This window comes from Chenopodium quinoa, unplaced genomic scaffold (genome assembly GCF_001683475.1).
Source record: "Chenopodium quinoa cultivar QQ74 unplaced genomic scaffold, ASM168347v1, whole genome shotgun sequence".
NCBI classification, from domain to species: Eukaryota; Viridiplantae; Streptophyta; class Magnoliopsida; order Caryophyllales; family Amaranthaceae; genus Chenopodium; species Chenopodium quinoa.
Window position 1 is genome coordinate 456,447 of NW_018743977.1, and position 144,179 is coordinate 600,625.

Genomic DNA, 144,179 nt, shown 5'->3' on the forward strand with positions numbered 1-144,179 from the left:
AATAACTAGGTTAGATCCAGTGCCATGCACGGTGATCTATAGTTATATATAGTTATAGAAAGTTATAAATAATTGATTGATAAGTATTGTAATAAATTAGTCGAGGAATAATAAAAGTCTTGTGATTTGTTGATTTGGTATTTTGCATTTACTAAATTACTAAAGTATCTTCTAATACACAACTAAAACAAAAGTAGGCAAAAAAATCCGAGTAATATATTTTCATCATTGTAAAACAGGTCACAAATTATTTTAAGAATATGATTTTTGGTTTATAGTTATCCAAATTTTTTTTGGAAAGATTTGTGAAATCTTTTTTATTTTAAATACAATAATTACTACGCATTAATATGAAATATGTATACAAAAATAATATTATTTTGTAAATTATTTGTTTCCTTAAATTATAGATTTAAAAAAAATAATAATCAAGGACACACTAGGAAATGACACGTATTATTGCTGATGTCTTTTAGTATTTATTTGAGTGATTGATTGATTGATTATTGATTGATGGTGGCTCATAATTTCTACTATGAAGGCTAGTTGTTGCATTGCCAAATCTCACCCATAACTTGCAAGCCCTCTTATTTTGTAAATGATTTGTTTCCTTAAATTATAGATTTTAAAAAAATAATAACCAAGGACACACTAAAAAATGACACGTATTATTCCTGGTGTTTTTTAGTATTTATTTGAGTGATTGATTGATTGATTATTGATTGATGGTGGCTCATAATTTCTACTATGAAGGCTAGTTGTTGCATTGCCAAATCTCACCCATAACTTGCAAGCCCTCAAAAGAAAGCGCATTAATACTGAGATCGACTTTGTTTGGATGAACTTATTTTATCTTTTGAACTTTTTATAAAAGTAATCAAATATTAATTGAAATATACACAAAGTTAGTAAAATTATAATGTTAAAGAATAAATTAGTCGTAATCATCACTAGATGAAACCTGTGCAATGCACGGTTTGTTTGAATTTTTTAAATTTTTTTTTTCTTTTTGGTATTTATGTGCTAAATTTGTTATATATTTAGATAAATTTTTTTTCCTAATATCAAAAGATAATATTTTATATTTAATTAGTTTAAACTTAAAAATCTCATTTGCCAATTTTGCTTACGTGGCATTTGAATTATTTAATTCTAAAAGAACACCCAGAGACGAGGAAGGGCGTATTAATCGACAAAATGCTTCGGGGAGTTGAAAATAAGCGGAGATCCGGAGATTCCCGAATAGGTCAACCTTTCGAACTTCTGCTGAATCCATGGGCAGGCAAGAGACAACCTAGCGAACTGAAACATCTTAGTAGCCAGAGGAAAAGAAAGCAAAAGCGATTCCCGTAGTAGCGGCGAGCGAAATGGGAGCAGCCTAAACCGTGAAAACGGGGTTGTGGGAGAGCAATACAAGCGTCGTGCTGCTAGGCGAATCAGTGGAGTGCGGTACCCTAGATGGTGAAAGTCCAGTAGCCGAAAGCATCTAGCCAAATCCAATTCTCTCTCGATACGTTCCTCAAAAAAAGAGAAAGACAATCAAACAATTCCCAATCATGGTCCTTGCGGATCGGATCATCCATGTAATATACAAAGGGAAACTCCAGATATTTGATATCTTTCTCTTTCAATGAGATCTCAATTCCAGCGACGGTTTCATTAGATATCTTTTTTGGACTGAATGTTAAATACGGTCATATAATCCCTTTGATGATGCAGGTACTGAATTGAAATGAATTATAATTTATTGAACTAAAAGTATTTTTACCAAAACTAAACTTATTTTTCCTAACTAAAACTTATTTTTGCTGATTCCCTTTTATTTTCGTAAATAAATTAAATATATTATAAATGGATATTATTTTAAAGAATTTTTTAAAACGAATTTTATAATGGAAATAGTACCGATTTATAAGATATTTATTAAAAGTTTATGATGAATTTTGTATGTATATATGAAATATTAGAAGTATATCGATAATAAAACTCTACACAATTTTTATCTTTATAAATATATCTAAACTTTGCTTACCTAGCATCATATGTGTCACAATAATAACTATTTATCGCATACATGGCATGACACTTGGCGAAAAACTAGAATGCCAAGTGTCACTGTCTCGAGGCCTGGCTGCGAGATCGGCTTTATTTATTAGTGACTAGTACGTGCCCCCGGGCGTTGCCGCGGATACCCATTTTAGAGAGTGTACTTATTTGTGGCATAATAATAAATTTCTCTCGTTTAGGGGCGATAAGGACTAGGGTAGGTTTCCTCGTTCCATTTCCGGCGTTCAGGTCAGCTTCTCGGGCAATTTTAGGCGTTCAGGCCAGCGGTTTCATTGTTCTCGGTTTCAGCACCGTGTTCCGCTTGCTCAAAGGTTTTCGATGGAGATATATTTGGAGATCATGCAGTGTCTTGTACTGGGATGGTGGATATTAAACACCGGCATAATGTTGTTCGCGACACCCTTGTTGATATTTGTTTTCGGTCCAAGATTTCTGCAAGAAAGGAGGTTAACGTTGGGTTGACTGGAGGAAACAATGGGGCTCCTCGACCTGCAGATACGTTGCTTTATTCTTGGGATAGAGGCCTTGATGTGTGTGTTGACTTGACGGGGCCTTCTACTTTAACACAATCAGGGTTGTCTGACTTTGTTCCTGGTCGTGTTGTGTCGGTTGCTGCTCAGCGGAAACGGGACAAGTATGGGGCGCGTTGTCGGGCTATTGGCTATGGTTTTCTTCCCTTCTCCTTTTATTCATTGGGGGAATTAGAGAAGGATGTTGTTGTGTTGCTGAAGTGGGTTCAGGCGTTTGCAAGGACTTAGGATATAAGTGCTCGTGCAGCTGCTCACATCTTCAGCAGGATCGGGTTTGCTATAGCTAGAGGAGTGGAGGCCCAGATTGTGTCTCGGCTCCCCACTAATTTCTTGTAAATTGATTGACTTTGTAGGTTTTTGTCAGTAACATAATTTTAGAATTAAATTTAGTAGTTCCTTTTAAAGAAGAAAAAATTATTTAAACGCTTTTTAAGTTGAAAAAAATATTACAACAGAATTTGAAGAATACATGATTCAAAAGCTTTAATGGTAAATCCAAGGTAGACTAAAAAAAAATAATGATACATGGCCATATTAATAATTATAATTACGTGGTTATTCATATAGGAGTAAAATCGTTTTGTTAATTAATTGGATATTCATATTAATTGTAATATGGGGTGTTTTGTTAAAAGTAAAATTTTGTTGTCAATAAAAAGATAATTTTTTTCAAAAGAATTAAGTATTTTATGTATACTTTTTTATCGTAAACAAACCTACTCAATCTAATCTAACATGACATCTAATCTAATCACAAATAATATTTATTTGTTGCCTACGTGGCTCGACACTTGGCGAAAAACTGGAATGCCAAGTGTCAATTTCTCGTGGCCTGGCTGCGAGACCGACTTTATTTATTAGTGACTAGTTTTGTGCCCGGGCGATGCCAGGCTGATAAAAGTTTAAGATAACATTTTTACTTGAATGTTAAAAACGGTCAAATAATTCGTTCGGATAATGTAGGATATTTAGACATACGATATCATATGACTTATATTATATAATAGAGTACTTTTTGTAGTTTTATTTGTAAATGTTTTTATTTCCTTGAAATTATATTTATTGAACTTAAATTATTTTCACTGAACTGAAAGTATTTTCACCAAACTAAAATTATTTTTTACTGATTAAAACTTATTTTTATTGATTCTCTAATATTTTCTTAAATAAGTTAAATAACAACGCATTTTGTATGCGGCTAGCCACACCATCTGGCCGGACAAAGTAATACCTATAAACTGACCTAGTAACCCATGTAATACTAACTAAGTAACCTCTAACACTGACTAAGTAACCCCTATCTCTAACACTGATTGAGTAACCACTATAACACTGACCAAGTAACCTTTATAACACTAACAAAAACTTTTGTAATAGTTGGTGACACGGTTTGGTTAGCTACTTATAAAAGTTTGTGATTAAATATATTATAAATGGATCTTATTTTAAAGAACTTTTTAAAACGAATTTGATGATGGAAATAGAACAGATTTATAAGATATTTATTAAAAGTTATGATTAATTTTATACATATGAAATATTAGAATTCTATCGATAATAGAACTCTATACAACAATTTTATCTTAAAAATCTATCCAAAAATCGCTTACTTAGTGATATGATGTGTCACAATAATACCTATTTTTCGCCTACGTCGCACGACACTTGGCGAAAAACTGAAATGTCAAGTGTTGTTGTCTCGTACCCTGATTGCAATATTGGCTTTATATATTAGTGATATGAAATGATATGATATATTAGACTTGACTGATATTAAATAAACTCGAGTTTACTCAATCTATAAACTCAATATGAAATTAATGAATTCATGTCCAAGTATCGGAAATCATCGAAACATCTAATATATATAAATAAAGTGGGCATTTTTTGAGAGCATTCGGCGCGCCACATAAGTAAAGGTATTATTTCGACCAATTAAAAATTAGATTTGTATTTTATTTTAGAATTAATAAATTCACTCGCCACCTAAGAAAAAGTGACGAATGAGATTTAAGAATTTTGCCACGTAGTTAAAACAACAAATAGTGATTTATTAGGATTTAATTTATTTAAAAAACTAAAAATTATTTTAAAAAAATCATCTTCAAATATAGGATTTATATATCTAAGATAAATCTTGATAGCGTTAATGATGAAAAATAAAAATTATTCCTTAATAATAATTAAATTAAAATTTGTGATGCATACCATTATAAATTGATGCATCCTACAACACCAACAAAATTTTGTATCAATACAAAACCAAATCAAGCGAATTTTGTGTCAGTTTTAGTCATCAATGGCTGAGTAATTCTTAGCTTAATTTTTAAAATCCATGTTTAAATGTATATTTGTGATTATTGCTTACATTGTGTTTAATTGGAATACTTAAGGATTATATGTTTAAGTTTTGTTTACTGAGTTTTGTTTTTACACGCAGATCTGATGTAATCAGAGAATTAAATTCGAGCAAAAATGATTGGAAAATCAAAGTACGAGTTTCTCGCCTGATGGTCCTATTGGATGAGAAGATATTATATCATTATAAATTGTTTACATTTATTATATTTTTTTATAAACCTTTGTAGTTTATATTAATGAATTTATGATTAGAACAATTTTTTTTGTGATTTTGGTAGCTTAATCAAGTCATCAAATTAACTTAATTTTGATTACGCTCATACCTCAATTAAAGCCAACTTTGTACAGTTTGTCCAAAATTAATTGAAAGAAAAGTTTACTTAATTAAATACTTTTCATTCGTTACAAATAAGAAGCAATATTGCACGCATTGTCAGTGACAACAAAATAATGATTCAATTTTCCAAAATACTTTTGTTCGGGCGATTAGGGACGATGAAAAAATTTCAATGCATAGATTTGAACAATTACAATTTTTAGATCAATTTCACAATAATTTTTCACTTCCTGGTAAATATATTGATTTATTTTATAAGAATATAACAGTTAATTTTATATAATTTTTGTTTTGCTAACATGTTTTATTTATCCACTTTTATTAGATGGAAGAGATAGGGGTGTGAACAAAGTAGGTGATTCTATTGAAATAGAGGATAGATAGTATACATGTTTTTATTATTTTTTATTATTCTCTTTTATAAAAAACAACTAATAATGATTTACGATTTAAATTATTCAAAAAATAAAAAAAAAATATCTTTTCACATTAATGATTTTAACTTAATATGTAATCGATAAAATATCATATTTACATTTTTTTTTTGAAAGATATCATATTTACAATTTATTCATATTATTAAATTCAGTTGTTATATAACTAGCAACAATGAATAAAATACAAACAACAATAAATAAAGTTGCATAATAAATTACATTAAAAAATAAATAAAATTATACTTTTGTAATAGGCAATAACACTTTAATTAAATTATTATGTGTTTTTTTCGTCTAAAATTATTAAATAGTAAGATAAATCAAATAATTATATATATATATATATATAAACTTAGAGTCTATAGGAAAATATCTTTTCTTGAGATTTATGTATGAAAAAAAAAACCGTGCATCGCCACCTAGATAAAATTAACGAATTAGATTTGATATATCTAAAATTTTAATGCCACGTAGATTATAATCCACAAATTAAATTATTTTAATGAAAAAAATAAAGGAAAAATATAGGAAAAATAAATTTATTAATTTAATACTACGAGTATAACAAATCCAAAAAAAATATACTAAAAAAATATTTAAATGATAAACGCTTATAATAAAGTTTGAAACCTATCATATAAGATAAATTTTGATAGTATTCATGATAAGAAATACAAATTGTTCGTTAATTATAATTAAATTAAAATTTATGATACCTACCATTATGAATTGACATATCATATGACACAAACAAAATTTCATATCAATAAAAAACCCCATCAAGCGAATTTTGTGTTAGTAATTTTGTGTTAATTTTTGGTCATCAATGGTCAGGTAATTTTAGCTTAATTTTTAAAATCCTATGTTTAAATTAGTATTTTTAATTATTACTTACATTGTATTAATTTGGGATACTCAACGATTATATGTTTATGTTTTATTTACTAAATGTTTTTTACATGTAGATCTAACACATCATACGATACAAATAAAATTTCGTAAGAATACAATACCCCATCAAGCGAATTTTGTGTTAGTTTTAGGTCATCAATGTCCGGGTAATTTTTATAATCTTATGTTTAAATTTATATTTGTTATTATTAGTTACATTGTATTTATTTAGGATACTTAACAATTATTTGTTTATGTAATGACATATGATTAGATGTTGAATACTTAATATATGGATGGCTTTGGTTATTTTTAGAGATGATGAAAAAATTCCAATTCATAGTTTTAATTTTATATCGCAACAATTTTTCATTTATTGGTAAATATATTGATTTATTTTATATAAATGTAAAGATTTAATTTATTTCAATTTCAGTTTGCTAACATTTTTATCCATTGATGTAGTAGGTTGGTTGTGGATGAGGTTGGTGATTCTATCGAAATAATGATTTAGGATTTAAATTATTAAAAATTTATCATTTCACATTAAAGATTTTATATAACGGAAAAATATTATATTTACAATTTATTTATATTTAATAAATTCATTGTAAATTATAGTAAAAAAAAAGATATTAAACTTTTATAATTTTGTTTGAAATTATTAAATACAATAAATCAAATAACTAAAAATGTTAGATGAAATTATTCAAAGCCAAATCCTAAATTTGAAAAACAGTTGAGCTTCGTTCTAACCATTACGTAAGTCAGACAACAAATCTCAACCATAATTCATTCCACTCCCAAAATTGTTAAAAGCTCTCACTCACTTTTTCTCGCGCTCTTTTTCTGCAATCCCAAACTTTAGCGTTAGGGTTCTTCTAAAAACAATAAATCCTTGAATTTTCCCCCAAATTCCTCGTTCAAAATCCACAGAAAATCCACTACTCAAACAATGAGAACCAATTGTTGCAACAAATTACTGGCATTCAATCTGAAATTTCTTAATTTCTTGCAATTTTTCCTCGGCTTTTCGACCGTAATCTACTCCGCTTACTTGCTAAATCAGTGGCAAAATCAAGCTCCGGTTGTTCCTTCGCCTCCGCCTTCAGCTCCACCGCCGAATTATCTTCCTTCCTTTTACAATAATGGAGGATCGCTCGAAGTTGCTGATCAGATTGAATCTGTTGATTTTGCCGTAAAACTAGTTTCGGGGTCCGAAATCGATTTGGATTCGCAGCTGCATTTCATTCAGCTTCCTGCACCATGGTATAATTTTCTCAAAACCTCAGTAATTTGGCATTTTGATTGTTTTGTTTTTGCTGAATTTTTACGATTATGTCTATTGTTAATTTATTATATGATTATTATTAAAAGGTTTTATAATTGTTCTTGTTAGATTTGTCGACGATTTATGAAATGTTAGTAAGCCAGATACGATTTATGCGGGTGGATGTTTTGAACTGATTCCATTTTCCATCTAATAATGCATTTAGATTATATGAGGAAATGTGGAACTGCTTGAACTTGTCCCTCTTTGCTTTATTTGTGTTAAGCTCATCAATGTGCTCAGCTTTGTTGTCATATAATGTATGCATCTACTCTAATATCCCAAAAATATGAAGCGAGAATTCTCGTAATGTACCACAATGAGAAGTAATCATCAACTCTAGTATCCCCAAATTTATGACCTGAAGAATTTCTGGCCAAGAAAACAGTAACAACTTTAACTAGTAAGAGTTGTTTTGCTGGGAAAGGCTAAATAATTCTTTCTATATATGTATTCCTTCTATATGTGTTCAATAGTCATGTTTTAAGCTGTGGAGTAGGCATATTGCTGTGTTCTTTCATTCATTAATTAGATTATGATAAGTGATAAGTGGCTAAATGCTTGAAACCATTCAACTATAGGCTCTAAGATTGGGTGATCGGATTGTACTAGAAGGCTTAAAGTAAGGTGGGACATTGCAAAGCGTCAGTGCTTCTGCCTACGCCTGTTGTATATCAGTAAATCTCTGTTACTCACTGTGAGAAACGTTTTTGTTTCTCACAGTGGCAGTTTCGTAAATAAAATATACCGCCGTGACTAAAGTGGTACAATTTTATCATCCATTTCGTAAATAAAATGTACCACCGTGAATAAAGTGGTACATTTTATTTACGAAACTGCCACTGTGAGAAACAAAAACGTTTTTCACAGTGAGTAATGGGGGCGCCCTCGTTGTATATTGGCCAACCATAGCTCCGGTGCATGTATATTAGTCTATCTTGTTAGGAACGACAAAAAGAGCACTTCCATTTATATTGAGGATGCACCAACTTAATTACAGCACTAATAAATAGCTTATTAACTTCCAGCAACTTTAGAAACAATGGGTCAACATAAAATATCTGCCATTGCCAAATGGATTTGCTGGAAACTGTGAGATGGGATGTAGGAAACTAGAGCAACATTCTTGTTAGCTGATTTAATAAGTATGAGAATTTTCTCTAAGATGGCCGGCTTGGCTGTAGAAATTATGTCATTTACATTTTAAAAGATTAATTTACCTCTTCTGAATATTGAGGGTACATAGCAATGCTACCAGAGACTAACCTTGAGACTTTTATTATCAAATGCCATATACCTCACTTCCGCCAGTCCGCCTGGTTGGTTTTTAGTAATTATAGGGGTTGGGAGTTTTGCTTTAGGGTATTCACAGTGCCTCAACTCTGTAAGGGAACCAAAATCTTCTCAGTATGGTTTTCATATTCTTTCAATAATCATAATGTTCTTACTTATGCTGTTCTTTTTCCATTAAAATAGATTTGTAGTTGTATTCCTTTGTTTTGCTTATATGTGTTATGTGCATTGTTCTTGATTTGAATTTTCTGCTTATTGTGTGAATTAATTTATCTTCCTTGTTTGATGACAAAACAATTTTAAGGTGCCAAAACCACTTTAATGGACATCCTTTTGTAATCAAACAACCGAAAATCAAACAATGACAGATTTGTCGGTTGAAGCTAGAGCAATTTTTTTCGAGCAGTAGTATACAATTATTATTTATTAGTAATCATCTTTCTTTATCATATGTTTTATACCTTTCATTTGAGATAATTATTCTACTCAAATATCTCATTACAGGCCAATGACATGAAATTGTATTAACTGTATTGATTCTCTGAATTGATAGAGAAGATACAGTAATTGAACGATGTATAGGTTTCATCGGGTTTTTTTTGGCAGGTTCATATACTTTTTAATGGTGTTTGGTGTTTTGCTATGCTGCATGTCTTGCATTGGTCACATTGCAGCTGAAGGATTCAATGGCTGTTGCCTCTGCTTTGTATCCTTGGACAAATGTAAACAATCTGATGCCTACTTTTAGCATATGGTGCATTGTAGCAGGCATCAGTCAAAAATTTTATGTTCTATAAAGTGTTTTAGATTCTTCAATGGTTCTATATGACAATGCACTCTAATGGCCTGTGATACCCATTATTGCCTTGAACATCTCTCTGCTCTTTGATACGGGGTATAGCTTAGACGATGTTGTGAAAAGTAAATAGAACAGGTGTTTGTCCAGTAGTTATGTGACATTTCCTTAACATGTCAATTCCTCAGTACATTTTCCTTGCAATTTTGCTAATATTACTTGAAGCAGCTGCCGTGGTTTTTATTGCAATCGATCAACGTTGGGATAAGGTTAGTTCATGTAACACAAATTAATTACCAGTGGCACCTGTATGATGCATATATTAAAGGTCTTTTTTGTGTAAGTCTATACTCATAGCATTTTTACTTGTCTTTCCTTGTTTTTCAGGATCTTCCATATGATCCAACTGGGGAGCTTGAGAAGCTTAAATTTTTTGTAAAAGAGAATATTGATGTATGCAAGTGGCTTGGCCTAACTTTTCTCAGTGTCCAGGTATACAATTTTTTTTTTTGGACAATTGGATCATAGTCCATTCTCAATAATTCGCACTACAGAAATATCCTGAAACTAGCTTTTAATTGCTTCAACCCCTTGGGAACTGGTGCTGGTATCTGTTCTCCTCTGTCATTCAGGATGCGTAAAACACAAAATGAAAGCTTTGAACATATCTTATCCTTTTTCTTTTCTTTTCTTTACTTTCTATTTTTTTTTTTTTTTATTTTTTTTTTTTTGTTGGGTTCATGTGTGTTGTGCATAATTATTTTGTATGAGGTTGAAGTATCTCAAACTATATCTTGGTGTGACTAATATGGAGGAGAAGGATATGGTCATCTTTTGATTTGTTTTTCTCTCTGCCAGACAATATTATGTCCATTATCAAGCAAAAGTAGATTAATGCACAGTTGTAGGGAAGGAAAGTATTGTCTCTATAGTTTACACTGATTTTATTAATGAGGATGTGTTATTTCTTGAACAGAAGATAAGGCCAAAAGTTATTAGTGCTTCTAATGAGAACTGGATAATAATATAAGGTTTGCATCATGGCATGCTCCCTTGATAGCAATGAGCTTTCTTTATGAGGCTTAATCATTCAGCATAACACAACCTAAACTTGGATTTGTGGTTTTTGAGTTGGATATGTTGGATAACTTGGATATACTCTTCAAATAAAATTTGCTTTTGAAATGTGGTTGAATAAGCATGGAATAGTGAGAGCACCTTTGAGAAGCGAAGTTGGTTGAAGAGATGATGTACAACTTGTGAACAATCAAGAAGGAACACAAATGGGTCCTTGTCAAACAAACTTGATGACAATGAGGGCATGGCAATGGAAAATTAAGAGCTGTTAATAAACAGAATTTTGGATAGTGCATAAGTATATTGCATTGAGAAGAGTTTAAATCTTCAGAGTTCAGATTTTGAGCTCTATAATTTTGTGTTACAATTCATCATATATGCTACCAGCCCATGCATGCAATTGTGAGTTAGAACTGCCTACTTGTCAAGATGAGGATGAATTATTCATAATATAATTATGTTATTCTTTGCTCTTGTGAGTTGTACTTCCTACCTGCAGTACAAGCATACATTATAATATGGGACACTTCAATGAGTTCAATCCTCTGGATTATTTTATCTTGCTAGTAGCTGTCTTGGAGACACGGGATAATTAAAGATATTGACAAAGAATATTCAGATAAAAGTGTAACATCACTCACATGTTATAGTGGAGGATAAACAATGCATTTACTATGAGATAGATTATTAGTAGTGTAGAGTTTAAACTATACACTGTTTGTTAGTAATAAATTTGTTAAAGGAATGCAAGAGTAGTCCAACAATCATGATGGAAGTTATGGTACACTAAGGATGAGCCTGTGTCGCAGAAAGAGGCTTGAGTTGGAAATATAATATGGTTGTTCTGCAAACATGAAACTCCAAGGGCTTTTGGTATTGGAATATCTTTTTAGTATCAGTATACTGAAAAGTGAATGAAAGCTTCTGTTCCATGATTGTGAGGTGTCCAAGTGTTAATGTCTGAATTGAGGTAGAAAACCACTTACCTGAGGAGAAACAAGCTTGAAGAATTTGAGGATGGTTTTTTGTCAATGTTGCGCATTCAATATGTTGAATAGGTTTGGATACTTGAATGCTAAGGACATGCTATGAAGAAAAAATGGCCCAAGCATTCTGTTTTTCTTAAATACTCTTACTGCAGAACTGCACATTGAAGTAGTAAAATAATACAGAAAATGTTTCTTCTGGGCCCCTGGCAGCATTCAATGATGAAAACTTTTTTGAAATATGCTTTCTCTGCTACTGGTAGTTGATTTCTTTTTCTTCCATCTTTCCCCCTTTGATATGATAACCATTGTAGAACTCCTCAATGTTAACAGCCTTGTGCTTTGGAATTGTGGAATTTTATTATAAATATAGTTTTTTGTATTGTTCTCCTTAGCTTGCCTTTGTGTGCAATGATACCGCCTCAAAGCACATTGGCCTGTCCCACGTTGTGTTTATGCTGAATTTTGTTTTCCATCTCTTCTTCATTGGTCCTGCTGCGTCATGTAACTGTAGACCTTTTGTGGCAGTGTTTTTTTTTTTATTATTTGTTCTCATTTGTGTCTTGTAGATTTTGATAATTGTCATATATATAATGCTTCTTACTTTCCACCTTTCACCTCCTAGAAAGTGCTCTCTTTTCACATATATGTAGTTGTTAACTATATATACTGCATATGCACTTGAAACTAGCTTTTGCATGATTTTATACAGTTTTGTGCAACTGGGAGATTCAGATTGAAATAAATGTTCCGTCCTCACGTGTTTTTATTCATTAGTGATTATATAGAATCAAGTAGTATATTGACTGCTTATAGGATATCATTTTAGCTTTACGTTGAAGGAAAGAGTATAAGTGGCTTTATGAGGCTATCCAATGAATGATAGTAACATGAAATTGATGCACAAAAAAACCTTTTTCTGTATTTACCACTTCTGATTTTAAACAAATAGCAGTGAAAAGTTTTCACAAAACTTGTAGGCTGGACACAGGACACTGAATAAATAACAGAGGGAGCGATCATTTAGGAAGGATAGGAAAGGCAACTGAAATTTTACATGAAGGGAAAGAGAAATACTACTGTCATTATTTATTTCCCAGCCAAGAATCAAGAGGTGAAGCTTCTGCAAAATTTAATATCTATATTTGAGTGATTCAAGAATCATGTAATGATGGCATTACAAACCTCATGATTGTTGACATTTATGAATCTTTCTAGTGTGCATATTTGTACCAAGGCGGCCATCTAAAATAATCATTTGAGTTATATGATGGTAATATGTTTTGGGATCAAGAATCATGATAGATGTCAAACCTTAGTGAGGAGTATTGAACTGTACATTTATTTCTTACTGTCACTTTATGTATCGTGTCATAACATCATGAACAGACTTGTGCAACTGAATATAAAAGGAATTACTACTCCCTCCGTCCCAAATAAGTTTGTTAGTTGCCTTTTGCACTTTCCTTAAGAACAATATTTTAATATAATATAGTAAATAATTAAAAGTAGATGGATGGAGAAAAAAGATCAAGTATTATGAGATTTAGTGAAAAAACAGGGTTGATTTGAGGTAGAGATAAAAGGGGAAAATATTATTTCAGTTAAATTATTTGCTTATATTTCAAAACTGTGTTTTTCTAGATACAGTCCAATACATTAATTTGTAGTTTATTTTGGGACTTCCTGCATAGAATGATACTTGGTTTTTTTACAAAATGTCAATATCTTTAGGGACTTAACTGCATATATGCCATTTGGTTTTCAAGTTTTCAGCTCTCTGACCATGTAGTCAATTTATTATTTACTTAGGCACTGTCGGTCCTGTTATCTTTGGTCCTACGAGCTATGATTCATACTCCAAGAGAGGACTCTGATGTTGAGGATGGTAATGCTGCTGGAAGAGACAGAATAAGGGAGCCACTGCTTTACTCTCAATCAAATCAATCGTCCTTGAAGGGTGAAGGAAAGGGAACTTTTTCTGACATCTGGACGACTCGGATAAGACAGAAGGTACTTGCTTTAAAGGAAGCTGTTAGTTTTTTGCTTTAATGATACTTTTTTGTTTTTCTTCTGGAATTCTTATTAAGTTGTTCTGAGTACATAACTCCTGAGTCTTGACAGGCTGAGATTCTGAAGTGATAGGCTGTTGGGAGTTTACCATTTATAATTTTTGCCGGATTGACATTACACATGTTTTGATGCTTCTTGATTAGTGCTATTGAATATGCTAGATATGCGAAATGGAGATACCAATTTTTTTTTTAAAATTATGCTGGATATGAGGAATGGAGTTTACCTATGCTTTATATAGAAAAACTTGATTAATAAGCACCTGTTTGATACCATCTTCATCAAAGTGACCAAATGTATATCTCATTCAAATGTGATTAGGATTCACATGAAAAAATATATCCATAGATTATTAATTAATCACAGAAATGACTTGGTAATGCTTGATTAATTGGCACCACACACCCCCCCCCCCCCCGGGCATGAAGTTTTCTCCTGTGCCTGGCTTACCTATTCTGTAACTGGCTAACTCCCTTCACATAACAATAATCATGTGTTTGCTAATATTCTCAACTCAACTAATTAGCTATATCGTCCTGAACTGTGGCAATGTTTCTGGATTCTTTCATGAATTTCTTTCTAAATGGAAATGTTGTTTAGATACAACTAATACCTGTTGTGTTTAGAGATGAAATCAGTATACTTGGAATTTTCTTTTCTTGTTTTTAGTTCCATTATTCTTGTTTTTCTTCAATTATATAGATTCTTGTATAACCATGTTGTAGTAGCAGTGGTAGTTGTTACTACTATTGTGTATCAACTATTCATACTTATATTGTGGTGCGATGGCTTTCAAAATTATTTTACTTGGAATTTCATCCAATTTGCACTGCCAGAGCATGGTGTCCTTGTATCTAAATTTTGCGGTATATACTAAGATACATTTTTTTACTGTGCTGCAGTATGGATTGAACAATTAATCATCCCAAAACCAGTCTCTGAATGCATCATCTAGTGCAAACTCCTAATTCTCAATAAGGCAAGTATCATCCTGAAGCAAGAAAAGAAGTGGTGATTTTCATGCTCGGAGCAGAGGAATTGACCTTCTCAGTGTACAGTTATCCAATAACCTTCATATTTTTTCTTGTATTTCCTGGAAATAGCCTTCTGCCTGATGTGATATAAATCTAATCAAGCGGTGTTCTATTCCTCATTTTTGAAGTTACTGAATGGCGTAAGTAGTTCCGTGTGAAGTTTTGGGATTTTAGAAAAAGCAATTTCATTGTTTAGGTACTGCAAATTGTCAAAGGGGAAAACTGGGAGAAAAGACTTGCAATTTTGCAGCTGTATTTTGTTGTACGCACTCATGTACTCTAGGAAGATCATAAATTCATGGGTCATTCATTGTTTGCCTTATTTAGGCAATCCTGTTAACTCCTTTTCATGTCCTTAATCAATCAACTACAAGAAGTTCTTTAATTAGACTACACAGAAATTTTTGCTGGAGGTGTTGTACTCTGGTAAGCAGTCTCATTCTGAACATCTGGAATCACTCAAATGTATTTTGTGAACAGCATTATAACAGACTGTTTTATTAGTTCATTTATATCCATACAACTACCGAACAGCCACCACCCCCTCTTCCCCCCTTATGGTTACATGGTTTGAAGACATAATCAAGCAATTTCCACTGTATGTCAGGGTGTACGAAAGAATAATATCGCCAAAGCGATGCATGTGCTACTACTCTCTGATTAAGCTTGTAAAAATATACAAGTATCTGCTTATTACTACTGTACATTGTTAACATGTGAAAATAGATGAAGATGCGGAGTAAAATCTTCAGAACTAGTTTGAATTACAATCTGGTTGCAATTACAGTAGGTTAATTTCACTGAGTCAGTTTCTTCTTTGCCTTTTAAAGAGCAACCTCTATGAAGTTCTTTAATGTTTTTGGATGAATATTAATTACCTGCGATTTGTTGCTAAGGTTTTATTAAAGTAGTTGATAGAATTGTGCATGTTTAGCTCAAGAAGCAGGGCTTGCATACATCTCTTTCAGACAGCTGGGTTAGCTCATCGAAACGATATTGTTTCCAGAACAAAATAGGCCCACAGTAGTCACTGTAATGCAAGTCTGTAACCCCTTGTACATTCATTTTGCACCTGCAATTTTGTCCTGCTTTTTTTCTCTTTAATCCTACATCCCTTATAGCTAGCTCTTCTGGGACCATAATCTAGAAGAGTGGCTATTGAAGAGGCTCAAAATGTTAAATTCTTTCCTGTGCAGAAATGTTTTATGGAAACTCGACGAGTTGATTCGTTTGCACATCTTGCTTTTAGTGATATATACTCGATGGTTAAGCTGTAGTGTACTCAGAAAATTAGAAGTATTGAAATCATACTCGTAGAGTCGTAGTATCACATGATCATCCCCTCCTATGATGAATATTTGGAGAACTCTTAAGCACAATCAAGATTAAAGCAGAAGTAGTAATTACGTTAACATCAAGATCATCCCTGTTTTACTGACATGCTTCTTACCGGCCAATACACATCAAAGTTTACTTAGCTTGCGAAATTAGGAATGCTTAGTCATGGAATAATCATAAAACATAATGTTTACTGTGAATAAACTTCTATGCCAAGTACGTACGCAAATTATTTCTTAGTTAAATAACTACTCTTGTTCCGGCATTTCTTAAATTATCTTCCTATTTATTGTAACAATAAAAACCAATAAGAGAACGTGAGCCTTTTTTTTAACCGTTTGGGCGGGGAAGAGAAAATTGTTTATATTAATATAAATATTAGAAAGCAATATAAACGAAAGTAGGGATAACTCAAGTGGTTAGAGCTTCCTTTTCAATTTCAGGTGATGTTGGGATCGATTTTCATCACCCCCGCACCAAAAAAGAAAGCAATATATATGAATCTAAAAGTCGGTAAGTAGAAAAATCAATGAAGAACATACCTAATGGAAACTGGGAAAATCATTCGAGAACGTAGGTAGTAGACCAATAAACAAAGAACGTAGGGACATCGTCTATCATTTACTAATACTTTTTAAGCATTGATTCTTCAAACGACGGAAACTAGCAATATGGTACCTCTAATCAATAATAATGTGATTTTTATATGCTCATTTTGCATATGAAATGTTTTTATTTCGTGCAAGAATCATTTTCTTTCTTTACTATTTCTTGAGTGTGGACCCTTCCATAAATCATTATCAGAAAACTTAGGACTTATTTGGTATTGTTTTTGGTTTTCAGTTTTCGGTTTTTTTAAAAACAAAAAACCAAAAACAGGAAACAAGAAAAATGTGTTTCCACTTTTCTACTGTCAGTTTTCAAAATTATCAAGACTTTAATAAGTTTAATAAATTTTTTATTCATTATATGACATATATCATATGATTTTGTAAAACAAAAAAATCAAAAAATAGAAAATCAAAGCGATGTCAAACCCTTAAAATCTAGTGTTTCAACAAAAGAAAATCAAATTAATCATTTAAACCCTCGTAAAAAGTGAAATTACACATCCAACATTTGATAATTCCACTTACCTTTCAATCAAAAAAAAATTATGTAGGCCCTCTAATTAACCAGCAAAATTCCAAACAAAGTAATTTAAAATAGTTATACATTTATCTTATGTGAGGATGACTTTTGTCTTTTGATCATTTTAAAATAGTTATACATTCGCTCATCTACAATAGACGAGGAGCCGTTAAATAATGTAAAGAAGATAAGTCTACACCTATCTCATGCACATTGAAGGTCCCAAACATACCATATCTCATGCACATTGTGTACTGTGTAGTAGAAGTTGCAATAATACAGAGTCACTTACCATCTTGTATATTGGACTCAATATTACCCGATTTCGCTCCATTTCTTTTTACTTGCAATTCATCATATAGGAATACAATTTAAGAAAGAGACTAAAAAATTTAACGCATGTGGAATACATTTTTCATTAGAATAATTTAATCTATAATGCCATGACATTTTCCTATAATTAATGTTAAAATTAATTTAATGACTTATCCATTTATCCACTTCAATATCTTTTGCATAATTTGTGTTGTCATGTGGTGTGTTGTAAGTTAAAAATAAAAAAAAGTTCTTTTTTTTTTTTAATAAATGAAATAATAATAATAATAATAACCCTTAATGAACTTTTTTTTTTTTAATAAATGAAAAAATAATAATAATAATAACCCTTAATGTATAATGTAGGTATTTTCCTATTGAAAAACATAAGGTGGTGGAAAATGCAACCACAGACAATATAACACCTACCAAATAATTTGGCCATTATTGTCATGTGCATGGCTTCATTTTTTATAACATGTTTTTCTTTTTTTTTTTTTTTTTTTCCTTTTATATAATAATTTTTCTGATTGGAGATAAACTTCCTGTAAAGTACATAATCATTTACTACTCATTAGTTTGGCTTTTGTTAAGGTGTTGACTCATGCTGCTATCTACAATTAGCAATTTTTTTTTTTTTTTTAACAATTTTCAAATTATTTTTATAAATATTTATTTTTAACTTTGACTTTTGTTCTGTTTATTAGTAATGCAGGTGAAGAAAGACTTTCTTACCTTTACATTTAAAAATGTTAAAGCTTATTAGCTTAGTCAGTATTCACACGAATGTAGTACGGTGTAGTAGTTAACTTTGCATTGAATTTATTTAATTTGAAATAAGAAAAATGCATCTATCTGTAATTTTACAATCAATAAATATAATCTGTAACTAATTAATTTAAATTAAATTAAACATTGCTAATGCCTATTGTACAGTTGTACTGTCAATAATAACTAATTTGGTCCAAGTCATAATGTTCATTCATGAATATAGTGACCCTTTGAGACTTTGAGTTAAAGCTGTATTTTTTTTTTTTTAAAAAAAAAAAATGTATCTTACTCATATAGAGAGGTAATGAAATCAAAAGAATTATGAATATTCACTATAATAGAATAAAATTGATATTCACTACACTTTTTAATTACAAATTACCTTCAAAATTTTTTTACAAATTACCTTCAAATTTAATGTTTTCATTAATTTTTTAGGATCATAATAAAATTGTTAACTTATAAAAATAGACAAAAGAAATTCTAAGTCTTTAAAAGAAAAAAATATGAGTATAAATAAGGCATTATCTTTGTATCTTCTCGGTACCACTTTCTACTTTTGTTTGTTCCTTTTTGTAAGACATATGTATGTTACTTTCCTAGCTACTTTGTTTAACTTTTTGTAACACAAACCCTAATTATTAGTTATAACACTTTTTATCTTACAGTATCTACAATGATAATATAAAAGGACTTGCTTGCAATTTATAAATAGTTGGAGCTACATGCTCACCATTGTGGAGCTACAAAGGTTGTAGCTAATGCCAAAACTTGTAGCTCCATGGAGCTACAAGGTTTTGCTCCACTCAATGCACTTATATTGATTTGTTAATATTTGTATGTATTTGTTTTATGTTTATTTTTTTTATTTTTTAATTTTTGGTTTATTATTATCATTCCCAATTACAAAAATAAATAGTTAACCATTGTGAAGGTTGTAGCTTAGATGTTGTAGCTTATTTTAACTAAGAAAATAATGATGTGGCAATTACTAGCTACAAACACATGTAGCTAGCCATTGTGGATGCTTTTAATAAACCTTACATATTAGTAAAAAAAACAAAATATTCAAAATCATAAGAAACAAAATCGGTAAATCGCTAGGAACACACTTGTATCTTAAATAGACAAACACTAATCACAATGACAAGCAAGCCAATTGACACATTACAAATCCTACTAATTTCCAAACTTTTTCGAGTTAGATTTATCAAGTATTCCAATTACTCCCTCCGTGTTTAAATAAATGAAACATTTCGACTTTTTACACTATTCACTCTTCAAATTAAATTTATTCTAGTCACTCAATTCTTTAACCAAACAACCGATTCCAATCACAGATTCATACAAGAAGTAGATCCGAATACTGATGAACCAACTCTGCTTCTAAACCCACCAACCCAGTTTGTTGTTTTTGTTTATTGTTATTTACTTGTAATACTATGATGAAAGTTTATAATTTAAAAATTCAGCTTGTACGACTTCGGCAGTTAGTCAGAGTCTGCCCCAAACCTCAGCTACTCCACAGCCAAAGCTGGTTAGCTTGGACGCGAGACCAAGAGCACCCATGGCTACCAGCCTACTAACCCGACCTGAAGTTATCGTATCGAACCTGAAGTAACCCAGCAGGCCAACATGAACCCGAAGAATACAGAGGTTGATATGAATGAAAAAACATAAATATGAGAGATGATATTGTTTATAAAAAAAAAAAAAAAGTAAGCAAAGATCATTTAATGCCACCAAACATGACATATGCGAGGGGATATAAAATGATGGGGACAGATGACAAGAAACAGATCTTAATACCTCTCTCTATTTTATCTTTCCATCTCAAATACAGTTAAATACACTGAAGACAGAAGATATATATTAACCCAGAATAGATACACATTTTTGCAACAATTTCCATCTAAACAGATCAGGAAAAAAAGGATTAGCAATTTTGAGTTAGTTACCATTGATACACAAAATAAGTAACTTGGAATAATAATTTAATTAGAGTGTAATAAACAAAGATTACGGGGAAAAACAAGGGACGAAAAAAGCACCCTTCTTCGCGGTCTCAACTGGTCCATTCAACTACTGACTCCTCTACAAGTTCTTCAAGAAGTTTCCCTTCAATTTCTTTGCCGATACTGTCAACTTGTAATCTTATTTGATCATTCCACCCTTTCCCTGTAACTTCCTTCCTCACCAGCCTCTCTACCAAGCTGTGGTTGTCCCCACAATCAACTGAAAGGAACTTGACCTCGCCCGGCAACAATTCCTTCATCCAGGACCACACCTTGTCTGCCAATGCTGTCCCTGTCCCACTTTCCAAGCACCCGTGGCTAGGCCTAACACATGATCCACCCCAATGGCTAGCAGTGGTTCCAAAACCTGTAATGTCCACTAGTGCCGCGTTAACACAGTCAAAGACGAGCTTTCTGCATGATCTTAGCTGCCTCCTTTTCGCTTCGTGTAATGGCTCCTTGGCGGTCAGGTCGATGTATTTATCTCTCAAGAGGGGATCTAATGGGCTGTCCGGGGAATGCCATCTGGCCAAATTTGAACCCACTTGTCCCTCATCATCAAGACCTGCCATCGTTAGTAGGGATTGAACTAAGTAAAGATATTCGACCTCATCATCCTCTGCTCCTGGGGATACAAACGGAGAACTTAAAGGATAGTTGGTGGACGTTTCTGCAAAGGATTCTTCCCATGATAAGGTCCTTGCAATTGATCCGATTGGTGGTGATTTATCAATCAAATTAGACTTGCCAAGACTCAGAGGAATATGCTCTCCTGTTTTATGAATAAATGAGGAAATTTTTGGTCAGTGATAAAGGGCAGTAAACATAAAATATCATGTTAAAAAAACAGAAAAGTTAAATACCATGCAAATGAGACTCAATGCTACGAGAACATCCAAGTAAGGCACTGTCATCCTCTTCAAATGGAGCTTCCAGGACTGAGATAGGGCTAGGTTGTTCCTGATTCTCACCTTGAGTTACAGGTGCCCCTGGCTGGGATACAGCAAATCCCTACAGAACCACAGAACATACTTATAAACATACAATTTGTGATTGCAAAAACTTCAAAGGCATACCCAGATCACAAACAGAAATTAAATAATTTAAACATGACATTAAAAATAAAAATAAAAATATATAAAAAAAATAAAAAAAAAACTTCCAGAGAAAGCATCAGTAATGCAAAAGCAGCAAGTCATACAAACAAAATTTAGGTGCAAAACATCATACAAGACTACAATTCATATGAATCATATTTACCTGCTGTGAACTAACGCCTTGTCCAAGTCTCGTATCACTAAGATTTGTCATAACAGGCCCCCTATGCAGCTGCAAAGTTGGAGATAGCACCCCCTCAGAATGATCATTGCTTGTTCTTCCAGGAGGTGCCAGGAATCCGGGAGTTTCGGCTGCTGCCAGTTGAGATTCATCATTAGAAAGTGATTTGCTGGACTTCTCTTTCCTAGATTTTTTATTCCTTGAGAAAAACAAGCTTGTGACCTTCCCAGTGAATGAGGTCTTTGATGCCTTTGCCTTCATTATTTCCTTCGAAAAATCCCCCTTGCAATGTGCTGGACTGGTGACATCAACATTCAGCCTTTCTCCATAAGCTGTAGATGAAACAGGGACTGATTTTGATCTCAAAAGATTCTTGGGAGAATCAGAACCGCATTCTCTTGCATCCATATTGCTATTCAAGCATGAAGTTGATCCCCTGGGATCTTGATCTTTATTGTTGTCCTCAACCTCACATATTTCAGAGTTCTTGATCTCAGAAAGTGCAAGCATTTCACCAAGCGTACTGGAACTTCTTCGAATGTGCCGTTGGTCATGATTATTATTGTTGTTTCCATGTGATGCCATCATGGCCCATCTCTCAGAAAGTCTCTTTTTGGCTTCTCTACAAACTGACGACTCTGGCGAATAAGATGCACGGCTGAAAGATGACGAAGAAAATGGGCTACCAAATCTATTGACATAATCCCAAGAATGCCTTGACGTTGGCGACATAACTTCAGAATCACTAATATTTTCAGCTGCAAATTCATTTTCAGATTTTTCGAAAGAACTTTCATCCCCTGTATAGCCATTAGAAAATACAGAAGAAAGTAATGTTTCATCTCTTCGATGACCTGCCAGATTCTCACGCATCTGTTGCGTGATTTCCTTTGCCACTTCCCTTGCTTCTCGGGCCTCCTCATCCTCTGGTTCTTCAAAGAAACTTTCACTCGGTAGAACCCGCGGAGAGGATGGGGTTGAAGAGATTACTGCCTTAGGTTCATTAGCCTTAGCAGGACTAGGTTTCAGCACCACTATCCGGGTTGGCTGAATAGGAGGACTATCACTAACTTTCCAGGATGATATAGTAGGCGGAAATCCCCTATGCTGGTTATCCCAAGCATTGACCTGGTTTAACGAAACTTGCTTCTTTACTTGCTTTTCATTCCTCTTAGCTGGTGCATCAAATTTGTCATCGCCCACCATTTTAGAAGGTCGAAGGACAGTAATACGTTTGGTTTCTGGAGACGGAGAGATGGATTCCCCTATAATGAACTGCTGAGAAAACAAAGAATTTGGCTCTTGAAGAACTTTGAGAAACAAGTCACCGTTGGAACTCAACACATCTAAAGCTTCTTGGAACTCCTTGGTCTGTCGTAGCTTCTCATCCGTGGAAAGGCGTTTTGCTTCCATAAATTTTTGACGAATGAGTGCCAGCTTTTTTTCATTCACATTTTCAGCAAATCTACCCTTTTGAGGCGATTTATCTCTTCTACAGTTTGTTCTTTGAGATTGCTGCCAGATCTCATATATGTCCTTATATTCATCCTGATCTCGATAAGGATAAGCCTCACTATCAATTTGCTTGTTGAGAAAGTCATGTTCTTCCTGCCAATATCCTACTGGTATCTCTGAGTGACTTGTTCGATAATAACCTCTTGATTGAATCCTCTGGGGAGCAAAATCAGGCTGTTGCTGAGGAATCACATCAAGTCCCATCAACTTTGCTACTACATTAGGTGGCTTCTGTTTAAATTCCAAGTCCTTTGACATTTCTTGAGCTATTAAAATTTTTACGGGAGTTCCATTAGTTTTTCTGTTTGATGAAGACCTCCTTAAGTCGGAGACCATCTGTAAATCAAACAAACCACAAAAATAAGATTAGAATACAATTTGACTGCACATGATAATTAAGCAAACAACAAAAGGAATCTATTAAACATCAGAAAAATATTCTATTTACCACTTTATCTTCCATCTCATCCGCATTAATGCTCGACATCCTAGAGACATCAGATCGACATCTTGATAAAGAAGAACCTGCAAATTAATCAGCTTATTGTCATTAGAGCTAGCCCCATAGTCTTTACCCAATATGTAGATTTGCAACCTTTTTTATGAGGAAAATGCTAATTTGACAGCACAAACTCCACAAAAGCAGCAATGAAGGACAATATATATATATCATGTAGAAGATGTGATGGTCAGGATAAACATATAACGTGTCCAAATGAGATAATATGATTTATTTTTATTTCATCTAAAAAAAAAAGAAAGAAAGTTGCTAACATTCAAGAAACAAATGAAACTCTAAATGGAATTTTTTTAAAACAGCTTCATAATTGCATAAACTAAGATTAACACATATTACAAATAATGGACATGGACTCATGATAGCTCAATTGATGCTAGCATCCTACAAAAAAGCAGTATTCAATGGCAGTACTCCATTATTTGAAGCAAAAGAAGATCCCCATAGAATATGATGCACCCCTGCATGTCATTACGCCAAGAAACTTGGACTTTGCATCATCCAATCTAAACTTCTACAAGCCTAAGTTAACGTATAAGTTGGTTGCCCAAGAAACAATATTTGACAGTACGAGTAAGAGAAATCACCGTCATTATACGGCTTGTCAGTGAGAAGCCGGTTTCCAGACATGCCGGAAGTTAAGTCGAAGAGGTTGACCATTCTTCCCAAACATCCTGGCACAGGTTTCTCAGAACCACGAGGTTTACCATTCAGTTGAATCCCATTCATTTGAGCACCTGCCACAACATGTTTCAAACCTTAATCCCTCTATATCATTTAGTAGTAGCCGAAGCACAATGTGAAATCACTTTACAGGGCAAACAAAGAACCAAATCAGAGCATCTAACGCACTGTATTCAAATTTATGATCTTTCAGTCCTTAGCAAAAACGATGCATCAATTCATACATAATTTTGCACACCAAAACAAGACACACACGGCAAACACAAAAACTGAGATCAAGTATCATATAAAAACTGTCTAACCATTGAAAGTACTAACAAAGTGGCAACCTTCTCCACCATAAATGCATGTACTCAACATCCCCGCATAGAATGAAAGAACAAACAGCAGCTCAGACAGCAAAGAATAAGAGATAAAACATCTCGAATTTAGTTCAAAACAAGACGGGTAAGTTTCGAGAAAGATCAAATACAATGCCCACAACTTGTATCCAGGAAAACAAAACCCCATATAAACCTCCTCCTCAACAAAGACCTCTCAGTGTCAGCTAATAAAACTCACAGAAAAAGCAGGGGAACAAACAGGAACAAAAGCATAGAAGAATAAAAAAGGAATTTACAGATTAATCAGAATTATAGGGACTAATCCACTGATTTCTACTGTACACCCAAATGATATTTCACATCAAAGCTGAATAGAACACCAACTACCCGCCAGCGTAAATCTCAAGGAAATCAATCAATCACCATCCTACAAAATTTATATTAGAATTAAAAAAATAAAACCCATCTTCAGCATGATTATTCAACCCACATTCTATTCCAACCACCATGAAAAATAATAATTAGCTTGATTCTGGGAACTTTTACAACCCCAATATTGTAATCATTGACAAATCATACACTAAAAGTAAAACAACTATACTATTCACATTGAAAAATTAAAAAACTAAAAAAAAAATGATCCAGTGAAAAATTGGTTGATTGAGACCTTTTCAGTGATATTTGGAGTGAATTTAAGCACATACCCAGTAAATTTACGAACTTACCCAGTAAAAATTTCACATCAAATTTCAGAAATCTCTATAAAAAAAATCCCAGAAATCCCCAAATTACTCAACCCACATTCCAATCTAGCCACTAAAATCTGAGAAAATTAGCTTGATTTTACCTACAATTGCATAATAAGTAAAGTGTACAATAATAACCCAGCCCAAAAAAACAAAAAAACTATTATTATTAATAAATTAGAAAACAAAAAAAAGGGAAAAAGGCAAATTACAAGAAAAGCTGATTTTTTTTCCAAAAAGCAGCCAAAAAAGAGAGTAAAATAAAGACAGTACACTAAACAACTAGAAAAAAATGCAAATTAAAAAAGGAATAGATTCTGCAAGTACCTCAGAAAAAGCTAGAAGTGAGATCGGATGAGTAAAGACAAATCCAGTAAAATTAGAGTAAATTAAATCGAACCCAGAAGAATTCTCAAAAAACCCAGAAAAATGCAGTTTTTAGAAGGAAAAATAGTGAAGAATAAATGAACATTGTTTTCCGGTGGGTAGGTAGCGGCGAGAGTACGGCGGATTACACGGCGGTGGAAATGGTGGTGGTAGAAAAAAGAATGAAGAGAGTGAAACTTAAAAAAAAAAAAAATGGGGTATTTGTTTTGGTTTTGGAATAGTTTGGGTTAAGTTAAGTTTTTCTTTCACACTACTCTTTTTCTTGCAAGTCTTATCGCTTTCTCTCTCCTAATTTTTTTGTGTGTTTGTGAGAAAAGTGGGTTGTTTTGATTTTATTTATTTTATTTTTATTCTATTCTATGGAGTACTATTTTATTTTTATTATTACAAGTAATTTTTATTAAATAATAATAATAATAATAATAATAATAATAATAATAATAATAAAGTTTGGGTTTTGTCTTATTTACTCACTTTGAGGACACATTAGCATAAACCGTGTAATTTTTAGGTTTATTTAATTTTTAATTAATTTGATTGTTTTTTTGTGAATGAAATATATAACGTGTGAGGATTTGAGGGATGTGGGGTTAGCTAATGAGTTTAGTTGGGATTTATTGTAAAATTTTGATTACGGATTAAGGCGAAGAAGAAAAGGGGTGATACAAGTTTTGTAGACTTTTTATTTTGTTTTATGGGAGTATAAAAATGGAAAGGTGTTTCAATAAAAACTTTTGGATTTTTTTTTTTTTTAAACAAAATACAGAGTAATTATTAGAAAGTTATGGAGGGATATTTCTTTTTTTTTTTTTTCTTTTTTTGAAAGAAACCCCAACGAGGGCTACTATTGTCTTAAATAATTGAAAACAGTGTTAAGAACACAAGGCAGGAAGTTATGGAGAAATTCAATGTGATCTTTTTGAACGCCAATTGTTTGCTCACAATATCTCCTCATAAAGGAGATTAAAATTAAATTGATAGAAAAAAATCTTCGAACATTCTAAAATGGAACGTTTAGCCTCTTTAATATTTATTTCAAGATGATAAGAAGGAAACTAAACTATATAACTAAAATTTATTCAAAAAAAATATATATATAACTAAAATTAAACTATAGAATAGGATACTTTTGGAGTACTATAATATGTTTTTAAGGAAACTAATTTTTGAGTTTTAGAAAAATTAATAATATAACACAAATCTCTACTCCGTATTATGTAAACCAGGGCGAGGGGGAGTGAAAAGTTGGTGTCCAACTTTTGAACTATCCAAAAACTGCCCCTAAGAGCTAAACAAAATAATAAATGATATTTTACAAAATAATATGAGTTTTCAAAATTTTAGATAACTATTCTATTAATAAGGAATTAAAAATCATTTACATAAATATGTCAATTAATTAACATTCAACTTTTCACATTATAATCAATAATTTTGTCACAAATTTTGATCTTTTTTCATATCATTTGTTATTGTCAAATTGATCACTAATGCAATAATTATTCTGTCATTTTCTTCCAAATATCACAATGCATAAAATTATGTATTAGTTATTCACACTGTTCAATATCCATTTACTTATGTATAAGAAGTTGTGGAAAATTTTTGATAATACATTTACCATCTCAACTAACTTTTATTAATGTTTTAAATTTCACATAATAATATTATGTATTCCTTTCATTTATTAAGTAAATTAGAGGTAATATAATTCATTTATTTTTCACAAGATGAATATAAATATATATGAGGTAAAAAAAAGTGAAACCCGAGACAACGCTCAAACCACACACCAACTATACACACAGTTGAACATAATTATCAAATTGAAGAAGTACACAAACTAGCAATCCGGAGCATTGCCCGAGGCACACACTAGTAATGTATTAAAATAATGCAAAGTGTATGACCAAAATTATTAGAATTTTCATGCTTCATACCCATTACTTTATTTATTGTACTTTAAGCCATATTCATGATAATTAATACCATTAAGCTTTCTAAATTTTTTTAAAAATTTATATAGATCTTATAAACATTTTTAAAGTTTTCAACTAATCATTTGTGTATGTAGAAGCGTATAACAAGTACTTACCTACCAGATTGGGTATTAGTTCTACAATATTAAATATGAATTTCTTAGTACGTGGTGACTATATGAATTTTATTTTATTTTTTTGACAAGATATAAATTTCTTAGTACATGGTGATTACATAAACCAAGAGGCAAAGGGGAGTGAAAAGTTGGTGTCCAAATTTTTAAATTACCTAAATTCCCCCTAAAAGCTAAATAATGAAAAAGGAAATAAAATTTTGCTTAATAATGTGAGTTTCCAAAATTTTAAAAAACTATTCCATTTATAAAAAAATAAAATAAAAAATAAAAAAGCATAAAAATTATTTACATAAATATGTTGATCAATCAACATTCAACTTTCACATTATAATCAATATTTTTGTCTCAAATTTAGATTATTTGAATCATGTGTTATTGTTAAATCGATCACTAATGCAATAATCATTCTATCATTTCCATATATATATCACAATGCATAAAATAATTTAAGACACAGTTTAAATTATGTATCAACAATTCACAACTTTCAATATTCAATTATCAATGACACGTTGTTATGAGAAGTTTTGGGAATTTTTTTTTTCACAACTATCTAGCATCTAAAGAAAAAAATAAAATAAAATAATACAGAGTGCATGATAAAAAAATAAAAAATAAAATAAAATAATTACAATTTTCATACCCTGTATATTTGTTTATTACTTTCTTTATTCATTTTTTAAGCCATAATCATGATAAATTAATACCATTATTAAGCTTTAAAAATTTGTTAAACCTTTATGTGACTTAAATTTTTATATATTGAATTTATATATAAATCTTTTTAACATATTTTATAGTTTTCAACTAAATCCTATAAGAGCTACTTATTCAACTTAGGCATTCATTCTACAATATTAAGTATGAATTTCTTAATGTGATTGCATTCATGTATTCTAAAATCAAGCAGGTGACTCACCTTACATACAAATTACTTCCTTTGTCCCAAAATAATAGACGTAGTTAAACTTAGCACACATTTCAATTCTTTAATTTGACCTTAGATATAAATATATAATTAAATATTATTAAAAATATATAAAAATTTGATATTATGAAACTTTACATTAATCTTTTTTTGAAGAAAACACAAACCAAGAAAACTAATTAGGATAAATTTCAATTATTACCCAAAAAGGGCGTCTTAGCTTGTCAATTATTACCTTACAAAAAAGTTGTTAATTACTACCTTTCTTATTTTAAACAAAGCCCCAACGGGAATAAATTACTCATTACTTAAACGAGAGTCATTCAAAATTAGATTACAAACAGAATTAGGAAATATCTTCCCACGTAACCCTACCGGGCACGCCCAATTAAAGGGGCACATGAGCAAGTTCATGTTACCTTATTTCCCCCTCTACCTTATTAAACAGAATTAGCCTTTGTTTCAATGCAATTTGGGTCCCAAGAACCACCAAACTACTCACTAACTAACGCACCACAACACAATACCCCCACTATCCTTCGCAACCATCCCAACTCCCAGACCTAGACTCTCCGGCACCTCGGCATCCACATTAATTTTTATTGAGCCTGTAGTAGTAGGAGCCGACCAACAACCCTTTGAGTTAAGGCCATTGCTCGGATTGTAGACCTTAATCTCTTCGTTCATCTCACACATAAGCTTCCCCACATACTGCAAAACCTCCATACGGTCGTCCAACTCATCTTCGAATAGCCCACTATATATTACGTACACCCCAAATTGCCCAGCAGATCACCATCACCCACTTTAGCACCTCTTCCTCCAAATTCATTATACACTCCATAATCCAGTCCATGAAAGACCTCCATTGCCCCTCAATTAGTTCACCAAATCCACTAGCCTCCCAAATGCTAGCTGCCCAAGTGCACTTTGACAGAGAGTGCACAACATTATCCTCTTTCGCCCCACAATAACTGCAATCTTTAGAGATGCTCTCAAGTCTAAAATCTTGTAAGGATCACTTCATTACAAGTCCTTCAGAGGAACTTCTTTATTCAAGGGACACAGCTATCCCCCAAATCATATTCCAAATTTGTCTTGACGACCTATCATCTGAACGTTTACCATCCACATCTCCCTGATAAAAAATAAGTCTATAGGCCGAGTGAACAGAATAGCTAGATTCCGTCATGTAGGTAGGGATAGATTGGGTCACTATACCCGCTTTTGAAAGACTCACCCCCTTCGATCCTTGCAACTTCTTCCATATAATATCTCCTTTATTCTTTTGGTGATACACTTTTTTTTTATCTTCCCACCACCAATGGTAAACCCAAATATTTGTCATGGCTTGGATGTCCACAATTCTCATCCCAATGACAAAGCAATAGTATGTCTTCTCCCCTCATCAACCCCTCTACTAAATGAAACCGTTGTTTTGCCAATAAAGATCTACCATTTGACCTGAAGCTCGCTCATCATAGAATTGAAGGACTTAGCATCTTTGATCACATTTTCTTCTTCCACTGTGACTTTGCTAAAACAGACGCAATCATCTGCAAAAAACAAGTGAGAGAAAAAGGGAGCCGATCTAGCAACATGAAGCCCGTGTAATGCCCCAATTTCTAAAGACTTCCTTTACAAACTCAAGAGGGCCTTGACCACCAAAATAAAGAGATATGGGGAGATAGGATCCCCCTATCGGATGCCTCGACCCGACCTAAACTCCTCACCCGGTTTCCCATTCACCAACACCAAGAATCTCACCGATCGAACACATTCTATGACTATTAATCCACCTCCCTTCAAAATTCATCTTTACCAAAAACACTTCTAGAAATCCCATTCCACCCTATCATAAACTTTTGCTATATCCAAATTGAGAGCAAAATTACCTTTTATAGCCATCGAAGACTTCATATGATGAAACATTTAATCTCCTCGGTGTAAAGACGCTTTAATTTGATTTGTAGAGATGTTATCATTAAGAAACAATTTTAATCTATTTGCTAACATTTTGAATACTAGCATATGGATTATATTACACAAACTTATAGGGAAAAAATCGGACATTTTATCAGCATTTTTCCTTTTTGGAATCAAAACTATAAAATACCTTTTAATGAAGGAGGGCATAAGGCTACTTCGTAAGATATCGAGGACAAGAGCACAAATAGATGGACCAACAATGTGCCAATACGTTTGGAAGTGATTAATTTGTACGATTATTACCTCTAGTCATTTCCGGCAAATCGGTCCATTATGACGTTATCTATCATCATGTCAAATCTAATTTACATTTAAGCTAGAAAATAAAGAAAAATCATTGATAAATTATTAAAATAATATTAAATGACATAAATTACATCTTTCAGTTGATTAATGACACCATAAATTACATTTTCGATTGATAAGGTGATTAAAAAGTCAGAAAAATGAGATTAAAATGGGATAAACTATACTTAAGGTAATTAGTGATGTCATAGTTATGTTAATATATTGGAAAATTGTTGGAAGTAGTAATTGTAGATTTTAATTACTTTTATGAGTAGTAATTAACAACATTTTTTTACTTTTAAGATAGTACTCCCTCCGTCCCTTTTCTACATACCTACTTACTTTTCTGGGGGTTTCAAAACTACATGCTTATTTCTATTTAAAGAATGTACTTTTTGACAATGTTCTCTCTTTTTGATGAGTTGTCATCAATTTTCTTTTATTTTTTTTATACTTTTGACATCATTTTCCAACATTTTATCTCTCTATCTCTTCAATAATTACTAACTACCTTTTCTTTCTCTCTATCTATAACCCCACATGCACATTTGTATTTCCCAATCATGAGTTTTAAAGAATCTTTAAGTTCCTTGATTCCCATGAAAAATGGGAAATAGGCATATTGATAAGGGACGGAGGGAGTAAAAAAACAACAATTTTTTTTTTAGGTAGTAATTGACAAGATGCCTTGATAGTAAATAACAATAATTTTTTTTTAGGTAGTAATTGACAAGATGCCTTTTTTTTGGATAGTAATGTAATTAACAAGTTAAGCAATTTTTTTTTTTTTTTTTTTTACACACCACAAAGTCTCATTCATTAATTAATCAAGCTTTTGTCCATATAAACATACGGGGAAATCTCACAAGGACTATGATTTACCCATATTTGCTCAATCCCAAATGGGATTTAGCTTAGCAAGATGATGAGCCACAAAGTTACTCTCTCGCTTTACATGAGACCAAGAGGCAAAATTAAAATACGACACATTACATATAGCATCTTGCAAGATAGAATCTAAATTAGTCAGGAAGACCCCTTTCGAGAGCTTTGAGACAACAAATTTGCAATCAGATTCAAAGATAACATTTTTTGAGTTGGAACTTTTTTATGAGACATGTAGCCATCACTAAGGCCTTCCCTTTAGCACTCTCAGGCTCAAGCCAACCTCTGAATCTCCTAGTTGCCACAAATATCACATCCCCTGCATCGTCTCTGGCAACCATACTTAGCCCCACCACCCAACCTTCTGCTGAAATCGAGGCATCACAATTGATCTTCACCACGTTTGGAGGATTGGAGGAGGCAGCTAGATCTTCGAGCTCCTGTTTGCACCAGCTACACGAGGCCCATAAATCTTTAAGCTGTAGCTGCTACAGTCCTCCACCAGTCTAATAACCCTTTCCATAATCAATTTATGGGGAGCTTCTTCATTATTAAAAACTTTGTCGTTCCGTCGATGCCATACGCACCACATCAAGAAGACTCCCCTCTGCCTCGTTTTTGCATTCACATTCTTCCACGACACAATCAAATCAGCAAAAGAGAGAGTATCACAATTCTTGAGAATCTCTTCACAACCACACTCTGTCCACAAATCACGAACAGCTCTGCAATTAAACAAGGCGTGACATACGGTCTCCTTCTCACCAGGGCACCAAGGGAAGCACTCATTCTCCATCATGTGTCTATATTTTAGCAAAGCGTGTATTGGTAAAGTACCCATACAGACCCTCCAGGTAAAGTGGCGAGCTTTCAGGGAGACCTCCATCTTCCAGATTTCGACCCAGGCATGGTGAAAGCTCTCGAGATCGCAAGATTTCCCAAGCATATAAGCTGATTTTACAGAGTCGGCACTACCCTTAGAGAAAGCTTAAGTAATAGCATCGTTGGGAAGTTTTTCATTCAAAGGGATCGACATAATACATCGGACGTCTCTCTCATTTAAATGTTGAACAAGAAGCTCATAGTTCCATTCCCTGTGGTCTGCAGAAATTAGATCACACACATTGTTCAAGTGATCAACTTTCGAAGAGGAAATGAATCTTCCATTTTTATTAGCAAGCCAAGGGTCATCCCAAATGTTTACACTATTTTCATTGTCAATTCTCCAAATCAGCCCCTCCTTCAGAAGAGCTTTCGCAGCCCAAATTCCTCGCCACAAAAAGCTACTAGATGGACCCAAAGCAGCTCCCAAAAAATCAGAATTTGGGTAGTACTTTGCTTTAAATACACGTGCAAACAAAGACGAAGGAGCGGTTAAGAGTCGCCATGCTTGTCTACCCAATAGAGCAATATTGAAGACTTCCATGTCTCTAAACCCCATGCCCCCCAAACACTTGGGAGAAAATAAAGAATCCCAGGTTACCCAATGAGTCTTTCTTTGTGAATCCGAATGGCCCCACCAAAATCTAGCCGTCATGGAGTGAACGTCCTTGATAAATGAAACCGGGAGCTTGTAAACACCCATGAGATACGTCGGAATGGCTTGAATGACTGCTTTTATTAGAATTTCCTTACCGGCTCTAGACAATAATTTTTCCTTCCACACCCTTGAAGCTTCTTCCAAATTCTATCCTTGAGAGCTCTAAAAATGAATTTTTTTGACCTCCCGATGATCGTAGGAACGCCTAAGTACTTGACATGCTCCTGCACACGTTTTATCTGATGAACCTCCAACAACTCAATTTGCTTCACTTTAATAACAACCTTGCTAAAGGAGGCCTCCGATTTATCATAATTAATTTTTTGTCCGGAAGCTGCTTCATATTTGTTAAAAATATCAACAATTTTTTAGCATTCCTGTCGGTTGGCTCTAGCAAAGAGTAGACTATCATCAGCTAAAAGGAGATGGGTAATCTCCGGATCCGAGCAGCTAGCCCGAGCCCCATGAATCAACTTGTCCTTCGAAGCTTTATTCATCATTCCCGAGAAGACGTCTGCAACAATAATGAATAAATAGGGAGAGAGGGGATCTCCTTGCCTGAGACCCCTAGAACGCTTAACAGCTCCACAAACTTGCCCATTGACAATGAAGGAATATGAAACAGAAGAGACACACTCCATCACCATCCTAACCCATTGATCCACAAAACCCATTCTCACAAGAGCACCCTCTAAAAAATTTCATTCCACCCTGTCGTAGGCCTTACTCATGTCAAGTTTTATTGCAACAGTACCTTTCGCCCTTTACTGCGATGTTTCATAGTATGGAAGAGTTCAAGAGCAACCAAAGCATTATCAGTTATCAACCTTCCCGAAACAAATGCGCTCTGATTTTCAGAAATAACTCTCCGCAAGATCGATTTCAATCTCAACACAATTGCCTTAGAAGCAATTTTATAAAGCACTTTACAGAGAGCAATAGGGCGAAATTCAGAAACTTGAGTCAGAGATTGTACCTTCGAAATCAAAGCTATATTTTGTGTTGTTGATACTCTCTGGGGAATAAGTACCATCAAGAATTTTACAGATTACATTTGTCACATCGTCACCAACAATATGCCAAAATCTTTGGTAGAAAATGGCGTGCATTCCATCAGGCCCCAGCGCTTTGCAAGGGTGCATCAAGGATAAGGCAACAAATATCTCATCTTTTGTATAAGGGCGAAGGAGAAAATCATTTCCAGCACTCGAAATTGTAGCCTCAATCGCCTCTAAGACCTCCGAACAAGAATCTGGGGAGGGGCTTGCAGTAGTGAACAACTCCGCATAAAATTTTTCAATTATTTCTTCAAAGTCGTCCTCATCCGAAATCCATTTACCACCTGCATCATAGAGACCCCTAATCTTATTTTTGCTTTTTCTCTGTGAGGCTTTATGGTGGTAATACTTCGTATTTTTGTCGCCATCCCTTATTTCTGCAACTCTCGAACGCATGTACTAATAAGCTTCTTGCTTCTCATATAAGTCCTCCAAGCCCTTCTCAAGTCTGGCACATTCTTGAATAGAGGCATCCGAAATGGGCAGATTTTGAGCTTTCTTTGAGAGATTTCTCCAAGTCGTCAATTTTCTTCTCTAGATCATCAAAATTTGCCTTACTCCAAAGAACCTCCAAAATTTGCAGCCTTGCTCTCATGTCACCACCTTCAGACCGAGCCCATGAGTCACGAACAACTTGCTCGCAATTATTGTCCAGTAACCATGCAGATTCAAATTTAAAAGACCTGCGCCAACGCTTCTTTCTCTTCTTCTTTGCTTGTTTGAGGGTCAACAATATTGGAGTGCGGTCAGACTTGAAACGCACCAAATGAGACACACAAGCTAATGGAAAAAGATCACACCAAGAAGAGTTGCTAATAAATTTGTCAAGGCATTCACAAACCATAGTTTGAGCCGTTTAACCTTTTTCCCAAGTATACCACTGTCCGACAAAGCCAAGATCACGAAGAGCACAGTCGTTAATCATATCTCGAAAATCATACAGGCAGGTCTGTCACAATCAGCTCCCCCTTCCTTCTCATCAAAGCTCAAAATTTCATTAAAATCGCCACCTATCAACACCGGACCATGGTACGAGGAAATCAAATTCCGATGAGCTCCCAAGTTTTGTGATTATTTCCAGACTCCGGCCAGCCATAAATACCAATAAAACGCCAAAAAAGCCCTGATAACAAAGTCACATCCCCACATATATGATTTTGGGAATAAGAAACAAGGTTAAAAGTCAAATTTTCCACCTTCCAAAAAATACACAAACCACCAACAAGGCATATACTACTTACTCCAAAAGCACAGGAAAAACCAAGTCTATACTTCAAATTTTCAGCAACATTTTTATTGATTTTAGTTCATAAAGAAATACAATATTAGGCTTAAGGGAAGCACACCATTTACGGAGTGCGTTAACTGCACGGGGATTACCAAGTCCCCGGCAGTTCCAACATAAGTAACTCATTGCGGGCGGCGGGGTTGCCTCAACAATCTGATCAGAAGACCCCAAAGGATCTGTTTTGTTGCGCTTCCTTACAAAGCCTTCCGAAGTGTCAGAGTCCGAGTCCGTTGTCTCATGTTTTCGCTTCAAGTGGGTAGAAATACAAATATCAGCGGCTTTCCCACTGTGAGAAGGTTTTTTCAAAAGTTTGATTTTGCTTTTTACACCCCCTTTCTTCTCTGACTGAACCACATTTGATTTAGCATACCCGTCCAGAACTGCATCCATAACCGAGCCATCAATCTCCATGGGTATACCAGTGTTTATATCATGATGGGGCTGAGGATTTTCTGTAGCTGTCACCTCTTGAACCTAGTCTTGCACAACAATAATGGGCAGAGGCGTGGCGTCACAAGTTCCTTCCAGCCCACTAGAATCATTATAGCTAGGGAAACGAATATGTTTCCTAGCAAATAATTTCTCAAACCATTTCCTATCCTTCTCCTTGCCTTGGCCTCTTATGAGGTGAGGCCGTCAGTCAGGTTCCATATTGGTACACAACCACCGTACCCTTCTCAACTGTTTCCTCTTGATAATGACAGTTACGGTCAGTGTGACTCAGCCTGCCACAATAATAACAAAAATCTCCAAGACGCTTGTATTTAATATCAAGCCACGTTGCTTCACCTTTCCCCGTGGCTAGTCTTACTCCTCTCCTCAAAGGTTTACGAATATCAATCATAACCTTTATCCTCATAAATTCATCCCAGCCCAAATAATCAACACTGTCATAGTCAAGATAGCCACCAAGACACTCACCAATATCATATGCGAAGGATGAGTTTCTTTTGCCAAAAGGAACGTCCAGGAGCCTCACCCAAAACGGAGTATGAGTAAACTGGATATCTGAAGGTTGTTCATCAGGGTGAATCTCTTTCAAGCATAAAATTTGGTTATCAAAAGACCAAGGGCACCCCTCAAGAATTCTTTCCTTATCTTCTATAGAAAAGAATTGGAAAACAAACAAGTTCGTCTCAATCATTCTAATAGCAACATGATTATGTAATCGCCAAATTGATGTTAGAGTCTTCTTCATTGCCTCAAAATTAAAAGGCCTACCTGTGAGCATTTTACCAATAAGAGAAACGCAAATTTGAGATTTTGAACCTTCGTCAGTCGCCTCCTCAAAGTCCTTACATACAATCGCCTCCTCATCCTCAGTCAAACGGAATTTCTCCCAATCTTTCAACAAATTCTCTTCCATCTTAGAGCAGCTATGGTAACACAAGCAAAACAGGGAAGCTCAAATGAAAAAAGCACAAGAATTGGATGGAATAGCACTGAAAAAGCACTCGAAAACTAGCCTAGACAACACCCTAGACAAGGGACTCGTCGCACCTCGAAACCTTAGACGAGGGACTTTTTTAATTTTTCACCTATATACAAGTTAAGCAAGTTTATTAATACAATAATAACTATTTAGAAACCTATTTATGATAATTTTTTTGTAATAAGTTAGTGATATAAATTTTCTACATTATAATTTATCTACCTTATAATTTCACTACACTTTGTCTTGCCTCATCTTCCTCTGATCCGTGATACTCTCTTTTTATACATTATTTTTTTCAGAACTACTTTTACCCACAAAGATAATATAAATTTCCTACATTATAATTTGTAATTTCTCTACACTTTCTGTACAATTTGTCAGGCCTCACCTTCCTTTGTGGTGCTCTCTTTTTTAACTTATTTTTCTTCACCATTACCTTTACCCACAAAAATATAAACTTTTCATCCATTTTCTTATTTGTATATTAATAAATGATTGCTTGACATTAATTCTCTTTAGCCACAATGTACAATTTTTTTTAACAAGGTAATTAAAATTTGACGTTTATAAGCTTTCAAGATAATTAATTAGAACTTTGACTTACTTTTCACCTTTTCAAAAATAATTTTTTAACTAGCCATTGTATTGTTACCAATCATCTAATTCTTATATATAACATTTTTGTTTTATTAAGAAATATCATTCGTTAACATACAAATATCATTCTACATGCAATGACTTGAATATCACTTAGACCAGAATGATTACTTGTTAAGTATCTTTCATGAAATATGACAAGAGGTAAAGATTGAAAAGAATTTATTAAATAGGAATGAAATAAAAGATACACACTTATACATACATGGGAAAAATTAGAAGGAAAAAAAAAAAAAATAACCCACAAGCAACGAGCACCCAAAATAGGAATAAATAGTTAGAGAGATTGTGTGTAAGAAAACCTCAAAGGAACATAGTTGATTGCGGTGGATTGCTCTCAAATAATACGCCCAACATCAATATTTATAGTTGAAGATGGGTAGGTAAATTTGGCTAGAAAATTCCTGAATTACCTTGATTATTCTTGTAGTTGTAATGTTCCAGAAATTCCACGAGCCATTGTTTCTAGTTTCTTTCAATTTCAAGTATTGTCTAGAATATTTAGGGATGATACAAGCATGTAAATAATTCTTGAAAAATCAATATTAAACACTAACCTTGCTTGAATTATCCGAAAAATTCCAAAACATGCCTACACATAAATACATAAGAGATAAGACCAAGAATATTTAAACCACACCCAACCCTATACAATGAACTAATGAGCTTGTATTTTGTTACAAGGTCTTACATTAATCAAGGATCAAGGGCAACAAAACACGAAATCAGTAGAATAGGAAGGGTGTGATCTTGGATCAAATGACTGGATTAGGAAATATGGCTGGTCAGGTATCAAAAGGCCCTCCAACTAGAATATCTTTTGATGGGACTTCCAACGGATCTTTCTTTTAACGTTCCCAAATCACGAAGCCCCACAATATTTAATTAATTATTTTTTCTTTCTTTTTTAATTTGTATAATTTAATTTTACCTGCATATAGGCCATATACTTGTATAAAAATGACAAAACAAATTAAGTTTAGTTAGATTCGTCTCAGTTATGTGTATAGTTAAATTACTAATGTTTATTGAGATTGAGGGATAGCTCAAGTGGTTAGAGCTCTCCTCCCGATTTCAGGTAATCTTGGGATCGATTCGAGTCTACAACTTTCTTAATTCCTGTGAAAACACCTAAATAGATTTTGTATTATGAGATAGAGAGAGTACTTAGTACTTTCTTAATTTTTATACATAATTAGAGATATTTTAGTCAAATATGTGTATTAAAAATCATTAAAAACAAATAGCCCAGATGTAAAGGAATGGATGTACAATACTCCATTAATTCCTTATACTCCGTAGCTGTTTTAAGGAATGCAGTATTGTACATCGAGTAGTTCAACATATTACAAAATTATACTTCGTAGGTGTTTTACTTTTAAAATGTTATCAAATAATATGGTTGTAGACTTATAGTTAATTAGTACACAGTATTACGTACATGAATAATGCAATAGTCTAATAATTTGTTCTATTTACCTTATTTTCACTTTGGGGAGTTTTTAAACAAGCCCCTAAATTTAAAGTTAAAACTATTATTGAATACCTTTCCACACACTTTCCAAACTCGATAGGTAGTTGTATAAGATAACATTTCTATGCACACATCCTAGGAATAAAATTGTATGGGTAATGAAGCATTGTCAAAATGGTTTGACAGTTCGGTTTGAAATTGGTTTAATTGGTCGATGGATTGGTTTCGGTTCGGTTAAAATTATTATCAGTTCGATTCGGTTTCATTTTTTTTATCGATTTTAATTCAGTTCGGCTCGTAAGCAGTTCGGGTAGTGAACGGTTCGGTGCAAACGAGTTGCGGTTTGTAAAGGTTTTTAGCCGGGTTGAAAGGGTTTTGGGTTAGAAACGGGTCAGGTTATCAATGGTTCGATTCTTTTTTGGTTCGGTTTAGAACTGGTTCGGTTCGTTAACGGGTTCGGTTCTTATACGATTTAACATTTATTTGGATCGGTTCGGTTTCGCGTTTACTAAAATACGATTCGTGTCGATTTTCGGTTTCAAAAAATCAGTTTTTAATCGGTTCGGTTCCAATTTGTTAAAGACGTACACAAATATTATCTTTTTCAAGCTAGATTTTGGAGTTTCTTTTTCAGTTGATTAATTATATTCTCAATTATAATTTTAGTATTGACTTTAATTTTTTTTTAAAGATCAAAGGATGCAATCTCATTCTAAAAATTTGGAGAATTACATTAATAATATAAGTACATTATAAGAATTTGACTAGGCCAGCTTTGGTACAATATAATTCCGAACAAAATATGAAGCACTTTGATGATGTCTTTTAAAGAGAAGACGAAGATTTTTTTTTTGCTTAATCCATACTTACATAAAAAAGTCAGTGAAAAATAATGTACTTCGTAGTAAACATGTATGCATAATTAGACTTCATTTAAAATTCCTTTTAACGTGATTTTAATCTTCCCTTTATAGTAAGCGGTTTGTAAACGGTTCCGGTTTATAAGTGGTTCGGTTCATAAACGGTTCAGTTTGTAAGTGGTTTAGTTTATAAACGGTTCGGTGTAAACGGGTTGCGGTTTGTTAACGGTTCGGTGTAAACGGTTTTAAACCCGGTTTAAACGGTTTCGGGTTGGTAACGGTTTCGGGTTAGAAACGGTTTTGTTCTTTTTCAGTTCGGTTTTATTTCAGTTCGATTTATAAATGGGTTTGGTTCTAATATGGTTTAACATTATTCGGATCGGTTCGGTTTCAGGTTTACTAAAATACGATTCGGGTCGGTTTTCGGTTTCAAAAAATCGGTTTTTAATCGGTTCGGTTCTCATTTGGGTCGGTTGGTTTAGGGCAGTTAAACGGTTTCAGTTTGAAATTTGACATTGCTAGTAATGATATATGTAGCTCTTAGGGCTATATATAAGCATTAAATATACTTTTTAAAATGGAATTAAGTTGGGAATTCATGACAAAATCACGCACAAATCGGTATAATAAATGTTAATTTATCCTCCATATTTCCTTTTTTTAGCTTCTTATATGTAGTCTTTAGGGCTATATCTATCATTTTCCTAATTATATTGGAATCATAATATAACCTTTTCCTTTTTTTTTTTTTTTTTTTCTTTTTGGGGAACCTAATTCTTACATCATATATATAACTAATCATACATTAGTGAATTACATGTAAAGAATTTGGTATTACTTAGAAGCAACTACGAATTAAAGAAGAGAAAACTAAAAAGAAAAGCCACAACATTTATACTCCATTGCCCCACATGCTTCACCATTTACTTCAAAAATAGGAAGTATAAGGGAGAAGTAGATTGAGCATTAAGGCATTTATTATGTGCGACTCTCTGCCACTGTTTAGCATGACCACCATTAATACATCGTCACTCTATGTTAAACGGGTTCGGGTCATACCCGTCATGAGTGTCCATTTTATAAATTCAAGGAGGTTCCGCCTCAAAATTATATGGCAACAAAGAGAGTAGCCCCTTAGTATTTAAGGCTCTTAAATTTTTTTTCAATGTAAAACACTTACATGTGTTGTTTGAGAAGTCTACTTAACACTCTGTGAAGAAATAAGGACTAAGGAGACATTTTATAGTGAAAAAGAAAGGTAAATTAAAGCTTCTTTTGTTGCCCATAATTCAACAATAATTATACTTTGTGACTCAGAAAATCTGTAAAAGTGAAAATCTCTTGCAGTAAGGCAGTAAGTAGTACTGTAGTACTGGAATTTTCTTGCATCTTAAGAAGACAGTGCGCAATAAAGCTTGGCCCATCAAATGTACGAAGGATAACAAGTATTTAATGAGAAAGCAATGAACTTTTGATACAAATTATGTGCAAAAATGCATTTTAGAATTTAGATGGCTTTTGTTGTTGCAGGGTTGCTTTAATTTAAAAGAGAGTTTATTAGAACCCTATGTAATCACATTATTAATCCAACCTTGCGTCCAATGAGAAGCGAGTTAAATGTAGTGACAAAATATAAGTTGTATTTGTCTAAGGATTAAGGTTAAATAACCTGTCTATAAAAAGGATCAAGATTAAGACGAGAGCGTGACTAACCCTGATGAATATGTAAAAGATTAAACCATTGTCCTTAGCATTGAAATGTGATAAAATATTGGAATAACCCGAGTAAGAAATTGAGAAGAAAAATTCGACCATTAGTTTCTGTAGATAGTTAAGTCTCTAGGGAGGTCGTACTCGAGATCTAATCTAATTTGTAATGCATTTATCGACCACAATCTGCCACCTCGAGCACACCCCGCCCCAAAGAGACAGTAAAGGGTGTCATTGCATAAGTCAAATACTAGTTTATATGCAGGAAGTTCGCCTAGATTCAAGTAATCTATCCTTAAGGGATTCAAGGTTGAAAAAACAGTGCTCATCATACAGAAAAATATTGTAAAATAAAATTTACGTTACGATTCTAGATTAATAAATACGAAGTTTATAAATGTATTTCCCTCTCTTTTCACTAGGGACTAACTGATTTTCCTTCTTGCTAAAGCCACCTCTAACTGAACCATAATGCCAATTAACAAGGGTACGAGGCGCCCCTTCCCTATGCCTGATGCATTAGAATATTTCGAAATCTGGGCATATGCACATTGATTACCTCACAGCATTTAGTAGAAAATGGAAGAAAGGATGACCAAAGTGGCAACTGGCAAAGTGTAATTGACATATGTTTTCGTTAGATGCGGATGCAAATGCAAATGCAATGCAGAAATACAGAGCCAGAAGTTTTTAACTAATTAAGCCACAACACATTGGTATTTCTTTCAAAAACGTGCGTAATCACAAAGGAAAAAGATATGTACATTACAGCAGTGAAACCAAAAAAGATATTAGTTGAGTTAAGAAATCACCAGAAGAGTTTATTACAAGTAGTAGTTCCCCTGTCCTCACTGTAAGTAGCAACTTCTGTTACTTCCATCCTAGTGTATGCAACTGCAAAGGAAATGAATCTTCCTGACATTCAATAGGCACATGCACACGAGCCAAGGACCGGCTTTCTGGCTGTATAGTAGCGAGGCTGTTCTCACTGGCAATGAGTAACGGTGAGCTTACATATCCCCGTCCGAAATGCTCAAGTGCATTATCAGTATACTCATATTGCTCCTTCAGAATACCAGTTAGTGACTTGCATTTTAACTCCGCATCAGATTCAAAGTCTTGAGAGATAGGAAAAGCTTCTAAACCAGGATAATTCCTTTCAGAAATCATGTTTTCCATTGAGTAATTACTCCTCTGAGGGATGAAAAAGAAACTGCCATCTTTTGAGAGACTCTTAAAGAGACCAGAATCATCTGCATTCAATTGTTCTGGACCGTATGATAGTCTAAATGGGACATATGGTGAGCTTGGAATTAAATCTCTTTGCCGGAAATGATGTCCCTGAAGATCATGTTCTTGACATGTGTGGGGAGACCAATGCAACAAAGTACTGTTTTCCAGACTATCACAATGGTCTTTACTCCGTGTAGTTGATGGATCGCAACATATTTCATGTTCTGGACTATCCTGACGATCTTCACTGTATGTAGATAACGGAGGATAGTATATTTCAAGCTCCATATGACTATTATGGGTCGAGTTACGCATACCCAATTCATTAGTATCCCAACCAAGTAAAAGAGGCTGGGGTTCTCTTCTAATCTCAAAGTCACTCAGATAATTAGGTTCAGTGCAATCCATGAAATTTCTCAGCACAAAAGGTCTGGAACTTTTAAAAGAGCCAAGAGAATGAGAATCATATTGACAATTTGAAGTAGGATGTGCTCCTCTATCCAAATTAAAGTCATGTATCTCATGTTCATACATTAGACTACCACTGCTTTTAGGAGCTGCAATGGAGTCATACTTTCCATTGAGAAGCTCATATGAATGATTCTGGTCTCTAAATCTGCATAACTGACTACAGTCATACGCATCATATGAGAAATGCTTATATGTTTCATTCTCTTTATGGATAGTGCTTCTCGGTGTAGAATAATCATGAAGTTCATCATCCCATATCAAAAGATTTCCATCTCCAAATCTGTTCGACAAACACCCAGAAGCAATAGCATTTAGAGAGCTTCGCCACTCATTCTCTACTTTGTGCTCAAGAAGCATTCTATTAGAGTTTCTAGCTGCAGAGGCATCAAGGTATTCATCTATTTGATCAACAGGATTTGATCCCCAGATTCTGTGGGACTGAGAAGCAGAGACACGGCTATCTAAGAAGCGATCCTCGGAGGCCTTCACAAGCTTTCTTGAAGTATCTGAAGCCCCCTCAAGTAGAATATTTGAGTCAAGATCCAACAGACTTATCTCATTAGTTTCTTGTAGCCTTTGTTGTGGATCTTGTGACAGCTGTTAGACAAAATTTAGCCTTAGCACAAACAAACCAGATGAGGTTTATGGATAGAGGAGTAAAAGCAATGGTTGGTCAAGGACAGTACAATATCTTGCGAATTCTCAGGGAGCAATCGGCTCAGGAGCAGATAAACCATATCACAACTGAGACCTGACAAAGTATCTATGAATTTTTGTAAAAGAAATAGAAAAGAAGAAAAACATAAAATAAAATTGTATCAGGCACTTAACTCCTTTGGGACTTCATATGTTTCAGGAAATAAGGTCTTGGCAATCTGTTGCCGTAACTTCAGCCTCTTGGACGAAAATATATCTCCATCTTGCTGCTGGTTTTCTGGATCATAAAAAAGTTGTGACCAATATATGAATAAAACCCATTTATTCTACGTCAATATTCATTTCATGTGTGAATCATCAACGCCCAAATATTTTAGTGCAGCATAATAGCCACTGAACAGCCTCTCTGAACAAATCTTTCCTTTCAGTTCGAAAGAGTTACCTGGGTTCACAGAGGCATTTGCAGTTGTGGAAAGGAAGGAATCTAAATTGATATTAGTGGGTGTATTGATAAGAGATGAACACTTGAATCCCTCATTATCATGATCCTTCCTGGGCATAGCTGTCAAAACATACCACTGAGTAGCTTAGATCACACAATGTGGTATTAAAAGCAAATCAGTTCAACGCCCCACACCTGAACTTTCCACAGAAGCATCTCTATGAGAGAGGAAGGAATTAATTTCACCACTCGTAGACTTCTTAATGTGTTGTGAAGATTTGACATCCTTACGTTTTGATTTATCCAACTCTGCAGAGCATATCAAATATAAAAAATTCGGTACCATCTAACCAGAAAAGCCTATTAAGATCCTACTGCAAGCTCATTCTTTTGAACTTCTTAACAATTTTTAAGAAGGCATAAGTGAGGTAGCTACCTCTAGCGTGGTTGGTCGGTCCACTATTCCTCACGGGCATCTTGTGTCTGTTCAGTGTATTTTGACAGGAAGAGTGGCCGACAGTTTGCTTTAATCTCTTAAAAAAGGCAAACTCGGAGGTTTTTGGTTCATTTGAAGCTGCAGGTGGCCTGATGTATCAGATAAAGAATATGTTACAGGTGCAACACAAATACCTCACCACACCCACAAAACCAGAAAACTGAAAGTGAAAGCAATGCTAAGCAACTGGTTTTTTGGAGATCATACATACATTGTCAGGTCTTCTCTCAGTTCACATGGTGTAGAACAAGCATCAAATCTACTGCTTGCATAATCAACTGGTTCAATTTCAGAGTCCTTGAACCTCACTCTTTTCGCCTTCATTCTATTCGAAAAATCAAAGCAACAACCATTATGTTTGTGCAATGCCTGTATCCGTTGTCCAACAAGATATGTTATATCAATACGCAGAACAACAATACATAATATACTGTGGTAATATTAGCAATCAATGTGCTGACTGCTGAAAGAATCTTAAACCAGGGAGCATTTCCAGGAGAATCTCATCAATGTATGTATGTGATTATTGAAATCAATATAGGAAAGCTGTTGAGTAACACAATAACAGCAACAATAACAACAGCAACGCCATATTCGATATTTCCAAAAGGATTTAGGGTTGGCTAACACGAACTATCATTCGAATTATCTTCTAGAATCGGAGCAGGCAATTAGTTAAGAAAATTAAACAAAGTAGAGTGCGAAATTGAAAGTATCAAGCATCTAAGAATGATAAAGTAATTTACATACTCCATTCATATTAAGCCAAAATTACAGACTTAAAAACCATTCTCTTGATAAGTTACCTAAAATCAAAAAGTTTCCAATGTGATCATTCTAAATTCAATTACCACTCCAAAAAGTTTACTTATCAATCACCATTATGTGAACAAATGTTTTTCATAAAAGGTTCTGCAACACATTAGCAATCGAATTTGATTCAATTATCAAAATTTGTGGTCCAATTTCATAGTTACATCCTAATATCAAAGGCAAATTAAATTCATATATCAAATTAAGCGAATAACACAGAATTGAGTATACTGAGAATTTAAGTTACGAAAAACCCTAGATTGTGAAATTGATATACAAAAAGAAACCAACATCTTACCTCAGAAGCTGCTTCAATGCAAGATCCAAAGATCACAAGTTGCTCTAATGGAGAACGTTCAGTGCGCTTCAATGGGAAACCCGGAGAGAAAGAGGTAAGTTACGATTTCGACTTTTTGGTAAATGGTCATCGATGTAATACTCTATCCGTTTCATAAAAATCGCAACACTTACAAAAACCTAGTAAAATTATAATTGATGACTAATGAAATATGAATTTTTTAAATATATACGATCAAGAATTTTACCCCAGACATTAGATATCAATCTACTGTACATTTTAAAATGATATTGATTTTGAAATTATGCCAAAATCACGGGACATTGAAGCAACAAAGAGCCGTAACAATGGAATATTTCTATACATGGACAACATGGTACACTACTGGAACCTTAAGACTTGAGTAGCAAATTTCATTCAGGTAGTTGATAGACATGATAAAACAAATCTGTATTGTTACTGTATCGATTATAGAGTTTAAAGTGTCCAGTCTAAACACGTCACATCTATAATTCTATATTCGATATTACTCCGTGTATGATTTAAATCAAAACTTAATATCCCATGAATACTTACTTATATAAGTGTGAATACATATTAAACTAAATCCTCCACGCTTAAATGATTAGGTTTTTTTTATGGTTAGAAGAAGGACCCTTACCGAACCTTAATCCTCACGGTTTTTTTTTATCCGTTATTTGCGAGTCAGACACTTTGAAAGTAAGGGGGAAAGGGTAAGGGATCCCCACCCTCAAAATTCCTCTAGTGGGACCCAATCTCAAGATTGGAAGGTACAATCTTTTACACTAGACCAAGCTTAACTTGGTATTGTAGCTTTTTTCTTACAATGAGTTGCGTTGTTGTTATTTGACTAAGTACATACGAAGTACAATTATACTACGGAGTGTAGAGTATTATCTTATAATCAAGGGCGGAGCTGGGGGGCCTAGTGGAGGCCCGGCCCCCGTGGCCCAACTGCAAGTTTCTTTATTGTAAAAAGTTGACCCCCTTATTTCAAAAAAAAAAAAAGAAAAAGAAAAAGCTGACCCCCATAAATTATTGGTATAAATAATAAAGTTGCATGCTAGCCTTATAACACGGCCCATTGACTAAGAGGTCCCAAGATTGAAACTTCCATTTAACCTTTCTTTATTGTTAATTTTACACATTCTAATCTTTCTTTTATTAATTTTTCCAATATTCCTCTTATCTCTACAATGTTTTTATTTATTCTTTTGTTTATTTTTTTATTCCAATCTTTCTTATAATAATTTTCCCAATATTCTTAATTGACTTAATTGTATAGCGTAAATATAATTCTTGTATTATTTTATATTTATCTTTAATCTTTAGTGCAAATGAGCTACAATGGCATTATATAATACAAATGGGGAAAGAAAAAATCAAACTTCTAACATTGTACACAAGTTCTCAATCTTAAGCAATAGCCAAAATCTCGTTGGTTTGTATTATTCTATGTAATCTTGATTATTTTAATGAATAGCAAAACTATGGGTTAAAGATATTTTGTTGAAAATCAACTACGAGGAATTTTTTTTCCTTTTTTAATTTAATTATAATTGAACACAATGTTTTGAGTTTTTGCACATTGCATTTATTAACATATTGTATAGATTTAACCATATCTTTGATAATCAAAATGCATGGCCTGGTTTATTTGAAACAATACATCGAGTCTAATTGTAGACACCTGATTATGTCTCCCCAAAAACCAAACCCAGTGATGAGTACCTTTCACGTCTTTGATCATCGAGTTAGGTGAAGAGTTGAAGAGTCTCACTACTAGAAAATAAGCGTTTTCCGAAAAACGTGATTCCGACGGAATTCCGTCGGAAACTGTCGTCGTAAAAGCATTTGTAGGAAAAATAACCTTTTCCGACGGAATTCATGCGTCGGAAGAGATTTTCCAGCCCGGAAAAGTCCGTCGGAAAGTTACGACGGAATATAAATCCGTTGAAATATTCCGACAGAATTTTCGTCGGAAACGTCTACCAAAAAAAATACAAAAAAAAAACCACCCACACCACCACGTTCAACCGCCACTGCCCAAACCCCGCAAGCATTTCCACCTTTTTCCCACCAAACTGCAATACTTAGTAGCCCCACCACCAACCACCTGCCTTGAAAAACCCTCTTACCCACTTTTAGATCCCACTACCAGATTCCCACTACCAGATCCCCACCCACCACAAACCCTAACCGACCACCAGATCCCCACCCATCCCGGCCCTAACCCTAACCGCACACGACACCACACAACCCAAAAAAAAAAGAAAACGTACCCACCACCACCACCCACCACGGCTTCCTCCTTTTCGGCGGCAAACCCAAATTTTTTTTTAAAAAAAAAACAAAAAACAAAACACATAACACAAAACGTATTACCATCGTGAAACCCAAAAATTAAAATTAAAAACACAAATACATACCTTAAAACTTAAATTGACTTCGAATTTAACCTTGAATTTGGTTTAATAAGGCCAAATACGACCATGAAAACACTAGATCTAGTGTTTTCATGGTCGAATTTGACCTTAAAAAACACTTAATTTGCACCATCCCTAAAGCCAAATCAACCACCAACCGAAATTTTCGGCTACTATTTCGTATCTACACCACCCCACAAACCGTCGAGAAAGATAAGAGAATAGAAGAGAAGAGGAAAGCGGAGAAAGAAGAGGAGAGAAGAAAGAGGCGAGAAAGAGAATAGAGAAAGAGAAGAAGAAGAGGAGAGAGCGAATCAGAGAAGCTGAGAAGAGGAAAGATGAGAGAGAAGGAGAAGAGAGGCGGATAAGAGAAGGGGATTTAGGGTTTCTAATTTTTTATTATTATATTCTGACGGAAATTCCGTCAGAAATTTAAATCCGTCAGAAATTTCGATTTTTCCAACGAAATTTACATGTCCATCGGAACCAGCCCGTCGAAAATAGGCAGTTTTCTTGTAGTGTCTTGTGAATTCCCTTTAGCCTTGACGATTTATAACCTTTTGTTAAATGTTTTAAACCAAAATCATTCATTTCGTGTCTTTGAAAATCATTCATTTCGTGTCCTTTTTATAAAAACGTCCAAATTAATCTACTTTGGTCCATGATCTCGTTCCAATTATTATTTAGTTGGATGGGGTTTGAAAAGAGCTTTTAAATGATATATTATAAGCCCAAATCCGACTTATAACGAAGAAGTTATGGCCAAAATACTAAACCGAGCCCGAACAAAGCCTTACCTGCGACCCAATGATCACGTGGAGGGTCCATTTACCTTAATCCCATTCCTAAACCAATTAGGATTTATTAAAAGCTTCTAGAATCTTTTAGAAGTTTGTTTTCAATCCTAAATCCATTAGGATTTATTGTGAGCTTCTAGAATCCTCTAGAAGGTTCTCATTTATCCTGTTTTCGAAAAGATAAAGATTTAAGAATTTTACATCGGATAAAACATTTGTTTTTCAATGATCCTAATCCCGGTCAAAGTAGAATATGTACGGAAATTTGGTTAACCCAATCCGATTGGAAATCGAATTCCGTACGAATTCTATCTTTCCAAAACTATCGTTGAGCGACAGCATCATCGCACCGCGACAAGTCTGTCGTGCCGCGATGGGAGCGTTTTACTTTGATTTGATTTCTGACTCTTTTCTAATCCTTCGACCCTCTTTTGTCATTATAAATAGAGGTCGTTTCACCCCATTTTCAATCACCAACAATCATCATCTAATTCTCTCTCTAATACTTTCTCTCTCTCTCTCTTGAATCTTTTCTTAGCCTTAGCCTAATACGTTCTAATACACATCCTTGATACTTTTCCCTAAGCAAACATCATACCTCCCTCAGGAGCTTCGGATACTCCTAGCCAATCTCGAAGTTGCCTTTGACCTCGGCGTGAAAGGTTGATAGTTGTGAGGGTTTGGTCCCAAATCTATATTTCAATTCTTATTTGATTTATTTGGTTTAATCTTTCTTGAAGTCTACTAATGTGTGTATTGTCTTAATAGAAAGAGATACGAGGCATCAAAGTAAGTAATTCGATTACTTAATTGTTCTTTTGATACAAATTATGTTAGGATGTTTATATTAATTCCTAGTATCATGTTAATTAGGATGTTGATTTTGATTCCTAGTATCATGTTAGGGTGTTAACTAATATTTCTAATATCATGTTGATTCCTAGTATCATGTTTGGGCTAATTCTTTGATCTTTATTTTTAGTGACATGCTAGGGTTTGTTATTAATCCGTTTAGTATCATGCCTAGGATCTTGCTATTAATCATGTTTTAATAACCTTTTGATTATGATGATGATTGTTGTGTCAACTATTACATTGCTTGATTATTCATGATTGATTGTTATTGCTTGATAACGCCCCTTCTTGTAGGATTAAAGGGAATTTGTACTTGAAATCACGCCTAATGAGATAATTAATAATTTGATTTAGGCAAATATGATTTAATTCAAGTGATCACCAATAATAATAGATTTGATTGTGCATTAATAATCAACCAACGTAGATTAAATATGCTTAGGATTAAGTTGATGTATGTATGTTGATCGAAAAGCGCACATGAATATCATAAGAATTAAGTAGAGGCCGATTTAGGGCGGGTTCAATCTCTTTTAGGTTGGATTCGTACCATCATCCCCGAATATCCAGTCATGGTTCCGGACCACTATGGAGTTAGCGATCACTGTGATCGTGAATGGGGTGTAACTTTCACACCCGTGAACGGTTTACAAGTTCCTAAAACCTGTTGGCAACTCTTTTATCTCTAGCTTCCTTCCCTTTGGACGCCACCATGCTTAAAAATATGATCACAGTGGGGCTCAAAGTTGAATTTGAAAAATTCAATTTGAAAAATTCCCTACACTAATCATAGTACGTAAAACCTATTAGCTAATAACATTTGTTTTGTTATATATTAGTAAAAAAAAAAATTATAGTCGAACCTAATTTATAATAATGAAAAAGAAAAAAGTTGGCAACTAAAAACATATATAATTTTATCTTAGTTAATATAAGTCTTGGCCCCTATAAATTTAATTTCCTGGCTTCGCCCCTGCTTATAATTTAGGGAACATCTGTTTATAAGTAAACGCATTATTGTCCATCTTTCTTGTGTGCAATGACAGTGATGACAATTGCTTCTCATATGATATTTACTGCAAAGGCATCTATCTATACGTAGTATTTAAAAACACAAACCAAAGTTGCCACATGTCCTCGTTCTCTTTAACCTGTCTTAATAATCATTCTCTTTCCTTAACCCCTTTTCTTATGTTTTCAAAGAAATTCTCTTCATCTCCCCCTTTGTTTCTCAATAACTCTTTGTATTTTAATTTGTAATCTCTATTTTAAAATTGACTATACATATCTTCGTAAATGAAAATTATAAAAATTGATATTTAGAGAAGTTACACTAAGGGGAATTTAATAAGATCTCACATGCTAATATATAGTACAAATCAAAAAATGTAATCAGAGTTATTTAGTTTGACCACATGAATAGTAAGTAAATCGAACTTCCTGAAACTGAGTTAGTATATAAAGTTTCTAAAATAAACAATATATTAAATTTCTATTTCACTTAACGATTTGACTTGGATGCATGATGAAATATTATATATGTACAATAATCTTATGATCCATGGGTGAGTAACAACAAAGTATGGTTGGTTAAAATCATGTTGGAGTCATGAGAGCAAGGTACAATCCAAGTATCCCACACAAAGAAACTCGACATGTTACAAGTAAGAGGTGTCCAAACCACATTCGATCCGATTCGATTTGAACTCGCGTTGATATAATAATTTAGCATGACTCAACTTTAAAAATTGACCCGACTCGATCTCATCAGACTCGATCCGATCATCCAAATTGACACCTCTAGCACGACATGTTACTAAATTCATTTTTGGTTGTGAATATGCAAGCCACATTTGGAAAACCCCGGCATGACAAAAACTAATGAACTTTAGCCTAGGCACATAAGCACGACACATTTTGATACATTGGGTATGTTTGTGCTTGTTTGCCGCCCTTTTTTAGGCCTTGTTTGGTTGGATGTAAGAAGTAGAAATTCCCATGAAATCTCAATTCCTATGAAATTGTAATTCCTAAGAATTCCCAAAAGTTGTTTGGTTGGATGTCGGAATTTCTACTTCCCATGAGAAGTTCCACTTACCTAGGGGGGACTAGGTAAGTGAATTCCTCCATTTTGTAGGAAGTAAAACTTCCTAAGAAGTTCCAATTTCTACATTATTGGCAACCAAACAAGTATGCATATATTCATTTCCTATGATATCAAAATTCTCATGAATTTGTTTGTCAAACAAACTAGTCCTTAAGGCGCAATGTATTACTGGACTAGTCTGTGGCCTTACCTAGACAACCCTAAGGCATGCGAGTTTGGCACGCATGAGCAAACCACGATGTAGTCTAGATTCATCTTCAGAGGATAACCATGTTGCAATGATGGTTATCAGCTACAATTATTTTCATCAAGTATTTCCTTAGTTCTTAACACTTTGACTTTTGTAATATTCAAACAGTCCACATTGACTTTATTTTGTGATATACGAAGTAGTTTTGTGTATTCTTGTAAATTAGCATTAAATTATACTTTTAACAAGTCAGCTTCTTGCACTTTTTCAAATGCGTCCCACAAAATCACCCGGACCCGATGGTATGTATGCTATTTTCTTCCAAAAATTCTGGAATATTGTTGGTAATGATATGATCACAAATTCGTTGAATATTCTTAATAATGGAGGTGATATAGGTTCAATTAATTAGACTAATATAGTTTAAATTCCGAAAAAAAAGAGTGTAAGTCTCTTGTTGATTATAGGCCTATTAGTCTGTGTAATGTTTTGTATAAAATAGTATCAAAAGTACTAACAAACAAGCTTAAAAAAAAATTCTACCTTCTATTATTAGTGAGTCACAGAGTGGGTTTGTTCCTGGAAGATTGATTACAAATAATATTTTGGTGGCTTATGAATGTTTCCATTATTTGCAGAAGAAAAAAACTTGAAAAAAGGCTTTATGGGTCTAAAGCTCGATATGAGTAAAGCTTATGACAGAATAGAATGGGTTTTTTTTGGAGAAAATGATGGTGAAATTTAATTTCCCGGAGGGATTTGTGAAAAATATTATGAAATGTGTCTCCTCGGCTTCTTTTGATGTTCTTGTTAATGGACAACCGTCTAGAGTCTTCAAGCCAAGTAGAGGGCTCTGGCAAGGAGATCCCCTATCTCCTTTTCTGTTTATTATGTGTGCTGAGGGGCTCTCTGCTCTTCTTCGAGATGCAGAAAGAAGAAAATTCATTCATGGGGTGAAGATTGGGAGACATGTAGAGCCCATTACTCACCTATTTTTTGCAGGTGATAGTCTCTTGTTTGTTTGGGAAAATGAGGAAGAAACTGACAAAGTTCTGGACATTCTTTCAACCTATGAGCTAGCGTCAGGACAAAAATTGAGTATGGATAAATCGAAGGTATCTTTTAGCCGAAACATTGATCGTGAGAAGAAAAACATGCTTCAGATGAAGTTATCTTTTAAGGTTGTCGAAAGACATGATAAATATTTAGGTCTTCCAACTTACATTGGAGGGTCTAAAAACAGGTTTTTCAGAGTATTCAAGATAGAGTTTGGAAGAAGCTCAAGGGTTGGAAAGAGAATTACTTATCACAGGCGGGTCCGGAAATCCTCATCAAATCGGTGGCTTAAGCGATTCCTATATATTCTATGCAATGTTTCTCTATCCCAGTGAGCATATTAAATGAGGTGGAAATAATGTGTAGAAATTTCTTTTGGGGCCAAAAAGGTGATGAATGAAAGACTTGTTGGGTGGCTTGAAACAAGTTGTATCTGTCAAAAAATAATGGGGGTTTGGGTTTTCAAAATATACTGCTTTTTAAGAAAGCTATGTTAGCAAAACCAACCATGGAGAATATTAACCAATGAGCAGTCCCTGATGATTCGGGTTCTCAAAGGTAAGTATTTTCCCTCCTCGACTTTTTTTGACACAAAAGTTGTCTCGGGCATGAGCTTTACATGGAGATCAATTTTAGGTGTGAAGAATGTAATTGAGAAAGGGGCAAGGAAGATAACTGGCGGGGGGAGTAGTATTAATATATGGGAGGATCCATGGGTCCTAAATCTTGCGAAATTTCGTATATTATCGCCAATGGCAGTAGGGGAAAATGTCCCAATTTTTGTGAAGGATTTCTGGGATAACAAGAGCTGGAACATGAGCACTTCTTGCTGATTTATTTACTGAGAGAGAAGTGGATGACATAAGTAGTACCCCAATTCCCTTTTTTGATGATGATGATGATTGGTGTCTGCATTTCTTAAAAGATGGTCAATATAAAGTTAAAAGCGCTTATAACCTATTAATCGAAAACGAAGAATTGAGCAGGGCGTCCTCCTCTATTGAGATTGCTCCTTTTAAATGGAAGAATATATGGCATGCTAAGATCCCTCCCAAAATCAAGCTATTTGCGTGGAGGTGTATCAAGGAAGCACTGCCTGTTAGATCGCGTCTAGTGGCTAGGGGAACGGATGTTAAACACCTTTGTCTGATGTGTGGGGAAGATGGGAAAAGTACTATTCATATGCTCCTTCATTGCTGAACCGTGAGGTCTGAAAAGAATGGTGTCCTTCGAACAAGTGTATTATTCCGATAGAGGGTTTCGGAATTAATTAGGAAAGATAATTATTCAGTGAGGTCAAGTAATCGAAATGCCTAGCTAGAGGCCGCTTCCGATCAGTAATATTAATGTATAATTAATTTTACAGCTTGCTCTTGACTGAATCCTTCGGGTCACACCCAATCGTGTAACTGAACCAAGGCGACAAAATAATCCAGAGGATTAAATAAGTCGATAGAGTTTTTACGAACTAAGATGTCAGATTCCGAGCTTAGAGTGTCAAAGCTGAGCGTCAAGTCAATTTATGTAATCAACGAGACGAAAAATTAGTTAAACAACAAGTGAACGCGCACAAAAGTCCTAGCCTCGCAATGGCCTAGCCATGCGAGGGCTAGGTGAGCTAGCATGGCTAGCCGGGCTCTTTGCCGCAAGCCCAACATGCATCGCATGCATTGGTTGGGCGAGCTAGCCGAGCAGCCATACAGGCAAGGCACGCCAGCATGACTGAGCATGCTTGCGGACTCGATGCGCCCAACCGCTGGCACGCCAAGCACCAGCGAGCTGCTGCTAGCACCGAGCCTTGATGCGCAGCATAGCAGCACCCAATAACAAGCAATCTGCATGTATGCACGGCTTGCTGTTGCGGGCTGGTGCAGCAAGGCCCAGCTAGGCATGCCCAGCCGAGGGACCAGGCGCTAGCGTGGCTGCCTTGGTTCCCAAGGCGGGCTACCAGGTGGCCACCTATTAGTGGAGCCGGTTAGTGGAAGAGGGAAGCCTTGGGGAGCAAGGGAGGTGTGGTCCTCCCAAGTGGTCCTCACCTACCCTCCTCTTCTCCTTGTGACACTTGTTGATTGCTAATTGAATTATAATTATTAATTTAATTTGGAATTAAATTAATCATTCATTTTCTCATTTCTACAACTCTCCCACATGGAAAGTTGATGGAAACTTTAGGGAGCATTTCCCTATAAATACCCACCTTGGGTATTGGGATTTCTCACTTGAGTTGAACTCAATAAGGTATCTCCCTAAAATGAGAAAGCCTTTAAATTCGTAAAACTCTAGTTTTATTTGGTCTAGCCTTGTATTAGCTACAATGTAGGGGTCGGTCTAGTTCGCAAGGGTGTAAGACATTGGAGGGTTTGCACTTGCGAGTTTCAAAGTTTTCTAAGTTGGAGCTCGTGATACGAGCAAAGCACACATCGTGAGATACTCTTATCCTTTCTCACTCTCTCTTCCCTTTATGTGTATATGCTTTCTTTAATTGCATGCTATGTTGTTATGTTGTAATTATTATGCATGCGATCCTTTTGCGGGTTTTGTTTCCGCGCGGTGTCGGACACCGCAAAACCCAACAAGGTCCATATGGGAACATTATGTCTTGAGACTCAAAAATAAGAATGAAGATGCTGATTGTTTGCATGCTTGGTGTGCTATGGTATTGTAGACACCTAATTGTGTCTCCCTAAAAACCAAATCCAATGATGAGTACCTTTCACGTCTTTGGTTAACGAGTTCAGTAAAGAGTTGAAGAGTCACGTGAACTTTCCTTAAGCCTTGACCATATTTCTAACCTTACCTAAAATGTTTTAACCCAAAGTCATTTATTTCGTACCTTTGAACCCAAAATCATTCATTTCGTATCCTTAAAATCATTCATTTTCGTGCCCAATTTATAAAAACGTTCAAATCTAATTATTTTGGTCTATTATCCCAGTACAATTATTATTTAGTTGGATGGGGTTTGAAAAGAGTTTTCCAACGATATATTATAAGCCTAAATCCGACTTAAAACGAATAAGTTATGGCCAAAATACTAAACCAAGCCCAAACCGAGCCTAGGACCACCCTTAGCTACGATCCAATGATTATATGGAGTCCAAATATTTTATTTAGGCCCTATATGATCATATTCCTAATCCTAAACCAATTAGGACTATTTTAGAAGTCTCTAGAAGGTTCTAATTTATCTTGTAAAGATCAAACAAGTTCGAGATTGAATAAAACTTCTCGTAAAATAATCCTTGTCCTATTCGAATACAAAGACGTTCGAATATATTTCACCATCATAATTCCATTAAAAACCAAACTCCATACAACTTTGCATATCCTTTAGGATCAACGCGCGACGACAGAATCATCGCACAGCTACAAACCTGGCGCGGCGCGACAACCCTGGCGCGTCGCATCAAAAGCAATTCTATTTTATTTGGAACTTATGATCTTTTATGACGTCCAGACTCTCGTTTTTCCCTATAAATAGTGGTCGTTTTCCCCGTTCTAGATCATAGACAATAACCATCAATTACCTAGCCACAACTATCATCAATCATCATTCAAAACACCCATAATTCTTAGCCTTAGCTTAGATACATCCTTGATACTCTCCTTATCAGTCACAATACCTCCTTTGCGTAATTCGAATACTCCAACCATACTCAACATTGCCTTCGACCTCGATGTGAAAGGTTGATAATTCTGAGGGTTTGGTCTCAAATCTATTCATGTTTGATTTATTTACTTTATTGATTTAACTTTCTTAAAGTTTACTAACGTGTGTATTGTTTTAATAGCAAGAAGGTTGAGGCATCAAAGTGAGTAATCTAATTTCCCTCTTTATTATTCTTTTGATTTTGGAGTAGAAATCATGTTTAGGATGTTATTTTGATTTCTAGTATCATGTTTAGGATAACTCTTTGATTTTGTTATTAGTGACATGCTAGGATTTGTTATTAATTCGTTAAATATCATGCCTAGGGTCTTACTGTTAACGATATTTTGATGATGTTCTTATGATGATGATTGTTGTATTAATCATATATTGCTTGATTATTCATGATTTATTGCTATTTCCTGGTCACGCCATTATTTTTGTAGGTTTAAAGGAAATTTGTGCTTGAAATCACGCCTAATAAGATAATTAATAATTTGATTTAGCCCTAATATGATTCTAATTCAAGTGATCACTAATAATAGATTTGATTGTGCATTAATAATCAACCAACGTAGATTAAATAGGTTTAGGGTTAACTTGATGTAATGTTGATCAAAAAGTGCGCATGAATATCAAAAAAATCAAGTAGAGGCCTATTTAGGGCCGGTTTGGCTTCTCTTAGGTCAAATTTGTACCATCATCCCCGAACATCCAATCATGGTTCCGGACCACTATGGAGTTAGCAATCTCTAATTATGAATGGGGTGTAACCTTCACACCCGTGAACGGTTTACAAGTTCCTAAAACTTGTTGGCGACTCTTTTTCTCTAGCTTCTTTTTCTTGGAGCGTTGCCATGCTTAAAAGACATGTTACCACAATAGGGCAGGATGTGAAAAATTCCCTACATGTACATGGAAAAATCAAAGAACCCGGGTGGTGGGATATATTTTGGAGTTTGGCGTAGGGTGTGTGGCTAAGGCGAAATGCTTGGGTTTTTGAGAAAAAACAACAACTTGAGAGTGCTATAATCCACAAGGCTGTTGGGATTGTTGGAGAGTATGCAACGGCGACGGAAAGAAGCAAGACCGAGCCCTTGTTCAACACTTAGGTTCCGTGTGGAAAACCGTACCCCTGATTCGGGCATGCTTAAATTGAACACTGATACTTCCTTCCAGGTACATCAGTCTCTCGGTGTGGGGGGTGTTTTAAGGGATGTAGAAGGTGTTGTTCTTGTTGTTTACCGCTCGACTTTCAAAGGTAGCTTCGATGTGGATGTGGGTGAAGCTATTGCAATGCGGCAAAGTCTTCTGATTGCGTTAGAGGCTGGGTTCAGAAACTTTGTGCTTGAAACCGACAACATTAAATTGTTTCACCATATGAAGAAAGGTATTACGTCGTCGAATGCTTTTGGGAGCATTGTAAAAGACATCATTCGCTTGTCTAGGGAGTGATCTGCTTGCTCCTCTTTTGTTAAAAGGTTGGGGAATGGCGCTGCCCATTGTTTAGCTTTGCTTAGTAGTAGTTTCAATGAGTTTCGTGTTTGGCTAGAGGAGTATCCCCCGGAATTACATGGGGAGAGTTATAATGATCTTGAAAACTTGTTGAATTAATAAAAGCTAAGCTTTGATTTGTGTAAAAAAAAACAAGTCAGCTTCTTAATATTTCTATTTAGTGACAATCAAGTTCATCAAATATTGAAATAACATATTGACAAGAATAAATGTAAGTGTTTCAAATATTATGAATCGTAGAGTCGGTGTATACATAATGGGTAGAGCCATATAAAACTAACCCGATACTACAATTCTTCAAAAATCAAAGTATTGAATCCATATATAAGTACCATTATCTAATCTATCTTAAACTAATTAAACCCATTTGTAACCGATCGTAAACCTAGTTTGGTGGCTTTACTTATGGTTATGATGGGAGGAGCTGATAACTTGTTATTTGGCATGATTTTAGGGTACTTTTGAACCTTGTTTTCGTTATTAATCGACATCAAAGTTCATTTTTTGACCTATTTTTATGCAAATTTTGTACCATCCATGCTTCACGGGTTGTTTGTATTTTTGATGTAATGTAGCTATTTTAGCACTATGGATGTGATCAAGCATGAGTGAGCAAGGATAAGGGAAATCTTGGTTGATAGAGCCATGGAGGAAGAAGGAGGAATGCCTTAAAGGAAAATGAAAAGCTTTTGGAGAACCTTGAAAGGTCGTTTGTGTGAGCATCAACTTCAACCGACCATAACTTTTTATATACTCAACCTTTTGAAGAGATTCAAATTGGAGATTAAAGTTCGTCTCAAGTTCTTTCCAACGACTGGTCATAAGTCTATTTCCGACAAGAAACAAAAAAGTTACAGCCTCCCAAAGTTAAGCTGTCTAGGCAGGGCATTCTGCACGGACGTGCAAGATGATGGCACGTTCGTGCAAGGCTACACGTCCGTGCCAAAATCTGTACGTCTGTGCAGACCTTGGCAGTAGCTTCTACCTCATTTTTGGCCCTTCTTCACGTCCGTGCCAAACTTGGCACGACCGTGCTGAGCGTTGCACGTCCGTGCCAAATTTGGCACGCCCATGCAGACCTGCAGTCAAACTCCTTCCTCGTTTTCTCCGTCCTTTTTATTTGGGGGTCTTATAAATATCCCCCTTGAGCTCATTTGTACGGGCTATGAAGGTTTTTAGTGCTTTCTCTTAGTTTAGCAATTTTAGAACATCAGAACTCTCAAAATCATTAGTTAGTTCTTAATTGTAGCTTGGAAATATTCAACTTCAATCATTGTAGAAGACAAAGTCCACCATTGTTGCTCACTTTGAAGCTTCATAGTAACCATTTCTTACTCATCTTTTTCATTTCTCTTTACTTTGTTGGTAATTATTTGCTAGTTCTTGCATGTTAAGATTGTTAATTAGCTTAATCCTTAGTTTGAACTTGTTCATGAATTGCTTGAAATCTTTAATTGCTTTAATCTCCATGGATTGTGAGTAGTCTAATTTCTAGGGTCTGGGTAAAACCCTTAATGTAGTCACTAATAAATAGTTGCATGTGCTAATATGGTTGTTGTGGGATGTTAATTAGTTAAGCTTAAGTGGTTTAATTGCTTAGTTCTTGTATATGGCCATTGCTAGAACTATTTATCCAAGCTTCCTCAACGAAGGATCGAGAAATGAACTTGAGTTAGCTCCCTTATGCTTGATTGACTTGAAATGCCATGAGAATAGGAATTTCCGGTCAAGGGAATATTTATGTCATCGTGATTATGCTTTAACACTTGTTTTATGCTTTGTAACCACGAGAGTAGGTTGTATTCATGATTCAAGTGATCCCTCTAGCTTGAGAGAGTGGTTGGGTGCCTTAGATGACTTCCCCTAATTTATCCCATTAATTTACCTTGTTTGTGCATGCTAATTGTGGTTTGTGATGAAGTTGAGTGGTATAACCCGAGCCCTAGATTCCTCTAAATATTGTTAATCTCCTCTTAGCTTTAGTTGAATTGAACTAGTAGAAGTTACTCATGACTAAACCAATTTCGACTTCATTTAGCTTATTTAAACGGTAGTACTCGGTGGTTGATTCAACGCCTCTCTTGGGTTCGACCCTTTCTTACCCTTACTACTAGTTAGTGAGACCAAGATAGGATTTATTATTTTGGTAGGCTCGACGACAGCCAGGAGCTTTAGGGGACACAAAGGACTATTGGCTTAAAGTATTTGGGTCTTGTAGAGTTGATTTTGGATCTTATTTTCCCCATTAAAGGTCTTATTATATCAAAGCACTCAAATATCTAAATTAAAAATGGATCCTATTTCATATCGAACTATCTTTTAGACCCGTTCTACGCACGGGTTGTGGTTAAGTTATTAGCTTTGTTTAAAACTTTACAAATTACTTGAATGAATTCATTTCATCGTCTTTTGACAGGTTATAACATTTTATGAATTAGTAGTAATAATTGTAGAAAAAATGGCTTTAAATTGTAAAATCAAATCTCTATTTGCATGGTAGTTAATCAACAATTTGTATAAAAAAATCTAAATACCAAACACTTTCATAATTTTACATTAATTCTTCTTTACCAATATATTTCTCTTATAGTGCGCTTAATATCTTGAAAATAAAGACCCTATGATATGCAAGATCTTACGGAATTTCCATAGTCTGCTTGCACAAAACTCTTCATATTTCATTTCTTGTCAAATTCAAGTCTTCCTTCTTTGCCGCCTGAATATTTTCCTTTTCAATCATCATCCTCATTGCTGTAGAAATTTTACATAGAATTTTGAGAGATATTTCTCTAATTTTTTATATTTTGGAACTTAAGTGATGTGAAAAAAGCTTTTAAAATTTGTATTTATATTAGAAGAGAGGGAAGATAAGGGGTTAATGAATTGAATGATGAATGTGAATAAATTGAATTGAAAGATGGAGGGAGAAGAGGAGAAGGTTTAGGAAATTTAATTTGTTGAATTATGCACATTGAATACCGCGCCAATGTAAAGTGAGTTAAATTTTTAAGAAATGAGTATGTAACTTTTGAATATTTTTTCACAATACAGAATAATACATTTTATTTTGCTATATAAAAAAAATTAAAAAAAAAATTACAACAGTCATGAAATATAATATGATTGGGTTTTTTTTTTTTTTCCACTTTATAAAATAGCCACAATTAGTCTTATAATATCTATAATGTGAATATAAAGTTTGAAAATTTTAATTCAACATAAAATAAATATTTTTTGAGAATTTATAAAATAAGAATAAAAATTACATAAATGAAACTAAAAATTTGATAAATCAAAAAAATGTTGATTATACTATTTAATACCATTAACTAAGTAATATAATTAATTACTTGGAAAAAAATATGTTAATTATTATGAACTATATAATCATTAAAACATTATGGTAGTCATATTTCAAACAACTAGGTAAAATTAAAATTAAAAAAAAAAAAATAGTAGTATATTAAAATAAATAAATAAGTAAAAATACAAAACAGAACAATAATGAGCATCGTGGCCATACTGAAAGCAAAGAAAAAGATAACAGCAATAAGATAAACCACAAAAATAAGATATCGCAAGACAAATGGCAAACTCCCAATGGTTGAAATAATATTTCTTCCCTAATCTTTGAACCAAAATCCAAAACAAAAATCCAAAACAGAAAAAAGCTTTTGGATCATGAATAATACCAACGCCACTACTACTACTAGTTCTAGTTCAAGGCACTCCTTCATTTTCACATACTTAATTCTCCAACTTACATAATTTTTTTTTTCTTGTAAGATAAAAGAAGAAAAAAAAAATGGCTAGTATGGCATCATCAGTAGCTGCTCGTCTTGGGTTTGCTCCTGTGTTGTCTAACAAAAACTTGTCATCACCAAGGAGTACTAGGTTGGTTGTTCGGGCAGCTGATGAGGCTGCTGCTGCTCCTGCACCTGCTCCCGCCGCACCCGAAGGTGAGGCGAAGCCTAAAGCTGCTGCTAAGCCTCCTCCAATTGGACCTAAGAGGGGTTCTAAGGTAAACTTACTTTGTGTGTTTTTTTACCTTGTGTAAATGGTACTCGTACATCAAGTTAACTTTGGCTCTGATACCACGTTAGTAATTGTGTTGTACTTTTCTTGTCTCTAAGCATATATAATATGTTTTGGATGATAAGTTATCATATTGATTACTACGTTAGAGTGTTAGTGTTATCTGATTTGAATTAGATGGCTCGACTTGTTCTCTTGATTATGGTGGCTTACTTCCCACTCGATCTTATGAACCAAAAACAATAATTAGCTTAAGTTGTTAGATTTGAAGTTATAATCCTATTCTTTGAAATATGAGTTGAGTAACTGTCAATCTATGAACTTAAATAGCTTAAGTTGTCTATGCATAACATATTCTATTATGAACTTGTGAATGGAGTAGAACTTATTCTGTTAATTTGGAAGTAAAGAGGTGACTGCCAATATGATATCAATACAACAATTGAAAGAAAAGTAATTGTAGGTATAAGTTTTCAAGTGAGATGATCTCACGGTCTTGCTGCATCTTGAACGGCTAATTGTCATGGTTTCAGTAACTGTTTAGAAACACTAAGATTTTCGGTTCACAGAACACGTATTAGGAGTAAAACTACATAAGGAAGAAAAAACATCCTGAAAAATTTGTGTACTTATATATGAACATGAAAAAGAGAATTAACTGCATTCAAAATCGGTACATTGCAGGTGAGAATCTTGAGGAAGGAATCATACTGGTACAAGGGTGTTGGCAACGTGGTTGCTGTCGACCAGGTTATTAATCTCTGCCCTCGAATTTTCATCTTTTATAAGGCCTCTTCGGTATCATTGCAGTTTTTTCAGTTTGTTTCGAAAACACATGTATATAACTAGGAAATTTTTAATATGCAGGATCCAAAAACAAGATACCCAGTTGTGGTGAGATTCAACAAGGTGAACTACGCGAATGTATCAACCAACAACTATGCACTGGATGAGATTCAAGAAGTTGAAGTTGCATGAGCAAACTATATTAATATATGTGCTTTTGCTATAAGTTTGTGAAATTTCCAAACATTTAGATGAATTAGGAGCTATTCTACTGTCTATCCAATGTAAATCTACTACTTTTGAATATCAACTTCTTGCCCATGAAAACTGCTCATATATGCTCCTCATCATCCACAATATTAACCATATTCTTTTCATATATGTAGCAATCTCTAACCTGTCGCATGTTGCTATTTACTCTTATGAAAGCGATAGTTAGTCGAGCTGAACTGCCAATCTGTTATAAATGCTGCTTCTGAGTTTTGATTGGTTATAATGTAAGCGGTACAGAGTTGTAGAAGTAGCTTATGGTCAGAAATTAATTCGACAGAGTTAGTAGCAGTACAGTAGTAGTGAAGAACTAACAAGATTATGCAACACAAATCGAAAACAATTCTGACGTAGCAGCCTAATGATATCATACATTTCAGAGGAATTTGTGATTTTAACCTTCTGCAATTTCTAATTTTCAGAGTATCAGGAAACAATCTCAAAGATGGTCTAATTCAGAGTCTCAGGGATCATTCTTCCAAAATTACCCGTAATTTAACCAAGAAAACCCCAAAACTCCCCTGTGTATTCAAAGCAACTCTAAAAGAATCAGTAGCAACTGGTAAGACTTATTCTTGTTGTACATCTTAATGAATTTTCAACACAATATGCTGCATTCTTCAAGCAGCAGCACAGATAAGAATAGGTTCACGACACTTTCTTGTCATTTGCGATGCACTTGACTTACATTCAAATATTCAATATTACAATATGCACAAGAAACAAGCTCACTAACAGTCTTAGTATCAGTTGACAATCCCCTGTGACCCAAGCATCATTTGCCATTTTACTCAGTAACTTGAGGCGCACACTGTTGATTACTAGGCTATAAGAATTCACGTGTCACCCTTTGCCCCTTATTAATAACTCGTAAATGAATGTGTTCTCGTTGAAAAAAAGAGGTCAGAGCCAAAAAAAAAAACAAAAAACTTTCAATTATACCATCGTCAGCTCTGTAACTTTGCTCTGGCTGCTAAACATCATGTCATAACAATGGTTTTATCCTAAAATTGATGTGACAAGCCTACACTAAGATCTTGGCTTCAGAAATGAGGATATATACGAGTAAAATGAAGGAGCTCCAGAACTGTCAAATTCCAAACATTATACATCTACAATCTGTTTGGCTGTTTTATAATCTGCATAGGCCACAGATTACATGGTGCATTCAGATTTCAGAATCCAGACCACATAATATTTACTTCCCAAGTTGATTATAAAATTTCCTTAAGATGATAATTACCCTTTTATTACAGGACTTTCAGCTGATCATAATTGGCAACTGTAAAAACATAAAGAAAGTTTGTATTTTACCACCCACAAATAACCCACTTTTTGAAATTACCATCCATAAAAAAAATTAATATTAAAATACCACCCAAAAAAGACTAAAAGTAATGAGATTTCACCACCATTTAACACTTTCCGTTAAGAAAATCGTTAAATCTAACCTTTTAAAAAAATTTCTTCTAGTTCTCAAGCTCCTCCAAGGTAACCTAAGGCTTTATCTTCTTTCTAATAAACTAGAACTAAGAAATCATTGTAAGCTTGTATCCAAGCACAAGCACTTGTTATCCTCCGACCTTTAGTTGGACTGAAGTATCTTACAAATATTATACTTCTAAATTCTTAACCACCTACAGCATCTAGCGCCTATGATAAAAACTAATTGGCATTCCATGATAGCTGACTCCTTATACATTTGAGTTTACCAATTTAAATGGCCTACTTTGAAGATACTGCAACGTAGAGCCAGATAGCACAGATAAAACGAAATTGTTGAAAGCATATGAGCTATAAGATCAATTGGGAGGTCAAAAGTGTTGACCAAATTACATTTTGTGTACAAGAATTTTTGGTTTTATTTTTGGTGGAGTCCAGTATCAATAACTGACTCATAAATTAAGTGTTCCATTCAGTGTTTTGTGCAGGCGATGGAAACTACCAAGCTGGAGTACAGACTCGAGACATACAAATGGCTGTTGCAAATTGATACCACTTACAAATAAAAGCTAACCTTGCAAACAAAGAATAAGGACACCCTATCAAACTCTTCCATCCATGCCATCAAGAAGGCCTGACCACAAACCCTTTACTGGTGGTAGCTGTGCTACAAAAGCGTTCCACGGTGGGTAACCAACTCCACTTCCACGAACACGACCATCCATGCGTAGAGACATATACCTGTAGATGGTAAATGATGCATATAAATGCAAATGCTGAGAAATAAGGAATAATAGAACCTTCAAAAGCCTCATAGTATCAGCTTATATATGCACAGTACATACAGGATAGAATAGGTTGCCTAGTTCAGTAGTTCTGATACTTTGCAGATTCATCAATAATTGTGCCTAACAAAGACCAAAGAGTACGAAGCTACACACCATAAACTGATGTTTGACTAATTTCTTTCATTCATAAAATTTTTAAACATGGCTGGTGTGTGGTGGCTTAACAAGACAAACACTCCATTAAAGTGCACAATCATTAAAAACATTCTTAAGAAAAGTTGCTTTGTAGGAAATGTGACGCCATGTAGGACTTTTCATAAAGTAGTAAGACTTTATGTGGATTCTGGTAGTAATTAATTACTGTTGAGTTCATCGGGGCAAAAAGATCATGATTAATGGAAAAGGGATCAACTTGGGGGACTTTTTGTTTGCAAAAGCATTTAGATTTCCTACAACAATAACAAAGGATTATCTATTCCAAACATAGGAAAAACATAAGCAGGCTGCAACAGAGCTAAAGTAAAGAATATATAGTCTGTTAAGGGGAGGGGAGTTTTCTTCTGAGCTCTGTGCCACAGTACTTACACTGGAGAATCAGAGGAGACATTTGCTAGCTTCTTCTGTTCATCTATCCACCTGTATAGAAGAACACACATATTAAGAAAACAAAAGAGAGGAGCGTAAAAAATATTGAAAACAATTGACTCCACAAATAGATCCTTACTTGGACCATTCAGATATATTAAACGGCAGCAACCGCCAAAGCCTCTTCCTTTTGCTAGTCAAATCCTTCATATCTTCACTCTCATCGAACTCAAAAGTAGGAAGCTCTCCATCAGTTGCAAATGGAACCACGAGTACCCCTCGCTCCACAAGCCTCTCAGTGAAAGGTTCACTAAGCTTATAGGACTCGGCAATAAAGGAACCAGGACCAGCAAGTATAACAAGGCGAGCAATCCCTCTTAATGAACTGATAGGAATCGTCTTCTGATCAACAACACGGACCTTAAGATTAGAGAGGTTCTCTTCCCTTGAAAGTCTTGCTATCTGTGCATTTTTGGCCTTGTTCTCTCTACTATATAAAAAGGCAAAGATAGAAACTGCGGCCACATCTATGCCAAGACCCTTGAGAATTTCAGGGACTTCATCTGCTCTGAATGGATTTGCAAGAGCACCAATCAGTTGTGTTACAGCTATTAAAGTACCCAAGCCACCACTTGCCATGAAAGCAAGGTAAAAGAACATTCGAACAGAGCGGAAAGGAGTAAGAACTTCACTCCTTATCTTGGCTGTAGAACTGAAGAACAAATAAAATCATGAATACAGGGAAGCCATACTTGGAAATCACAACCTGATAAGAAAAGCATTAATCAAGTTAGACAAAAGGGCAAGCATTTAAGTCAGTAACACTGTTGGAAAGACATGTATATCAGCTTAGAACTCAACATGTCACAACACAATTGCATTCATACAGTCAATATCAAGGACCAGAAAAATGTTTTTAAATGTTTGATAGTGGCACTAAGGGATGACAGATGGTCCAGTGATCAATGTTTCTTTATATAAGATCGCTAGAACCTAAATTTTCTAGGCCCAGGGAATAAGGTGCAATGGAGCAAGTGTGTTTGCAATCACTTCTCTATACTTGGCAAATATTTATTATTTGGCTAGCCATGTTAAAGAAGGCTGCAAAGTACGAAGTAGGCAAAGAGTTCACCTCCATATAAGTGAAACTGACAAATGTCCTAGGCTAAAAAGAATCAAGGAAGAAACCACTACGAGTACTTTTTAAGTGCTTATGAGATGGAAACAGGAGGAATAGAAGATCCCAGTTCAGAAGGAATATTGCTGCAGCTGTTATAGCTGCGACATTCAGCTGTTATAGCTGCGACATTGTATAAAGTGTAGTGTGTAGTGTGTCAGGAATGAAGCCGTGTGGGATTGGACATCTGTAAAGTTACTAAAATCAGTAGTTAACGAGATCCAGACTATGGTCAACCAGAAGATCAGTGGCAATGTGGCATACTGGAAGAAGGTTTCTGGTTCTGATAAGGAATGGCTAGGAAGTATATAATTGTTTCTGTTTCCGTAGTGGCTATTGTTTGCAAGGCCTGATGCCTTGTAAACCGTTTTTAAGATTCGTGGGAGGGAAGTCCTTAAACCATTCGTTGAATGTCATGAAACCTTAGGTTTTGTATGATGGAGTCATGGAGACTAAGATGGAGAATGCAAAAATTATAAAATAAATTAGGGATTGTAACATAATTCTTTTTACCTATATTCACATGTGGCCTATTTCTTAGGAATGGAGGTATTAATACAAAATCATCTCCATATAATTTCAACTTACAGTACCTTTTGACATATGAATACTGGACCCTTTGAAGCTTTGACTAGCTTTCAAGAAAGCATACAAAGTAACTGTCTAAATAGACTGAGACATGTATGGAACATTGCCAAAATTCTATGATATGAATTATAGAAGGTGGTGCTTATAACAAGCATATACACAATACACCTTTTGGCTTAACAAGTCTTAAGTGAGGCGAACTTATAATAATTTATTACCAGTCCCTCTCAAACAAGATTTCGACATTTTTGAGTGTCTAGTACACCCATAATACTTCCACAAGCAACAAACAACAAACAACCTTAAACAAGTCAAAAGCTTCATCTAAACCTTTCACTAAATTTTCTCTAAACTATGATCATTCAAATTAATCTCAAACTCCCTCCTCTCTAAACATTAAACAACATCAAAATCCAACATTTTTAGCATATTACTATGAAATCAAAAAAAAAAAAAAAAAAAAAATTCAAAATAACACAACCATCATAAAATCACATGAAATAAATAAAATAAAAATTAAGGAAATTACAAAATGAACTAAATTAAACCTGAATACCTGATTTCATCTGAAGAATTGGATTCTTTATTTGAAGCAGAGCAAGTAAAAATACTTCTTCTTCTACTACACCCATTACCATAACTAGAGAGAGAAGAAACCTTCCCAAAACCCAGAAATTTTTGAGAAAATTTGGAAGAATTACTCCTACAATTTTGGAGAGAGAAATTATGGGGTGCCCATTTTAGAAAAAGGGTAAGTGGGGCCACGGAAGCCATGGATTTATGGAGTATAAAGCGAAGGTGAAGTACATTAGCAAAGAAGATTCATCAATGGTGGAAGTCGATGTTAAACAATTTGATTTACAACATAAATTCCATAATTTTGATGTTTATTTTTTTGTGGGGGTGTTTTCATTTTTGTTTGGAATGGTAGAAAGATTGAGGCTGAAAATTTGTATCCTTTTGATGACTAGAATTGTGCCACGGATGTCCTCCAATGTTTCTTAGTTCTGTAGTTCATGCTTAGTGTACATGGGTGTCAAAAATCGACTCGTTTCGGTTTAGCTAAATTAAACTTAAAAATAATTTGATTTAGATTTCGACTTGTAGGATCGTAATGGTTCAACATGATTCAAATCCAATACAAACATGATCCAAATAAACTTAATCAAATCCAACCTAATGACCTAAATTGACACCTTGACATTTTGACAACCTTGTTATACAATCTAATATCATATCATATCATATCATATCATATCACTTCACTAATAAATAAAGCCGGTCTCGCAGCCAGGTCACGAGACAACGACACTTGGCATTCCAGTTTTTCGCCAAGTGTCAAGCCACGTAGGCGATAAATAGGTTTTATAGTGACATATATGATGGTAAGTAAGCGAATTTTGGATAACTTTTTTAATATAAAATTATTGTATAGAGTTTTATTATCGATATACTTCTAATATTTCATATATACAAAATTAATCATAACTTTTAATATATATCCAATAACTCAATTCTATTTTCATCATAAAATCTGTTTTAAAAAGTTCTATAAAATAAGATCCATTTATAATATATTTAATTTAGTTAAAAAAAATTAATAGAAGACTAGTAAAAATAAGTTTTAATCGTAAAAATAATTTTAGTTTGGTAAAAATACTTTCAGTTCAGTAAAATAATTTCAAGTCAATAATAACATAGATATCTTATTTTATAGCATTTGAATAATCCTTTTTGATTCATTAAATATATTTTTAAAAATACACTATTATATAAATAAGCGATATGATATCGTATGTCTAAATATCCTGCATTATCATAAAGGATTATATAACTGTACTTAATATTCAAGTCAAAAAGTTTATACTAAAATTTTATCAACCATCCGGGCACCGTCCCGGCACAAAACTAAGCCGACATTCTAATTTTTCGCCAAATGTCGAGCCACATAAGCGACAAATAGATATTATTGTGATTAGATTAGATGGCACGTTAGATTAAATTGGATAGATTTGTTTAAGATAAAAAAGTATACATAAAATAATTTATAATTCTAATGAAAAAAAAATTATCTTTTTATTGACAATAAAATTTTACTTATAGCAAAACACCACATATTATAATTAATATGAATATCCAATTAAAAAAAGAATTTTACTCCTATACGAATAACCATGTAATTGTAATTATAAATATGGTCGTGTATCATTAACTTTTTTTTAGTCTACCATTGACTTACCATTAAAGCTATTGAATCAAGTATTCTTCATATTCGTTGTAATATTTTTGTGTATGTTTGTGATTTTGTTAATGAAATTAAAAAAAAAGTCAAAAACTACTAAAATTAGGACACAATAAAAACTGTACAATACAAGGGAATCTTGAAGTAAATTAAGATCAGCGTTAGCAAGGTCTTAGAACTTTACGGGTTTTTTACTTAAAAAGTTTTTCATAATTTTTTTTCTTAATTTTATGCTAATCATATTATTATTTTTTTCAACTTATTTTAAGAACAATGGAAGCAATAAACGATAAAAGGTACTATTATTTTGCATTATAAAAAGAGTTTATTTGACTATATTTAACATTCAAACCAAAAATTTTATCCTAAAATTTTATCAACAATCCGAGCATTGCCTGGGCACAAAACTATCATATCACTAATAAATAAAGTCGGTCTCGCAGCCAGGTCACGAGACAGCGACACTTGACATTCCATTTTTTTCGCCAAGTGTCGCCCACGTAGGCGACAAATAGATATTATTATGATTAGATTAGATTAGATAGATTTGTTTAGGATAAAAAATAATACATAAAATAATTTATAATTCTTTTGAAATTTTTTTATCTTTTTATTGACAATAGAATTTTACTTATATCAACACACCACATATTATAATTAATATGAATATCCAATTAACAATAGAATTTTACTCCTATACAAATAACCACGTAATTTTAATTATAAATATGGTCATGTATCTTAAAATTTTTTTAGTCTACTATTGATTTACCATTAAAGCTTTTTAATAAGGTATTCTTCATATTCGGTTGTAATATTTGTGATTTTGTTAATGAAATCAAAGAAGTTAAAAACTACTAAAATTAGGACACAACAGAAACTGTATAATACAACAGAATCTTGAAGTGAATTCGGATAAATGTTAGCTAGGTCATAAAACTTTACGGGTTTTACAAAGCCTCCGTAGCCCATTTACGAGCCATATATTATTACAAATGTTCTAATTGGGCCAATAATATAATCTGTGATTTTACGTGTTAAAAAAATAATTACTTTTAACTTTTTATTTATTTATTATTTTTTTACCGAGCACTCTTCTTTTCACAAAATTATACCCCCTTTATTATTTTAGTGTCTCATTAAAATTTAGCACATATGTCAACATAGAACTTTGATAAACAATATCTTAATTATATATATATATATATATATATAATTCACAAATATTGGTCGTAGTAGACCAAATGAATATTGTGCAACTTACAAAAACAGTAAATAATAACAAACGTGAAAAAAGAATAATATGTAGTAGTGTTTCTACTCTCTATTTGTATCTAACATTTTAAAAAATATAAATACTAATATAATAATAATTATTATTATTATTGTTATTATTATACTTATAATTATAAAAATAATAATACAATATGTCCACAAATAAGTACACTCTTTAAAATGGGTGTCCGAGACAACGCTCGAGGCACGTACTAGTATATGAATAAAGGGGAGTTTTTTCCCGAGATTTTAGTGCACTACATAGGATTTTAATTTTTAAAAAATTGTTAGAGCGCCACGTAGGATTAGTATTTAAAAACTTTACAATAAGATTATACCACGTAAGATCTGAATTGCTAAACATCACCCGCAAATCTCTACATAAAGCCCACAAATTTTAGTTGAATTAACACTTTTGTCCTTATATGTAAAAAAAAGAAAAAAAAAAAAAAACTCTCACGCACTTTCATCTTCTCCCTACTCTCTCATCACCTCTCTCTAAAAAAAAATCTTCAAACTACAGTGTCGAGGCGGCAAGGCAAGAAATTGGCGGTAGCGGAGGCGGAGGAAAGGCGGTCACACGGTGGCAGGGTATTTTTTATTTGAAAAATAAAAAAAAATAAATAAATAAAACCTCGAAGCGGCGGAGCGTGTGGCTGGGACGCTAGATCCACGGTGGTGGCGTCCTGCTGCCCCACGGCTGGGCGGGATGCCAGAGCCACGGTTATGGCGTCTTGCGTGGGCGCCGCCGCCGTGGCTTTAGCGTCCTTCCCAGCCGCCTCCGCCGTGGGATTTTTTTTTTTATTTATTTTTTTTTCAGATTTTTTTTTATGTTTATATTTTTTTTCCAGATATTTTTTTTTGTTTATGTTTATGTTTATGTTTATATTTATTTTTCAATTATTTGTATATTCATTTGTTTATTTTTATATATTTTTTTTCAATTCTGTTGTATTTTTTTATTATTATTTTTTTAATGTTTTTTATGTTTATATTTATTTTAAATTTTTTGTATTTTTTTTTCCATTTTTATGTATTTTTTTTGTTTATATTCTTATTTCAGTTTTTTTTAATTTTTTTATGTCAATTTGTTACTATTTTTTTGTTTATTTGATATTTTTATGGTTAGTTATTTCTATTTTTTTATTTTTGTACTTAAAAAAATAGATTATTAATAGAAATAATAATAATAACAATTGCTATTATTTTTCGATATTTAAATGGAGTTAGGGATTGCATTTTCGACGTGGTGCGGGGAAGAGTATGGACGTTGTTAGAAGTAGAAACTATTCAATGGAGAGCTCGGGGCCCAGACACGGTCGATCTTGTGGTATTTCGGCCTCGGCTCGCAGAGAACGGATTCACTATCCTGAAGAGGATGAAGATGATGATAGTGATGAGGAGGAGGAGGAGGAGGAGGCAGATGAGGATGTGGTGCTTGGGATGGACGATCAGAGTGGACCATATGATGATTACGGTCCATTCAGTCAGAATCTTGATGATATGTATGAGACGCATAGGGTAGATGTGCGTAAGGGTAGAGATGGTAGATTTGTTAGTAGATATGGCACATCATCTGGTAGATCTGGATGCCGCCACCGTGGTAGTGGCGCCTGGCCAGGACGCCACGGTGCCTGGGCGGGACGCCGCCACCGTGGCTGTGGCGCCCCAGCCAGACGCCACTACCACGGTGGCGGCGTCCCGCCCAGGCGCCACCGCCACGGTGGCGGCGTCCCGCCCAAGCGCCACCTCCACGGTGGCGGCAGTCAGACCATACGCCGGCCGGCATTTCATAATTTTTTAGCGAAAAGTACCTCGCTTTCTGGCGACAATGACGGCTCTCTGGTGCCCCTCGGCGATCCAGTCCTGCTCCACATTTTTCGTGAGATAAAAGGGGCAAAAGCGTCAAAATAAAAATAATTGTGGGCGTTATGTAGAGATTTGTGGGCGATGTTTAACAAATCCCTTTTTTAAAGTGCTACATATAATAAAAAAATCGCCACGTATAATTAATATTTTAAAAAATCTACAATAGGATGTGCCATGTAAGATTAATTTTTTTTTTTAAAGTGCTACGCAGGATTACAAAAAATTATTAGAGCAACATATAAGATTATTATGCTTACAAAAATTATCATGAATAAAATTAAATAATTTATTTGGATGATTAATGGAACCAACATTATAATAATTTTTTTACAAAAATTACATAAAGGAGAGTTTATTCAAGATATTTTGGAGCATCACATAAAAAAATTTTAGCCAATGAAAAAAAAAATGCACTTTATTTTCGATCTAAATTTTATATTAATTATAAAAATAAAATAAGCGTGTTTTCTGTGTGGCCGACCATATCGTGTGGCTGGCTGAGACACACCAAAACACTGACCGGGTAACCCCTGTTCGTCCAAGTAACTTCTGATCGATCGAGTAACTCTTGACCAAGTAATCCCGACCACACAGTGTGGCCAGCCACATATGAATTTTTGTGAATAAAACATGAATATCCATAGTTTATCATATAAATATGTATTTAGCAAAATATTTTATTTTATAAAATATAAACAAAAATCTAGTTTTTATCTAATTAGTCAAATCCAAATAGACTCAATCAAACTCAACCCAATGACCTAAATTTACACCTTGACATTTTGACAACCTTGTTATACAGTTTTTATCTAATTAAGTCAAATCTAAATAGACTCAATCAAACCCAACCTAATGACCTAAATTGACACTTTGACATTCTGACAACCGTGTTATACAATTTTTATCTAATTAAGTCAAACCCAAATAGACCCAATCAAACCCAACCTAATGACCCAAACTATATAAAAAAACGATACGTAATAGGTGTAAGGTTGTGTTTTTTTTTTTTTTTTTTTTTTTTTTTTTTTTTTGTGCATAATATCAATATCACATTAGAGAGATTGATTCTTATTACACCCAATAATATCTTTCATACGGAGTATAAATAACGGTAAATAATATTTTCCAACTTTATCTCTAATAATTTCGCATAATATCAAAATGAAGATTAGATTTTATATACACTCAACTGGATTTAAAGTACAAACAATATTATTTTTTTTGCTCATTTTTTATATAAAAAAAATTTAATTAAAAAGTAACGACGGTGGTAATATTTACTTCGTATTATTCTTAGAAAATGACACTTTGAAGTATTGATTTTTATTTTTGTAAACAATGTGTTATTATTGATTGATACTTTGTATTATCATTGTTGGACGGTGCATGGTGAATTGATGACCTACCATCCATAAAATCCTGAATCAGCCACAATATATTGATACTTCGTATTTTTTATTTTTTAATATCAATTTTTTTTTTATTTTTTTTTTGTTAGGTAAGGAGAAGGGCCCTACCGGACCAAAACCTCTCACAGGTCCTCCCGGCCCACGTTAGCGGGCTAGGCACTTTGAAAGTGGGGGGGGGGGGGGGGGGGGGGGGAGGGGGATGGGTAAGGAAATCCCCACCCCAAAGTGCCTCTAGTGGGGTTTGATCCCATAACCTCATGGTTGTGAGATGCAAACCACCACTACACCTCTATGCTTGGTACTTCGTATTTTTTAATTGGAGGGAAGAAGTTGAATGAATTATGTTAGTCTGTTAGAAAGTGATATCTGTATTCTTTAAAATTTTAAAACAATGTAAGGATGAACACATATGGAATGATATATGTAACTCGGAAAAATAAATTTATATAAACCAATATATATGAAATAACTAAAGATAAAGGTGTAAATAGTTATACGTAGTATAACACTTTTATATATTTTGCCTTGTATGCCTTATTTATATAAGTATTTATATATACATACAATAAGGTAAATGATTTAAAAAAAAAAACAAGAAAATACTATGACAAGGCTACGAGTAGTAACTCAATACGTAGCAATAACAACACTTATGGATAAACTTCTTCGACATTTTTGTGGCCATTTCTACCCATAGACATAACTCCTACGTCAACACCGCCGCCACCACCACCGACCCCAATACCTCCACCACCACCTACACTACCTCCAGCACCGACACCACCTCCGACACCGATACTACCCCCAGCCCCAACACCGCCTACAGCCCCAACACCGCCTCCAGCTCCAACACCACCGCCAACTCCACCTCCACCACCTACACCACCCCCTAAACCACCAGATCCTCCACCACCGCCTCCAACTCCTCCACCACCTCCACCTCCTACACTACCCCCAGCTCCAACACCACCTCTGATACCTACACCACCTCCGGCCCCAACACCACCTCCTGCTCCAACACCTCCTCCACCTCCACCCCCTAAACCACCAGATCCTCCACCACCACCACCTCCAGCTCCAACACTTCCACCAGCTCCTACCCCGGCGCCGCCGCCAACTCCTCCACCGCCACCAACTCCACCTCTACCTCTTCCACCACCTCCAGCTCCAGCACCACCTCCTGCACCTGCACCTCCCCCAATTCCACCACCTATTCCACCTCCAGCGCCAACACCCCCACCAATTCCACCACCTGCACCGATGCCTCCACCTCCACCGCCACCTCCTCGTCCACCAACTCCACCTCCTACTCCAACACCTCCACCAGCTCCACCTCCTACACCGCCACCTACCCCAACTCCACCTCCAGCACCAATACCTCCACCACCTCCACCTCCACCTCTTCCACCACCGCCACCTCCACCTCCGACGCCACCACCAGCTCCACCTCCAACACCTCCACCAGCTCCACCTCCTACACCGCCACCTACCCCAACTCCACCTCCAGCACCAATACCTCCACCACCTCCACCTCTTCCACCACCTCCACCTCCACCTCCACCTCCGACGCCACCACCAGCTCCACCTCCAACACTGCCACCAGCTCCAACTCCACCACCGACAACAACACCTCCTCCACCGCCACCTACCCCAACTCCCCCACCAACTCCACCTCCAGCACCGATACCTCCACCACCACCACCTCTTCCACCACCACCAGCTCCACCTCCACCACTACCACCGACACTAATACCTCCTCCACCACCACCTCCAGCACTGATACCTCCACCACCACCTCTTCCACCACCACCAGCTGCAGCTCCAGCTCCACCACTACCACCGGCACCAATACCTCCTCCACCGCCACCTCCAACACCGATACCTCCACCACCACCACCTCTTCCACCACCACCAGCTCCACCTCCACTTCCAGCTCCAACACCACCACCAACCGCGCCTCCAGCTCCAACACTTCCCCCACCTCCAATTCCGCCACCAGCACCAACCCCTCCACCTCCAGAACCACTACCACCTCCTCGTCCACCTCCACCACCGCTTACTCCACCACCTCCTCCAAAACTTCCTCCACCCCCTCCGCCACCACCTCTTCCACCACCACCTCTTCGGCCTCCTCGTCCTCCACCACCTCCACCAGCACCACCACCGATTCCGCCTCCAGCGCCACCACCTACTCCACCTCCAACACTGACACCCCCACCTCCACCAATATCACCTCTGACTTCGCCTCCAGCTCCAAAACCTCCACCTCCACCTGCACCACTTCCTAATCCTCCACCGCCACCACCTCCTCCACCTTTTTCTCTTCTACTTCCACCACCACTTTCACCTATGTGACCACATCCATCTGTTTTCCCATCACTACCAATACATACTCCTACATGATCTCCATATCTATCGTGTTCATTCCTTAGAATATTATCTTCCCTCGCCATTCTTCCTTGTACTATTTCAATAAGCAAAAAATGCATACATAATAGTACAACTAACATGTTAAGACACAAAGAAACCCTCCCCATTATTATTTTTCCTCTCAAGAGTATTACACTTAAATGTATAATTGTTGAGTGTTTATTTCAATATAATGTATATCACTCTCTTTCTAAGCTTTTTATCCTCTCTTTTCTTCAACTTAAATCAATGTATGTAGAAGTGACTAGCAAGATGAAAAGCTTAGTTTTACACTTGATTCTTAACCAATAGCACCCTATTTATAGTGAGACGTAGATAAGGATGTAGTATGAACATGCATAAGTACGTGTTAAACTAGGTCCCACAAATTTTATAAATAATTTCAATGAAGGTTTGGGTTGACAAAGTTTTGAAGTGCCACGTGCATGTTCTAATTACTAAATAGATATAATTTCATCCATTTATAGTGCCTATTCGTTAAAATAAACCCTCCCATATTTAGTGCTAAGCACTAAGATAATAAGTGGTACGTGCTATTTAGTTACTAGATTTGCAATTTCAACAATGTATAGTGCTATGCACTAAGTTAAATAGTGGTAAATTTAATAGGGGGAAGTTTAAGGGTTTACCATGTGTACATTACGAAGAATCTAGTGGTAGGTTTTCCAAAAATACCAAAATACTAGAATGAGAACTGAATTATTGATTACTATTTTGTCAAACATTTTAATGATGATAAATGGTCACGCACCTTCTATAGTGGTAAGCAAATCTTAAGGTAGGTTTAGACACTTCATGTTGTTTACTCGTTTTACTATAGTTTCCCATTCTTATCATATATGCCGACATGTCTACAATAATTTTCTCATAGTTATACGCCATCTATTTCGAAATAATATATAATTTGAGTTTAGATAGATTTAAACTTCTAGCTTCATTGTGTTATCTGGTAATTAACATACTAGGGTACTTGCACAATCTTGAATTCTTGATAACATATCGTATGTCAAAGAAAAATTACGTATGAGAAATTTTATAAAACCACAATATATATGTGTTCTATTGAGATGATTTTCTTTTACTAGAATGTACGTATTTGTTCTAATACGCCAAAACAATTCAATTTACAAAGAAAAACAATCTAGGTAGGAGAAGCTGAAGTTATTTGGGAAATTATTTTGTGTCCTCTTGTCTTGTTGAAATGTATGCCTGGTCTAGATAGTTGATGAAGGTCGTGAGAAAATTGTTTTATGTATAGAGGTTACAGATTTAGGGTTTGCACTTTTTGGAGAGTTGTTATTAAAAGTTTTAACAACTGTTTTTTTTTTAAAGAAGTCCTAAAGGACACTAAATTTCATTAATTAAAGTCATACGACATCTACAATTGACAATTAACGATAATGAAAACGAATTTAACAAAATCAAACAAGAATTAATCGGGGAAGCGCTAAGAATCCAAATACATAAATATAACAATTCGGCACATTCTCAATTCGTTGTCTCATACAACTTTTTGAGTGGATCTGTCGTCGCTTCGCAATTTTGTGAGAAAGTAAATTCTTGTGCTGATTCCGTAACCCGAATCTAAGTCATAATCAATCGTAGCCCCGCACAACCAGAGACCAAATTAAACACAAATAAAACCTTGTCTTTCGAAGGAGTCCGAAAAACCTTGTCTTTCGAAGGAGATCGAAAAAACCTTGTCTTTTGAAAGAGATAAACCCTTTCTTTTGAGGGAGACATTATTGTAACCTAAGAAACAAAATGCTTAAAAGAAAATAAAGATTGGGACTTTTCAACGGTGAAATACGATGAAAGCCCCTTCAAAATTGACAATGGAGGCTAGAGTTTAGGAGAGAGAGAGGAGGCTAGGGTTTACAATAATATATATTCCTTTTTGATAATGCAAAATAGTTTTAACAACTCTTCTAGTTAAGTACTTTGTAAAAGGTATGAACTTAATTAAACGTTTCAAGCTTTACCAAGTTTAATCCATACTCGTTACCAGAGGCGGATCCACGAAGGCTGCCCGAAAAAAAAAAAAAAAAAAAAAAAAATCAAAGAGACCTGTTATCTTAAATAACTGGTCTCTTTGAGGCTGCTATAACAAATGTCAACAAACTTGTTTTTTTTTTCTTTTTTTTTTTATTTTTTATTGAACCTACTTTCCATGTTAAATGAAAAGAGACCTATTATATATAAAACAGGTTTCTTAGGTTCTAATATTATTTTTTTTATTGAAACAAATTTTTTTTTTTGGAAACAAATCAATTCATTAATCAAAAGTCATACGACATCTACAAATGAAATCTAAATCAACAAATACATAAAATTGAATCAAATAAGAGTTTCCTTTATCAAAGCTACTATCGTTGAATAGATCTTGCACTGTGATACATCTCTCGCACACATCGCTGGAATATACAGCCTTTTCGGAGAGACGGTCTAACGATTTATTGTAGCCATAAGAATGATTTTCATCTTATTCACTTGAACGCATTTGAAGATTTGACAACCGTTGCGATCTCGGACAACTCTTTACCAACGAACTGATAATAGTACAAAAGATGATTACCTTTTTAATAAACCCTAACACAAAATAAAATAAAAAATAAAAATAAAAAATAAAAAATAAAAATAAATAAAAACCTAAACAAAAACAAACAACAAAACAAACGAAAACTAACGAATCCATCATAGGGAGACGGACGAATATCTACACTACTCGTGTAGATTTATTGAAAACTAAATTGCAAAACTAAAGAAAATTAAGGAAAAAGCGTCGAAAATAGTCTAATTTTCGAAGAAATTTAACTATTTATGGCCTAAACGACCAATAAATTGGAGAAACCCTAGAAGAGAAGAGGAGAGGCGAAAAAATTTAGAAGGTTTTATTGAAACAAATTACTTTTACTTATATTAGTACATTTTTATTTTTATTTTTTTTTTGAAACTCTCATTTAAGTTATTAAAATTATAAAGTAGTAGAATTTATCTAGCAAAATGAATTTTTAAAATTAAAGGCTAATTATTAAACGATAATACTAGTATATAATATAGAACTTTTTTCTAGTTTTTGTTTTTTTTCCTTATTATTCTATGCTACCCCTTATTAGAATTCCTGGATCGGCCACTGCTTGTTATGAAGAACTTAGTTGTGAATTAGATATGTGTAACCTTTATATCTCTTGAATTAATAATTTATCTAGACTTCATTTTCATGAACTATCTTTTAGACTTATTAACCCTTAATTATATGAACTTATATTTTCATGGATAAGTAGATTTAAGTTAAACATAATAGAGTTTACATAAATCATCGATTAAAAAAACTTATATTTTCATGGATAAGTGGAAATAAGTTGAACCTGATCGAGTTTACATAAATCATCTATTAAAAACTAGAGGCAACATATGACAAAACTTTGACCCTGTTTATTAAAGAGCGTTTTGGGCATAAATGAGCGGATTGGGGCTAGTTTAGATGTTATGTTTAGTCAAAATGCTATTTTCACTGCTCCGTATTTGCTAAAGAGAGGATCAATATAGAATGAAACCGCTCATTCGAAAACATTGCTTTGAATAGCGTCTTGAGGAAAGCGGGTTTGAAATTATATTCCCTGTATAATTATTAATCTTCCAGGCCTTATCAAACCTTGTTTCTAAATAATTAAAAACACAAATATAAACTATCAGTATTAGGCAAGCTGAGGTAGCTAATCCTGATTGGCTGATTATTAAAACAAAAAAGTTGAGTTTTTGACTAAACAAAAAAATTTGACTAATTAGACAACAAATTAAGTGAATAAACAATACTTTTTCTTTTTTGAAACAAAAGTGAATAAACAATACTTAGTCAAGTTGACTCAAGTAATTCAGTCACCTTGTATAGAAAATTCAAATTTATTGTGAATAAATGACACAATCACACAAAAAGTTAAGCTAAGATATCAAGAAAGTAAGTAAAAATAAGTAAGAAAAATGGGAGAAGTGAAGGTTTTGGGAGCATGGCCAAGTCCTTATTGTTATAAGGTAATATGGGCTTTGAAACTCAAAGGTGTGGAATATGAATATATTGAAGAAGATCTTTCTAACAAGAGTGATGAGCTTTTGAAGTGCAACCCTGTGTACAAGAAAGTTCCGGTGCTAGTTCATGCCGGAAATTCGATCTCGGAGTCGAATGTAATCCTTGAGTATATTGAAGAGACGTGGCCTCAGCATCATCTCCTTCCTCAAGATCTTCATGAGAGGACTGTTGCTCGGTTTTGGGTCAAGTTTGTTGAGGATACGGTAAATTAGTTATTTTCATTGCTTCTTTCCCTTATAATTTGATTTCCTTAAAAGTTTCTTAGATTTTTAATCATAATATTGTGAAATTATATTACGAAGAGAATTGATAACTTATTTTGGAATTGAGGGAGTATTATTATATATTTTGCAAAATTAAAATAGGCTTACTAACCCAAAAGCAAAATCGATTCAATCCGTTAATTACTTCAGAGAAATTTGCCAATGTTCTGAGCTTCTTCCTCATATATTCGAACTCAACTCTTATTTTAACTCAACACTAAACTTTAAGGAGTCTTATAAAATATTGTTGAGCTCAATATAACAAGCTCTTGAACAGCTTAGTTCTATTGAGGAACAAAAGACTTAATAATAAGACTTCATCTAAATTCTATCAAAAAGCTTGTTCGGTGTTAAATTTGTAAACTCAGTTACGACTGTCTTAAATACAGTGTTAAGTTTGTAAACTTGAAGTTAGGACTGTCTTAAATATTGCAGATCAGTCCTGTATTTTGGGCATTTTTCATTGCTACAGGAGAAGACCACCTAAAAGCAATAGAAGAAGGCAAGGAGCTGTTCAAGGTCTTAGAAGACCAAGCTCTAGGAGACAAGAAGTTCTTTGGTGGCGACAAGGTAGGGCTGATGGACTTGGCTTGTGGGTGGCTTGCTTCGTGGTTTGAAACAATTGAAGATGTAGTTGGTGTTAAGATACTTGAAGGCAGCAATTTTCCTCGTTTGAAACTATGGGCAGAAAATTTTAAGAATATCAGTAATCCAGGAGAACCTGCCTGACCGAGAAGAAATGTTTGAATATTACAAACAGATTAGGGAGATGTTTATGTCAGGTAACAAAAGCTGAGGATAGGACAGTCGGGTGAATAAAATATATTTCCTGCTGAATAAAATGTATCTCTGAACATTTAGTAGCTACTGGATTAAAACCAGAAGTTAGTGTATTATCAGAGATGTTTAACATGAAAGCAAACCCGGAGTCCTAATAAAACATAATCAAAGCAACTAATTCTGGATGTAAACCTGAAGAAGTCTCAAGCCTTACGCCTCATATTAAGCTTTGCAACTTTGCTTTCTGCTGATAAACTAGTAAATCGATCCACCCAAATATACTTCGACGACAACATTCTTCTGAACATAAATTTTCAGGGATTAAGGGCAATATCTTCTCTATTACTTCAGCAAAAAACTCAGTTAAGACTTAAGTATAAAATTCTTGAGCCGATCAGAAAACACTTGATTGTCACATCATTAGGGAAACTAGATAACAATATAAGTGGTCCACAAAATTGCATCACCTAACCTAACTTTAACTTTATTTAACATCTTAAACGTCAGTTTCTTAAACCAAGAAAATGCCCAGGCCATAGAAATAGTCAAAAAGAAACAGCAATAATAAAGCAGAACTTCCTACAACTTTCAGATCATAAGCTTTACCTTAAAAAAAGTTTGCATTAACAAATGCAAGATTTCATTTGAATAAATCCTCAATTTCACCAACAGAAATGAAGGAGGTTAAACTACTGGAAGTTTGGTCTAGTGTTTTTTTGTCACAGAGTTATTTGGGCTTTGAAACTCAAAGGCGTCGAGTATGATTATACAGAAGAGGATATAGCAAACAAGAGTGATGACCTTATACGATATAACCCAGTGTATCAGAGAATACCAGTCCTCATTCATAATGGAAAACCTATAGCAGAATCAATTATTATTCTTGAGTACATAGATGAGGTTTGGCCTCAGAATCCCCTGCTATCAGCTGATCCTTATGAGAAGGCCGTGGCGCGATTTTGGGCTAAATTTCTAGAAGATAAGGTAGAACTTCTATTTCTTTTTTTTTCCCCTTTCCACTGTTGATGTAAAAATTTCTCCTGTCTGACCATCTAATTCAGAAAATCAACACTCAACTATATAAGGAGTCAACACTTACAGCTTAGTTTTAGTGTTCATATAATGACATAACCTCAGAACATCCTCTACTAAATTAGGAAATATTAATGGATAGCAAATGAGTAAAATTAATAACTTTTCTTTATCCAAAAACCAAAATTTATATTCGGTTCATGTTTTTCCAAAACTTTTTGCACATGATTCATATCAACACGAGACTTCAAAATATATTTTCATGCCTAAGTAGATCTTACAAATGATGCAGAGCCCAACATTCTATTCTTATTTCCGAGCTGTTGGGGAAGCTCAAGAGAAGCTTGCAAAAGAAGCTAAAGAACTACTCCATGTAATAGAAGACAAAGGGTTGGGAGAGAAGAATTTTTTCAGTGGGAATCAAATTGGGTATGCTGATATATGCTTAGGATGGATTGCTTGCTGGTTAGAATTAATGCAAGAAGCAGCAGGAATCAAACTACTGGAATCTGATGAATTCCCCAGGTTACTGGCTTGGAGCAAGAGATTTAAGGAAGTCCCAGAGATCAAAGAGAGCCTACCAGATAATGATAAGATGTTGGCCTACTATAGAGGGCTAAGAGAGCGATTTACTGCAGCTCCAGCACCCTGATTGAAGGATAGTTTTTACCGAATAATGAAGTTCATTTTTAAGAATAAATTATTCTAGGCCAGTCGAAAGAAAGAAAGAGATAGAAGACCACCATCCAAATTCCATCCCGGTAAAAAGACTACCAACTAAAGGCGAAGAAGAGAAAGTGAGAGACAGAAGTATCACTGACGGAATCCTAGACATCAGCTTCTTCAAATGGATTTTTAAACTGTCATATTTTACCTACTACTTGGTATAGATTGATATATTCAATAACTCAATAATTTACTTTCATGTAAGAATTGGTTTGAAAATGTATTGTGTGCTACCTTTGACAAATCTAATTATTGCCTAAAAGTTTCAATAGCTATGTTTTCACAAATAAATCAACAAGAATGAAAAAACTTGCAGCTCTCAGAAAGCAAAGATGAGCATATCTTGCAAGGAAAGGCCAACGCATCTGGTTAAGTGAGCTTTGGAGTTGCTAGCTCTATGATGATTTGGCAGTTGCCTCAGCAAGCAATGGCTCAAGCTCTCCTTTATGGTAAAGCTTCACAGTTTCTGCATAAAACCATTAAGTAATTAATATAAACATCCACAATGAAACATTAGGATGGCTATAAAGCACACAAATTTTAGAGCATTTCAGACGATCGGTAGATGGCTATCAGTTTCAAGGTAAATAAATTAGGCTGCTTAGAGCTCAAAATTCAAGCAAACCCAAAAAGGAATTAACAAGACGCGTAACTCTGCAATAGATAAAAAAAATAAATAAATAAATAAATAAAAACTATAATTACCTGAACAACCGCCAATGTGCTTGCCCCCTGATCAGACAATAGAAGAGGATGTATAAGCACTTAAATAATATTAGTAAATCAGATAAAGATTGCAAAAAATGGATTACACTTGAAAGACAGTTTAAAAAAGAAAACATTTTCCACGATTATGAGGTTTGGTGAGGCATGATTGCCGACAAATGCAACCCTTTGAAAGTAATTGAATAAGCTAGTTGATATCTATTCAAAATAGCATGTGTAGCTGACTGCACTGCTAGACAGCTGATCTTGAACAATCAAAGACAGACATGATGCATGCAAATGTGAAATTCCGTGCAAGTTATTTTTTTTTTCCCCTCCATAAATAAAAAAGAGAAAAATAATTTAATACCCAAAACCACAGACATCAACTACAAAACATTGGTTTATGATGAAAATGAATCACTTGGAATCAAGAAATTATATGTTTCATCTTGTACCTCAAGTAATGGACATACTGTGATCATAAAACAGATAAAAAAAAAATTTCTCTCAAGACCACTCACCAATAAAAACATTTGGAACGGTGTATTGACCAGTAAGCCTCTCTAGTACCTTCTGCAGTTGAGGCCCTTGAGCACCTGAAGGATCAAGAGATCAAGATGCCAGCAAGTCAAGTTCTACCAAATACAATGATTCATAAATAAGGAATAGGGGTCATTTCATTTTTTGTGCTAGAGAAATAATTTTCAGTAGCACAAACAATAAGAAAGTAGAGAAAGGAATCAAATATATAATATGTGTGTGTGCGCGCGCGCGTGCCCGTGTGCGTGTGTGCGCGCGCGCGTGCCCGTGTGCGTGTGTGCGTGTGCGTGCGTGTGTGTGTGCGTGTGAGTGTGCGAGTGTGTGTGTGTGTGTGTGTGTGCCATTATATTCTCAATCAGATATAACTACGATTTTACTGATGACTGCCATAGAGAATGGTTAGTGCAAAGTATTTATTTCAAGAGCATAAACGTAACAAGAAATCTAGTGTTCTCTTCCAATGATCTAGGCTTTACCATATCCACAAAATTAGTCACAATGAATATGAGTGTGCAAAGCAGGCAGGTATGGCTATGCAGATGTTTATCCCAGTAACCACATAAATCCATTCTTTGTCGTGTTTAATCATAACAGTACTCTAATTAGTGCAATTGAATGAATGAAAAGATAGTTTAGCAAGTCACTGGTTGTCATATTTCAAGCACCTCGGCTATTCAATCTTTAGGCACACAAGAAAATTAAAGAGACAAACCTATAAAAGCTGAGTAATGAATAGCGACTTAAATTAGATTGGGATTATGCATTAGAGCATTTGATAAATGATCTGCAAAAGATATATCAAACCAATCGATCAGCATGCAAGAAGACTGTAATAATAGTCTTAACAGGTGCTTCCTTGATCCACTACTACTGTAGCACATTGCAAAGACAGTAATTGTTTTGGCCATATTGTCCTTAGACCTTATTACCAAGGTCGCCAAAAACCACAGTGAACTATAATCTTTCCCATGCTTAGAGATGCTGGAATCGTTTATAATGTAGAGACAGGGTTTGGTCAATTTGGAATTTGGACTCTCTAACAAATGTTGGAGAAGCTGCATGAGAAAGCTGCAGAATCTCAATCATCCATATACACTGGTCAGGCGGATGCTTGTAGGATCATAACAACAAATATCAATAATTAGTCTCATGTTGTGTTTGGATACTAGAATTTTATTCAAAATTTCTAGAATTGGGTGAATTGAGGTGTTGAGGAACAAAAGAATTAGCAATTCTGGAATTGGCCTGAATCCTTATTTAACGTTAGAGGCCCACCAAGCCATGAATGTGTAATTCCAATGACATATTAATTTTCTTGAAACTTTTCAGCAAAAGCACATTTTAATCATTCTCTTCCTCCTCCGTTTTCCTATCCTACCTGAATCACATTGTATGGGAAGCAACTTTGATTTCTCTCTCCTCCTCTAAATTCAGCCATTGGTGGTTCAAGGTTCGCTTCTCCTCCCTATTTCATACTTCCTCCGTTTCTTATTAAATGACAAATTTAATTTAGGCATATACTTTAAGGAGAGGAGAGAAAATGGTAAAGCAAGTGGGTAGACCATGTGCTTAGCTTGTTTAATCAAGTTTGTAGTGGGGTACTGTGGTCGACTAAATATAAATACCCCAAAAAGAACTATGTGTCAACTAAAAAAAAATCCCAAAAAGGAATATGCGTCAACTAAAAAAAAACGAAGGTAGTAAGCTCTCTATTTTTCTCTACAAAATATTATGCCTTCGTTCTTTCTGTTAAAGCTAGTAAATAGCATAGATCTCCTTTTAACCCTACTACATCTTCACCCATATTAATGAGTAATTATACTTCCAATTCATGAATGGTAATGCAGTTACAATATTGACTTTTTTTATTTTTCAAATTTGTTATTTTCTAGGAATACGATGTTCTAAGTCCTAGTAATTGTGAAAGATTCAATATGAAAGTGTTTTCGATAGATAAGTGGCAATCCCATAATTAAAATGCCACTTCCCACACAGGATCGGTGGTATTTGAAAATTCTAGAATTTAACTTATTAGCTTTTCCCAAACAGCATATTTGAAATTGGAATTCAAGCTTTAGATTCCATAGTTGAATTCATGGATTCCAAACACTATCTAAAGGAATTTGAAATGAAAATCAGCCAAAGTGTTTTTAACAAGAAGTTAGAAAGAACAATTTTGCACCATTACACACCTTATATTTGACACTTGGGAAGATATGCAATCAAGGCTCATATAGGTTGCACTAGGCTCATGTTTCTCGCTCTAAGGAGCTTTACCAACCATATTCCCCATAATAAGAAATTTAATTGTCCTGTCAATCTCCAATGGTTACTTTAGAAACTGCTTACAAATAAGTAAATTATCATGTAGGTTGCTGACCATTGGAGGATAAAAATAAAAATGTGTACTTTGAAAGCAGCAGTAGCTCAAAGCCTCAAACTCCACTTAAAATGTGACATGTGGATAACTAAATTTATTTTATTCATTTGTTTATTTGCATGCTACAATTTTTTAAATTTAGCCGTTAGAGTACTTTGCAAATAAAAGTTTAGCAACTTAAAATTATGATGTGGCAAGGCCAAAGTATTGTTGGCTTTGTAACTTGTCAATGGTGTTGCTTTCACAGGTCAAAAAATAACAACCATGTTAAGTAATGGGAAATTAGAGCAACTTTAATGGCAACACATTGAAAATTGCATTGCCACATCAATTTTTTAAGCTACTATACTTTCAAATTGCTAAGTACTCTAATGTTTAGCCAAAACACATACTATCTAGCAAAATATAAATAAATGAATAAATAAAGTAAAATTTGTTATCCAAATATCACATATTAAGTGGAGTTTGATTTTCTTAAAAGATAAAAAGAAAAAGAAAAAAGAAACTCAACCTGTCAGCTTGTTTGAGCTAATACTACTTTCAGATATTATTTTCTATTTTCCTCAGGTGTTGAGCTATTACTTGATATTTTCACTTATTTAAAAAAGATCCTTATGATTAAACTTTAGCAATCCTCTTACTTGCTAGTAATGATTGGTAACTCAGAAAGGTCATGAATAAACACCATATTAAGTACTGGCTAGTAACTTACAAGAGATGGGTGGCTACCCATATAGACTTGGGTGATTACATATATATCAATGGCCAGTTAAGTTCACAAATTACAGCTTATGGATGATGGTAAACATAGATACACATTCACATATACAAAATACAACTAAAATGCTCTAAGTTACTAAATTTTGTCCAATATAATCTTCAACAAACAACTCTAGCTCTATATGAGTCTTTTCATAGTCCAACTTGAAATCCATTCATCACTCCCTTCTCTTTATAGTAAAATATATAATGCCTCATCAGCAAATGTAGCTTAGTTTTGCATATAAATACTATTTAAAAAGGGACTTGGAGGAGGCCAACAATGTTACAAGATTTCTCCAAACATAAAGCAGCCATCATTTTACTTTTCAAAGATTTTCCACAAAAAAAGGAATAATATCATCTGCAATGGTCTAAGAACGTGCCTTAGAATCCTAAGTCTCACAATCCTAACAGCAGAGTGTGATTAACCACTAGGTACACCTCAATATACAACTTAGAATATTCAACCACACAAAAAAAAAGAAAAAAAAAAAAAAAAAAAAAACACCTTGAATAAAATAAACTCCTTTCTTAAATCGTTGGAGTTTAATAATTACTCTCCTTCGATAGTTTATTATACAACTAGAGGGCAAGGAGGCCTCACAAAATCCACCAAGATAAAGCCAACATCAATACCTATTAAGAAAGGAATATGAAGATATCTGCCCCTTGTATTATTCTCCAAAAAATGAATACTTCTGGCTCTTTATTCCAATTTCTTTGACATCAAACCGAAATTTTAAAGTTGCTTTCCAAAAGATATCCTCTTATTCTCAAATTCCTGATTTCAATGTTTATAACCCTATAAACCCATTGATATCTTTGAAAGTCTCTTGCTTCATCTTAATATTACCAATAAGCTTCATCAAGAACCAGAATTTCTATCTTTCAATCCCAACTTCACTTGACCAATCATAAGATCTTATCTTTGAAAGCATAGTGTAAAAACATTGCTAGGTTTAAGGCCCTTACTGAAAAAATTGGATTGCTGATGGGAAATGAGCACATATAGTTATTAAGCCAAAACCTAGAGTCCTAATATTTTCTGAGACAAATTACGCCAATCAACTTGTGACCCTAAAAAGGAAATATCTACAATATCATCATAATTAGCCCTCATAACAAAAGGAAATTCCAGCACCACACCTACTCTCATCCACCAATATAAAATAATTAAAAAAAACATCCATCAGTTCTCAAGGAGCAAAAAACACCTAAAGATCAACAATATCTTTCCATGACCAACTAAATGCTATCTCATGATTAAATATTGTGATCTAAACCCATCCAAAGTAAAGAATCTGACAACTATTCACTAGTAGTCAAAGAGAGCTTTCTTAATCAAGATTAAAACCATAGGATCAATGTGAAGTTTAGCCCTTCTATGTTTTAAAAAATTATAGTTTTTCTTATCCTCATCTGCTGACCAAGCTATCAATTCAACAATATTGGTAGATTGACTTCCATGATTTTATTTTAGTAGAAGTCATTGACTGAATTCACAAACAATGAAGCCATGAAACACTTATAATGACACTCAAAAGAATTCAAATAATGTTTCTCTACATTTGAGAACAAAGTCCTATATCAAATCAAAATACCCTTTTAAACGAGAGATATACACAAGCCTAAATTTGGATTATAAAGGGACCATTACAAATCAAAAACACTCCTGGAAAACAAGGCTTACATTCAAATTCCATGTTTGGATTCCAATCATCCAATGGGACCATTACCTTTCATTATTAAACCATGAAAGTATACTCCTCTATCTCTCTTTCTCCCAAACTTTTTCTTCTTCTTCTATCACAAGTTTAACATCAACTCTCATGCATTTATCTACACTATATAAAAGAAACATTAGTGTTGCTATTTGGTGAACCATCAATCTTATCGATTAGATACTTTATCTAAACACTCAAGCTCCTCCTTCATCTTCTAGATTGACAATTAATTTAGAATCTTTTTATCTTACTTCGGGGAATTTTGATGCGGGAGGGAGCTTTCGCGTTTGACTAAAGGTCAGGATCCTCCACCATAATCTTTTCCAATAGCTACTAGACCACCCTTTTTACTTGTTTTACTTAATCTATTCTCTTCAAGTTCTAACACTATATTTGGATAGAGAGAAATGGAGGGAAAGGAAGAGAAGAGAAAGGGAAAGATGCATCATCCTTTGTTTGGATACCTAATGCAAGGAGGGATGGGGAGGGAATTGGAAGGATCCATTTTCCTTTCCCTTTATTAATAAATCAAATCCCTACATTGTTGGAGAGATTTGGAAGGAAAATGGAAGTTCACCTTCTCCCTCACCTCACCTCCCTTTCCCTTCCCTCTTTTTCCTTCCCATCCCTTTCCCTTCACTATTGTTATCCAAACATAGTATAAAAATTCTAAAATCATACCCTTTTCTGAAAGGGCAGTCGTAACTATTTCAGCCCCTGCTTATATACTTTATTCACTTTACGAAATTTGCACTACGCTTGAAAATGAGCCAAGATTTACTTACAAGTACATCACAAAAGATGTTCTACCTAGTCTACCATCCTGGAAAACATTTATGTATGCTATTTCATCTCTTCCCATCAGAGGTCTCTAGAAGTTTAAAGTGGAAAGATTCACTAGTGAGAATAACTTGCAGTGAAATTGACTAATTCAATTTGTTGACAAATTGGCCCTGAGTATTTGGCTTTTGACTTGTTGTCAAGTACTCAGGCTGATCTACAGTAAACTGATACAGATACATGAAAACACTTCCACAGTTCCACCCATAAGGATGTCCTCTTAAAAGCACTGTGGTAAACATATAATTAAACTCAGCAATCTACATCCCACTCTAAAGTCAACTACTTCCATAATCATGTGTCATGTCTATCGCATGCTAAAACAATGCAGCAATGTGAAATATCAAACATCAGTATAGGCAGTTCATTCTAAAAAACGCCACCAACACTCAAAGTTAATTGTATAATATGACTTGCAGTCTTGCACTACCCATTTCTCTAACATTGATATGACAATACCTTTTAACAACCTCCTCCAATAGTCCAATCAATTCACTACGCATAGCTTATTAAATTGCATTCGCTAAACCATTCAATCCTCCATTATTCCCTTAAATAAAGACTACTCGCCCAACACCATTCTCCACCACTAAATCAAAAACATTATAGCCTGCAACCACACTTGAAAGAAAGGTGAACCTAAATTGCAATTTCTACAGCACAATCACATCCTTATAAAACACCATTGTAACAATGATCATACATATACTTCGTATATAGTAATTATTGCCCAAAGCCAGTACAATAAATTAACAGCCACAATCGACAACAGTCCAATAAACATAATTACTGCAACAATTCTACGTGGCATGTTAACTTTCCTGTTATTAAATATTAGTATTGATTTATACTTAATGCTAACTTAAAAAGATATAAACTAATAAACATACCCAATTCATCCAATTCAATAACCAATGGCTCCGTTCCAAGTCTTTTGAACAATGATTTCACCTCAGAAGAATACCTTCAACCAAAAAATTCACAAACATGAATATATAAGAACCAAAATCCACTTCAATCCCATCAAAATTTCCAATTTTGAAACAAACCCAATTCATAAAATCAAACAAAATGATCATAAAATAGATAAAAACTCAAAGAAAAACCTCAAATTATTGAAAAAATCTCCAAATTAAACACTTACGAACACCAAGTTTTCGAGTAAACAACAACTGGGTTTTCTGTAACTGTCTTCTTCACACTTTCCTCAAGTCTCGACCCAAAAGAAGACGACGAAGAAGAAGAAGAAGAAGAAGAAGAAGACGAAGACGATGACATGGCGCGAACCAATGTCGTTCGTTCTCTAACATTGGAATTGAAATTAAAATTGGTGGAATAATTCAATTTAAGAGCAAGGTTTTTGGTATTAATTCGAGGTTTACAAGCTAAGAAGTTTGAGAAAAATACGGGGGAATTGAAGAGGATAGAAGTGCGAGGAGAGGAGAGAGAAAATGAACAAATGTTCTTGGTAAGATGAGAGGTTCCTGCCATTGTTGTTTGATTTGTCGAAGCTTGGTGGTGGTGGAAGATTGGTGGTTGTATCGTGGTGTTATTTTCGATGTTTGCCTTCGATTTTTTTTTTTTTTTTTGAGTTTCTTTAGGGGGAGCTTAGGTTTCTCTCGGGGTAAATCTTGGATGTTTTTATCGCAAAACTAGCAATTTGGTAAATAATTTGGGCAAATTTGTGAAAAAAAAAACCTTTAAAATGCATCATTTTACGAAAAATAATCTGTTAAAACCTTTATAGTAAAAAAAAAAAATCCGAACTTAAAATTTTTTTGTTCAAAGAAACCTAGTATCACTAATTAACTTAATTAACCTCTAATCTCTTCTAATGACTATCTAACTCTCACTTAATTATTTAATAATTAAGTTAATGTATAAATTTTTTTTAAAAAAAAAAAACCACCAGCCACCCTCCTCCCTTTCCCCCTCCCCTGGCAACAGCCCCCTCCCCCAACTTAGCCGCCACTCTAAACCCTCTACCTCCGATGACCCACCTTCCGAAACCCTAAACCCGATAACCCACCATAAGATTATCAAATCAACCCCGTCAATGGTGGTTTTCGATCTTCGACGCCATGTTTTCCAGCGCCTATTGCTGGCTTAGTTTCCTCAATAATTTTATCTTTTTCAAAATTGAAAAATTGAATGATTGTAAATGGTTGAATGTTGATGGTGGTTGAAGAAGAGGGAAAAAGTGAAGTAGAAGAAGGAGGAAGAAAACACAGTCCCTCCCCCGTCGAGGTCTGTGGGCGGTGGTACTTCGGGAATTCTGGTCGAGTGGGTGTGGCTGGGGTGGTTTTCGCGGCTGATGTGGTGGGTAGGAAGGTTGTCGGGGTTAGGGTTTGAGAGGGGGTCGATCGTAGGTGGGGGTCAGGCCGTTTGGAGGTGGTTGAGGTAAAGGGAAAGGGCTCGGCGGTAAAGTTGGATCACCGGTGGTAGGAGTGGCTGCCAGGGGAATGGGAGAGAAAGGAAGGTGGCTGGGTTGGTGGTTAGAGTGGTGGTGGTTTTTTCTTTTTTAATTTATAAATTAATTTAATTATTAAATAGTTAAGTGAGGGTTAGAGAGTAATTAGAAGAGATTAGAGGTTAATTAAGTTAATTAGTGATACTAGGTTTCTTTGAACAAATTTTTTTTAACTTCGGGATTTTTTTTTTATGATAAAGCTTTTAAAAGGTTTTTTTTTTCTCAAAATGGTGCATATAAAATGGTTTTTTTGACAAAGTTTCCAATAGTTTGACATATCATACCAAATTACCAACTACCCTCTTTCTCTTTCCTCTAGCTACTCCACCACCACTACCTAATCACCCCCCCTCTCCTTTCCTCCCATTGACACGCCGAGTCGTCGATCAACCACCTATAATATCTCACGGCGGTTAACTGATCGGCTGAATAAAAGAGATCCTAGTAGCGAAATATGTAAGTGAACCCATATTAACCCCTTAGGGAACATTATTTGCTAATCATCGGGCATGTTGCTTAAAAGCAATGGTGGAGGTTTTTATAGTTAGATCTGAGCTATGCAGTTGGGGTCGTGTAGTTGGAGCGACGACGCGATGCTAGTGCACAGTACAATGCATGTGGGATCGTGTAGTTGGAGCAACGGGGCAGTGCTAGTGGTCGTGCAATGGGGAGGAATTTTGTTTGATGGTGATGATGGTTGTCTGTAGGGGTGAGCGAAAATTCCGGGTACCCATAATCGAAATCGGAACCGGCGGGCCCGGAATTGGAAATGGACCCGGTGATTCCAATTGCGGGTAATAAATTAAGGACCCTGTTGCAACCGGTTCCAATTTCAATTCTCAATTTCTTGGAATCGGAACCGGTTGGGTATTACCCAATATATATTGAACTAAATATATTTATAAAAAAAAACAAAAATATGTTGAACGTATCTACCTAGTAAAACATATATATATATATATATATAAACCAAAAAAATATTAAGATTTGTATTATATTTTAACAAGTACGTATATAAGTGGGTACCCGGTGGAATCAATTCCAATTCTTAAATTTTAGGACCCGCTTGTACCGGTTTCAATTCCGGTTCTGAATTTTAGGACCTGGTCCCAACCAAATCTGGATCCGGATCCTAAAATTTTGATCGGGTACCCGATTTGCGCACCCCTAATTATCTAGTTAAGTGATGGTGGAGGAGTGGATAGAGGAGAGAGAAGTCAAAATATGGAAATGTCATAATTTCCATACTATTCATAACCTTTTTTTGAGGGACCATACTATTCATAACTTAAAAGTCAAAAATACCCCAAGTTGTCTTTATTATAAACTTGAATTTTCCCTTTTTTAATGGAATTTTGTGGAAAAAATTATCTTTTCGTCTAAATGAAGATTGAATACGGAGTAGTACATTTTCCTTTTTTGCAAAAGTTACTTTTTAATGTTTTCTTTTTTAACAAATGAGTCATAAATTTTGAAATGGTACTCCGTGATGAATAGAAAAGACTCATAAGTTTGATCTCAGTTTTCGAAGTTGTCTTAAAAAAAATTAAGAAATGTCACCCTATTCACGAATTCTTACGTGTGGCTAGTTACATATTGGGTCACTCCATATATAAGCAATTAATAAAATAGTGGAGGTTATGGTGATGATGGGTATGGGAGATTAATGGACAGGGCTGCCCATTGATAATAGGGTCGGACCAAAATTTAAAGGGTCTTGACCTTTTAATATTTTAGTGGACAGGGTCACTAAAGGGCTTTAAGATATAGGGTCAATAATGGGCTTTTATTGACAACCCATTTATGTCAAAGAAAAATTAAAGGGCCAAAAAGAAAAAATCCAAATTTAAGAAAAAAAAATTAGAGGATTAGAATGACCAAAGAAAAAACCAGAACCTCCAATTTTTCTCCCCTCTTTTCGATCTTCTGAAGAAATAAACCCTAAGTTCTTCAATTGATTTACAAATTATTGCGATTTCGAGCTTTCAAGCTTCACAATTTAGACGATCTTCTTTGTTTTTCCTTTGAGGTTAGTTAATTTCGATTATTTTGCTATATGATTCGAAATTTTAGGTTAATACTATAATTGCTAAATCAAAATTGTTTGATCGGTGATGTCTTGTTGTGGGTTTGTATTGCTGTACTTTGAGTGCTGTTCTGTTTAACCAATTATAATAAAAATGATAAGAATTTCCAATTGTATAAACCAACAAATTGAAGAAGAATAAATAAATAAATAATTGAAATGGAAAATAAATACGAACGAAGAAGAAAAGAATCAGACTTACATAGCATGCAAATAATGTTAAAATGAAGCTAACAATATAATGTTAAATTGAAGCTAACACCTTTTCTTGAAGATATTCTGCTTAACCAATTATAATTGCTATTCTGAATTTTTAGTTGACATGAGTTTTTGCAATTTTTAATTAAATGCCATTAATTGTTGGTAATCTTTCTAAGCTTGCAATTGTGCAGTGTGTTCCTTAATATGGATGATGATACTACTACTACTACTTATACGACACGTGATGATGGATATAATGAATACATCACTCCGCAACGAAAGAGAAAGAAGAGGTCTAAAGTTTGGAGATAGCTTATTGAAGGGAAGAATGTTCAAGGTGAAAGAATTGCTACATGTGTACATTGTAATTCTATTTTATCTGCACATCGTGATAGTGGTACATCTCATTTGAAGCGTCATTTAGAGAGGTGTGCAAATAGGCCTCTAGGACTTACATTTGAGGAAGATAATGATGAAGAAAATTTTGTTTTTGACATAAATGAACTTTGAAAAGAGATTCTTAATTTCATTGTTGAGGAAGGTCATTTAATTTATTCACTATGGTTGAAGAACAAGGATTTAGGAGAATGATGAAAAGAGCTACCCCTAAGTTTATACCATTTGGCTGTGCAACCACAGAGAGAGATTTATTGAAGGCTTATGTATTGGAGAGGGATAAATTGAAAGATTTGTTGTCTAATGTTTTTAACATTTCATTTGTGTCACTTCTCACTTTGTTGATGATTCTTGGAAACTTCGTAAAAAAATTCTTAGGTTTAGGGCCTTGGCTCCTCCATATGATAGGGTAAGTATTGCTAATGAGATTTGTATGTTTCTTTGCCAATGGAAATTAGATGATAGGATACTCTCTATCACCGTTGATAATGCAACTTATAATGATGCAATGATATCTTGTTTGAAGAGACGTCTTGTTCCTAGAGGAGGGTTAAGTTGTGGTGAGACATTGTTTCATGTGCGGTGTTGTGCCCATATTATTAATCTTATTGTGCAAAAAGGATTGACTTGTATAAGTGGAATTTCGGATAAAATTCGTTCATTTATAAAGTTGATCATCAAATCTTCTCATAGAAGTGAAGAATTCTATGATTGTGCGGAGAAGATATTTCACCTTGATGTAAAAAGGAAATTGAACCTTGATATGCATGTTCGTTGGAATTCCACGTATAAAATGCTTGGCACTTCTCTTTACTTCAAAGATGTTTTTCTTCACTTGAGATCTAGTCATGCTTCATTTCAATCATATATTCCTTTAGAGGATGAGTGGGAAAAAGTAAGCGTGATTCACAATTTTTTGGAGTTGTTTTATGAGGTTACTTGTATATTTTCGGCGGTGAATTATCCTACTTCTAATGTGTATTTTAAAGATGCATGGATGGTGCATCGCCATTTGCTTGAGGCGGAGAAAGGTCCTTATGATTATTTAAAGGAAATGGTGAAACCAATGCTTGAAAAATTTGACAAGTATTGGTCGGATTACAATTTGTACTTGTCATGTGCCGCCATTCTTAATCCGAGGTACAAAGTGAAATTTGTGGAATATTGTTTTAGTAAGTTATATGGAAGTGTAGAGGCCTCAAGACGAATTAACTTGGTGTTGGGAACTATGAAGTCAATGTTTGAGGACTATAAGTTGCAATATGCTAGTAGTTCACCTATTGTAGTTGCTCCTTCTCCTCCTAGTACTTTTGGAGCTAGAAACTACTTTAATGATTATGACCATTTTGTTGGTACTAGTGCAAGGTCTTAAGTAGGAAAGTCACAACATGAGATGTACTTATATGATGATGCTTTAGATGTCAATTCACAATTAGATATTTTGGATTTTTGGCATCAAAGTTCTGTGAGGTATCCTGTGGTATCTAAGATGGCACGGGATTTGTTGACTATTCCTGTAAGTACTGTAGCTTCGGAGTCTGCTTTTAGTATTGGAGGAAAGACAGATTTGGCATTGCGAAATTCATTAAAGTCAAAAACAATTCAAGCTTTAGTATGTATGCAAGATTGGCATCGTGAAAGAAATCAAGTAGAGGTTGATAGTGAACTTGAAGATGAAATCATTGAAGAAGAAGAGGATGATGGTGCAGACCCTTTCTACTGTTGAATATTTAGAGTGTTGATGGTTGCGCGCTCGCGACCATGAAGGAGAGCCTGCGCAAGTTTGGCGCGGCCGCTCAGAGAGCGCGCCTAAACCGCGTACCTCTCTGGAATTTGGCAAATTTGAAGGGTGAGGATGGCGCGCCCGCGCGTCCTGGTTGGCGCGCTGCGCAGCTGGTCGCGCCTAAACCGCGCACCTCACTGCCTTTTTGTGAAAATTCGCAGTTTTTGGGAGGAGCGCCCGCTCCTAATATAGGAGCGCCCGCTCCACCTGGTGGCGCGCTCGCACCTCCTGGTGGAGCGCCTGCGCCTCCCTGTTTTGCGGTTTTTTCTGACGGTTGAGTCTTTTATTAAAAGGGCTTATTTTCTTGAAAGAAATATACAGAACATTATTCTTCATCTCCCTAAGCAGAATTTTCCACATTTTTCTCTCAAATTTCTTGCAAACTTTTGTGAGGAAACTCTTTCAATTATTCCAATATTGGTGAATTTGTCATCTTGATTTCGATTCTAGTACTAAGAACGAAATTGCTGTCAATTGTATCTCAAAGAGGATTTTCGGTTTAACCCGAGTACCGTGTGGGGGAAATAAACCTCTTTAGGAAAGTGTTCACACGCCTTTGACAGTGTATCAAGGATCTAGTCTTACGGGACATTGGAATTCTCATGTTCATGTTCGTTGTTCTTGGCTTGGAGGAAAGGCAAGTTTTATCATCTTCACACTAGTGTTGTCTTTAGAAATTTCTGTAATTTCTTAGATATTTATTACTTGATTGAAATACATTGTGTAGTATTTGATATTTACATTTACATTGTAATCATTTATTTTAGGTTTTGTTCCCACACAAATTTAAGTGTTTTCTTGTTTGAAATCACTGTAAAACCTAACAATCTAAAGAGGTTTAATCTTAGAATTTTTCAAGTATGTCTTGTGTGAAAGAATTAACAACAAATTTTTGAATGGTATGGAGGATGACTTGTTTGATGTCTATCAAAACATTGAGTCGGCCAAGGATCTTTGGGAGTCTTTGGAAAGCAAATACATGGCGGAAGATGCATCAAGTAAGAAATTCTTAGTTAGCAATTTTAATAATTTTAAATTTGTTGATGGTCGGTCCATAATGGACCAATTTCATGAATTGCAACATATTTATTGAAGGTTCAATGGGCACTCAAGAGGGGGGGGTGAATTGAGTGTTAAGTAATCGTTGGCTAATTTTGCTTCTTTTCGGATTATGTGTGAGGAACCAGTTGTGCTGGTTCCCGTACGCAGCGGAATATAAATAAGCAATAAAGAAGACAACAAATTTAACGAAACAAAGCAATAAAGAACACAACAAATTTAACGAGGTTCAGCCAACTCAGGCCTACGTCCTCCTATCCTAAGTTCTTTATTAATCTACTCCGAAAAACAAAGACAAAGAACACTCTGCTGTTCCCTACTCCGGGAACCAGCAAACCCCACACTCTACTCCGAGTGTGCTCTCGACTTACACTCGTAAGCCCAATGTGTTTGAACTCACAAACACTCACCCAGCCTTTAACCCCTTTGTTAAAGACTCAATACAAGAATCAAGAACTCCCCTTTGATCTCACTTCTACGAAGCTAATTAAGAGAAAAAGTTTAAGTACTAGAATGCTCTTGTATATGACTTGATGAATGGGATTAGTGCTTAAGTATATGCTCTCAAATAATTGCTCTTTTTGATTTCTGGAGAGGCACACGAAATATGTGAAATAAGATGAGTTTATATAAGCTTAGATTCCTAAAACCTAGTTTCCTTAAATCACACAATCTTAGAGAATAAGATATAATGTAATTTTAGGAAAGTTTTTATCTTATTTGATTTAATCACAAAGATAGAATCAATTAAGATAAATACTCCTAGATTTTAGGTAACCAAGAATATTTCATCTTATTTCCAGCTGCACAAAATATTTTCAAGATAATCTTTTCGAAAAAATCTTTTTGTAAAATCTTTTTCCAAAACGGCAGCTCGAATACAGTGAACCTGGTTCCCCGACCTGGTTCCCTGAATTGAAACATGTTATGAAACCTGTTCCAACTTTGTACCAGATTTCATATCATACTTCAATATATTTTTAAGCACTTATATAACCCAAACATGCAAGCATACTACGGAGCATATTACATGAAAAACCTAGATAACATATTAAAGCATAAATCGTCTTTTCTTCATGTAATCTTCAAGACTTGAATCTTCCTTGAATACTTCTATTATGAGCAAACAATCTTTCTTCGAAATATCTTCGAAAGGCTTCTATGCTCCAAGTCTTGGAATCAACTCAACTACTGCACATGTAACATGGTTAATGCACAATAAAGAGTATGTGACTGCTTTACCACGTAGCAACCATGGAAACATTACATACTGGTTCCCTACCAGTATATAACACTTTTATCATATAACTGTTCCCTGTATAAAGACAAGTTAGTTCAATAAGAAAACTCATGTAAGTAATAACTTGTCTGGGGAAACAGTGTTCTATGTTAGCTGGTTCCCCCAACTGTATCGAACACTTTCAAGGACCTGTTTCCCTTAGCTGTTTGTCATCATTCAAAACTATCAATCAAAACCTAAGGGACTCAACAAATTCCCCCTTTTTGATGATGACAAACTTTTGAAGTTCCTGAACCTGTGGACATGCTCAAAAGGAAAACCGTCAAAAACTTCAAGGACTCAAGACTCTTTGGAACAAGTCAGTTAGGCCAACTGGTTCCCTAAACAGAAAATAGAAAGTGCGAAATAAAAAGACTCAAACTGACTCAATCTAAACTAGCTAAACCTTAGGCTTCAACTTCAGACTACTTCCCCCTTTTGGCATCATTAAAAAGTATCCACAAGTAAAAGCAATGTGCACAAGTTAATGTGCTTATCCATACAATGGCATCAACCACCATTCAAGCATTATGCTGCAAAAAGAGATTAGTCAAACAGTTCATACCATAGCAGAGTTAGTAGTTCATACAAGCCAACAAAGTTCAACCAAAGAAGCCCAAATCCATCCAAAAAGAAAGTTCATGGAATGGAGAGAAGTAGACAGACCAACAAAATCAGTTATTTTAGAATAAACATGAGGGTGAGGAAACAAGAACAGAAACAGCATCACTCCTCATCATCATTCTCGTTCCCTTCCTCCTCCTCGAACTTTGCAACATCTTCTGCATCATCATCTGGTTCCTCTTCATCCCACTCAACCTTGTCATCATGCTCTACTTGAACCAATCGCATTATCTTACTAAGCATATTCTCATGGTTCTTCAATCTGTTTCAGAACCACTTCCTGACCTGCTGGTTCCTCTATTTTTTTTTTTTTTTTTTTTTTTTTTGTTTAAAGAAAGCATGAGAGATATGTACAGATTCAGAATGTTCTCCTTGTTGCATAACGAGTGCAAAACTGTTCTCCTTGTTGCATAACGAGTGCAAAACTAGCATCACATCAATCAAGCAAGGAGGTTCTTGCTGGTACCCTTTTTCTCTTGGTTCCTGGAACAGCGTCAATGGACTGTTCCTCCTGCACCTTCTCAGTGAACTTCTTTAATTGAGTTACTCTACTTCGTACCATGGTCTTAGCAATGGGTGTTTCCTCATAATAACCAACAATCTCTATTTCATCCTCTTCACTCTGAATTTTCTGAATTTCCTCCAACTTCGGGCTTAAGGACACTTATGCTTCCATCTGATGTTCCCCCTGAGACTGAGCTGGTTCCTTGAGTGAACAGTAACCAAATGAACAATGATGAATTTAAAGCATACGAGAGAGAGAAAGAGAATTTCGAGTGATGATGATTGATGATCTGCACAAAGGGTTAGTGTATATTTTTAACAATGAAGCACAAAGAGAGAAGAAGAAAAGAAAAGAGTTAGTTGAGCCAATAAAAAGCAACTGTAAAGGATATTTTTAAATTGAAATCAAAAATTTTGGTAATTATCTTTTACCATAATTATCTCAACCAACTATAAATAAGGCATATGATATGTTTGCCTTTTATATGGGATTAAATAACTGAAATAAGATAAATTCCTTCCAAAAGGATATATCTTATAGTAATCTTCCGAAAATAAAAGATATTATCGGATGACATATCAGAGCTGGTCTGCTGTTTTCCTTTGCTGGTACCTGTATAGAACCATGTCACGCTGTTTCTGGCAATTCAGCCTGATTTCACCTGTTTCTTACAACAATGATTCTCAATCCTTTTGAGATTTTGAACCATCTACACAACACTTGAAAGATATCAACATAAGTATGTACACACACTATACAAGAGAATACCATTCTAACCAATCATTGAAGGAAGTAATTGAAGCCAATACCTAAAATCTAACTAGACCTAAAAGGACTCTTAACCTACAAAAAGACTCTCTACACAAAGGCTTTGTGAAGATATCAGCAATTTGATCTTCACTTTTACAAAACAACATCTCCACCAATCCTTTTTCCACATTGTCTCTTAAAAAATGGTGTCTTATTTCAATGTGTTTTGTCTTGGAGTGTTGCACAGGATTCTTTGAAATATTGATTGCACTAGTGTTATCACAGAAAATAGGAACACTTTTATAAATAACACCAAAATCTTTCAGCTGGTTCCTTATCCACAGTAGCTGGGAACAGCATGAAGCTGCAGCTATATATTCAGACTCTGCTGTGGATAGGGCCACTGAATTTTGCTTTTTAGAACCCCATGAAATTAGACAAGAGCCAGGAAAGTGTGCCATACCTGATGTGCTCTTTCTATCAACTAAGAAACCAGCATAATCTGCATCTGTGTATCCAATAAGATCAATGGTACTGCCTTTGGGGTACCACAATCCCAGATTTGCTGTTCCTACAAGATACCTAAGTATCCTTCTAACAGCCTTCAAGTGAGATTCCTTTGGATTGCTTTGAAACCTAGCACACAAACCAACAGAAAACACAATGTCAGGTCTACTAGCTGTTAGGTAAAGTAGAGAACCTATCATTCCTCTATAAAGAGAAGCTTCAACATCTTTTCCCTTAAGATCAGCATCTAATTTTGTAGATGGGGGAACAGGTGTATCATAAGCTTTGCTGTTCTCCATGCCGAATTTTTTCAGCAACTCTTTTAAGTACTTTTGTTGATGGATCATTATTCCATCATCCATTTGCTTAATCTGCAGCCCTAGGAAGAATCCTAGTTCTCCCATCATGCTCATTTCAAATTCACTCTGCATAAGATTAGCAAATTCATCACATAAAACCTGATTAGTAGCACCAAATAAAATATCATCAACATAAATTTGTACTACAATCAAGTGTTTCCCCCTGGTTCTTATGAACAAGGTCTTGTCTATTGTTCCCCTCTTGTAATCATTTGCCATCAAGAAATTGGACAATCTTTCATACCAAGCCCTCGGAGCTTGTTTCAATCCATATAATGCTTTGTCCAACTTGTACACATGTTGGGGGAATAGTGCATCTTCAAAACCAGGTGGCTGCTCCACATATACTTCTTCCTTTAAATATCCATTGAGGAAGGCAGTCTTTACATCCATCTGAAACAGCTTAAAATTCATGTGAGCAGCATAAGCAATTAAAATCCTAATAGCCTCTAGCCTAGCTACTGGTGCAAACGTCTCATCATAGTCAATTCCTTCTTGTTGATTGTACCCTTGCACCACTAGCCTTGCTTTGTTTCTGACTATAGTACCAAGGTCATCTAACTTGTTTCTAAAGACCCATCTAGTGCCAATGACTGATCTTTCCTTGGGACGGGGAACCAGGTGCCAAACCTGGTTCCTCTGAAACTGATTTAACTCATCTTGCATAGCTAGTACCCAATCAGGATCAGTCAATGCCATTTTATAGTCAGTAGGCTCTACATTAGACAGGAAAGAATAGAAAGCACAAAAGTTTTGAAAAACATTTGTTCTCGTTTGAATCCCCTTATTTATATCACTAATTATTTGATCAGTGGGATGAGAAGATTGATATCTATAACTTTTAAAATTAAGACTGTTTTGTGCTTTCTCATTAAGTTGGGAACCAGCATGTTCATGGATCTCTCCTTCTTCTGAGGAGCCAGGAGGATTCACATTCATGCTGTTTCCTCTATCATTACTTACCTCAGGTTCAGGGGTGGTACCTTCTTCTGTTTCCCCTGAACTCATTACCTGTCTATTATTTGAGGAACCATCAGGACTTGGTTCCCCTTCAGAGTCCTCATTATCTTCATTTTCTTCTCTAGGCACTTCATCATTATCATCTGGTGGAGTATTTGGTAGGCCTAGATCTGCTTGCACTTCATCCGTGGGACCAGTATACTGGTTCCCCGTGAAATCCATCAATCCAATCACTTCATCAGGTTGTACCTGCGCAATCTCAGAAGACATGTTAAATTCATCAAAAATGACATGGACACTCTCCTCAACACGAAGAGTCCTTTTATTAAAGACTCTATATGCTTTGCTGTGAGAAGAGTATCCAAGGAAGATTCCCTCATCACTTCTAGGATCAAATTTATCAAGCTGGTCCTTCCCATTATTATGCACATAACATTTACATCCAAAAATGCGAAAATATGTAATGTTGGGCTTTCGACCTTTAAGCAGTTCATAGGGAGTCTTATTTAACTTTGGTCTAATGAGACCTCTATTCAATATATAGCAAGCAGTGTCAACAGCTTCTCCCCAAAAACTCTTTGGGAGACCACTCTCAATGAGCATCGTCCTCGCCATCTCCTCAAGAGTTCTATTCTTCCTTTCTACAACACCATTTTGTTGAGGTGTTCTAGGGGCTGAGAAGTTGTGATTAACTCCATGTTCCCTACAATAATCAATAAAGTTAGCATTTTCAAATTCAGTACCATGGTCTGATCTTACCGAGACCAGCTTGTGGGTGAGCTGGTTCTCCACTTGTTTCACCAATGTTACCCATTCTTCAAACGTTTCATCCTTTGTGTGTAACATCATTACCCAAGTGTACCTGGAATAATCATCAACCATAACACAGACATATCTATGACCTCTTCGACTTTGTACTCTCATGGGACCACACAAATCAATGTGTACAAGTTCGAAGGGTCTGCTGGTACTCAAAACAGTTTTAGACTTAAAAGAATTTTTGACCTGTTTCCCCCTTACACATTCAGAACAAACTTTATCAGCTTCATACTTAATGTTAGGAAGGCCTACAACTAAGTCACGTGTTTTAAGTTTGTTTAGAAGTGTTAGGCTAGCATGTCCAAACCTCTTATGCCAAATCCATTGATTATTGTCAGAAACAGCTCTCAAACAGATGGACTTGTCTTGAGGGATTTTATCTAAGAAGGTAATGTAAACATCATGCTTCCGGGTTCCCTCACATACAAGTTCTCCTGTTTGTGAGTTAACTATGTGACATAGGTTGGCTTGAAACTCAACTATATTACCTTTGTCACATAATTGAGAAATACTCAAGAGATTATGTTGCAAGCCTTCAACATAATAAACATCATCTATTGCGTTAGAAAGTGTCTTACCAACCTTACCTAAACCAGTGATGGTTCCCTTGCTGTTATCCCCAAAGGTGACACTTCCTCCATCAAAGGCCACTAGTGAAAGGAATTGATCTTTATCCCCGGACATGTGTCTTGAGCAACCACTGTCCAAATACCAATAGGTATCTCCCTTCACTCTAGCCTGCAAGAGCAAATCAAACATTAGTTTTAGGAACCCAAACATACTTGGGTCCCTTTTCAACAACATTAACATCTTGTTGATCCTTTCTTCTCCACACATATTTTACACCCTTGCTGTTCTTATTAGCACTAATTTTCTTAGCTGGACATTCATGTATCTTATGTCCATTTTTACCACAATGAAAACACACATGCATCTCTTTAGTCATGACATACTTGCCTCGTTGATATTCTTTGATCCAGGTGGTTTCTCTGGGAGACCAGTTAGTCCTGGTTCTCTGTCTAGTATAACCAAGACCAACTTTTCCTCTGTTTCCTTTTGAAGAAGTCAGGTAATTTAAGGATTCTTGAGCATTCAATAATTTGTCCACACGTCTATGACTATCATTAAGTTCTTTTTCTCTGGTTTCAAGTGTTTTAGTTAACAATTCGTTTTTCTCTTTAAGAAAATCAAAGTTACTTTTTAAAGCTTCGAATTGTAGATTAAGCTTTGAAACCATAGAGTCAATAGACATGTCAACAACCACTGGTTGCTTGTCCTTTTTCAGTTGATTGATTTCCGCATGCAAATCACAAATATTACTTTCATACTTATCAATCGTATTACTGACATCTACACTGGTACCTGTAGGGGAAACAGTGAGCTGTGCAGCTTTAAGTGAAGCAATTTCCTTGTGAGAGTTTTCCAGGTTGTAAGCCAATGTTTCAAAGGCCTTCAACAAGGAAGTTCTAGTACACGAATTTGCTTTACTTATAGCTACTGAAAAATCAAGAGTATCACTAGTGGTTGATAAGTCTCTAGGGAACCAGGAGGTCAGATCCTCTTCACCATCAATTGGTTCAAACGATCTTTCCTTTTCTAGTTCCACTTTACACTTGTCCAATTCAACCTCTAGTTCTGCTACTTGATTTTTTAGTTCATAACAGACTCCTTCTAGATGATCACAACTAGCAATAGCAATATTACATTCACCACGTTTTTCTTTTAATTCTCTTTTGCAAGTTATGTATGTTTCACTTAGTTTATAGCATTCATCTAGTAAGGAATCAATACAAGCAAGCATATTTTCTCTATCATATTCATGCATATCTTCTCTAATTTGCTCTAAGCTTACCTTGCGTTCATGTAGTACATCCTTCTTTGCCATAAAGCATTTGTTGAATGTACTGGTTCCCCCTCTGGTTCCTGGACCAGTGCTGTTTTCCTTGATGTTTGTAAAGGCAGTTAGGCAAACATCTGAGTTGGGTGATCCTTCTTCTTCATCTGACCCTGAGTCAGAGTCTCCCCACATGGAAGCTATCATGGCATTCTTGTATGCTTGTTTATCTCCAGATTTAGACTGTTTGTCATTCCACTTAGGACAATCTCGAATAAGATGTCCTTTTTCTCCACACTTGAAACATCCTGTAGAAGAAGAATTAGAGTTAGATTTTTTATAGTTTTTAAAATGCTTACCTTTGAAATTCTTTCTTTGATCTCGAAGAGATCTCTCAAATCTTTTTGCAATCATGCTAATTTCATCTTCATCATCTTCTACTGTTCCCTTAAGCGCCATGCCTCTTGCTGGTTCCTTCTCAGACTTAGAGTCAATCAGCATCTCATGAGTCATAAGGGAACCAATCAGCTGTTCCAGAGACAAGGTAGACAGATCCTTTGCTTCGTATACTGCTGTTACCTTGGCTGTCCATGCATCTGTTAAACTACGCAATAATTTTCTCACAAGATCCTCGTCAGATAAATTTTTACCAAGAGATCTAAGATCATTTACAATAGTCATAAACCTACGAAAGCAATCATTGATTTTTTCATTTTTATTCATGGCAAACAATTCATATTTGGACATGATTAAATCAATTTTAGACCGTTTTACCTCGCTGGTTCCCTCAAACGCAAGTTCAAGGGTGTCCCATATCTCCTTAGCACTACTACAGCCAGAGATACGATTTGTTTCGGTCTCACCTATTGCTTGTTGTAGTATTGACATTGCCTTAGCATTCTTCTCCAGCAACTTGTAATCAGCAGTGACCAATTCGCTATCTTTCTTGGGAACCTGGTTCCCCTCAACATCTGTCTTGAGAATGATATTAGGACCATTTTTAACTACGAGCCAGCATTCATAATCAATACCCATGATAACATTCTGGATCCTGTTCTTCCACCAAGCATAATTATTTCCATTAAACTTGGGTGACTTGTTGTCATAACCGATTGCACTTAATTCTTGAGTACTCATTCTTAACTCCTCTAGATGTTACTCTTTCGAGAAGCTTAGGCTCTGATACCAATTGAAGGTTCAATGGGCACTCAAGAGGGGGGGGTGAATTGAGTGTTAAGTAATCGTTGGCTAATTTTGCTTCTTTTCGGATTATGTGTGAGGAACCAGTTGTGCTGGTTCCCGTACGCAGCGGAATATAAATAAGCAATAAAGAAGACAACAAATTTAACGAAACAAAGCAATAAAGAACACAACAAATTTAACGAGGTTCAGCCAACTCAGGCCTACGTCCTCCTATCCTAAGTTCTTTATTAATCTACTCCGAAAAACAAAGACAAAGAACACTCTGCTGTTCCCTACTCCGGGAACCAGCAAACCCCACACTCTACTCCGAGTGTGCTCTCGACTTACACTCGTAAGCCCAATGTGTTTGAACTCACAAACACTCACCCAGCCTTTAACCCCTTTGTTAAAGACTCAATACAAGAATCAAGAACTCCCCTTTGATCTCACTTCTACGAAGCTAATTAAGAGAAAAAGTTTAAGTACTAGAATGCTCTTGTATATGACTTGATGAATGGGATTAGTGCTTAAGTATATGCTCTCAAATAATTGCTCTTTTTGATTTCTGGAGAGGCACACGAAATATGTGAAATAAGATGAGTTTATATAAGCTTAGATTCCTAAAACCTAGTTTCCTTAAATCACACAATCTTAGAGAATAAGATATAATGTAATTTTAGGAAAGTTTTTATCTTATTTGATTTAATCACAAAGATAGAATCAATTAAGATAAATACTCCTAGATTTTAGGTAACCAAGAATATTTCATCTTATTTCCAGCTGCACAAAATATTTTCAAGATAATCTTTTCGAAAAAATCTTTTTGTAAAATCTTTTTCCAAAACGGCAGCTCGAATACAGTGAACCTGGTTCCCCGACCTGGTTCCCTGAATTGAAACATGTTATGAAACCTGTTCCAACTTTGTACCAGATTTCATATCATACTTCAATATATTTTTAAGCACTTATATAACCCAAACATGCAAGCATACTACGGAGCATATTACATGAAAAACCTAGATAACATATTAAAGCATAAATCGTCTTTTCTTCATGTAATCTTCAAGACTTGAATCTTCCTTGAATACTTCTATTATGAGCAAACAATCTTTCTTCGAAATATCTTCGAAAGGCTTCTATGCTCCAAGTCTTGGAATCAACTCAACTACTGCACATGTAACATGGTTAATGCACAATAAAGAGTATGTGACTGCTTTACCACGTAGCAACCATGGAAACATTACATACTGGTTCCCTACCAGTATATAACACTTTTATCATATAACTGTTCCCTGTATAAAGACAAGTTAGTTCAATAAGAAAACTCATGTAAGTAATAACTTGTCTGGGGAAACAGTGTTCTATGTTAGCTGGTTCCCCAACTGTATCGAACACTTTCAAGGACCTGTTTCCCTTAGCTGTTTGTCATCATTCAAAACTATCAATCAAAACCTAAGGGACTCAACATTTATGGTAGCTTGGAACAACATGGAATAGCCATGAATGAGTTGTTTGTTGTTTCTAGCATTATTAACAAATTACCCCCTAGTTGGAAAAGTGTTAAGCATGACTTAAAACATAAGAAAGAGGACATGACATTGTCCGGTTTGGCCACCCATCTTCAAATTGAAGAAGGGATTCGTGCCATGGAAGGAGCTAAGGATGGAAATCCTAGCACATCTACCGTGAATATGGTAGATGAAGGTAGAGCTAGTGCATCTACTAGTGGAAAGAGGAAGAATAATAATTCTTCCAAAGGAAAGTCCAAAAGGCAAGCAAACAATAACAAGTTTTCTTGTTGGGAATGCGGTAAAGTTGGTCACCGCAAGAAGGACCGTTTTTCTTTCAAGAAAAGGATGGAGAAAGCCAAGGAGGGTCGTGCTAATGAAAGCACCCACCAAAGGTAATCCAATTCATGAGGTTGAATTTAATTCCGGTTTGGATTTAAATGCAACTTGATTAGGGGATTTTTATCCACCAAGCGCCGTTTGACAAGTGGACCAACCAGGTTCCGCCACGCGTCCTCCACGGACCACTTAAGACACGCCACGTGTCCACCCATGCCAAATGGGACAACCGGCCATCAAGGCCCATTTCAGTCTAGAAGCCCGTTCGGCCCTAGGTTTACCTTAAACCTAGAGAGTTGCACGCTTCCCAAGGCTATAAATACTCGATTAATCCTCATTAATCAGGGGACCGAATAATTTACAGAACACACTAATAACCGGCTGATCTCGCTAGCAAAGCAGATTACCTACATTAAATACTCTCACCTAGAGAGACCTTATTACTTTAATTTCTGTATTAATTACTCCTTAATCAGGTACTAACTTGACCGTTGGAGGCGGAGCTCTCAGGAGTCTCCGTTATTTTGCAGGTACAGGCGTCCGGTTCCAGTCTCGGAATTGTAACTCTCCCGCAGGACATCAGAAAACCCCGAAACATTTGGCGCCGTCTGTGGGGAGAGTACTTCAGAGATGGCATCCAAGTCTGTACCGACCCCAGAAGAGAGGCGTCCCCTAGACGACCCTCAAGTTCAGTCGGACCATGATACCGAAAGTGAATTTGAAGTTGAAACTCATACAGCTCCAGACGGGACCCTAAGGGCCCGCCGTACCCGTCATACTGAAATAAGGGAACGGGAGTATCTTCAAACAGGAAGTGAGCCAGCAGGCGCACCGCTTGCTCGGCAACAGCCGACTGATGGGTCTGCTCCGATCACAAGAAACGAACTCATGACCTTCATGAGGGGATTCAAGGGAGAGATCCAAGAGTTGATCAACAAAAAACCGCCTGCTTCAGTCAAAGAGCAGGCGGCCAAAAAACCTTCCACTTCACTCAAGAGGAAGCCAGTTCAAGGGCGAGAGGCGACTCCCCATCCTAAATCTAAGAAGCGGGAGCCGTCTGCTCTTGATTTCACAAAACTCCGTTATCCTACGGGAAATAGGAAACCGGTTCGTCATATTCAGGCGGACGGGTCAAAGCAAACGTTCACAGATGCTCGGCACCTGCTAGAGCAGAAGAGGAGTGACCGATTATCAGAGTCGGCTTCTACTTCAAATTTTCAGGACAGTTTGCGAAATGCCTCGATGAGGCCAACTCAGTCGTACCATGAGAGTCAGTCAGGCGGCACCTCCCGACAGTCTGGCTTTCATAGTGCGCAGGCGGTACCAAATTTGCCATTTGTGCCGCAACAACAATATTTTATGCAGCCACCTCCATTTGGTGGACCTGCAGCAAAAAACGTCCAACCTATGGACTGGCAGCTACGGCTGCTTAGACTTGGTGAACAGCCGTCGGCCTTCTCCAAGGAAATTACTGAAGCCGCTCAGCCGGCCAAAGTAAAAAATGTTTTAGTAGGCGCCTATGATGGCACTACTAACCCGGAAGACCATCTGATGGCATTCACCAACCTGATGTACCTTCAAGGGTTGGATGATCCCACTTGGTGCAAGTGTTTCCCAGCAACTCTCAAGGGAATTGCACAGCAATGGTTCGGCAACCTGCCGACTGGTTGTGTAAACAGTTTCAGGACGCTTGCTTACTTATTTGCCTCCAACTTTGCAATGAACATCCCTGCGAAGAAAACGACCCTTGATTTGGGAACAATTCAGCAGGGTGAAAAGGAGGGGCTTCGTTCCTACATCAGGCGGTTCAACCTGATGAGAATACAGATTCAAGGGTTACCGGATGAGGTAGCTTATACTGACTTTTTTAGAGGTCTCAAAGACGGGTCTACCTTCAAATTTGATTTAGTTCGAAAAAGGGTGGCGACTCTTCAAGAGGCCTTGATTGAAGCAGAAGCCTATATACAGGCGACTGATCTGTGTACAATGAAACAGTCGGACGGGAGGAGGTTCGACAATAGAGAAGGACGACAGAAACAGTCGTCCAACAAAGATGAAAAAAGAAAAGGGGTCTGGGCGGCTGATTCCTCTAAACAGCCGGCCAAGAAGAAAAAGGAATTCAAACCATACTCCCCAAAGTATGTGTTTAACAAGGATAACCAGTTTATCCTAAAAGAAATAAAGGGACGGCTCTCAATTGAGAAACCGCTCCCCATGAAGGGTTCTGCGAGCAACCGGAACCAAGACAAAATCTGTGCTTATCATGATGACATTGGTCATCACACCAACGACTGCATTAGTCTCATGCGGTACCTAGACCGCTTGGCTGATCAAGGTGATCTTGACACTTATGTCAAGAAATCTACGGGGAATACTTCCTCAAAAAAGCAGTCGGCCAAAAAGAATCAACAGGCCGACAGTTCCGATACTGATGATGCAGTCGTCTACACCATTGCAGGCGGCTTCTCAGGAGGCGGCCCCACTATTAGGGGCAACAAAGATAATATAAGGCGGTTAGATGTAAATTCCGTTCACCAAGAACGACCGTCCAAATATACATTTCCTGAGATTGTCATCACTGAAGAGGATCTAGGAGGAATAAGGGGGCCGCATGACGACCCTCTCGTTATTGAATGTAAAGTGGCCAACCAGAGAGTTGGTCGAATCCTCATAGATACTGGGAGCTCTTCAGATCTCATCAGCAGCAAATGTCTGTCAAAACTGAAATATCAGACGGACTGCATACATCCGGCCTCCCACCCTTTAATAGGGTTTGGAGGAGGAGTCGTCCACCCACTGGGACGAGTTGATCTACCAGTCCGCCTGGGCGAAAAAGGGGAAGGACGACACATGGTAGTCCGATTCCTAGTTGTAGAGGAACTCTCTGCCTACAACATGATTCTGGGTCGCCCAACCCTGAATAGTGCCAAGGCTGTTATAATCCCGTCACTTATGCTGCTTAAGTTTGAAAGGGACAATGGAACAGTCGGCTCCCTAAGGGGAGATCAGAGGATGGCCCGAGAGTGCTATCTCTCGGATGTCAAACCCACTGCTAAGGCCACTGGGTCAAGTGGAGAAAAAACAGACCTTGACAATGTCAAGGAAAGTGCGCCTGTTCAAGAAACAGGCGACAGAAAAAGAAAGGCGTCCCAGACAGAGTCCGCCAGAAAGGCAAGAAAATAGCAATCATTGGCAGAGGACCGGCCGGATGAGTTCCGCCCTCAGCCGGCTGGTGAGCATACGGACCTGATATTAGACGACTCCCGCCCTGACCGAACAGTCAAAGTTGGGACGACTGCTCTGAGAAACCTTGGTGATGACTTTCACAACCTGTTGAAAGAATACAAGGACATCTTTGCATTTGAAGTCCATGAAATGCCAGGCATTAGTCCTGATCTGGCAGTACACAAACTCGCTGTGGATCCGAAAAAGAAGCCGGTACGGCAAAAGAAGCGGAACCATGGTGAAGAAAGAGGTCAGGCGGCCGCCGCCGAAGTCAAAAAATTACTTGATGCAGGGTTCATTCGGCAATGTTACTTCCCAGATTGGGTTGCAAATGTGGTACTTGTTAAAAAGCCGAATGGCACCTGGCGAATGTGTGTAGACTACACAGACTTGAACAAGGCGTGCCCCAAAGACAGTTACCCTCTGCCCAAAATTGATAACCTGGTCGACTCAACAGCCGGCCATGCCTTGATGAGTTTTATGGACGCCTATTCTGGTTTTCATCAAATTCCTTTGTGGAAGAAAGATCAGGAGAAGACGGCCTTCGTCACTGATCAGGGATTATACTGCTATACGGTCATGCCGTTTGGTCTTAAGAATGCCCCGGCTACATTCCAACGAATGATAAACACAGTGTTCTTTGATCAGATTGGGAGAAACGTCGAGGCATACATTGATGATATGATTGTTAAGACTAAACTTCAGAAAGATCATCTGACGGACCTCCGAGAAACTTTCGCCACACTCAGGCGGCACCATGTCATGCTCAATCCCAAGAAATGTGTATTTGGAGTTGAGTCTGGGAAATTTCTCGGATTCCTTATCAACCAGAGAGGAATAGAGGCGAACCCTGAGAAGGTACAGGCGGTCATTGACATGCAGTCGCCTCGTACCGTCCGAGAGGTTCAGAAGTTAACAGGTTGTCTGGCGGCCTTGGGAAGATTTCTAAGCCGATCAGGCGACAAATGCCTATACTTTTTCCAGGCAATTAAGAAAAAGGCAAGGTTTGAATGGGGGCCGGATGCTGAGGCCGCCTTCCAGAAATTAAAGGTTCACTTGCATTCCTTGCCAAGGCTGGTCAGCCCTTTGCCCAAAGAAAATCTCTACATGTACCTGGCCGTCTCTGATCATGCGTTAAGCGCGGTGCTCCTTGCTGAAAGGGACGGCTGTCAACTTCCGGTCTACTTTGTCAGTCACGTACTGAAAAATGCCGAGTTGAGGTATCCCCTAGTGGAGAAATTTGGTCTTGCACTCTTCATGGCTGTTAAAAAATTGAAGCCCTACTTTCTGGCACATGCAGTCGTCGTGTATACCGACCAACCGATCAAGCGGCCCCTTACCACCATGGAGTCCTCCGGACGAATGATCAAATGGGCCATAGAAATGCAGAGTCTCGAAGTTACTTTCGAGCCTAGAAAAGCAGTGAAGGGGCAAGCCTTTGCTGACTTTATTGTAGAGATGACTCGTCCTCCTGACTCTCAAGTTCCAGAACAAGTCTGGAAGGTATATGTGGACGGAAGCTCTACTTCAAACGGTTGTGGAGCAGGCGTCGTATGTCAATCTCCAGAGGGCGACAGGTTCGAGTATGCTCTACGCTTCAGTTTCCAGGCTTCAAACAATGAGGCAGAATATGAAGCTTTACTAGCCGGGATCCGCATGTGTAAGGCGGCCGGGGCAAGGAAAATAGACGCCTGTTCTGATTCACAACTGATAGTGAGTCAGTACAATGGCGAATACGAAGCAACACATCCGGCCATGATCAAATATTTACAGGCGGTCCGACAAGCAGTCGGCTCCCTTGAGGATTTCCATCTGATCCAAGTACCGAGATCAGAAAACAACCAGGCAGATGCACTCTCGAAATTAGCATCATCCGCCTCCTCCGATACTCCTCGAACTGTGTTTTGGGAAGTAATGGAGAAGAGAAGCATCGAGGAAAATCCTATTGGAATTCTAGACAGAAGCTCAACCTGGATGGATTCAATCAGGGCATATCTGACAAACGGTACACTGCCGGATGATCCTCAACAGGCGGCATCACTGAAAAAACGAGCCTCCTGTTTTGAAATGATACAGGGGGAACTGCACAAGAGGGGGCACCTTCAACCTTTCTTAAAGTGTGTTACTCCTGAAAAGGGACGAGAGATACTAGATGATCTTCACTCTGGTTTCTGTGCTTCCCATATAGGTGGTAGGATGCTTGCTCAAAGGGCAAGGCGGCAGGGCTACTTTTGGCCTACTTTGGAAGCAGATGCAATGGAGATGGTGAAAAAATGTGACAAGTGCCAAAGGTTTGGCAAATTAATTCACCGTCCGGCTACTGACCTCACTACCATTCACAGCCCACTACCGTTTGCTAAGTGGGGCATGGACATTCTGGGTCCATATACGCCTGCTACAGGCGGCAGAAGGTATATACTTGTTGCCGTTGACTACTTCACTAAATGGGTAGAGGCGGAGGCTGTAAAGGGAATCAAGACGAAAGATGTAATTTCATTCATTTGGAAAAACGTCATCACTCGGTTCGGGGTTCCCATGTCTATGGTTTTTGATAATGGTCCCCAATTTGAGACGCCTGTTCTCAAAAGCTGGTTGGGAGACCAAGGAATTGGACATTACTTTGCATCTGTCGGCCGTCCACAAGCAAACGGCCAGGTAGAAGCCTTTAATAAAATCATCTCAGACGGTCTCAAGAAAAAAATTGAACGAGCAGGCGGCCTATGGGCAGATGAACTACCACATGTTCTTTGGGCCATTAGGACGACTGAAAAAGGGGCGACTGGAGAAACTCCATTCCTCCTAACTTATGGTGCAGAAGCTGTTCTTCCAATAGAACACTACGAGCCGACTCTTCGAGTAATGCTATATGACGAAGAGGCAAACTGGGAAGCTATGCGCCTGGCATTAGATTCACTTCCTGAAAAGAGGGGCAATGCTGTTTTGCGCCATGAAATCTACCGCCTGAGAATGACTAGATCATACAACAAGAAAGTGCACAGGCGTCCACTCAAAGTAGGGGACTTTGTACTTAGAAAAATGGAAGCAGTTGGTAGGGCTAACGAGTCTGGCAAACTAACTCCCAACTGGGAAGGACCCTACCGAATCTATGCGGAAGTCAGGGACGGTACCTACCGTCTGGAAACACCAGACGGACAACCGTTGCCTCGAACTTGGAATGTAGATAACCTTAAGAAATATTTCTTTTGAATGATGTAAAGTAAAGAGCTACTTAATAAAGTTGGCACTTACTATTCAATTTTGTATTACGAGGGGCATGCCGTCTGTACCTTTACAGTCGGCTACTCTCCATTGAGTTTTTTCACTCTATCTTCAGAGGGGCATGCCGTCTGTACCTTTACAGTCGGCTACTCTCCATTGAGTTTTTTCACTCTATCTTCAGAGGGGCATGCCGTCTGTTCCTTTACAGTCGGCTACTCTCCATTGAGTTTTTTCACTCTATCATCAGAGGGGCATGCCGTCTGTACCTTTACAGTCGGCTACTCTCCATTGAGTATTTTACTCACAATACTTAGCTAAAAAGATTAGGGCCTGGCCGACCCTGTGCCTAACAGGCGGCTACCCTTCTTTGACTTAGCACCTACGTTCACCAAGAACTTACCAAGGCCACCGGCCGAATGATCAGACCAGGCGCCTAGTCAACTGATCTAACTTTTAAAAACTAATCCGACCTGTCCCAACATTATAGCAGGCGTCCGGCGGCATCCATTCGGATGAAATTCGTCGCAGAGAGCAGCTCCCTTTTGGGTGGAACATTGTTCTATAAACTAATTACACGGCACCTATACGACTGTCCCAAAGGGCAACCACGTAGCCGTTTTTGAGACAAGGATAACTCTATCACTAACCAAACCAGTGGTAGCAGTTGACATCTGAGTCAGATGACCGCCTGTATTACTTGGGATAAATGCAGGGGGTACCTATTGAGATAATAGCCAACAAACATTGGCGAATAAAGGGGTCTAGCCGGCCTACGCCGCCTGGTACCTCTACTTCTCAAACAAAAGTGACGGCGACTGAGTAACTCCAAAGTTAACTCATAGTCACTCCTTCAAATTTGGTATGGAACCTAAAAAGTTTGAGTCGTCCGCCTGTTTTATACAAACAAGGGCACTCGAACCCCTATTCCTACTGGATAACCTATTGAGTAAATAGCCAACAAACATTGGTAAATCAAGGGGTCTAGCCGGCCTACGCCGCCTGATACCTTTACTACTCAATCAAGATTGTGACGAAGACTAAGTAACTCCTATGTTAACTTAATAGTCACTCAAACTTAGTACTGAGCCTAAAAGGTACGAGTCGTCCACTTGTTTTTATAAACAAAGGCTCTCAACCAATACTCTTGCTAGGTTAACAAATAACAAATTAGAGGCCAACATTGGCAATAAAGGGAAACAACCGGTACCCGCCGCTTGTTTTCCTACTTAAATTCCTTGGCTACTTGGTAATTCTATTTACTTGGTCAAATTGAATAAAGAGTTCGAATACCGATTGATTAAATGGCCGACTGATTATCTATCCTGGAAACAGACAACCAGTCGTCCAGGGGCATAGGCGGCATACTTACTATTTGTACCTGTCTTAACGTTCGGCCATACACAACAGTCTGTCTAGTGAGCAAATTTCAAATACTTAGACAAATTTGAACAAAAACAAAAAATTTGATTAAAATGAGCCGGCCATAAAAGACCAGCAGAATATTCAAAACCCCGGCCCCCTGGCCGGGTAATTACAAAGCAAACGGCACGCAGGCCGTGAAAAGAAAAAATATACTTAAAGCTTAAGAAGGGGGCAGTTCAGTATCAGCAGCAGCCGCCTGGTCAGCACTCTTCTTGCTGGACTCGGCCTTAGCTGCATCATCTTTTGATGCCTTACCCCCAAGTGGCACAAGCGCCACAACAGCCTCTTCCTCCTCCAACGCAACGTCCATCGCCTCTTCTTCAGCAGCCGCCAGGATCTGTTGATTATATATTTCCGAACACTGGCGGTACGTTCTTTCCCATGAGGCAAAGTCGGCACTGGGGAACAGTCGTTCCCAGGTCATGCGTTGGATTTGGGCGGAGTCTTCCACCATCTCCCGGACGAGCTCTTGTTTCTCTTGCTCGGCCTTGTCCGAGAGCTCTTGGGTAAGACTCTTCTCCTGGTTCACCAGGCGTTCTTTTACGTTAGCCAAAGATTTCTCCATGGCTTCGTAAGAGTGCATTTTCTGACGAAGGGGCTTCAGCTCGGCTTTAAGTTTGGTGACGGTCCCCTCCAGCTCGTCAACCTTCTTTTGGGCCGCCTCTAGCTGAGCCCGAACAGCGGCGGTCGCCTGCGCCTGATAATAAAGAAGATCAATGGTCAGTACTTCATTTTGGGCAATTTGAAACATTGCTTTATCACAGCTGGAGGCGGCCATAGCCTTTGCGGCCTTTACCTCTTTGTTTTTCCGATCAATCGGCTTGCGAAGGCTGTTGACTCGGAGCAGGGCCTAAGTACAAAGAAAAACAGGCGTCAGTTTCCAATCATAAGGGTTAACAGGCGTCCTGGAACTTCAAAAGGGTATACCTCAGCTAGGATCCCCGAAATTCCATCGAGGTCAAGGGTGCCGGCACCCTTGACCGCCTCCCTGTCAGAGGGAGGAACTACTTTAACCATTGACTTGGCTACCTCAACCAAGTCAAGTCCCTGGGGGCCGGCTGCATTAAGCAAAAGGAAAAACAAGTTAGACCTAATCAAGAAGGAAGCAAGAGTGAGTTTTTACAAGCAAGTGTCCATACATCTAGGCGGCCCCGCCTGGGTTTTTGAAGAAGTGGCCGGCTGCTTCTCAGCCGCCACTGTTTTCCTGGAAGACCCAGGAGAGCTTGCAACAGTCGTCCTCCGGGCCTTGGGGTCCGGCTGTTGCGAGGAAGAAGCCCTTGGAGTGCCAGACTGAAAACAAAAAGAGTTAGTATATGCATAATACAACTAAAAGGAGAAGAGTTTTCAAGGCTTACCAAGGGTGCCTCCTTGCTGGGGGAGTCGGCATACGACTGCTTCATTAGCGAGACCCGCAGCATGGCCGCCGCAGTTTTAGACGCTGTTATTTTACTCATGGCGTCGGCTGAAAGAATTAAACAGCAAAGTTAGTAAAAATCCCAAGTAAACAAGGCGTGAAAAAACAGAGTATTCGTCAGGCCGGCTACCTCTAGAGCACCGACTGCCGAGGCCACAGGCGGCCAAGAAGTACTCATCATAGAGCCACTTGAAGCTCGGGACGCAGTGTAGGGGTACTTGCTCTCGTACCCCTGAAGTAGAGTTCACCCTAGTCTCTACTTTGAAGAGTCCTTTGTCTAGGATCTCTCTTTTAGCCTTTGGGGGAACAGGCGGCATGCTGCGGCCGCCTGCAAGAAGAGGCGGATCCCTGTTCCACTTGTTAAATCGTTTGTTCAGCTCCGTGTCTGAACTCTCGATAATAAGGAAGGTGTTCCGCCAATCCTTCCATTTGTTTGCCTTACCTCTCGTCATGAGGTAACCCCTGTGGCTTGTTAGTTGATACCAGCCGGTACCTCCCGACTTAGGGGTCCGGCTGAGATAGTTCATGTGGGCGAAAGCCTCAAAACTTGGCTCCACCCCGTTCAGTTCGCACCCGGCCACATAGCCGAGTACGTTTACCCAAGAGTTGGGGGCTAACTGCCATAACCCCAGATCATACCCATCTAAAATCCGCTGAACAGCCGGATGTAATGGGAAGCGCAGACCAGCTTTGATGGCCGCCACATAGCAGCCAAAACAGCCGTCACCATAGCTGGTACCAGCCGGCCAGACGACAGTATCTTCTGGATCCGGCACAAACAGTAAATACTCCGGGCCCATTTTGTGGTTAGCAATAAAGCTCGCCACGTTGTCTCGCATGGTTGCGATCCGGCCCCGGGGCACCCTGCAGTAGTAGGGGGTGTTTTCCTCTCTGTAAGAGGCGGACGGCTCTGCCCAATTATCCCCCTTCTCCACTGCATGGGAACTTCTCGCCTCTTGTAGGCGGTTATGTTTTTCTTCTGAGTCAGAAGAACTATGGTCAGAAGAGCTGGAATCGGACTCGTCCCCTGACGAGTCCGAAGAGGACGACTCCTCCCCTCTCCTAGAGGGGCCCGCCTCCTCTCCCTTAGAAGGAGCAGAAGGTAAATTGGACATGTCCACGGTTAGATGAGAAGGGAACACCTTGGTCCCTCTCTCAGAACTGTCAGCTTGACAGTCGCCTCGTTCCACATCTGGCGCCTGGTCAGATGTTTCGCTAAGGAGTACCCTTTGGGAGGAGCCGTCTGAGTTTGATATTCTAGCAGTCTTTTTTGTTCTGGCCATCACGTTCTGCATAGACACAGATTCAGTCGGACTTTGTATAAAGGGCAAAGATGGGTCCAGAAAAGGGCAGGCGGCACTCCTAGTCCTAGATTCAGCCGTCCCCGGTGACCGGCTGATCACTAACTTAGGGCGTGTCGTGTGCTTCCATGGTGCCATTTCAAAAAATAAAAAGAAAATTAAGAGTAAGAGAACTGAGTTACCTGAACGGATGACAGTTGATGAAGTCCTGGAAGTTCGGGTCAGTCGGCTTGTCAGAACAGGCGGTAGGCAGAAAAAGTCCGAAAATGTCAGAGCAAGTTCAGGGGTCCGAATGTTCTCGCAAAAATTCTCAAATGTGAAAATGACCGAAGTCAGCACTTCCTTTTATAGGCAAAATGAGAAGGCGAAGGGTCGCTTCCGAATTCAAATTTGGGCGGGAGAATCTCCCGGCCGTCTGCAAGGTGACACCTGTAACGGGCCGTCGCCTGTCACCGTGCGACACCTGTCACAGGCGACACGTGACCAGTCGCGTGCCACCTGTGAGGGGCAAATGATTAGGGGATTTTTATCCACCAAGCGCCGTTTGACAAGTGGACCAACCAGGTTCCGCCACGCGTCCTCCACGGACCACTTAAGACACGCCACGTGTCCACCCATGCCAAATGGGACAACCGGCCATCAAGGCCCATTTCAGTCTAGAAGCCCGTTCGGCCCTAGGTTTACCTTAAACCTAGAGAGTTGCACGCTTCCCAAGGCTATAAATACTCGATTAATCCTCATTAATCAGGGGACCGAATAATTTACAGAACACACTAATAACCGGCTGATCTCGCTAGCAAAGCAGATTACCTACATTAAATACTCTCACCTAGAGAGACCTTATTACTTTAATTTCTGTATTAATTACTCCTTAATCAGGTACTAACTTGACCGTTGGAGGCGGAGCTCTCAGGAGTCTCCGTTATTTTGCAGGTACAGGCGTCCGGTTCCAGTCTCGGAATTGTAACTCTCCCGCAGGACATCAGAAAACCCCGAAACACAACTGATCCTAACATTTTTATGGTGCAAGATGATGACTCATGGTGGATTGATTCGGGGGCTTCAAGGCATGTGTGCAAGAGTAAACACTGGTTCAAAACCTTTCAAAAGGTTGTTGATGGAGAAGACCTCTACATGGGGAACAACTCTACTATTAAGGTTCTTGTAAGAGGACAAATTGAGCTTGTGTTTAGTTCGGGGACTATAATTATTCTTAGGAATGTTTTGTATGCTCCGAAAATTAGTAGGAATCTTGTATCCGGGCCTACCCTGAATAGTCTTGGCTATAAGCTTGTATTTGAAGCTAATAGATGCATAATTACTAGGGGTGTTACATTTGTTGGTCGTTGTTATTTGGATAATGGTTTGTTTAAACTTTCTTTGAAAAACAAGTATGTATTTGATGATGATATCTGTTTGAATGTTAATGTCAATGATAATCATGTTGATTTGAGTTTGTTTGACTTATGGCATTCTAGATTAGGACATGTGAATTACAATAAAATGCTTTTTATGTCCAAACAAGAATTGATACCTTCTTGTTATATTTCTCCTAATAAATGTTCTACTTGCATGTTGAACAAGATCACTAGAACTTCTTTTAAGAGAGTTGAGAGAAGTTCTAATATTTTAGAACTAATCCATAGTGACTTGTGTGATTTTCATAGTACTCCTTCTTTGGGGAACAAAAGATACATGATTACATTTATAAATGATTATTCTAGGTTTTGTTATGTGTATCTTTTGCATTCCAAAGATGAAGCTTTAACAAAGTTTGATGTTTTTAAAAGAGAAGTAGAACTGCAAGTAGAATCATTAATTAAGAGAATTAGAACTGATAAGGGAGGGGAATATTATGATCCAGCTTATTTCCAATCTTTGGGTATAATTCATGAGATAACAACGGGTTATGCACCACAATCAAATGGTGTAGCTGAAAGGAAAAACAGAACTGTTGAAGAAATGGTTAATTCCATATTATCTTACTTTGGTTTGAGTGAAGGGTTCTGGGGTGAAGCAATGTTGACAGCTTGTCACATTCTTAATCGGGTTCCCACTAAGGGAAAAGAAACTACTCCTTATGAACTTTGGTACTAAAGAAAACCAAACTTGAAGTATCTCAAGGTTTGGGGTTGTAGGGCAATCGTAAGAGTGCCCGGCAACAAGAAAAGAAAGCTCGGTGAAAGGGGCTTGGATTGCATATTTATAGGTTATGATGAGCATAGCAAAACCTATAGGTTCTATATAATAGAACAAAATGACTATATATCGATTCATTCAGTTATTGAGTCAAGAGATGCAATTTTTAATGAAAATCGATTTTCATCAATGAGTAGACCGAAAGATCTACAAATCAGTGCCAATGATAGGGAGATAATAGAGTTGAATGATCAACTTGAAACTCATGAAAGTACATTCGATAATGAGAATGTTGAAACTCCTCAAGTGAGGAGAAGTACTAGGGAAAGGAAAATTAGGAATCCTCTAGATAACTTCATAATTTATTTAGTTGAAGGTTCTAGGGATGCCCTTAGTTTTACTACTCCATATTGTTTCAATGTGGATAGTGACCCAAAGACTTATAGCGAGGCTATATCTAGTCAAGATAGTGCATTTTGGAAGGAAGCTATAAATGATGAGATGGATTCCATCATGGGAAATAATACTTGGGTCATAGAGGATTTACCTCCCGGTTGCAAACCTCTCGGTTGCAAGTGGATTTTCACTAGGAAAAGGAGACCGGATGGCTCCATAGTGAAATTTAAAGCCAGATTGGTTATCCAAGGCTTTAGGCAAAAGCATGGTGTTGATTATTTCGATATCTATGCACCGGTTGCAAGAATTACCTCCATAAGGTTATTGATTGCAATGGCTTCGGTATATAATCTAGTGATTCATCAAATGGATGTAAAATCAAAATGGATGTCAAAACGACATTCCTTTATGGAGATCTAGAGGAAGAAGTGTATATGAAACAACCCGAAAGGTTTGTTTTGGAAGGACGAGAAGATAAGGTGTGTAAATTGGTTAAGTCATTGTATGGACTTAAACAATCACCAAAGCAGTGGCATCGAAAATTTGATGACACAATTTTGTCCTTTGGACTCAAAGTGAATCAAGCTGATAAGTGTATTTATAGCAAATTTGATGACAAAGGTCATGGTGTCATCATTTGTCTATATGTTGATGATATGCTTATCTTTGGTACAAGTGTACAACAAGTAGAATTGACCAAGGAATTCTTATCCTCATCTTTTCAAATGAAGGATTTGGGGGAGGCGGATGTCATTTTGGGCATCAAGATTATAAGGGACAATGGAAGACTTATCTTAAGTCAATCTCATTATATTGAGAAAATGATTAAACGGTTTAATATGTTTGATAAGTGTCCTGTGAACACCCCCATGGAACCTAACGTTAAATTGGTTAAGAATTCCGGGAAAACGGTTTTCCAATTGGAATATTCAAGGATAATTGGATCCTTGATGTATTCCATGACTAGTACAAGACCGGATATTGCATTGGCTGTGGGGAAACTAAGTAGATTTACTAGTAACCCGGGTGCACAGCATTGGTTTGCAGTTCGGAGGGTCTTGAGGTACCTTAAGGGTACGATAGATTATGGTCTAATTTATAGTGGATTTCCTTTGGTTTTAGAAGGATTTTCGGATACTAGTTGGATCACTTACAAAGAAGATGATTCTTCTGTAAGTGGTTGGGTATTCATGTTTGGGGGAGGTGCCATTTCATGGTCTTCCAAGAAACAAACTTGCATTGCCGATTCCACTATGGCAGCGGAGTTTATAGCTTTTTCTTCAGCTAGTAAAGAGGCTGAGTGGTTGAGGAATCTCATGATAGAGTTGCCTTTATTGCCAAAGCCAATGCCACCGGTGGCGATCCATTGTGATTCCAATTCGGCGTTGATAAAGGCTTATACTCAAGTGTACAATGATAAGTCTCGACATATTTCTCTTAGGCATAGCCTAGTGAAAGAGCTTATCGATGATGGGGTCATAAGTCTTGACTAAGTTCCAACAAAGTTAAATTTGGCGGATTGCTTTACTAAAGCAATGCCAAAGCATTCCTTCATATTTGCCATGAATGGAATGGGTTTATGTCTAAAAACACGAATTTGTGAAACCCAATCTAACGCTTGAAGAAACATCAAGTCTTAGATTCAATATGGTTGAATTGCATTTTTGTTGTTTGATAGCAATGTATGATGACCCATATTGCTATGTTACTTGTGATGTGTTGGGTAGCGTCTATTTAAAGTTCTCAAAGATTTAGAGTTGAGAAGCTCTAAATGAAGGTGTCTTATCACAAGGGCACTATTACGTATATGAGAACCTACCTATATGAGTTCGAAGTTTAGCCGCTTCAAGAAGTCTAGATGGATATATAGACTTTGATGAACTTATGAAAGATACGGACACATGGTTATATAAAAGTGTCAAGTGATGACAAATTCGATTTGTCTCGTGTGTACTTCACCTTCGAATGGTTGGATATATCCGTGTGATTCAACCCATATGGAAATCATGGGATATGATCATCATTAAGTGTGTTGTACTAGGTGTCAATTCAATCCGAAGGGACATTGGCATTGATGCATGAGATGTGGCTTAATTGTTAGAAGTGGAGAATGTTTTAAAGGAACATTCTAAATGGGGGAGGATTGTTGAATATTTAGAGTGTTGATGGTTGCGCGCTCGCGACCATGAAGGAGCGCCTGCGAAAGTTTGGCGCGGCCGCGCAGAGAGCGCGCCTAAACCGCGTACCTCTCTGGAATTTGGCAAATTGGAAGGGTGAGGATGGCGCGCCCGCGCGTCCTGGTTGGCGCGCCCGCGCTACTGGTCGCGCCTAAACCGCGCACCTCACTGCCTTTTTGTGAAAATTTGCAGTTTTTGGGAGGAGCGCCCGCTCCACCTAGTGGCGCGCTCGCGCCTCCTGGTGGAGCACCCGCGCCTCCCTGTTTTGCGGTTTTTTCTGACGGTTGAGTCTTTTATTAAAAGGGCTTATTTTCGTGAAAGAAATATACAGAACATTATTCTTCATCTCCCTAAGCAGAATTTTCCACATTTTTCTCTAAAATTTCTTGCAAACTTTTGTGAGGAAACTCTTTCAATTATTCCAATATTGGTGAATTTGTCATCTTGATTTTGATTCTAGTACTAAGAACGAAATTGCTGTCAATTGTATCTCAAAGAGGATTTTCGGTTTAACCCGAGTACCGTGTGGGGGAAATAAACCTCTTTAGGAAAGTGTTCACACGCCTTTGACAGTGTATCAAGGATCTAGTCTTACGGGACATTGGAATTCTCATGTTCATGTTCGTTGTTCTTGGCTTGGAGGAAAGGCAAGTTTTATCATCTTCACACTAGTGTTGTCTTTAGAAATTTCTGTAATTTCTTAGATATTTATTACTTGATTGAAATACATTGTGTAGTATTTGATATTTACATTTACATTGTAATCATTTATTTTAGGTTTTGTTCCCACACAAATTTAAGTGTTTTCTTGTTTGAAATCACTGTAAAACCTAACATCTACTAGGTAATTTTTGAAGTTGTTGATTATGTGTTTAGTTTTGATATGCTAATGGTTTGTAGTTTCCCATGTTTGATTCTACTTTCCACAATCAGCAATATTTTGTGCTCATGTGTACCTGCTCAGTTAAGAATTGAAGTGGTTCTCATTTTTTGTATATTGTCTTCATGAGCATATCTTAATTTTTTTTGTTTCTATTGTGGTTCTTTAACATGATTTAATTTGCATCATTTGTTTTGTGACTTTGTTTTAAAGCTCTGACAGTGCTTAATGCTAACTGTTCTTTACAAGGTGAGCTTTACTTCACTTTGGTTTCTTTGTTTTGTTTGAATTACATATGCTCATTTTTTGTATCCCATTTGACAGGAGAATTATATCATACCCTGATCAAAGAAGCTGAGAGGCTGAAGTATCATGGCAGATTTTGGGCTGGACAAACTTCATTTGTGAATCTGATCTTTGAAGACAGAAATGGATTTTTTTTTTTAAATGGAGTATGTGTTAGATATTTAGAGTGTTTGATGGTTGCACGTTTGTGAACCATGAAGAGCGTCCGTGCAATGAAACGCGTGGTCGCGCAGTAGGCGTGCCTAAACCGCGTACCCTACTGGAAAATTCTGACTATTTTAGGTGGCGCGCCCGCTCCTTTGGATGGCGCGCCCGCGCCATGTCTAGGCGCGCCCGCGCCATGTCTAGGCGCGCCCGCGCTCCAGACCACGCCTAAACCGCGTGCTATTCTGGAAAGAGTTGAAAATTTGGCAAAACGGGGGGGAGCGCCCGCCCTCACTGTGGCGCGCCCGCGCCTCCTCCCTTGTCAACGGTTTTGCGGTTATTTTCTTTATATTGTTTCGGGGCCTTGTTGTTTTGGAGTACAGAACATTATCTTCCTCTCCAAAAACTCTCTCTTCTCTACACTATTATTGAAGAATCTTGCAAACTCTTCATTAATATTCTATCATCTAGTTTATTGGTTGAGAATTTAACCATCTTATCACACATCTTTGTGCTAAGTGTGTGGTGTTGTCTATTGTATCTCAAAGTGAGTTTCCGGTCACAACCCAAGCACTGTGGTGGGGGAAATTATCACTTTAGGAAAGTGTATACACGCCTTAGACAAGTATCCGATAAAGAAGACTCACGTGGTCATTGAATTTCTCATGTTCTTGGTGGTGTTCGGCTTGGAGTGAGGCAAGTTTAAGAAACTTTCACATTAGTGTTATTTTGTTGTAATTTCTGAATTACTTTGTTAATTTAGTGCTTGGTTTGTTATACTACTTGAAGTATTTGGTGTTGTATATTTCATTGAAATTTATACACGTTCTAGGGTTTGTTCCACCAATTTTATTTGATTCTTGTTGTGTAGAATCATTGTAAACCCTAACAGTATGCATACTAGACTTTGTGGATTTCAGAATGTTTATTTACTAACAATGCATTGGTTTTTGCTTTTGAAAAATGTGATCTGAACTTTGTGGATTTCAAAATGTAATCTGAAATATAAGTTACTCTGTTTGCTTTCATGGAAGCTGCTAAGTTTGGCCGCCATTGGTTACCTTTCTTTAGGGAAAATAATGTGGTGGAAAGGTGTCCTGAAGCTTTCTTCAATTCTATTGGATGCATTGCCATTTTTGTTACAGGAAATTATCTTGCCAAAAAAAAAAATATTACTATGAAATTCTATTGAAATGTAAGTTAACTTTAGGCTGTATTCTTAGATGCATTGCCATTTTTGTTTCCAGTTTACATGAGCAGCTAAATGGAAGTATGTGGGTAAAGACCCGTTGATGGTATGTTTCACTTTTACCTCGGCCCTGACCCGCATTGACCATGACCCGACCCTAACCCACTAAATATTCATCATGACCCGCAACTGACCCGCCCCGCTAATGAACCGCACCGACATGCACTGACCCGCCCAATAACCACCCCTAATGTTGGCTAACATAATTTTGATTTATGATAGGCCAGAATCAGATGGAGGAGTAACAACCTATTGTGGTCTTTGATGTGGAGGTTGGTAGTACCTCTGCTGTTGTTGTTGTACCTGTGGTGGAGGGTTAAGCACATTTGTACTATTGTACAACATATTTTGGTTATTTTAGAACCCTACATTGTAGGTGTTAGAGTATGGACTAATTTGCTTATAGGTCTGAAAAACATTAATCTTCTCAAGTACACTCCTACATTCCTGCGCCCAATAACCTACAAGACCACAATTTCACAAAATATTGCAGAGTTAGTACCAACAGCAAAAACATTAGCTACGGGGAAGCAGGAATAGCAGTACTAATATTATCTAATTTCTGACAAATAGAGGTTAATTGAGCTTGCACAAAGGATACGGAATCGACATTATGTTTCCCTTTGTTTGCAAAACCTCTAGGATTCCCATATTGGGAATTATGAATTACCATCTCTTCAATAACTGTTCCTGCTACATCCTCTTGAAGATTCGTAAATCTTCCGTTAGTTGCTGAGTCCAGGATTAATCTTGATGAATTTCCAAGCCCGTTGTAGAAGGCTTGGATTATCTGCCACTGTGTTATCCCATGATGGGGACATTCTCTCTGCAAATCCTTAAATCTTTTCCAAGCTTCATATAAAGTTTCATCCACTTCTTGGGAAAATTTAGGATCGAACTCCTCAACAAAGTTGTCCTCTTTGTAGGGTAATATTTATTATATAAATTCATAGCAAGAGAATTCCAGTCAATAATACCAAGGGCAATCTTATTCAATCCATTATACCAAAATTTAGCTTTACCACATAAAGAAAAAGGAAGAAGAATCTCCTTGATTTGGTCCTGTGTGACCCCAGCTTGTCTGATGGTATTGCAATATTGACAAAAATCCAAAATATGAAGATTTGGATCTTCATTCTTCGCTCCGCCAAATTGCTTCCTTTCGATCATAGTAATAAACTGGGGTTTAATCTCGTATTGTACACCCTCGAAATTTGGTAGAGGAGCAAGGTGTGGAAAATATGTCAAGGACGGCTGCGAATAATCGCTGAGCTTGCGAGGTGGTTGTGGTGACGGATTCGCCAACTCGAATTCTGGTTCTGAAGATATATCTGTGTCACTAGAATCAGATGGGGGTTCCAAAGGTGTATTACCCTTAGAAGTGGCTCGTACTTGCTTGAAAAGATTCTTCTGTCTATGAAAAGAACGTTCAATTTCAGGATCGAATGGAATGTAACTTGATCTAGAACTCCTGGGCATAAACACGGAACTAAACAAACAAATATGAGAAGCTGTCCCAAAGAATTGCATTCTTTGAGACGAAAGAAAATAATCTAGACTACAAAAATAATCAGGAATAAAAATAAAACCGTTTCCCCGGCAACGGCGCCAAATTTTGACAGGATAAAGTCGTATCTCTTAATCAAAAAAATTACCTAAGTCCTAACTAAAATAGATAGGGAAGTAGGGTCGAATCCACAGGGAAACAAGTCTTTCTATTCCTAAATAATTAATATAATCTAAACTATTAAGTACCGAATTATTTATGTGAGAATTAAACTAAGTGGAATAAACTAAAGCAAATTAAACTAGGGAGGAATCAATAAATCAAAGCCCAGGGTATAGGTTTACCAATAAATAATATTCGAGGGTTAAACACAACAATCAATTATCAATGCATCAATTAATCAGATCATAAAGGGCTTTCGCTACGTATTACAATCATAGAATTAATCTACCGGTATTAAATCGCATCTCTCGAATCTTGACTTAACCATTTATAAATTAACCTGCCTATTGAAACTAAGCCTAAACAACAATTTTCATCTCTCGAATCAAATCAATATTGCATAACTTATACAATTTAACTAGGCCTAATCTAATTGCATAGCATTAAATCAATCAATAGGAAATCAACCAAAGCATTGAAAGTCAACAATAATAAATCACCACTTCATATTATTTATGGATCCCCACAACCCTAGAAATAAAACTACCCACACATATTTAAATCTAAACTAAGAAAAACGAATAAACAAGACATGATTAATCAAAGCAATTAAATTACTGAAAATAAAAGGGAAAAAAATCGTTACCAAAATAAACGGAAAAATGGAATTGCATAAACCAAAAGTGTTGAGAGAACAAGAGTATTAACTAAAAGCTTAAAACTAAAATCTGGAAATTAACTAATGAAAGACATCCTCGTCATTTGCTTAGAAATCCTAAACTTAAACGAAGAATAAAGTCATAAAACGACCCTCAAAATTATGCGCCCGGTCGGGTGGATGCTCGCTCGGCCGGGCCCGCCTTCGGCTGATGGCTTCCTCTTCTAGCGCTCGGTAAGGCGCGCTTCAGGGCAAAGTGCTAATCTCCTACCTGCCTCACTCGACCGGGCGCAAAGCGAGCAATCGGGCAACATGGACTTTCGATCTGGGCTATTTTTCTTGGGTCTTTAATACTCAGTCCAATGCCTCGAACTCTTCTTTTTCACCGAGCCCTTAATCACCGGTTTGATTGCTCCAACTCGGCCTTGGGCTTCGGAATATGGTCATATGAATATGATCCTACTCCAGTATTTTCGTGGTGGCTCAATAAACTCGAGAATTATCATAAAGCTGCAAATTCATACAAAATAATACCAACTCTAAAAAAACACTAGGAAACGTATATTAGTAATAAAAATAGCTTCGTAGAGCTCAAATAAGCACAAATATGACCGTGAGATAGGGAATATAAATACATATAATATAGACTCGTCACCCCCCACCCTTCTAGCTTTAGAGAACCTGATCCAGCTAAAGATGTGAGTAGCTGCATGAGCACTAATATCCTGAGTCCTAGCAAACGCCTAAACCCACTTCAGCAACGCAACAACATCCTCTTCTAATCCCCCCAATGAAGAAAAGGAAAAAGGAAGAAAACCATAGCCAATAGCCCTGAAACGTGCCCCATACTTGTCTCGCTTCCGCTGAGCAGCAAACGACACAACACGACCGGGAACGAAGTCAGACAACCCTGATTGTGTTAAAGGAGAAGACCCGTTCAAGTCAACACACATATCAAGGTCTCTGTCTCAGGAATAAAGTAACATATCTACAAGTTGAAGAGCCCCACCGTTCCCTCCAGTCAACCCAACGTTAGCCTCCTTTCTTGCAGAAATCCCAAACCGAAAACAAATATCAATAAGGGTATTGCGAATAACATTATGTCGATATTTAATACCCACCATCCCAGCACAGGACACTGCATGATCCCCAAAAATATCCCCATTGAAATCCCTTGAGCAAGCTCAACACGGTGTCGAAACGGAAAACAAAGGAACACCCAACCGGTAGCAAAGAACAGAACGGTAAGCTTTATCATTCATAGTCTGACCCAACCGCGATATTGGGACCACCCGCAACCAGAGTGATCCCCCTGCTGGGACTTCCATAAGGCAAGCTGATGCGGAGATAAGGAGAAAGTGGATGTTGCAAATGCAGTAACCTTCATGAAAATATATCTGCCAATTTCTTCATGAGTTTGGGGGCAGCGATCTCACTAGAGTTACTCAAAAGGTCAGTCTCCACAATCCTATTAAAAAGACTAACGGCATCATCGAAGGCTGGTCCTAGACCCACAATACGAGAATTTCGAAGAAGCGTAGCCTGAACACCAGTAGATTGCAAACGCGATGCAAGGAAAACATAGTGCTGAACATCACCGCTTTATTATTAAAAAGCGTGGCTTTAAAAACTTTTGTCATGAGATTTGACCTGAAAACCACTACATTATGTATTAGAAGTCTTATCATCACATTTATTAATTAATCATGCTATTTTAGTCAATTCATAAATATATATATGGATTGGAATACTAAACAATTGCAATTTTTTTAAAAGCAATCCTATTATTTGCTAATACTCATCGAAGTAATGAATACAAGAAAAATTAAACCTTTTTATAAAATAATTTTAGTTGTTGAATTATTTTGTCAATAATATGTCTTGGTTTTTATTATATTAATAATTATATATGAAGTACCTGTTTATAAAATTAGCTAATAGTTTTTCCATAACTAATTCATTCAAAGATTTTAAGAAAAACTATTATAAATACATGTAATAATAAATAGAGAAAAAAAATCTTATCTATCTAATTACAAGTGTTTAAAGTAGCAACTCGGAGCACACGCTAGTTTTTAAATAAATCTTTACCAAAAAAAAACCCTTAATCTTGTCCACAATTAATCTAATGCATATGTGACTTTTTATAAGACACTTCCCCCTATAAAGCTTTATTATTTTGATTTAAGCTTCTACAGTGCATTAGTGAATACCCAAATAACAGTAAAATAATGCTTGTCTAAGGCCCAAATGAAGTCCATATGGTTCCAAACTTGGAATTCGCCATTTTTAGAGTCATGGTCTAGTCAGAATCATAATTTGATGAGGCCCGAAAAAACCATTTTGTGAACAACTAGTTTGGGAATCGTCCAGAAGGTTCAGGAACATCTAGACAATTTTATACATAGTGGTCTAAGTGGTAGAATTGTATAGAATGCTCCGAAATATTGTATATAAGAGTCTTGTACTTAGAAAGGCCTAAAACCTTCTAGGCTTGTAGGTTGTAGAACTCTCACTATGAGGAGGTTAAGAATATTCTGAAGTAGGTTAAATTATAAAGAGGACTATAAATAGGATCCTCCCTCTCAAGTTTGTATCATCCAAACAATTGTAAAGCTCTTTCTCGAGCAATAACAATAATAATTATTTTATATAATGTTGGTGCAAAATTCAACAAAGTTTTAATGGATAAAAATGTTTACTTTGGTTTATATCTCAGTGATATCTTAGCATAAGAAACCACATTAGTTAAAAGTAAAAAGATAAGAAACTGATATGTCAGTTGTAAGGTTTCTTAGATTAGGCATAAGAGACCAAACTTCTTACAACTTCGATTTCTAATATGTGAATAATTTCAATTAAGTACATTTAGTCATCAATCTATTTTGATTATCTCATTACTTTAAGGTTGCAACTTAATTACAAACTATTATAACAAAAATAAAATCCTAAATTACAAACTACCAGCGACTCACATTCCATGGAACTTGCTTTTGTAGTCAACAATAGCAAATTAGATGTGGGTTCACAATCAATCGATTTGCTTTTTGGTAATGTTTAACTTCAACCACACCATTTCCTATCAAATTGTAGGTTGTAGCTCGCATCTACATCCAAATTATGATGGCGTAGCATTACTGTAAAACACTTTTTTGATAAAATTATCAAAAATGACATTATAAGTACAAAGATTTTGAAGGAGAAAAAAATGATAACAGCAAGCGGGTTAGAGGATTTTAAATCAAGGAAATGAATGAATAGATTGAAAATTTTAATTACAAAAATAAGATACCACATGTCAAAAAATGTAATTGGAAAAAAATATCTTGAATTAAGATAGTTGAAGCAATACATTATTGATACTAATATATACTTCACATTACCTATGATTATCTTCCAACTCAAATTGTAATTATTTCGTCGAAAAACTCGACAAAGGTGTATTCATTCCATAGTCAAAAACCTAGAGCTAAGTTTAGATTTGTAAAGCAGTTGTGGAACTTAATATGTTGGTAAACAAATTGATGTCTACCACATCTACTTTATGTGAGATTCGTCGACACAGTTGAAACAGAGATAAATTATATTAAGATTTGGAACTGAACACAAGAAATGAGAAAGTATTAGAAAGCGAGCTTAATCTAATAGAGATTTTAGTGCACCTAAGTTAGGGCTAGAATCCAATTTATCTAATCAAATCATATAACTAATAGTCAAATATATATAGTGAAGGATATAAAGATAAGAATTGTTTTTTTTTTCATTTTTTTTTTTATAATTTTTTTAAGAAAGGATAAAATGTTTTTGGAGTTTTATTTTCGATAAACTTAATATATTTTAACTTTTAATAAAAAAATTATTTTGTATTAATCTTTTATCGATTAAAATAATAATACTTATTTCAATCAAACAAATATTTAAAAATTTGTAAAAATCATCATTTAAAATCTAAATTTTAATTTAATTTAAAAATAATTAGTAGCCTACAATTGAGTGTACCATGCTTATGGTATACCCGATTAATAAAAAAAAACACGAAAAGAACATTGAATATAAATTTAAAGTACACTAGCATTTTTATTTAAATTTTCTTTAAATAGAGCGAAAAAGGACATATATACTATATACTAAAGTAATCCCCACAATTATCCCCAAAGTACACGTGTCATTACCTCATAAAAAATTTTCCCGCTAAAAAGTTTGTTACTTTTTTTTTTTTACTAAAAGAAGTTTGTTAAGTTTTAGCCTTATATTTAAGGAAGGGAATGATGCACAACCATAATAATTTAAATAAAATTAAAAAGTGTAGCAATAAAGAACAAAAAATGTTACGTAATACTATATAATACTACTTAATTGAGAATAAGAGTAAGCTTTAATATTACGAATACGAAAAATATTATTACTTCCTACTATTTCCTTCTCACATTACTTGTACTATATATAATGTTTATTATACATTTTTTTTTATGTTTTTACTAACAATGATTATTTCTTTTTATACGTTTGTAATAAAGGAATAATGAAAGTACTATTGTACTGTAAAACCGTGCCTAGCACTGGTTCTAAACTAGTTGCATTCATATACAAAAATGCAAACTTATTTATTCAAATTCCTTCAATTTAGAAAAAGATAAAGATTAAATACTAACTACCCACATTGGCCACATATATTGATAAAAAATATTCGATTATCAAAATCTTTTATTTCTTTTTATCTCCAAACAAATGTCCGTATTTTTTCACCAATTATTTTCTTTATATTTTGTTATAATGTCCCTTCAAATTATGGTCGTTTGTATCACTTGTGATGTTCTTTATATTATTTATCGATGTTCTTTATCAGAATATATGATTTACTTTATATTTGTTTATAATGTATGCTTAATTATTAATAATATGTCGTGTCTGTATGTTCCTTATTATATTAGATAGTAGATGAGGCTCGTGCGATGCACGATTTGAACAAATAAAATTTTCTAATTTGTTTATTTATTCATACCAAAACAGCAGATTCCGCAGCGGCCACCGTTGGAACTAATAAAGCAAATGATTGACCCATCATATCATCCGAAGAAACAGAAAAAACAAAAAAAATAAAAAAGTTTGCATTCACAGCTAATAACATTGATTCAATTGACATTGACATACTAAAAATAAAAACAATTTCCAAAACAAATAATACATCAAATATTAAAAAAAAAAAAAAAAAAAAAAAAAATTGGAACTCATTGAAAAATTGAATGATGAAAGCTATTATATTATTATTATTATTAGAGAGAATAATATGTTTTTCAGAAATTATATTGATACTAATAATAATAATATAGTTGACCAAAATTTTAATAAAAAAATATAAAACATAAAATGATGGCATCATTTATAGTATTGGAGAGAAATTTTTTTAATGACATAAATAATAAATCTTTTATATAATTTAAGAGTCGTTTTAATGAGAAGCCTCCAAAACCCCAATACTAAACTCTCATGCATTTTGTTTTTTTTTTTCTTTCTTTTTTAGTGTTAAAAAAAAACAATAACTGCCATCCCACTACTTTATTTATTTTTGTAACTTAAAAACAGAAAACATCAATAACTATCCATCCCACTATTATAATTTTTATTTATTTATTTATTTTCAAGGGACTACAATAACTACTACTAGCATTTCACTTTTTTTTTTCTTTTCTTTTTTTTTTTAAGAAAAACACTACTAACATTTCACTTGGCGTTTTTTTTTTGTACGTAGTATAATATAGACATGTATTAGTATGGGTATACAGTTTATTTATCAACAATTCACCATGGCACTCAAAATCCTGAACCCTTTAATTATATGCATTTTTTTAGGGACTACCCTCCAAACACTTCTTATATATAATTTAAGAGTCGTTTTAACAAGAAGCCTCCAAAACCACAATGTTAAACTCTCATGCATTTAGGGTTTTTTTCCCCACTGCTATATTTACTGTATTTGTTTTTTTAACTTATTATAAAAAAAATAAATAAATAAATAAATAAAAATAAAAAAAACATCAATAATTACCCATCCCACTATTTTCTTTTTTCTATTTTTTCTTTGTATTTTTTCAAGGGACAACAATAATTACTACTAGCACTTCTCCTCCTTTTTTTTTTTTTTTTTTTTTTTTTTTTTTTTTTTTTTTTTTTTTTTTTTTAAGAAAACACTACTAACATGCATTTTCACTTTGGGCGTGTTCGGCGATACCTTTTGAGTAGCTTCTAGGTAGCTTTTACTGATTCGACTTGGTCAAATCACTACTTAACAAAAAAATTAGTGTTTGGCAATGTAGTGGTTGAGGTAGCTTTTGTGGTGAAGGTAGTATAATATATGCCATGTATTAAGTATGGGTATACAGTTCCTTTATCTACAATTCACCATAGCACTCAAAATCCCCAACCCTTCAATTATATGCATTTTTTTAGGGACTACCCTCCAAACACCTTCCACTTCTCTAATCATCAAAACAAAAAAATGTATTGCACGTTTTTTGCGCGACTAACCTCACCAAATAGCTGCTTGCAAAGAAACATAGTAACTCCTAGAGCACTGATGAAATAACCCCTACGACACTAACCGACTAACCCCTATAACACTGAACGGGTAACCTCTATAGTTTTGACAAAGTAAACCTCATATTAGCTTGCCACATTGTGAGGCCACCAACATACCTCTATAGCTTTGACAAAGCGAACCTCAATAGAGTAGAGCTAAGCAGGGTTCAGCAGAGCAGACCAAACCACAAGTCCACAACAAACCACAACAACTCAATAGAATAGGGTCTAAGTTATCACATCAAAATCAACTTCCCGTATTTTAAATTAAATATATTTTTTCTTATATCATATATTTAATATCTTTCTAATATAATATATATCTCGTGCATGTTGCACGGGTACACTCTAGTCTTTATACAATTTAAGAGTTGTTTTTCCAACTTTCATTCACAGCATTCCAAATTCCCATCTTTGCAATTCTAGCCCTTTTATTTTATTTTATTTTATTTTCCTTAAAAAATTAATCAATAACCACCCTTTTCACTCATAACTACCCATATCACTCAATTAAAATCTAACCCTTCTATTTTATTTTTTTGATTTTAAAAAAAAAATAATCAAAAACCACTCTTTTTACTCATAACTACCCATATCACTCAATTAAAAAAAAATAACCAATAACTGCCCTTTTGATAACTTACACTTCTACTTTTTTTTTTTCCTTAAACATACATATTACAGATATGATATATGATGAGTCTATTTTATATATATATTTATTCCCCGTCCCATGGTCATATTTGTGCTTATTTGAGCTCTTAGGAGCTATTTTTATTACTAATATACGTTTCCTAGTGTTTTTGTAGAGTTGCTATTATTTTGCAGGAATTTGCAGAAATATAACAGTTTCCGAGCTTATTGAACTACTACAAAAATATTAGAGACGGATTGTATCTTATGACCGTACATTTGAACCCCAAGATCGAGTTAAAGGAATTTAGTTCGGTGTTCAAAGTTCCCCCTAGAAATACGGAACAAGCTGATTGAGATCTAGGACTCAAGGGTCGAGTCAACATGGTCCAAGTTCGAAGCCCAATTCCTGCGAATCAAGACCTTGCTGCGAAGTCCGTTAAGCCCCTGTTCTTTTGAGCTTCTGGGCATAGCAGAACAGATTTTAGCAGAGCAGAGCAGATTTCAACAGAGCAGAGTAGAGCAGATTTCAGTAGAGCAGAGCAGGACGGGGCTTCCACACATTGCAGAGCAGAGCAGCAAAGCAAGATAGAGCAACTCAAAAGAATAGGGCTTAAGTCGATTTTAGTCTTTTGTGGGTTTTGTTATTTAATCCAAATCCAATTAGTGGGCTATATGACCAACAATTGGTGAGGCCCGTGAGGGGTTAGATAAAGATTTCATTTTAGCTTTATTGGAGTTAGTAGATTTTCGTTAGGAATAGGATTATTATAGTTTTAGTTAGGATGGGTTTTGTTTTTCTTTCTTATAAATGGAACAGTAGTAGTATTAGGGGGAGCTCTTTTACGTAGGTAGCTTAGATTAGTTTTTAGTTTAGCTTTTTATCATATATTCTTTACACTAGTTTTTAAGCTTTTGTTAGATACTTTGTTATTATTTTGCTTAGTTCATTCATAAGTTTTAGTTATTCGTCATTATTATTCTCTTTATTTAATTATTGTTGTTATTATGCTTGATTTAATTGTTTTAATTAGTTTAGATTTAATTATGTGTGAGTAATTTATTTTTAAAGTTGTGGGGATACATGAATAATATGAAGGGATAATTTATTATTGTTAATTGTTAATGGTTTAGATTAATGTCCTATTGATTGATTTAATGCTATGCAATTAGATTAGCGCTGGTTTAATTGTATGAGTTATGCAATATTGATTCGAGATTCGACAGATGAGAATTGATGTTTAGGTTTAGTTTCAATACGCAGGTTAATTTATAAATGGTTAAGTCCAAGATTCGAGAGATGTGATTTAATACCGCTAAGTTAATTCTGTGATTGTAATACGTAGCGAAAGCCTTTTATAATTAGGTTAATTTATGCATTGATGATTGATTGTTATCTTTAATCCCGAAATATTATTTATTGGTGAATCTATGCCCTAGGCTTTTATTGATTTGATATTCTCTTAGTCTTATTTGCTTAGTTTTATTAGTTCTCTTATATTAATTTACATAAATCATATTTGTTACTTGATAATTTAAATTATAATTTATTAGAAATAAAAGAACATTGTTTTCCTGTTGATTCGACCTTACTTCCCTATCTATTTTAGTTAGTGGCTTTAGGAATTACTTTTGATTAGGTGATACGACTTTAGCCTGTCAATATATCCCATCCCAGCATAAGCACGGGTACACTCTAGTATAAAACATAAAAAAAAAAAATTGAAATTTTGAAAAATATATATTCTCTTGAGTTTTGATGAGAAAATGATTTTGTCAATTACATCTTTCTATTAATTAGAAGATTCATTGGAATGATAAAATCAACTTTGTATTTGCACATTGAATCACTTTGAAATTAAAAAATTCAATAAGTCTTGTGTAAGATGGGTGTACGTTAATTTTATTGTAAGATAGTGAATTTGAGAATAATTTTAACTATTTTTATGGTAACTTTAACCCCTTAAAAGGGTCATTTTTAAATTGTCATTGGTTTGAATTTTATTTTAATGTGTAATTTCTTATAGATTCATGATTACATGCTATAAAGGCTAATATGATTACTCTAATACTTCCTATGTTTTTATTTTGTTGACACCTTTTTATTATCACGCTTGCCAACACATATTTTTAATGATTAATATCTCTAATTATCAACATTGTAAAATTATAAAAAGTGGATAATAATAAAATATGCATAATACAATTCAAACAAGATCCCACGTAACTATTTATCACATCTATAAATCACAAAAGCGAGTCAAAGTGTAGTGTATAAATAGTTTAAAAGTCAAACGGTGTCAACTAAAAACAGAGGAAGAACATTATAAGTTTTTTTAAAAGATAAAATTTAATATTGGAAAATAATAATTTTTGTAGTATAAATGGTAACTTTAAATATTTTTGATAACTTTAACCCGTCTTACAATAAATTAACGTACACCCGCCTTTTTGGAGAATTTGTGTAAAAAATTATCATTTTTTGTTTTATATAAAATCAATTCTCTCTCTAAAAAATGAAATTATGTTCACCAAATATATAAGAAAAGTTATTTTCCTACACACACACACACACATATATATTTGATTTATTTTGCTATTTAATAATCTCTGACAAAAAAATCACATAATAATTTAATTAAAGTGTTATTGCCTATTACAAAAGTATAATTTTTTTTAATGTAATTTATAATGCGAATTTATTTATTGTTGTTTTGTATTTTATTCGTTGTTGTTAATTATATGACAATTGAATTTATAAATATGAATAAATTGTAAATATGATATCTTCCAAAAAAAAAAAATTGTAAATATGATATTTTATCGATTACATATTAGGATAAAATCTTTAATGTGAAAAGATAATTTTTTTTTTAAATAATTTAAATCCTAAATCATTATTTGTTGTTTCTTAAAAATTAGAAATATTAAAATATAATAAGAACATGTATACTTTTTATATAGAATTACCAACTTCATTCACACCCATATCACTTACATCTAATAAAAGTGGATAAATAAAGACATGTTAGCTAAAATAAAATTTATATAAAATTAATATTTATAGTCTTATAAAATAAATCAATATATTTACCAGGAAGTAAAAAATTGTTGTGAAATTGATTTAAAAATTATAATTGTACAAAATTGCTTCTTAATTGTAACGACTGAAAAGTATCTAATAAAGTAAACTTTTCTTTCAATTAATTTTGGACGAAATTGTACAAAGTTGGCTTTAATTGAGGCATGAACATAATCACCCAGTAATTAAAAATAAAAGTTAAACTGATGACTTGATTAAGCTACCTAAATTTGTTTTAATCATAAAATTAATTAATAAAAACTAAAAAGGTTTATAAGAAAAATAAAATAAATGTAAACGATTTATAAAGATATAATACCTCCCCATCAGGCGAGAAACGAACTTGTACTTTGATTTTCCAATCATTTTTGCTCGAATTTAATTCTCTGATTAAATTAGATCTGCATGTAAAATCAAAATTCAGTAAACAAAACATAAACATATAATCATTAAGTATTCCAAATAAACACAATGTAAGCAATAATCACAAATATACATTTAAACATGGATAACATGGATTTTAAAAAGTAAGCTAAGAATTACTCAGCCATTGAAAACCTAAAAATGACATAAAATTACTGAAACAAAATTTGCTTGATTTGGTTTTGTATTGATATGAAATTTTATTGGTGTTGTAGGATGCGTCAATTTATAATGGTAGGCATCACAAATTTTAATTTAATTATAATTAAGGAATAATTTTATTTCTTATCATAAACACTATCAAGATTTATCTTAGATATATAAATCTTATTTCTAAAGATGATTTTTGTAAAAGTTAATTTTTAGTTTTTTAAAATAAATTAAACACAATTTTTTGTATACGGCCTGCTGTACCGTGCGACAGGGGTTACTCGAGTTACTCGGTTAGGGGTTACTCGGTTAAGGGTTACTCGAGTTGCCGAGGTTTCTCGGTCAGGGATTACTCGAGTTTCTCGGTTAGGGACTACTCGAGTTGCTGGGGTTACTCAAGTTACTCGATCAGGGGTTACTTAGTTACTCCTGACCAAGTAACTCCTCAAATAACCCCTGACCAAGTAACCCCTCGAGTAATCCATGATCGAACCCCTCGAATAACCCCTGATCAAGTAAACCCTCAAGTAACCCTTGACTGAGTAACCCCTGAATGAACCCTCAAGTAACCCTTGACCAAACTCCTTACGTAACCCCTGACCGAATTACTCGAGTAAACCTTGACCGAACTCCTTAAATAACCCCTAACCGAGTAACTCGAGTAACCCCTTACCGAGTAACTCGAGTAACCCATGACCGAGTAACCCCTAACCGAGTAACTTGAGTAACCCTTGACCGAGTAACCCCTCAAGTGTAACCCTTGACCGAGTGAACCCCTCGAGTAACTCTTGACCGAGTGCTCAAGTAACCCCTGACCGAGTAACTCGAGAAATCCCTGACTGAATAACTCAGGTAACCCCTAACAAAATAACTCGGGTAACTCCTGCCACACGGTGTGGCCTGCTGCACCAAAAAATTAATAAATCTCTATTCACTGTTTTTATCTACGTGGAAAAATTCTTAAATCTCATTTGTTACTTTTGTTTAGGTGGCAAGTGAATTTTTTTATTCTAAAATAAAAAAAAACTAATTTTTTATTGGTAAAAAATATACCTTCGCTTATGTGGCGCACCGAATGCTCTTGAAAAATAACTACTTTATTTATATAATAATAATATATTAGATTAATAAGGAATGTAAATAATAATTCAGTTTCTTAAATCAAGAAATACAAATAACAAACCAATCTAGGAGGGAATCGTTTTGAATTTTTTTCGTGTACTTTATATTTGTATAAATATTTTCTTCCTACGTTTAATTCTTATATTTTAATTAGGTATACTATACGTACAGTACATGGTACATCCAAGTATATGATGAATTTTTTTAAAAAAAAATGGAATAAGAGGTAGTTCAATTCTAACTAAGTGATCACTATATTGTCGATTACTTAGTAGATTAGCAAAGCTTGATTTTGTACCTCAACATTTGTCCCATCAATCCCACCAATCCTAAGTTTAATTTAGTCCAAGTCCTATGATAATCTACTTAGATTTAAGAGTAACCATAATATAAGTTAAAAAAAATTGTACTAGATCAAAATATATGATGTAGAACAATTGGACGAATTTGCTATTTAATCGGATCCCATCAAAGTGCCCACTTTCTGATTTGACCCATGTGGCCTGGAAATCCACTCCCCTATTATAAATCGTAGATCCGTAGTAATTAATAATTATTTTTATGATTTTTCAACTTAATTAATTTAATAGATTCTTCAAAACAATCTATTTTACTTTTATCTACATAATAATTTTCCTTTTTATGGGCGGTTAAGTTAGTGGAATGCTTATGCCAATTTCTTTCTCTCTCTTTATTCCTTTCATTCATGAAAATTCTTCCTCTTTTTTTCCATTCATAATTAGTTGATTATGGCCACTAGGATTGAAACGATATCTTTGTCCCTATTTTTGTGTGTCATAACATGTTTTTTTTAGGCGTGTCATTAAGAAGGTGGATTCAAAACCTTCATGAGTTAAAGTGGAATACATTCTCCATTAATTTTATCTGCAACACTTTGACTTTTGTACTACCAGTATTTATATATTCTACAAAAACTAGTTTTAATGTTTTCACAAATTTTTATATGTGGTTGGCTATACGGTGTGGCTAACCATCATGATGGTTATTTCGTGTTGTTGTTATAAGGGTTACTCGGTGGGTGTTACAGGGGTAACTTTATTAGTGTTACAGGGATTACTCACTTACTCGGTCAGTGTTAAAGAGATTA

At 35.7% G+C, this 144,179-nt stretch overlaps 10 protein-coding genes and 1 pseudogene across 14 annotated transcripts; 6 read left to right on the forward strand and 5 right to left on the reverse strand.

Moving 5' to 3' along the window:
• Positions 1-7,316: 7,316 nt before the first annotated feature.
• Positions 7,317-15,597, forward strand: LOC110689658 (tetraspanin-18-like). Of its 2 annotated transcripts, XM_021866425.1 has the most exons (6): positions 7,317-7,892; positions 9,853-9,952; positions 10,231-10,311; positions 10,430-10,534; positions 13,918-14,118; positions 15,081-15,597. In XM_021866425.1, the coding sequence occupies exons 1-6, from the start codon at positions 7,579-7,581 to the stop codon at positions 15,096-15,098; spliced, it is 819 nt and encodes a 272-aa protein (XP_021722117.1). In that variant the 5' UTR covers positions 7,317-7,578; the 3' UTR covers positions 15,099-15,597. The 2 variants fall into 2 exon arrangements, with proteins under 2 accessions (XP_021722117.1, XP_021722116.1); XM_021866424.1 differs by lacking the exon at positions 15,081-15,597 and having other exon boundaries at positions 13,918-14,510.
• A 4,924-nt stretch (positions 15,598-20,521) lies between these two features.
• LOC110689659 lies at positions 20,522-26,560 on the reverse strand. 3 transcript variants are annotated; one of them, XM_021866428.1, is made up of 6 exons: positions 26,173-26,560; positions 24,680-24,829; positions 24,024-24,100; positions 22,043-23,911; positions 21,646-21,793; positions 20,522-21,554 (listed from the first exon to the last, which is right to left on the reverse strand). In XM_021866428.1, the coding sequence occupies exons 2-6, from the start codon at positions 24,819-24,821 to the stop codon at positions 20,833-20,835; spliced, it is 2,958 nt and encodes a 985-aa protein (XP_021722120.1). In that variant the 5' UTR covers positions 24,822-24,829; positions 26,173-26,560; the 3' UTR covers positions 20,522-20,832. The 3 variants fall into 3 exon arrangements, with proteins under 3 accessions (XP_021722120.1, XP_021722119.1, XP_021722118.1); XM_021866427.1 differs by lacking the exon at positions 26,173-26,560 and adding an exon at positions 25,106-26,092; XM_021866426.1 differs by lacking the exon at positions 26,173-26,560 and adding an exon at positions 25,079-26,092.
• Positions 26,561-36,964: 10,404 nt separating this feature from the next.
• On the reverse strand, positions 36,965-37,690 carry LOC110689843. Its single transcript, XM_021866675.1, has one exon. The coding sequence runs from the start codon at positions 37,688-37,690 to the stop codon at positions 36,965-36,967; it is 726 nt and encodes a 241-aa protein (XP_021722367.1).
• A 5,443-nt stretch (positions 37,691-43,133) lies between these two features.
• On the reverse strand, positions 43,134-47,281 carry LOC110689661. 2 transcript variants are annotated; one of them, XM_021866430.1, is made up of 8 exons: positions 46,871-47,281; positions 45,971-46,084; positions 45,700-45,848; positions 45,459-45,572; positions 45,264-45,383; positions 44,996-45,098; positions 44,851-44,908; positions 43,134-44,761 (listed from the first exon to the last, which is right to left on the reverse strand). In XM_021866430.1, the coding sequence occupies exons 2-8, from the start codon at positions 46,081-46,083 to the stop codon at positions 43,331-43,333; spliced, it is 2,088 nt and encodes a 695-aa protein (XP_021722122.1). In that variant the 5' UTR covers position 46,084; positions 46,871-47,281; the 3' UTR covers positions 43,134-43,330. The 2 variants fall into 2 exon arrangements, with proteins under 2 accessions (XP_021722122.1, XP_021722121.1); XM_021866429.1 differs by having other exon boundaries at positions 45,971-46,128.
• A 15,890-nt stretch (positions 47,282-63,171) lies between these two features.
• On the forward strand, positions 63,172-64,686 carry LOC110689662 (photosystem I reaction center subunit IV, chloroplastic-like). The gene is made up of 3 exons (XM_021866431.1): positions 63,172-63,507; positions 64,206-64,271; positions 64,389-64,686. The coding sequence occupies exons 1-3, from the start codon at positions 63,292-63,294 to the stop codon at positions 64,497-64,499; spliced, it is 393 nt and encodes a 130-aa protein (XP_021722123.1). The 5' UTR covers positions 63,172-63,291; the 3' UTR covers positions 64,500-64,686.
• A 1,667-nt stretch (positions 64,687-66,353) lies between these two features.
• LOC110689663 (protein LOW PSII ACCUMULATION 1, chloroplastic-like) lies at positions 66,354-70,249 on the reverse strand. The gene is made up of 4 exons (XM_021866433.1): positions 69,715-70,249; positions 67,533-68,105; positions 67,394-67,444; positions 66,354-66,761 (listed from the first exon to the last, which is right to left on the reverse strand). Exons 1-4 carry the CDS (start codon positions 69,930-69,932, stop codon positions 66,623-66,625), a joined length of 981 nt encoding a protein of 326 aa, XP_021722125.1. The 5' UTR covers positions 69,933-70,249; the 3' UTR covers positions 66,354-66,622.
• A 6,364-nt stretch (positions 70,250-76,613) lies between these two features.
• On the forward strand, positions 76,614-78,653 carry LOC110689844 (basic proline-rich protein-like; the record flags this gene model as incomplete). The annotated part of the gene is made up of 1 exon (XM_021866677.1): positions 76,614-78,653. A coding segment is annotated over one exon (1,695 nt), but the record flags the coding sequence as incomplete, so codon positions are not given.
• Positions 78,654-82,235: 3,582 nt separating this feature from the next.
• On the forward strand, positions 82,236-83,596 carry LOC110689664 (annotated as a pseudogene).
• On the forward strand, positions 83,587-85,542 carry LOC110689665 (glutathione transferase GST 23-like). Its single transcript, XM_021866434.1, is given in 3 exon segments — positions 83,587-84,226; positions 84,228-84,497; positions 84,838-85,542. Coding segments are annotated over 3 exon segments (669 nt in total). The 5' UTR covers positions 83,587-84,187; the 3' UTR covers positions 85,198-85,542.
• On the reverse strand, positions 85,443-94,239 carry LOC110689666 (glutaredoxin-C5, chloroplastic-like). Its single transcript, XM_021866436.1, has 5 exons — positions 93,370-94,239; positions 93,116-93,189; positions 86,501-86,575; positions 85,977-86,003; positions 85,443-85,737 (listed from the first exon to the last, which is right to left on the reverse strand). The coding sequence occupies exons 1-5, from the start codon at positions 93,714-93,716 to the stop codon at positions 85,667-85,669; spliced, it is 594 nt and encodes a 197-aa protein (XP_021722128.1). The 5' UTR covers positions 93,717-94,239; the 3' UTR covers positions 85,443-85,666.
• A 2,081-nt stretch (positions 94,240-96,320) lies between these two features.
• LOC110689845 (zinc finger BED domain-containing protein RICESLEEPER 2-like) lies at positions 96,321-98,750 on the forward strand. Its single transcript, XM_021866678.1, has 2 exons — positions 96,321-96,724; positions 97,174-98,750. Exon 2 carries the CDS (start codon positions 97,812-97,814, stop codon positions 98,748-98,750), a length of 939 nt encoding a protein of 312 aa, XP_021722370.1. The 5' UTR covers positions 96,321-96,724; positions 97,174-97,811.
• The last annotated feature ends 45,429 nt before the right edge of the window (positions 98,751-144,179 follow it).

What these genes read in the sequence shown, in the direction of transcription:
- LOC110689661 (XM_021866430.1), bottom strand. Translation starts at nt 46,083, where the DNA reads ATGAAGGCGAAAAGAGTGAGGTTCAAGGACTCTGAAATTGAACCAGTT. An exon ending in AAATGCCTCTGTGAACCCAG is followed by an intron (nt 45,099 to 45,263) that starts GTAACTCTTTCG and finishes TTTATGATCCAG; the next exon opens with AAAACCAGCAGCAAGATGGA. An exon ending in ACATATGAAGTCCCAAAGGA is followed by an intron (nt 44,909 to 44,995) that starts GTTAAGTGCCTG and finishes GTCAGGTCTCAG; the next exon opens with TTGTGATATGGTTTATCTGC.
- LOC110689845 (XM_021866678.1), top strand. Translation starts at nt 97,812, where the DNA reads ATGTTTCTTTGCCAATGGAAATTAGATGATAGGATACTCTCTATCACC.
- LOC110689662 (XM_021866431.1), top strand. Translation starts at nt 63,292, where the DNA reads ATGGCTAGTATGGCATCATCAGTAGCTGCTCGTCTTGGGTTTGCTCCT. An exon ending in GACCTAAGAGGGGTTCTAAG is followed by an intron (nt 63,508 to 64,205) that starts GTAAACTTACTT and finishes GGTACATTGCAG; the next exon opens with GTGAGAATCTTGAGGAAGGA. An exon ending in ACGTGGTTGCTGTCGACCAG is followed by an intron (nt 64,272 to 64,388) that starts GTTATTAATCTC and finishes TTTAATATGCAG; the next exon opens with GATCCAAAAACAAGATACCC.
- LOC110689666 (XM_021866436.1), bottom strand. Translation starts at nt 93,716, where the DNA reads ATGGCAGGAACCTCTCATCTTACCAAGAACATTTGTTCATTTTCTCTC. An exon ending in TACTCGAAAACTTGGTGTTC is followed by an intron (nt 93,190 to 93,369) that starts GTAAGTGTTTAA and finishes TTTTGGTTGAAG; the next exon opens with GTATTCTTCTGAGGTGAAAT. An exon ending in CGTTCCAAATGTTTTTATTG is followed by an intron (nt 86,004 to 86,500) that starts GTGAGTGGTCTT and finishes TTGTCTGATCAG; the next exon opens with GGGGCAAGCACATTGGCGGT.
- LOC110689663 (XM_021866433.1), bottom strand. Translation starts at nt 69,932, where the DNA reads ATGGCTTCCGTGGCCCCACTTACCCTTTTTCTAAAATGGGCACCCCAT. An exon ending in AATTCTTCAGATGAAATCAG is followed by an intron (nt 68,106 to 69,714) that starts GTATTCAGGTTT and finishes TTTGTTCTTCAG; the next exon opens with TTCTACAGCCAAGATAAGGA. An exon ending in AATATATCTGAATGGTCCAA is followed by an intron (nt 67,445 to 67,532) that starts GTAAGGATCTAT and finishes TCTTCTATACAG; the next exon opens with GTGGATAGATGAACAGAAGA.
- LOC110689843 (XM_021866675.1), bottom strand. Translation starts at nt 37,690, where the DNA reads ATGGAAGAGAATTTGTTGAAAGATTGGGAGAAATTCCGTTTGACTGAG.
- LOC110689658 (XM_021866424.1), top strand. Translation starts at nt 7,579, where the DNA reads ATGAGAACCAATTGTTGCAACAAATTACTGGCATTCAATCTGAAATTT. An exon ending in ATGGCTGTTGCCTCTGCTTT is followed by an intron (nt 9,953 to 10,230) that starts GTATCCTTGGAC and finishes TCAATTCCTCAG; the next exon opens with TACATTTTCCTTGCAATTTT. An exon ending in TAACTTTTCTCAGTGTCCAG is followed by an intron (nt 10,535 to 13,917) that starts GTATACAATTTT and finishes TTATTTACTTAG; the next exon opens with GCACTGTCGGTCCTGTTATC.
- LOC110689659 (XM_021866426.1), bottom strand. Translation starts at nt 25,286, where the DNA reads ATGGGGTTTTGTTTTCCTGGATACAAGTTGTGGGCATTGTATTTGATC. An exon ending in CTTTGTTAGTACTTTCAATG is followed by an intron (nt 24,830 to 25,078) that starts GTTAGACAGTTT and finishes ATGTTGTGGCAG; the next exon opens with GTGCTCAAATGAATGGGATT. An exon ending in AAGGCGTTAGTTCACAGCAG is followed by an intron (nt 21,794 to 22,042) that starts GTAAATATGATT and finishes GTGGTTCTGTAG; the next exon opens with GGATTTGCTGTATCCCAGCC.